Genomic DNA, 105,000 nt, shown 5'->3' on the forward strand with positions numbered 1-105,000 from the left:
GTGTTCAGGCTCATGGTGACAAATCCTGATTCATCTCCAACTGACTTCTTAAAGCTCCTCAATGCTGCAGAACACACTGGTAGGTCTGTTATTACAAATGCACATTGTGCCGTCAAAAACTCAGCAAGAAACATTCAAAATGTAGAGACACCAAATACGTCATCCTGACCGCTGCAGACAATGAGCCCCGTTCAACGTTTTAACATTTATTTTACAACTTTTGTGTAGTTTGTTCATTCAAATGTTCCAAGTGACCAAATGCTAATAACTGTACAAATGAGGTTTGATCATTAGCATAATAAACACGTCTGAATGTCCAAATAAGGAGATCCGTCTCACTCTGTGGACGAATTTCATTCATAAATATGTCACCAAAGAAAAAAATGTACTTTTCTGCAGTAAAAGTACCGAATATAGCAAAGTAAAAGTACTGCAGTATTATGAGTGATGTAGTATGTAGTATTACAGTAAAGTACTGCAGTATTATGAGTGATGTAGTATGCAGTATTACAGTAAAAGTACTGCAGTATTATGAGTGATGTAGTATGCAGTATTACAGTAAAAGTACTGCAGTATTATGAGTGATGTAGTATGCAGTATTACAGTAAAAGTACTGCAGTATTATAGTGATGTAGTATGCAGTATTACAGTAAAAGTACTGCAGTATTATGAGCGATGTAGTATGCAGTATTACAGTAAAAGTACTGCAGTATTATAGTGATGTAGTATGCAGTATTACAGTAAAAGTACTGCAGTATTATGAGTGATGTAGTATGCAGTATTACAGTAAAGTACTGCAGTATTATGAGTGATGTAGTATGCAGTATTACAGTAAAGTACTGCAGTATTATAGTGATGTAGTATGCAGTATTACAGTAAAAGTACTGCAGTATTATAGTGATGTAGTATGCAGTATTACAGTAAAGTACTGCAGTATTATAGTGATGTAGTATGCAGTATTACAGTAAAAGTACTGCAGTATTATGAGTGATGTAGTATGCAGTATTACAGTAAAGTAGTGGTTTGGTCCTCTGACTGATATATTATTATTATGACATCATTAGATTATTAATAGTGAAGCATCAGTGTTAGAGCAGCATGTTACTGTTGTAGCTGCTGGAGGTGGAGCTAGTTTACACTACTTTATATACAGTTAGCTAGTTTAGTCCAGTGGTTCCCAACCTAGGGGTGGGGCCCCTCCAAAGGGTCAGTAGATAAATGTGAGGGGTGGTGAGATGATTAATGGGAAAGAAGAAAAAACTAAGTTCTGATACACAAATGTGTTTTCAGTTTTTGGACTTTTTCTCTAATCTTTGATTTTTGCTGAAATATTGGATCATTTGAACATTTATTGAAATGAAAGCATGTGAGAAGTTTAGAGGGAAGAATCACTATTTGGTGGAGCTGTTAACAACTCATAGACATCTGAAATGTGAGCCGACTACACACTGCTTTCTGTAAGACGTCAAAAGACAAAAAGTACCTCAGAACTGAAACATAAATATAAGACTTGATGTACTTCATTATTATTTTCCACCTCATTAAGCTTCAGGTCCTGCTGTCAGAAAGCAGCAGACAAAAACACAACTAATGTATCAGTGTCAGAAGCAGGAGAGACCGAACCGAAACCAAAAATATTAATAACACAGCTGCCAATAAAGAGTCATGAGAGCAGCGCTGACAGCAGAGAATCCCGGAGGCAGCTGTCAGAGAGCAAGAACAGTTACTGATCTGCCACCTGAAAGCCTAACACTATCATTAGTACTGATTCATCTGTTGATTAGCTGTTTCCAGCCCGTATTGACTCATGATAATAAAGTATTGTTAACTGCAGCACAAAGCAGCATCGTCTTGTGTTTGACGAGCTTTTAAAAAGAAATTCTTCAAAGTCTAACAAAGAATCTGAATCACGACTAGATGCTGATAAAGAGTTCAGTGACCTGTCATTAGAGAACTACTTCTCTACTGTTTCGTGTCGTAACAGTACAAGTTCAGACATGGATATTGAACCTTAACAACAATGTTTTAGGGTTTTGAAGGGACCTGATAAGGAAGCCTCCTGGACGCCCAGCCAGCATTGTCCATGTGGGCCCGTAAAGGTTAAATCTGGGCTGCAAATATGGTTCCCATGTGGGTTTGTCTGCAGTTTCCATGGTAACCCCACCTGTGTTTGTCCATGTCAGTGTCTAAACCATAGACTGTATATAAGAAATGAACGTAACATCCATGACGTCACCCATTGGTTTGTGGACTGCTGCTCGGAGGCCAATAGTATCGGATCTGAGCAGCGCCATCTTGAAAATTTCCGGTGCATGCTGGGAAAAATAAAAACATGGATTCTACTTATATGGGCATCAGGAGGAGCATGAGGCGCCCTCCTGAACCTGTGAACCAATCAACCTGTCAATCACCACGTAGCCACGCCCTAATGCATACCCTGCTTTATCGTCACATATAAAATCAGGGAGGCCAAAATGTCCCAAATGAACATCATACTGCATTGAAGAAGGCTTTAAACTAGCGATTGAGACCATAAACACATTTTGAAAACGTTTACTGAGGTTAGAAATCAAGTGAGAAGTTGGTGAATTCTCCATTGACTTGTATAGAGACGGAAGTCCTTTTGACACCAAAACGGTCGCCCCCTGGTGGCCTTTTGATAGAATGCAGTTTTAAAGTTACTTCCGCGTTGGCATCATTTCAGAGGACCGGAACTCCCCGCCTGATCTAAACCAAGACTTGGTGTGGCCTCGCGATGACCGCAGAGCCTAGTTTGACCCACTAGATGCCAATGATTGACGTAAATGATGCAAAATCCCCAAACAATCCCTTCTTATTGATCATAAAATCAATACTGACTACCCAAGGAGTACCCTAGAAATGACAAGGCATTTACAGAACTAATTATGCTGAAATGATAATCACATATGGACAAAATCAAATGATCTACACACAGTAACATCATTTAGTTACAATGAAATCACACAATCCATAGAGAGAAAATAAGATAAACATACCATGAAAAACATAACATGGGTTCTGACTGGGTTTTAGATGGGGCCCCAACTGGGTTACACATGTGGGGCAGATACAATTTGCCCAGTTTATGCCCATGCCTGCTTAGCCCACTTACATCCCTTATGGGGCTCATACAGCCAGACCATGTTACTGAAATGGACTGTACATACTGTATATAGTGTATTTCTAGTCGTTATGACCACTCAAAGCACTTTTACTCTACATCTCATTCACACACATTCATACACTGATGACAGGAGCTACCACATCAGGAGGAAACTAACCATTCATACACCGTTGGCATAGCAACGGGGGCAATTTGGGGTTAAGTGTCTTGCCCAAGGATACATCGGCACGTGGACTGGAGGAGCCGGGAATCAAACCGCCAATCGTCCAATTGGTGAACGACCGCTCTACCTCCTGATCCACAGCCGCCCCAAACCATGTGGGACCTAAAAAATTTGCCCAGTTCAAGCACACTCAGTACCAACGTAGCCCACATTTAACCCATGTGTGGCCCACATGGACATGCTGTCTGAGGTGGGAGAAGACCCAGAACACGCTGGAGGGATTACATGTCCGTCCTGGCCTGGGAATGCCTCAGGATCCCCCAAGAGGAGCTGGAGGGCGTTTCTGGGGAGAAAGGGGCTTCATAGTTCAGCCTAATGCCACCATGACCCGGGCCTGGATAAGCAGCAGAGAATGGATGGATGGATGGATGGATGGATGGATGGATAGATGGATGGATAGATAGATAGATGGATGATGGATGAATGGATAGGTAGATAGATAGATAGATAGATAGATAGATAGATAGATAGATAGATAGATAGATAGATAGATAGATAGATAGATAGATAGATAGATAGATGGTGGATGGATAGATGATGGATAGATGGATAGATGGATAGATGGATGGATGGATAGATGATGGATAGATGGATGGGAATGTGTGGGTTTCTCTGATTGGACACCAAGTTTTGCTCTGAAATCTCACAACAGTTGATTATTAAAAATCTTTAACATAACACTAAGCTTTGTTTCTGTGCTCTAACACAATAAACTCTCTCTCTCTCTCTCTCTCTCTCTCTCTCTCTCTCTCTCTCTCTCTCTCTCTCTCTCTCTCTCTCTCTCTCTCTCTCTCTCTCTCTCTCTCTCTCTCTCTCTCTCTCTCTCTCTCTCTCTCTCTCTCTCTCTCTCTCTCTCTCTCTCTCTCTCTCTCTCTCTCTCTAATATTTCAGCTGACATCTCAACAACACCTCAACTCTCGTGAGATCTCAGAGTGAGACTTCTCCTCGAGTGAGACTTCATTAGACAACAACAAACAAACAGGATCAGGTGAAAGATAAAGAAAAGTGTTTTATTCCTCTGTGTGATTCTTTCCATCCTCACAATCTAAGCCTGGAAGTGTCAGAACCAGACGTAACATCGATGGGCGCTGCTGCACCGTCACATTACATTACAGCCTGTTTCATGGCTGCCAGCTGGACCAGTTTCAGAACCCGTTGTCCTCATTAATCACTTAGACATGAAATGATGGGAAAATAAGGTCCAGGTTGAGAAGTACCAAAGTTAAAGTTTTTCTTTAATATTTGAGACATTTTCTGGATGCTTCTGTACCCGATGAAGAGCCAACTTGGCCTCAAAATGTTGTAATCTCATTTCAAATAAAAAATATTGTTTAAAAAATAAGTATTTGTAATGTTTTGGGACTCTGGACTGATTGTTTAGACCTTTGAGAACTTTGGTTTCTTTTATTAAATGATCAAATAAAAGTCTTGTAGAATTAACCTTGAGGTTGGAGATTTAAAAGAAAGTACAGACACTGAAACTCAGGTGTTATTTATTTAAAAATAAGACAGAACTGAAGAGCAGAGTCAACATCATTCATTTCACCGCTGCAGCACAGACTGATTGGTGCTGATGTTCATCCAAAAAAAGGAAGTTTAAAAGCTTCTAATTAGACCAGATTTTTTTTTAAAGTGCATCATTAGAACAGAAAGACTTGTTAGCTGGAAAGGAAAACCTGCAACCTGAGGGCAATTTTTGAACCTGCATCTCTTCATTTTTGCGAGCAGACAGGTTGAAACAGTCACTGCAGTCCACACAGACGCCACTTAAACCTGCAACCAGCCCTTTAATTCTTACAGCAGACACAACAAGGCTCCAGAAAACACTCAAAATCTGTCTCCACTATCTCTTCCTGGTCAGAGACCTCCATGTTCCTGCAGGAGATTAAACGAGTGGCATTACTTGACCTCCTATTTAGTTTTTACACTGATTCAAGGCGTTTCGTTTTCCTCCAACCAAACAAAACTTGAATAAGATCATTCAGAGTGTGAAATAAAACAGATGTCTGTTGGTTTATAGTTTTCTATATGATTAAATCTCTTTTTGAGTAGCCTTATAGGATTACTGCTGTCGTGGTTGCCAGATATGGAGCCTCTGACACTCTTAATAAGCCACTCAGACTACCGTGTCCAAACTTCTCTTTTCATGCTTGACAGCTCCGGTTTGGAGCAGCTATGTGACGCCCTGCGCCTCCCAAACGTTTTAATCTGCGATCTCACAGAGCCGCAGAGGAGCACTGAGGCTGATTACCAACAAGACAACACCAGAGGCATCTCAGTCACACGAAACGTGGACTTGATATTCAAATAAATCTATCAAATCTTTGCGTTTTAGACGCGTTTCCTTGAATTCTTCCAAAGACGCGCACCGCGTTACGCACTGCTGGATCAACTCTGGATAGAAAAACGTAACAGAAGATTTCTAATTGTGACAAAAACCAAAATTCTCAGACAGCATTAGCACTTGTGTGTTTTGTCTGGGGCACATTTCCCCTCTCAGCTCACCTGGAGCTGCTGCGCATTCACCTTTAACTTGGAGCAGCAAGTTGAAAAAACACGTTTCCAAAATAAAAGCTGCGCACGTGAAAACATTTGGACGTTTCTGTGTCATGTGAAGACAAAACATGAACCCAGCAGGTCTTACCTTGTTGGCAGATGAGGATGAAGAGTGCAGCCAGTAGCAGCCAGCAGCCAGTAGTCTCCATGTTGGGGGAAATCTCGCGGATGCGTTAAACAAACAAATCAAGTGATTTTTTTAGGAGCAGGTCCCGGTCACAGCTCCATGCTGCCCGCTCAGCTCCTGCCTGGCTGCTCGTGGGTCGGTCGGTTTAGTCTGTTGTTGTCTTTCTGTGTATGTGTGTGTGTGTGTGTGTGTGTGTGTGTGTAGTACAGATCCGGGTCCCGGTGCTGCGCTCCGTCCGCTCTCCTCCACACCGACTGACTGAGTGAAGAGGAGCCGCCCACAACCCGCAGCCACACCGGCCTCACCTCCTCCACACACACACACACACACACACACACACACACACACACACACACACACACACACACACACACACACACACACACACACACACACACACACACACATCAGTTCAGTCATTTAAAGGCAGTGTTAAATGATGTTAATGTAAAGGTGGAAGGAGGAAAGAAACAAAGAAATTAGGGGAATTACGGAAAGAAAAGGGGAATAGAAGGAGGGAAAACATGAAAAATGACATTAAATAAATAAATCTAGGAGAGAAAAATTAAAACATATTAAGAATAACATCATTTTATTATTTTTAAGGTTATTTCAACCTCTATAGCTCTTCCCCTTTTATTAATTCAGAGTGTTAAATGGTGTTCATGTATTGGATTAAAGAAACAAAGAAATGAGAGAATTAGGGGAAAAGAGAAGCAGGGAGGAAGGAAAGAAAAGGGGGGAGAGGGAGAGGGAGAGAGGGAGAGTAAAGAAGTGAAAACGCTCAAGTGAGGGAAGAAAGTTGGACTTTTTCTCTCCTGATACTGTACCGTGTTTCCCTTCCTTTCTTCCTTCCTTCCTTCCTTCCTTCCTTCCTTCCTTCCTTCCTTCCTTCCTTCCTTCCTTCTTCCTTCTTCCCTTCCTTCCTTCCTCCCTCCCTCCCTCCCTCCCTCCCTCCTTCCTTTCCCCCTCCCTCCCTCCCTCCTTCCTTTCCCTTCCTTCTTCTTTCTTTCCTTTCCTTCCTTCCTTCCTTCCTCCCTTCCCTCCTTCCTTCCTCCTTTCCTTCCTCCCTCCCTCCTTCCTTTCCTTCCTTCCTTCTTCTTTCTTTCCATTCATTTCCTTCCTCCCTCCTTCCTTTCCTTCTTTTCTTTCCTTCCTTCTTCCTTCCTTCCTCCCCCTTTCCTTCCTTCTTTCCTTTCCTCCCTTCCTTCCCTCCTTTCATTCCTTCTTCCTTCCTCCCTCCCTTCCTTGACTCGAGGACAACAGTCAGTGTACAGTGTAACGCTGAAACATAAAAGGTGAAGATTTGACTCATTTGGACAAACTTTAACTTCATATTTAGTTAAATTCATCCCCCTCTCACCCCTCGCCCAACCCTTCTCCAGTGACATCACTATGACATCATCAGGGTAACTTTCTCACACACTAGCCGGGATGCAACTAACAATTACCTCAATTATCGATTCGTTTCGCCATTAAAATGATGAAAAATGTTGATCAGTGTTTCCCAAAGTCCAAATGAACTCCTCAAATGTCCAAAACCCAAATATATTCCTTTTACTGTCATAAAGGACTAAAAAGAAACCAGGAAATATTCACATTTAATAAGCTGGAATCAGAGAATTTAGACATTTTTTTTCTCAACGTTCAGGTGTAAAATGGCTATAATCTAGAGCTTGTAAATAATAAAATAGCATTAAAATCAGAGGACAGAGTTTCAGCTCAGCAGCAGTTGGAGCCTCACAGCAGGAAGCCATTAACCACAACCTACAGAGTAATTGGGTGAAATGGCAGAAAAGGAGTGTGGGGTTTTTCTTTTTCTTTTTTTAAGGGTTTTGTTTTCAACCTCGTGACCCCTGAGAGACACTTCCACCTCGCACTGAAATGGAGACCAAAAGATCGGCGGTGACCCAGAAATCACGATTCGCTGTGGGAATGTGAGACAAGTGCGTGTGTGTGTGTGTGTGTGTGTGTGTGTGTGTGTGTGTGTGTGTGTGTGTGTGTGTGTGTGTGTGTGTGTGTGTGTGTGTGTGTGTGCGTGTGTAGGAATGAAGAAATGTTGGTTTGAATCTCAGGAATACCTCTTAATCTGATTAACTTCATCAGAGACAAGCAGTGAACACAACTTTGACATATCATCATCTTATAAGTAGATATATTGACTTATTTCCACATCCAGCAGTTACTGATCAACATTATGATTCATTAGTTCATCGTGTTTCTGTCAACCTGCTGAATGTAAAGTCCAATATTTTACTCTGTTTTTACTCTCTACCAACTCCTGAGGGAAACATCTGGCTCTTTAGCTGCTAAATGCTCCACTGTGTTCAGCAGCTAGTCTACAGCACAGACACTAAACAAAGATAATGTACGTAACCATGGTGACGTCACCCGTTGGTTTGAGGACTCCTATTGTGAAGCCTCGAGTTTGACATTTTGACCGTCGCCATCTTGTATTGTTTTGGAGCCAGAAGTGATGAGAAGTGACCATATTTGGTTGAGAGTGTGGAGCTGAGTCCAACTACAGCTCCTCATACACCACCATGGTAGAGACCTGTCAATCACAAGGTAGCAACACCCTTAATCATACGCTGCTTTATCGTCTATTTTACTTTAAATGGAGCCATAATCTATAAAAAATCATCATCATGCTGTGTTGAAGAAGACTTGAAACTACTGATTGAGACCATAAACTGTTTACCTGAGGTAATAAATGAAGTGAGAAATAGACTCATTTTCTCATAGACTTCTATATGGAGTCAGTAGAGTCGCCCCCTGCTGGCCATTAGAGAGAATGCAGCTTTAAATCACTCACACAGTGTCTTCACTACCTGACTACTACTGTGTCTGTTAAAAATGTTACAATAAAGTTCAGGTCTCTGGCACTTATTCAGACATGAGACCGACATGTTCAATTAACAGCAGATTAATGTAAAAGGGTGCATGTCTGGAGTTTATTTTAGGACATAATCTTCGTGCACATACAGATGCATCCTCACACTAACGTTTGCAGATGCTAAGAGTCCAGAGCTCCTTCAGTGTCCCAGAAGAATCTCAGCTTAAATGGAGCAAACTTTCAAACCTCTCACACCTGCAGAAGTCTGTCAATTTTCTTTGTTTTTAATCTTGTCATCAAATCTCATGTTTTGGATCGAAACCAACAATGAACTGATCTATTAAGTATCATGTGTGTGTGTCAGACTCTGATATATCTTATTCCTCTGTTGTTGTTTAAAAACTATTAAAAACACATCAGTGAGTCTCACATTAGCATTGTTTGCATTTAATTTAATTTAATATAACTATTTTTCTATTTTATTAAGTATGGTATAGTATATCTATCTATCTATCTATCTATCTATCTATCTATCTATCTATCTATCTATCTATCTATCTATCTACCGCTGCATTGGGTCACATGTTCCTTTATTATGAAGACTTTGGTCACGTTACTTTGTTTAGAAACAGAAACAAACACTAATAACAGAAATCATGTTTTCAGTCTTAAGAAAAAAAAGTCAAAAATTCTCTGACTCCAGCTTCTTAAATGTGAATATTTGCTGATTTATTTCATCTTCTGTGATGGTTTTTTATCATTTTCTGACATTTTACAGACCAAACAACGAAGCAATCATTCAGACAGTTTAATCTATAATAAAAAAAATACTCTTTAGTTGCAGCTCTAATATTTAAAAACCTTTTGACGAATCTTAAAGTTTCCTCAAGATCAGGTGACACATTTTCCAAGTATCAGTCTGTTGAAGTCTTAACTTTGAACTAAACCTCTTTGAGAAATTCCCAATGTCTGTCAGAGTCTAATCATGCATGCACGGTTGTTGACATTAAGAACAATATATCAAAAAATCACCAGAATGATCCTTTAACTAAACGACTACATTGACCGCGGTGGATTCTGTCTCTGCAGGTTGATTTTAATCAGTCTGAAAACTGACTGGATGAAATATTCTGCAACCAAACAAATGTTTCTGTTTGTTATTTAAGTTATTTTCTCTCATCAGAGCCTCATTCGTCCTCTCAGTGATTCACACATGATGCAACCCCCCCCCCACCCCCGTGTTGTTTCCTCACAGGCTCACACACACACACACACACACACACACACACACACACACACACACACACACACACACACACACACACACACACAAACCTTTAAGTGAAGTTTCCCTCAGTTCAGTTTCAACCACTGGCTCAGATTTTTTAACCTCACAATAAACTACCACACCGCCCCCTTCCTTTATCAGAGCGAATATATTTGCATAATTTACTCTGGATTATCTTTAATTTATGCAGAAACTTCTTTCCACTTGTTAGGTTGAATGTTTCCAAGGGGGCTAATAAAATTAGTCGTACTCCCACAGAGCGCCCCATTCAAGGATTTTTCTTTTTTTTTTAGGGTGGTGGTGTTGGGGGGAAGAGGGGGGGGGGGGCTTTCGGACAGTTTTCCATGACTTTCCTCCAAACTAAGAGTGATTTTTCCCTCCAAACACGAGACTGTGACCTGAAATGATCTCCAGGCTAAAACCAACAAGCCTGATAGTGAGATCTGTTTCTCTTTCACCTGTTTACTGTGTGTCTCATTCAGTAAAGCTTTTTTCTCATGATGCCCCCCCCCCCCCCCCCCTCCCCCTCACCACCAAACAGCAGGACACAAGCAGACCAAAATTCCAGGACACAAACAAACAAAAACAAGCAGAAAAACGATTAGATAGCTCAGTCTGCTCAGATCATTGATCCTGCAGAGGGAGAGCGGAGCCACACAGCCATCGATCAATCAACCAATTGGCACAGGAAGTGGATGTGATGACGGAGCAGGTTTGAATCCTGCCTGGAGCGATAACACTGAAACACCAACAACAAACTGCTGAGAGACTACATGGCAAACCTCCAGATATGATGCGATTGATTGGTTTATATAATAATTATGATGTCATGTATCAATCGTGGTGCCCCAGATTATTTGGGATTATAAAGGCAGCAGTCGGGGAGAACTTGGTTTTGTTTCCATGTGAACCAAAATGCATCATGACAAGCCAGGTGAGAGTGTTCTGTCATCTCATTGGTTCCCCCCCCCCCCCTCTTCCTGATGAGCCCACTCTGCTCTGATTGGTCGGCTTCAAGAAGCTTCTACATAAACTAACTATAGTAGCAGGATTTCACTTCTTTTTCTTCTTCTTTACTCCAAATGTTCAACTTCTCAAATCACATCCGTACATGTTGGAGCTGAATCACATCTGAGATATGAGAGTGAAAACACCTTAGCAACCGCCTCAGCAACCACCTTAGTAACCACCTTAGCAACTGCCTTAGCTAAGTAACTAAGTAACGAACTAAGTAATCAATTAACTAACTAACTAACAATCTAGGTTACAAGGTAATGAAGTAAGTAAGAGTCTAACAAAGTAAGTCGCAAACTAAGTAACGAACAAAGTATGTAAGTAACGATCTAACTAACAAAGTAAAGATCTAAGTAGATAAGTAACAAACTCTGCTCTGATTGGTCGGCTTCAGGAAGCTTCTACATAAACTAACTATAGCAGCAGGATTTCAGCTGAATCACATCTGAGATATGAGAGTGGAGACACCTTAGCAACCGCCTTAGCAACCAAGGCACAGTTGTTTTTGGGATGTGTGATGAGCTGATGTTGTGGTGGTGTTTTACATTCCTACTCTTCATTATGGCTGCTGTTTGGTTGCAAGGAACATGCAGTGGTCTCATACATATTTACAACATCCCATAATAACCAGGTTGAGGTGACATGACAGCAATGTGTCAGAAGAAGTCCAGATTTGGAGTATGTATCCTCTAAAGAGTCTCGGTTCTGTGTTCAGATTTGCCCAAATGAATCGTCCCAAGTATGAAAACCAACCGGTCCATTTTCATTCAACAGGATTAAACAACCTAAGTAGTAAAACACCAACTGTCCTGTTCTCTTCTCTTCTCTTCAAGGAAGGAAAGAAGGAAGGAAGGAAGGAAGGAAGGAAGGAAGGAAGGAAGGAAGGAAGGAAGGAAGGAAGGAAGGAAGGAAGGAAGGAAGAAATGAAGGATGAAAGCGGGCAAGAAAGGAAGGAAGGAAGGAAGGAATGAAAAGAAGACAGGGAGGAAGGAAGGAAGGAAGGAAGGAAGGAAGGAAAGAAGGAAGGAAGGAAGGAAGGAAGGAAGGAAGGAAGGAAGGAAGGAAGGAAGGAAGGACAGATGACACAAAGGAAGGAAGTAAGGAAGGAAAGAAGGAAGGAAGAAATGAAGGATGAAAGTGGGCAAGAAAGGAAGGAAGGAAGGAATGAAAAGAAGACAGGGAGGAAGGAAGGAAGGAAGGAAGGAAGGAAAGAAGGAAAGAAGGAAGGAAGGAAGGACAGATGACAGGAAGGAAGGAAGGAAAGAAGGAAGGAAGGAAGGAAGGAAGGAAGGAAGGACAGATGACACGAAGGAAGGAAGGAAGGAAGGAAGGAAGGAAGGAAAGAAGGAAGGAAGGAAGGACAGATGACAGGAAGGAAGGAAGGAAAAGAGGAAGGAAGGAACCTGTATCTATAGCAACCATAACACAACCTGATGGTGTGTCTGTGCATTACATACCTCATACAAGTGCTAAAGATTGACCTAAAAGTTAAATGGGTTCAATAGATTTAGTTTTTGACACAAAGGGTTAAGTTGGTGTGTAAAATGTTAATATTCATAGAAACGAGGTCTACAGGATGTTGTGTAGTTCCTCCGTCTCTGTATCAACACTAAAGGGGGAATGATGTTGAGGTGATAATCAGTGTTGTCTCACAGTCACAGAAAAAAGCTGCAGCAAACTTCCTTTTCAGATGGGACAGGTTCCACCCTCGGATGATGTTACGTGAGAAACGACTCGGCCATTGAAACCAACAGACAACAACATTTCCCCCCCAGGGAAGGTTCCCACAGCGTTTCCAGCACATCAAGATAAGCACATCCAGGTTTTTATTGTTTCACTGTTGATGTGGTTTAAGCTCCGCCCTGCTACACCTTCATACAGGTCAACACATTCACACAAGGATCACACTGAGAGTCACACATACACACACAAGTCCTGTGGTAAGTGTGGGTTTTTGGAGGTTGTTGAGTCCTGAAGGTTCAACAGCTTCTGGATCATCTGCTTGATGTTCTTGTGTGTAGTCAGATAAAATATCCAAAAAGGCTCCCAGAACATTTAAGAGCATTTAAAGTGTTTTTCTTTGCATGTAGTTTAATATGTTTTATATAACATTTGTGTTTGTTTTTAGCTAAATACATTTATACATTATATTTGTGATGTGATTATATTATAAGCAACATACTGACGACACACGTCCAAATATCCATAAACAGATATAAAAAAAAGAAAACTGGACAAAAATGATAAAATGGGGGGAAAAAGAAAAGAAGAATAAGAGAAAGAAAGAGAAAAAAAAACTGAAAATAGGACAAAAAAATTGTAGAAAATAGGAAAAAATAATAATAAAGTGAGAACAAAAACAAAAAGGAAGAGCATAAAGAAGAAAAAAGAGAAACATGAAAAGGATCGAAATGAGAAAAAAACCTAGAATAAGAATAAGAATATATAAAACAAAAACAGTTTTAAAAAAAATTTAATAAAAAGCATGAAACATGAAAAAAGGCAAAAGAAACGAGCAAAAAGCAAGAATGTAAAAAAAACTAGTAAAAAATAAATAAAACCGGAATAAACAAGAATAAGTAAAAGAAAAACAAAAAAATTACACCTCTTTATTTCTGCATTTCATGAGGAAAATTACATATAAAATTCACCCTGATGCATTTAAAATGGAGCATCATCACCTTTAACGTATTATTTCACACAGATTACAAATGAACATATTTTCATTCTTCTCTCTGGTGGCATCTGTTCAGACATGAGGTTTTATTTGATATCTGCCTCCAACTCAGTGAAGTTAATGAAATATTACCCTTCACACTGTCCACACATTTAACTGGACGTACTTTCTGCTGCAGAAATATCCACATTTTATGTTATAGTTTGGTTGAACTGCCCCTTTAACAGCAGCACTGTGGTTGAATATGTTGTCAGATTGAGGATAATCTCTCCCTCTATCAATACATGGATTGAGGTAATGAGGTCATGTCACAAAGAACAGACGAGGGTGTCATTAAACACCTCCCTCCCCCCTGCTGCCACACTCACTGTATAACCCCCCCCCCCCTTCCTTTCTCATCCCTGCTACCAGAGGGGTCAGAGGTCAGCAGCTGGTAACAGTCAGCAGGCAGGTTCGGAGCCCTCTGGGGAAACACTCATCCTCTCCTATCAATCCATCGGTCAAGTTCACAACACAGCACGCTCAGAACGATTGATCGAATCTGCTCCTTTTTAATTATTAATATCAGTGTGTTATTGTTCTCATAGTGACACACTCTCCTACTGTCAGCTGGTTCCCATTAACCCTTCGTAGGTCTGCTCAACCGTTTGGTAGAAGTCACGTTGTGTCATGATATCTACTCAAAAACTAAATCTATTGAACCCATTTAACTTTTAGGTCAATCTTTAGCACTTGTATGAGGTATGTAATGCACAGACAGACCATCAGAGTGTTCTATGGTTGCTATAGATACAGGTTGTTCTATGGTTGCTATAGATACAGGTTGTTCTATGCTTGCTATAGATACAGGTTGTGTTATGGTTGCTATAGATACAGGTTGTTCTATGGTTGCTATAGATACAGGTTGTTCTATGGTTGCTATAGATACAGATTGTGTTATGGTTACTATAGATACAGGCTGTCTTATGGTTGCTATAGATACAGGTTGTTCTATGGTTGCTATAGATACAGGTTGTTCTATGGTTGCTATAGATACAGGTTGTGTTATGGTTGCTATAGATACAGGTTGTGTTATGGTTGCTATAGATACAGGTTGTTCTATGGTTGCTATAGATACAGGTTGTTCTATGGTTGCTATAGATACAGGTTGTGTTATGGTTGCTATAGATACAGGTTGTTCTATGGTTGCTATAGATACAGGTTGTGTTATGGTTGCTATAGATACAGGTTGTGTTATGGTTGCTATAGATACAGGTTGTTCTATGGTTGCTATAGATACAGGTTGTTCTATGGTTGCTATAGATACAGGTTGTGTTATGGTTGCTATAGATACAGGTTGTTCTATGGTTGCTATAGATACAGGTTGTGTTATGGTTGCTATAGATACAGGTTGTGTTATGGTTGCTATAGATACAGGTTGTCCTTTATTGTATAAACGAAGAATAACACAAATCATAACATGTTTTTAATAAAAGTTTAGAACCAAGGAGGTGTGAATGAGTCTGTAAAACATCACATTTAGGCTCAATGAGGAAATAAATCCATGTTTTATGTTGTCATGGCCTCAACGAGGAAGGAAAAGCAAATCAATTATTTTTTAAATAGCACTTTCTTGGTATGAACTACAAAGGGTTCAAACCTGAGAAGTTATAGTGACTCAGCTCCCTGATATACTCCTGAACTATTATAAATTAAATCCCATAAGCACCAGTTTGAAAGACTCTAAAAGAGGACTGGTTTAGTGCATCTCCAAGCCTACATGGATTACCTTCAACCACACGAGGATGCTCTTATCACAGCCTAAACCTGACCCTGACCCCTCACACTCCAGGTCCACAAACCACAAGACTCTTTTTCTACAATACTCAAACTTCTTAACCCTCACACACTGTTCAACTTCAGACCATCCACAGTATCCCCGCATAATTAGTCTAACACATTTCTGCACAACAAATCATTCGTAAATACCTCATCATTGGTCAAATATAAACAGCAAGATTCATCCTTAATGAAGCTTTCAGAGAGCTGAGAGAGTTTATTCTTCAGTTTTTACACTTTGTGTTAATGGAGAATTGTATTAAATAAGTAACAGTATATTTTTTAAATTTTGAATAAATATGGGTCCTACTCTACAAAAACTGTGCATTTTTGTCTATTCTGGGTCACATTAGGAGAAGTAATCAAATGTCAGGCTAAAATTAAAAAGGTTTTAAGGTGTTTTTACAGCTCTGAAATGTAAAAATGGGCCAAATTTGACAGTTAAACTCAGTGACAACAACAAATCCATTACAGTAAAAAAGTGCACTTCTTTGCTTTCATTTTCCAAACACTAATTGGCACCATGTACAGCAACCTACCCCCCCCCCACCGACCTCTCCACACCCCATCTCCATATCTCAGTCCTCCCCTCCGTCTACAATGGAGCTGTCCAACTTTCATGGCAGGAAAGAAAAGCTCCACTTGTGTTCTGGTTCTCATCTCATCTAATCTTGTCAAAGTCTACCTACCAGTTATCTCTTCACTCATCACAGAGATCATGAACTCCTCCATTCAACTCTGATTCACCTCTCTGAACGCTAGGACTGGCTGCCGTCACCACTCATCCTCAAAAACAACCCGGACTCAACCCTGATATCACGAGAGCAATTTCCAGCCTGTCTCCAATCTTCTCCCTGCTATCAAAAATTCCCACCTCATCTCCCACAACCTGCTCAAACCATCTCAATCTGGTTTGAAACAGTCACCAAAGACCTCCCCCTCTCCTCAGCCAGGGGTCACCTCAGTATTCTCATCCTCCTCAACCTCACTTCTCACTTTGGACACCATCAGCCACACCTTCTTCTTCTTCTCTACAGCCTCGAATCCTCCCTCAGCATCACCGGTATTGCCCTCTCCTGGCTAAAATCATATCTCACTGTCAAATCCTCCTCTTGTTCAACTTCCAAAGGACACAAGGAACAACTCAAATTTCCAACTCAATCAATCACTTTATTTTTCTTTTGGCTTTGTCAGTTGATTGGTCTGTTCAGTAAATTAGGTTGTAAACCTTTAAAGACAGAAACAAACGTTAACATTTTAATTAAACAACTTTAATGAATTTTAAATGAATTAACCACTAAAGCCTTTTAACTGGAATAAAGAAAATCTAATTTCATGAATTTAACCAAATTTTTAGTAAAGTTTTAAGATTTAACAGAATTTTAACATTTTTAACTCTGCATTATCCTTTTGTATCTTATACTTTTAATTTTTCAAACTCAAAATGAAATATTATTTTAGCACAAACTCATTTAACACAAAATCAATGAAGTCAATGCTGCAATGTGTTCCTTAACCAATCTACACAGCAGTTAAACATAAACTTGAACATATTAAGCAGCATTTCAAACACCATGAAAGTAAATAAAACATTTCACCGACCGTTGGCGTCTTTGGATTGAACCTATGTGTGAACTTGGAGCTTCTTCTCTCTGAAGTTTGTTTGTCTGAATGACTGAGAACCTCCATGTCTTCACAGTTGCTCCAAGTCACTGACAATCACTGATTAGGTGACAAGCAGCCAGTTTGCTGCTGCTGGTGCACTCTGGGAAGTGTAGTTCTTTGAGACCCATTCCTGAGATTCAGCTCAACACTCACAAACAGTTCATCAACATGAACAGCTGCACTTCCTCTGAGCCAAGGTGTCCCTCGGGGATCCGTGCTTCTCCTTTTCATCCTCTACAAGCTCCCCCTCGGTAACATCAACCATCGTCAAGGTCTCTACCTTCGCCGCTACGCTGATGACGCCCAGCTCTACATTTCCACGAACTGCCTCGATGAAGTTAAATCATGGATGCAAGCAGACTTACTCAGACTTAATGGGGGCTGTGGCTCCGAAGGTAGAGCGGGTCGTCCACCAATCACAAGATATTTAACCCAAAATTGCTCCTCATGGCTGCCAGTGGTGAGGTAAGGAAAGGCAAGGCAGCTTTATTTATATAACACATTTCATACACAGGGGCAACTAAATGTGCTTTACATAAAAACAAAATATGATTATCACTGATAATAGAACAATCTAAAAGAAGCCAGTCTGCATTATAAGTACTTTTACTTTTTTATACTTTCACATATTTATTACTACTTTACTCCTATATTTTTGCTTAAGTAACATTTTCTATTTAATATACACTTTGAATACAGGACTTTTACTTGTAATGGAGCATTCTTAGACTACAGTATGTCTTTGTTTACTTTGGATGTGAATACTTCCTCCACCACTGGTTAATGAGATGTTTAATTAGCTTGGTAATGTGTGTTGTGGCAGATTTAGGCAGACTGTAACATCCGCATGAATGTGACTCCTTCTGTTAACGCTGTGTGTTTACTTTCTGCCGAGGCCTTGTTGATTTAGGTGATGAGAACCGGCCGCTCTGCGTTCCCTCCGACTTTGATGTTTCATTGCCATTGTTGGGACGGCTCTGAATCGCAGCCTGCTGGTTGGTTGGATGGTTGGCAGCCATTGAACCTTTGCAAAGATTAACTGTTATTACCGGCGTCTTTGTGCGTCCGGGCAGCTCTCTGCATACCAGTGGCGAAACAAAACGCTCCTCTACAGCCTCTCCAGTGGAGGAGGCTTCAGGGAACAGCAGGTCTGATTCGCTTTTATCTGCACACTGACGAGAGTATAAGAGCACTAAGTGGTCTCTCAACTGACAACAAGTTCCTTTTTAGGAGAGAAGAGGTCCGATATGTTCTGTATTAGCCTTTACTGCCACACACACACATGCACACAATGGAAAAACAGTCTATTTTGGGACCGACGGGGTCACAGATCACCTTAATAAAGAGGCAGGAATGTGTTGAGGCTCTTCTGCGTTCACTCCAACTATACGATCTCTGACTCTCTTTGTACAATCTCCTGCAGCACTAATGAGCTTCGCATTCAGCCGTTCATTCACGTAGTCCTTAAAACACATGGTGTGCTACGCGCTGCCAACACACCTGACCTCTGACCCCTTCGCTGCACTCGCTGCAACACACCGTCATGAATGTTGAGACGGAGTAGAGAAACTGCAGCAGCTTGAAGTCATTCTGTCAGTTTACAGAAAGCATACATCAGAGTTGTCTGACTGTCACCTGAAGTTTACCTGAGAAAAGGTGAAATATTGAGTGATAAAGTAAACGCCTGAAGCTGGATTTGGTTATAAAGATCAACTCCTAATAACACACACTTAATATAAAATAAATACAACTTTAAGGATAATAAATAAATAATAAAAATAACTTTTAGGAGCTGAACTTGAACCACCACACAGTTCCACATCTCACTCTCCCCTCATTTCCTGTCATCTCTCTTCTGCAGCCATCAACAAAAGCTTAAAAAGCAAACATTTATATTAACCATATGGGCCAGAGTATTCCCAAAAACTGTTTGTGGAAAAATACTTTTTGAAGATAGGAAGGACAAAACTAGGAGGAAAAGTTTCCCTGAGCAATTAAGACCATTTTCAAACCAAAAGTTTATTTGTTCTGGTCTGAATCAGTGGATGAGTTGGTGAACTTTGGTTTCTTTTCACACAGAAAAAAATAATCAAAAGGTATCACTAAAACTCAGCTGAGAAGTTCACTCTGCTCATTGGTCAAATATGTATGAGGTGGGAATATAAACACAGGAAGAAGGTCTTTAAGATTGAAATATCTGCACAAATATCAAGAATAAAACATACTTAGTTTATTCATTTGGTGTTTTGATGAATCTTCTTGTTGTTAATGTCGCTAATCGGACTGGTTCCCAAGATTGTTGACTCATAAGTGATGATTGGGAGGAATTATATTTGTATGACTATAAATTGTTATTCTAGGAAAATAATGCTCATTCTGCCTCCAAGTATGTGAATAAAAACATAAATAACCTGAAATTTGTTGCATTTGCAGTTTTGTCTCATGACCAGCAGGGGGCGACACCATGATTCCCGGTTCTTCTGTCCTCGTTGTAAAAGACTCTGTTGTAAACACATGAATTCACCCCCCAAACAGAGTGATTTTTCAAAGCAGTGTTGGCTTTTTCTGAATAAACCTTCCCACTGGTCCTAAAGGAGCTGTTTGCTGGCGACTCGGAGCACAACAGAGCCACCTGACAGAGCTGCCGGCCAGAAAAAAATCCACCTCAATGCCTTCAGAAAGCTGCTTAATGTGTGTTCTGCCTGCTACTGAGGGAGGAAAGAGGAGAAAGGCCTTAAAAGAAAAAAGTGTCTGCAAAGTGCAACTCCGAGCTGTAACTCTGAGTTTCCTAGCAACATGCTCTGCAAGATGAAACCGATTTTTATTCAGCGCTGTTTTTACTGTCTTTTTACTGAAGTAAAGTTGGATTTTTATTAGGTGAATACCAAAGTGTTTTTTCCTTTATTCCACAAGTTCCTGTTAGTGCCTGTAATCCTCCTGAACCTCACATCCAACCACACACACATTTCTCCCTCAATGAATTTCCAATGGCAGCATTTGCAGAACCTTTTGCATCTGTTTTTTTTTCACTGTACTAATCTCTCTCTCTGTTTTAGACCTGTTGAATCTTAAACCTCACAGCTCCCCCTATTCTCCCCCACACAACAAAAAAACCCAAGACAAAAGCATGAATGCATAATTAATATAGTGAAGCTGCATTTTTAATTGTTGTTGGTCTTCAAAGTTGCGCAGCAGCATTGTCTCTCAGTTCGGGCCGGCTGCTTCCGATGGCAGAGCTTCATTCAGGTCTTTTTAGGGCCCGATCGCTGCAGAAGCACCGGCAGACAACGGCTCCAAGCTCGCCTCTTTTCTCAGGGTGTCTGCCCACACAATGGACTTCCTTAGCCTGCACACAAAGGAGGCTGGCGCATGAAAAAACACCCAAATTCAATGGCATTCCTCTCCACAATGCACTTCCAGAATATGTGCTTCTCTCTCTCTCTCTCTCTCTCTCTCTCTCTCTCTCTCTCTCTCTCTCTCTCTCGCTCCTCTTTCAGCAGTGGGAGATGTATGAAGATGATGTGCTTAGATCAGGAAGTGATAAATATTCTTGCGTCAAAATGAAACAAATTGAATAAAAATGAGAATGGAGGCAATTAAAAAGATAAAACAGAAAGCTGACGTGATATTAACGGTTTACTGGTAACATTTGATTTTACAGGTCCTTTAATTTTATACTAATTTCATGGTAATGCTTGGTGTAAAAAGGACTACCGTCTCTATACAAGTCATGGAGAATTTCTCACTTGATTTATATCCTCAGTAAACATTTTCAAAAAGTGTTTATGGTCTCAATCGCTAGTTTAAAGCCTTCTTCAATGCAGTATGATGTTCATTTGGGACATTTTGGCCTCCCTGATTTTATATGTGACGATAAAGCAGGGTATGCATTAGGGCGTGGCTACGTGGTGATTGACAGGTTGATTGGTTCACAGGTTCAGGAGGGCGCCTCATGATCATCCTGATGCCCATATAAGTAGAATCTGTGTTTTTATTTTTCCCAGCATGCACCTGAAATTTTCAAGATGCCGCTGCTCAGATCCAAAACTATTGGCTTCCGAGCAGCAGTCCACAAACCAATGGGTGACGTCACGGATGTTACGTCCATTTCTTATATACAGTCTATGGTTGGGACGTAGACTGTTTATAAGTATAGTTGCAACACACAAACACACAAAAGTATGTTCTGTCAATTAAAGAGTTGTCAAGAATGTTGTTTACTAATAATTTTTGCAAATAATAACACATGAATCCAAAATTATGAGGTGGTATTCAGTAACGTAACACTTTTTTCCCTGAGTTTTCTGATCATTTAACAACCCTGGTCTGATTCCAGTTGGAGTTGGGTACTGTGTTGTCGCATGTTGCAATGTTTGCCTGTTCACTATTCAATAAAGAAGAAAATGCTACAAATCCTCTTACATTAGACTAACTCAGAACCTAGTGTATGGCTGGAGGCCGACCAATGGTGTGTCTTCATCAGTCAGCAAGTCAGGGACATTCGTGTTCATGGGGTTGACCCTGCTGTTGGGGTCAAGCCAAAAAACAGAAAAAAGAAAGAAGGAGGACTGTGGATTTAGTCCTCCATCACTTCCATTGTAAACATGATGAAGGGATCTTCTAATGATCAGTATGAACAGGAGGAATCATTACAGTAAACATTATGAAGGGATCTTCTAATGGTCAGTATGAACAGGAGGAATCATTACAGTAAACATTATGAAGGGATCTTCTAATGGTCAGTATGAACAGGAGGAATCATTACAGAGAGATAAACACACTTAATGTTCATTTGGACTCCTGATTGTTGGTTTAAGACACACTTGACAAATGATAACCCCGTCCTTTAACCACTACTTGTCTCACTTTACTTCAACCTTAAACCTCTTCACCCTAAAATGTATGATTTACATTATGGGCAATTTGTTTTTGTCCATAAAAGGGAGGCGAGTCCCCACATGTGACTGTTTAAACCCACAACACATGTAAGGCCACACACATTTACCTAAGTCACTTTTGAGGTATTTACATAGACTTACATTACTTTCCCTAACCACTGACCCAAAACTCAGCATTTTACCCACTGGGGATATGACCTTTGACCCCAATCACACAATCTGAACCCAACTAACTGGTCTTAAGTCTGGTTTGTGTCCTTGAAAGTGACTTAAGTAGTGTACACACACACACACACAGCCACCCTGAAGCTGTCTGGTCGGATGGGGTGACATTAGCTCCCCTATCACATCCTCTGTGTGTGGAGGAGTTGCGGTGGGTGAGATGTGAGTCGGGGGGGTTGTTGGGGTGTGGTGGGGTTGCTTCACCATTGTCGGGGTGCGTATTGAACCCGGTTGGCACGCCGACCGGCAGCTTACCACCTCAAGGCTGCTGGGAGCCACAAAGGGCCACGACGGAGGGAGAGTGGAGCCGGGTGAACGTCACCAACACCCTAACCCTAATCCTCCTGCCCCATACATCTGCGCCGGGCCGGTTTCAAAAGCTAGACCCCCGTTTTTTACACTGAAATCTCCCCCTTCCCCTCCTCCCCATCATGCACCACCTCCTTTCTTCTCTCTGTGTTATTCTGCAGCAGCAGAAAGGACGGGCTTTTGTCGTGGTCCATAGTGTCACACAGACACAAGACCCGAGACTGCCAGTCATCAAATGGAAGCTCTCTCTGGGCCTTTCACAGCGCTCACTTTGCTCATGTCGACTCAAGGAAAGAGGGGGAAACTCTTATTTTAGCACGTGAAAAGGCTCCAGACGGGGACATGAAGGCCGGCTCTTCACATCGGACACAATTGACTCTGAAAGCCGGCGTTTCTCTCAGAGTAGTAGGGAGTGTTTGCTGGGATGTTGGCATCATGTTTTAATTGAATTTGACTGTCAGCTGGTTTCAAAAGGTTCCCAAACAAGCTGTGATTCACAAGATAAACTTATTATGGAAACGCTCCTCTGGAATCCTGCTGAAGTAAACCAGGGACCATTGTGGGGGAAAAAAAGGTCAAATGGCTTTTACAGTCATTCTGCTTATTGAGACAAAGTTTTAGGCAAATGAGTGTAAATAAACAACTTATTTTAAAACTGTAAGAAGAAAGAAAGTCAGAGCGTCTGTTTAAGGATAAGTTCAAGATTTTCTATCATTTTTTACTGTCAGTAAATCCTACGAAAAGAGCAAAACTATGACTACTCTTAAAGAATCAACAAAATAAACACATAATGATCTAAAATCCACAAAAAAACAGTTAAAAATATGTGTCTCGTCTTTGTTGAAGGCTGTTGATTGTGTTTTCTGCTCACCATCTTTGTCTTAGTTAGAAAATCTAAATTTGGGTAAACTGGTTGGACAAGCAGGTAAAAACCGCTGGCTGAATGTGGGAGGATGAGACGTATTTCAACTGTGAAAACATATCTTCAAACTTCCCCAAATTTCAAGCCTATACATCTCATTAAAATCATAATTGTGTGGCACTCTGTTGTGCTAAAGGTACTGCTGTTTGCATCCAGCTTGTGACTTTGATTGCATGTCATCCCCCAATTCAATCCTCTCTCTACTCCCGAATGAACACATAAACTGCCCAAACAATACTTTAACAAGCAGGATGGCCAACAGATCACAGATTAGAGGAGGTTAGATTACTTCTGGTGATCATGTAATCATGTTGTTTGTTAACACGTTAGCCACAAATAATCATTTCTATCATTATTTATTTTGTATTAGTGAAACAAAGACATAACAGGTGAGACAAGACACACTATGTTTAACACCTGAGGACAAATCTACTTAATATTTAATAGACATCGCTGTCCAGTGGTGGTGAACACTTCTCAGTAATACACCAAACACCTGCAAAATGCACAAGTTTGGGAAAAAAGAGATGCATCAAAAATGGAGGAGGGACTGTTTTAATGTCAAATAATACACAGTGTATAAGGTAATGTAATGTAAAGCTTTGTTTCATTTACTTATATTTGAGCAGGTGATATGAACACTAAACCAGTGTTTGTAGGGAATAAGTGAGAGCTGAGGGCGCCCTCTGGTGTTTATTATAAACTTCAGTCTGAGGCCATAAATAATCCATAAATAACTGTACAAGTAGTCTCATACTGAATCTAATTACATGAATGCAGCATCATTTTAAACTCTATATGTCTAAATAATGCAGGGAAAAAAATAAAATGATTTTTTAAAAAGCTTTTTTGTGTACTGGTGGATTCAAAAAGCTGTTTTAATTTCACTTAAGAGGGTTTTAGAATAAGTATTTTATTACTTTTGAACTCTCAGAATCTAAAAGAAGCATTATGACCCTGTGATAAATGTTATCCATCATAGTTTTTCTTTTTTCCTTTGTAGTGTGGTCAACAGAAACATAAGGGAAATATGACAGCAGAAGAAAGCAAATACAGTGATCTGACCTTTGGAGAGTGGGACTGTAAAAGAAGTGTTATTGTCTCTTGATTAAATATGATGTATGTTCTTTCTTTTTCTTGTTCTGACCTGTTTTGTTTTGTTGTCTATTTGTGCTTATGTGTTCTTTTGGTTTCTGCACACTTCCAATGTAGAAAAAGAAGAAAAAACAAAAAGTAAGAACTCATCTTGTAGCAAAGCTATGTCTTTATTTACAAAGGAGGCAGTAAAACCTCAGACACAAAGTTACACTGAGAGGAGGAGAAAACAAGATGGAAAGGATGTGATTGGAAAGGGCTGGATCACATGATCTCACCTACAAGTTTAAATGATATATTTATTGTTAAAGCCTCCTGATTGGCTGAGCAGTGTTTACTTACAGACTGATGCAAATGATTTGTTAAATATGGTTATGAGATATAAATGATTCATCTTGACATCATCATTATGCAAATAAAAGCTGGATACCTTTAATATTTACACACTGAGACTCTCTGAAATGTAATGTGGAGCCTTTAAAAGTGATCAGTGTTTCAAATCAATGGTAAACACACAGGTAAGCAGTGAAGTGATGATAGAAATGGAGTTAACTCTCAGTGTGATTCTGAGACGCTTGATAAATATGAGCCCAGACTCACAGTCTGACTTATAACACCTGTTTTTATCTTTATCTGCATCAAACTGCTCATGTAAAGTGCTGACTTCAGCTAAATCCAGAGATAACTGTTCAGTTTGTAGTCAGTTAAGAGACTTAAGTGAAGACGATAAAATCCAGATCCAGATTCCAGCTGATCCTCTCTCAACACTCCTGGATGTTCAGTCTCACACTGACAGAGACCCATCATCCTTCCATCTGATGAGAGAAGAAGAAAGAACAGAGGAGATAAATGAGTGTTTAGTGAGACTCACTTCATCAGCTGTCAGTCAGTGATGCAGCACATCCAGTATAAAGAGCAGCAGGGACTTCAGTCCTGTTCAGACCAGAAGTGGAACAGCTTTGCAGCGTAGCTTGCTTCCTTTCAGCTCTCATGTTAAGGTGTTGGAGTGAACACACTGAGCTCCAAGCTCACACACCTGCACACACTTTTACTATCAAGTGTGTTTCCTCTGCAGATTTCACTCAAGTACACAGAGGAAATAAAGTGCTGAGAGTCATGAACACATCATTACAGCAGAAACAGAGACATTCACTCATCAGTTCACTGATGGATTTACTGCTGATACATGTCAACTCTTATCAAAGTTTAAAGCTACAGAGTCTCTGTGGGATTTGAAGATGTTTCCTGCTGTTAGATCATCACATGACAATCAGTCAGAGCTCTCAGATAAACAGCTGCTGTGATTCCTGGACTTCAGCAGAGGTTCTGGTATGTATAAAGACCACATGGTTACTAAACATAATGATGCTTGTGTGAAATCAGAGCCAGTGATTTGCAGGCTGCAGTCAGACTGATCTTAGAGCTCTGACAAAGATGAACTGATCAATAGTTTAGTGTTGAAATGAGAGAACAAACACTTTGAGATCAGATTTGATGGTGTGACAGTTTGATGATGAGGACCACTGTCTCTATACATCTTGTAAGGCTGTCAGATGTAATCCAGCTTTATTTCCTGCAGACATCAACACAACAACAACAGTCGTCTTCACATCAACTCAAACACATGATCACAACAAGCTTCTGGCTCATCTGATTGGCTGACTGTTCTCTCTCTCTCTGTCTTTCTGTCCAATCCTGAAGCCTGTCACCATTCTCCTCTCACAGCTTCACTCAGGAAAGCAGCACTGAGAAGGTTGGAGGTTCACCAGGAAATACTGGATCTTTGCTTTGATACTGACTGTGTTTAATACTAAACTGCTGAAACCGGCACAGACTGACTCCAACTCTCTACTGACCTCAGAGTCTCCAGTCTGCAGTCTGGACTCTGCTGAAGATCAATCAGCTGCTTCAGTCCTGAATCCTCCAGGTTGTTCCATCTCAGATCCAGCTCTCTGAGATGGGAGGAGTTGGACTTCAGAGCTGAGGCCAGAGAAGCACAGCTGATCTCTGACAAACTGCAGTCCCTCAATCTGAATAAAGAATAAAAGATGTGAGTTTAGAAGACAAAGTTCCTGTTTGAAATCATTCAGTGTTTCATAATCTGTTGAGATGTGAAGAAGGTTTAGAAGCTGCTGAACAGCCTTCAGAGGATCTGAGAGGAGCTGAAAATAGAAAGATTTTTAAACATCAACTAAAAACCATCTGTTTAGTCTGGCTTTATGTCCTGTTTTATTAATTTATGCTTTTATTATTTATATTTATTTTATTTATGATCATTATTTTTTCATTCTGTTTTATTTTATCAACATTTTACTGTTAATCATTATTATTTATTTTATTGTATTTGTAATGTATTTTGTGTAGTAGTTCACAGTTTTATTTATTTGTTATTTTTCATTGTTTGTATTATCTTTTATTTATGTTTTATCATCAGTTTTAACTTCTCATTTGTTATTGTGTTGTTCAATTAAAATGTTTTGCTTCTAAACCATCTGTTTAGTCTGGCATTATGTCCTGTTTTATGATTTGATGCTTTTATTATTTATATTCATTTTATTTATTATCATTATTCATTTTAATTCTATTTTATTTAATCATCATTTTGCTGTTTATCATTATCGTTTATTTTATCATAATTTTCCTAGTTTACTAATGTATTTTGTGTCGTAGTTTACAGTTTTATTTGCTATTTTTATTGTTTGTATTATCTTTTATTATTTATATTTTATCATCAGTATTTTAACCTGATTATTTATTTCTGGTTCATTGTTTGTACAGATGACTGTTGTAACAGATGTAGTGTTTGTGGTTTGGGATGGAGGGAGAGCCCTTATGTGTGTGTCCATGGTGACTGTTTTATATTATTGAATTGTTTAAACTTTTATCATTATTATTATTATTATATATTCACTTGTTTATTTATTAATATATTCATTTATTTATTGTTTAAACATTTGGTAACTTTCAGGTTTTGTGCCTGAGGAGCTGCTTGAAAACAAAATGTTTCATCTCTTATCTTCTTATTAATATTTTATATAAAATAATAAAATAATCTTAACTACTCATTTTATAGTTGTATTAACCTTTAGTTTCATATTTCAGTCAGTACAAACATAACATATCATCATAAAGCTATGGAACAAACAAATACTGAATATAGTTTTCATTGTTTAATAAAGTGGAAAACATGAATGTTTTATGTCAGCACACTAAAGCAAATTCCTGTCAACTATGATGAGATGACAATAAAGTTTTGACTCTTCAATCTTGTATTGAAATGAACATAAAGGTTAAATTTGAGATGAAGATCAAATGTTGAAGAAGTTCAGAGTCAATCAGCCAGTGTTGGATTTTGAATGCTTTATTAAATATGTTTTAAATATGAAGCTCAACAAGATGCTCAGTGTGGATCAGCATCAAAAATCTATGTGGTCAAATCCCATCAAAACTGGAAAGATTCAAACTAAGATTTGAATGTTTGAAAGTATGTTTTTAAAGTGTTAACTATGGTTTAAAATGAATATGTGAAAGCAACATGTGAATGTGTAAATGTGAAGGGGATTTGACCTCATAAACATCATCCTTATGTCTGCAGTTTAGTGTCACCACAGCTGTCACATTATATTCAATTTATGTGATTTGACATGGACATCACAATAGCATTGGAACTGTAACATACAATTATGCACAGGCAGCAGATGCACTGGATTTAGTGTTTGTAGCTAAACACTGATTTAAATCACCTGACCACAGGAGGCTTTAAAAAAAGTTAAAAAAAGATAAAAGATAAAAGAAAAGAAAGAAAAAAAAGAAAGGAAAATAAAATGCCAGTGTGTGTGTACAGGGGTTTTAGGTGTGACAGCAGTGTAGTTTCTCTTTTAGCCATGATTTAACTGTGCTGACTCTACTGGAGTGCTTCTGCCTCGTAACTCATTCAGTAAGCAGGGAAGGAGCACCACCATGTACACCTTTAAAAGAAGCTTTAGGCTGGAATAGCTTATCAACATTTCCAAGGTGAACATATTGTGTTTCTTCAAGATGTGACAGTGCTGCCACCTCATTGGTTCTTTGTCCAGGATTTTGATTGGCTGCTTATATAGTGATATGATGGGTTTTATAGTTGATTGTGAGGCTTGTGACCAGGTAGTGATTCAGTATGACAGCTGTGACAATATCATGGCATGTAGATACTTTCTGATGAGTCTGAAGCAGTTGACATTTGATTGAACCTTTTTTTAGGATATTATTCACTTGTTGATCAAATTTTAGATGTGAGTCTAAGATGATTCCCAAGTACTTGACATTGTCAACCTCAATAATCTCAGCACAGAAGTAAGAAATGGTGTCTGACCTCAGAGTCTCCAGTCTACAGTTTGGACTCTCCAGTCCAGCAGACAGATGCTTCACTCCTGAATCCTGCAGCTCATTGTTAGTCAGATCCAGCTCTCTGAGATGGGAGGGGTTGGACTTCAGAGCTGAGGCCAGATAAACACAGCTGATCTCTGACAAACCGCAGAGCTCCAATCTGAATAAAGAATAAAAGATGTGAGATTAGAAGACAAAGTTCCTGTTTGAAATCATTCAGTGTTTCATAATCTGTTGAGATGTGAAGAAGGTTTAGAAGCTGCTGAACAGCCTTCAGAGGATCTGAGAGGAGCTGAAAATAGAAAGATTTTTAAACATCAACTAAAAACCATCTGTTTAGTCTGGCTTTATGTCCTGTTTTATCATTTTATGCTTTTATTATTTATATTTATTTTATTTATTATCATTATTCATTTTATTCTATTTTCTCTCAACATTTTACTGTTGATCATTATCATTTATTTTATTATCATTTTCCTAGTTTACTAATGTATTTTGTGTCGTAGTTTTATTTATTTGTTATTTTTATTGTTTGTGTTATCTTTTATTATTTATATTTATCATCAGTTTTAACTTCTCATTTTTTGTTAATGTCTTGTTTAATTAACATTTTTTGCTTTTTTAGTTGTTTTAATAAAAACTGACACAGCGTAAGAAGGAGAGACTGTTTGCTCACCTGTCTGTGTGATGAGAAACATCTACAATCAACAGAGAGGCAGCCGGTAAGACGGCAAACTTTTAAAGAGAGTCTGCAGAGAATTATTACTGCAGCTGAACTGTCTGTGCTAGATTTTTAACCACGGGGCTGGTTGATGATTTAACTCTTTAAATGCAAACTGATGATTTATATTTTTAATTTTTAATCTGTTGATTGCGAGGTTATTTATTAATGTGATACTTGTTTAATTCATGTGTGGAAGATTGGTTTAAAAACAGTGTGTCATTTAAAAGCTACATCATTTAAAACATTTATCATTTAAATATTAAATTGAATGAATATGACAGTACAATTTCACATATTGTTAAAATGCAGTAAACATTAAAAGGTACTAAAATTAATTCATTACCTGATGTGAAGTAAATAATTATAACAGTGAGTAACTTTATTTGCACTTAATGTTTAATTTAAAGGAAATAGGACACTTTGGGTTAGGGTTAGGGTTAGTGAGTAGAGGGATCTTTCTCTTTCAAGTGGAGAAGCTGCACAGATTCTTAAGAAAGACAAAAGAGGAGGAATAAAAGTAAATAAACAACATGAAATAAGTCAATAAATGGTGAATGGACTGCACTTATATAAAAGCTTTCTAGTCTTCCAACCACTGAAAGCTCTTTTATACTACAAGTCACATTCACACATTGCTGGCACAGACATCAGGAACTATTTGGGTTCAGTATTTAGTCTAAAGACACTTCCACATGTGGGCTGGAGGAGCTGGGAATCGAACCTGCGATCTTCTGACTGCTGGACGACCCGCTCTACCTCCTGAGTCACAGCAGCCCCTAAATAATAGGAGGAGTCCGAGGGACTCCCTGGAAGTTGAACTTTCTCTGTTAAGTTCCAGAGTTTCATGGATTTCTTCTTCTCCATTAATTTCAGTGATAAGAAATAAAGACACAGCTCCTTGTGAAATATGTAGACACTCTGTTGTGTTTTCAGGAATCTATTCTGATGTAAAAACAACAAACAAGAATAATGATGATGTTGATATCTAAGTCATGTGATCCATCTTTTATAATCATACAAAAAAAAAATCACATTTTCTTTTAATTCAGAGAAATTGTGAAATTAAAGAAATAACCAGTAATGCAAATCTTCCCTAAAGACACTAACAACTTTACATTCATTAAATATTGTTTCAATATGTTCATTACACAATGAGCAGTTATGATCTAAATCATCGTCTTTGATCGCACATCTCAGAAGAAGGTTAATGCCTCCTACTTTGATACAAATGTTTCCTCAGATATGAAACCATGAACTGTTTTCATTTTCTTTTAATAGTAATATTAATACACTCAATGTCAAAGGCTTTTAGCCCTCCTTCCTCATACTCTTCATCATCATTCATTTTATAATATAGTGTGATTTTCTTTTCCAAATAGAATAAAAAGTTAACCTGGTTTATAGCTTTTATTGCATTTCGATGAAGTGACATTGAGTAATCTGAGTAAATTCATCTTTAAATACACTCAATGTTTATTAGAAACCTTCAGCCAATAATAGAGAAGTCTGTTTGTGAGCACGAGTTCAGATCAGATTTACATTATTCTACATTATTCCAAATATGGAGATAATCTAGTGAGTTATTATCCTTTGTATTGTGTATGCCGAGGTATTTAATGGTTGATTTAACAGGAATATTATGAACTGTCATCAGATGGAAGTTATTCATTCACATTTTAAAGGTTTCATTTTCATTGAGATGATTTTTGTCATTTAGTTTCTATTTTTCATGAATATCATCAGTCAGCTGACTGATTGGCAGCTGTTTGACTAAAACTGTCCATTTTTAAAAATGTGAATATTTTATAAGAATGGAGATAATTTGTGCTGCTGTGATAAAAAGCAGAGGAGAAACAGGACAACCTTGTTTAATTCCTTTATCAGTATTTAGTATCTTTGTTAAGTAGTTTAACTACATTTATAAAGTTTGTTAAAGGCTTTAAAATTAAAATAAAACCTTCATCTTCAATGAAATGATTGTAATCCAGTGAGTCAAACACAAGTTATATATTGTTATGAATTGATCCTTTTATAAAATCTGACTGTCTTCTTCTTCAGTGATTTTTAGAGGCGGTTTGCATCCTAAATGTTACATTACTGCCTTCTACTGGACTGAAAATCAGACTCAGTTCTCCTATCAAATCTAAATCATTCTATATAAATAGAACTTGCCAGTCTCAGCAGCTCCTGCACTTCCTCTCCAGTCATTTCCACCACATCCAAAAACGTTGTGACTGCATCAACAACTCTCTCTGTTCTCAGCGGCTCAGTTAATCAGCACAGCCACAAATGCTCAGAACTTCATCTCCTCCTTCCAAAAACAATCTTCATCATGCTTCCTACCTGATTTGTTCTCCCTCACTTGTTGAATCTTTTCATTCCTCGCTGCTTCCTCGTGGCTCAGCCTTGTCTTGGTCCTGATCCTCATGACTTCCATCTCTTTCTTTCTCTATGGACAGTCTGCTTGCCTCATGACTCCCCCACACTCATTACACTTGGCTTTGTTTTTCACTCTTTCTGCTGCTGCACGTCTCATCTCCACATTATCCACATATCCCCAAATCATGTGTGCACACCAGCGAACTGTGTGCAAATATCCAGCAGCGTCTGCACTGCCACTCAAGGCTGCTAATATAGCGGCTAGCAGCTAAAAGCTCAGATTTTTGTGCACATCGTAATAAGTCAATGTGCACAAAGTCGACATTTTACACATCATGCTGCTCTAACTGAGTAACCACTGCCCACTCTGTGTGTGTGCTTATGTGTATGTATGTGTGTGTGTGTGTCTGTATGTGTGTGTGTATGTGTGTGTCTGTATGTATATGTGTGTCTTTATGTGTGTATGTGTGTCTGTATGTGTGTATTTGTGTATATGTGTGTTTGTGTATGTGTGCGTGTGTGTATGTGTGTGTGTATGTGAGTGTGTGCGTGTGTGTATGTGTGTGTGTGTTAGTGCGTATGTGTGTTTGTGTTTCTGTGTGTGTGTGTGTGTGTGTGTGTGTGTTTGTTTGTGTGTGTGTTCTGAAGGATCAATATCAATGATCAGACATTATTCATTAAAACCAGACGGGGGGTTCCGGTCCTCTGAAATGAGGCCAACGCGGAAGTAACTTAAAACTGCATTCTATCAAAAGGCCACCAGGGGGCGACCGTTTTGGTGTCAAAAGGACTTCCGTCTCTATACAAGTCAATGGAGAATTCACCAACTTCTCACTTGATTTCTAACCTCAGTAAACGTTTTCAAAATGTGTTTATGGTCTCAATCGCTAGTTTAAAGCCTTCTTCAATGCAGTATGATGTTCATTTGGGACAATTTGGCCTCCCTGATTTTATATGTAACGATAAAGCAGGGTATGCATTAGGGCGTGGCTACGTCGTGATTGACAGGTTGATTGGTTCACAGGTTCCGGAGGGTGCCCATATTAGTAGAATCCGTTTTTTATTTTTCCCAGCATGCACCTGAAATTTTCAAGATGGCGCTGCTCAGATCCTATACTATTGGCCTCCGAGCAGCAGTCCACAAACAAATGGGTGACGTCACGGATGTTACGTCCATTTCTTATATACAGTCTATGATTAAAACACATCAAAGAATATAATAAAGACATATTTCTCCTTCATCAAGTAAACTGGATCAGTTTCAAACAGATATTGGTTGAGAGGATCTTCTGTACACAGATATGACTCTTTACCAACAATTACAAACATTCATTTAACAACTAACAGTGAACATTTTCTACAGTTTCTTTAAGAATCATCTTTTATAACTACACACTAAACTTTGTACAGTAACACAATGAAAATATGGAAATAAAAATATTTTTTTGTACATAAATAAGTTTCAGCTGTTAAACATTAAGATCAACAATAGTAACAGACAGTCAGTGAACTTACATCAGAGTTTCCACTTTACAGTTTGGACTCTCCAGTCCAGCAGACAGACGCTTCACTCCTGAATCATACAGCTTGTTCCTGCTCAGGTCCAGGTCTGTGAGATGGGAGGGGTTGGACTTCAGAGCTGAGGCCACAACTTCACAGTGAGTCTCTGAGAGTCCACAGTTAGCAAGTCTGTGATGACAGATAATATGTAATACACACTTTAATATCAAATATAGATTTTAGGCATTTTGATCACTAAACAAACTGAGATGTGACGACTAGCTCAGTTCTCTCTGTTGGCAGAGCCAGTCGGACATTAATCACAAGGTTGATGGTTTGAAACTTGAGCTTCTGTCCACATGTCCAAGTGTCTTTGAGCAACACACTGAATACTAAACTGTACTTGTACATAAAAAATGTAAGTCACTTTGGACAAAAGCTGCTAAATGAAAGTAATGTAAACGTGTCATGTTGTGATTTCCCCTTCAAATCAAAGCTTACTCTCTCTGCTGCAGTGATTGCTGCTTATTTGTCTTAAATGTCTCCTTGCTTTGCTCAATTGAGTTCGTTCAATTCTTGTGTCTTAGTCCCTCCCTCCTGTGGCGGCGCGCACAGTCGCAGCGGCTCACAGCTCTCCACTCTGGGTGCATTGTTTTGTGTGTGGCTGTGTGTGTTTTTGGCTGTTGGACCGCTTCCATGACATTCCGGAGGACATAGCCAGGTCTCCGGGGTCTACGTGGTTAGTACCTAACGGCGGCAAGCTCAGGAGGAAGCGAAAACAAAGCAAAAGCGAGGCTGCAGGGCCGGCCCGCTAGCGCGGCTAAAAGGACAACCATTTAAGCCACCGCTTCCCAGCATTTTCCTCTGTAATGCCAGGTCCATGAAAAACAAAATCGACAATCTGCAGCTGCAGGTGGCAGCCAACAAGTGCTTCCGTGAGTGTTGCATTTTTGTAATAACAGAGACTTGGCTGCAGCCATCCATACCGGACACAGCTATCAAGTTAGCAGGCCAGACAGTCCATCGTCGACCGCAACGGCAACTCCGGTAAGAAAAGAGGAGAGGGTGTATGCCTATATATCAATGACAGCTGGTGGAAAAATACTAACACTGTTGACAGTCATTGTTCCCCAAACCTGGAATATCTGACTGTGAGATGCAGACCTGTCTACCTACCTCGTGAGTTTAACGTTGTCATGGTAAAGGCTGCATGCATACCACCTGATGCTAATGCTAGCATAGCCATGGGCGAGCTGTAGAAGGCAGTCAACAGAACTCTCATCCTGATGCACTGCACATCATTGCTGGGGACTTTAATCATGCTGACTTAAGAACTGTACTTCCCAGATTTTATCAGCATATTAAATGTGCAACAAGGGGGGGAAACACACTGGACAAAGCCTATTGCAACACCCAAAAACGCTACAGATCAATTCCTCTACCACATCTAGGTCTGTCAGATCACATGTCCATACTGTTAATTCCTGCATATACCCCCATCAGGAAGAGAGTCCCCCCAGCCGTAAAGACTGTGAAAACCGGCAGCTTATAAAACGAAGATTGAGGACCACTTCAGTAACAACACCACGTGGCAGGCATGGCAGGGAGTCCAACATCTCACCAACATCCAACATCTCACCCATTATAAATTTATTATAAATAAATTATAAATCCCTACCACAAAGGCTGAGGGTGACACTAGACTTGCAGAGGAGCTGAACAACTTCTTTGCACGTTTCGAGGTGGAGGGACCCAGAGCAGCTACATCAGACTGCAGCAGCTCTAGCCTCACCGTGCAGGAACAAGAGGTGAGGGGCGCACTGAGGGCCGTGAATCCTAGGAAGGCTGCCGGACCAGATGGAGTAACTGGGTGGGTTCTCAGGGAATGTGCAGACCAGCTGGCTGGTGTCTTCACCAACATCTTTAACGAGTCACTGTCTCAGTGCATTATCCCATCATGCCTGTAGTCGGCCACAATCGTCACGCAGCCCAAAAAGACCATCATTAGCAGCCTCAACTACTACCAGCCATTGGCTCTGACACCAGCCATAATTAAATGTTTTGAGAAACTGGTCCGACGTCGCATCATGTCCTGCCTCCCGGCCACACTTTCACCACCTGCTGCTGGATCAGGGACTTTATATCAGAGCGTGTACAGAGAGTCAGAGTAGGCCCTCATCTTTCCACAGCCCTCAGCCTCAGCACTGGCTCTCCACAGGGCTGTGTGCTAAGCCCTCTTCTGTACACATATGACTGTACCAGCACCCACCGAAGCAACGACGTCGTTAAGTTTGCTGACGACACCACTGTGGTGGGACTCATCTCAGAGGGTGATGAGACGCCATACAGGACTGAAACGCAGAGGTTGGTGGGGTGGTGTACTGAAAACAATTTGGTCCTCAACACATCAAAAACCAAGAACTGATTGTGGATTACAGGAGGAGGAAGCCCGTTCTTCAGTCCATCTACATCAACAGGGAGGTTGTGGAGAGGGTGCCCAGCTATAAATACCTTGGTGTGCATATAGATGCAGACCTCAAATGGAGCACCAACACCTTGGAGGTTGTGAAGAAGGCCCAACAACGCCTCCACTTTCTGAGTATCCTCAGAAGTGTCAACCTAAAGAGTGAGCTGCTGACAGTTTTCTACCGCTGTTCCATTGAGAGTGTGCTCACCTACTGCATTTCTTTGTGGATCGCCAGCTGCACCATAGCACACAAGAAGGCACTTCAAAGGGTCATCAAAACTGTCACAAATCACGCACAAACAGACTGACAGTTTTTTTTAACAGGGCAATAACAATACTAAATGCAAACATCTAACATGACTCATCTCTATTGCACTTTTTTACACTGAACTGTTACTTATTTACTCTTCGCGTCAATCATGATTCCCTTTTATGCACTGCTACTTTTGCATTTATTTTAATTTATATGTGATTGATTGGATTGATTGAACTTGCTTGTTTGCACCGGAGGGAACAGTAGTCCAATTTTGTTGTACTATTGTACTTGGTATGATTGTGCAATGACAATAAAGATTTATCTCTTATCTTCTAAGATACAAGGGAGAGATGCAGGAAAAGATGTGAGAGAAGAAGAATCCAGGAAACATGTTTTTGGACGTCTTTTCCTTTCAGGCATCATCTGAAGTGACGTCAGCTGTCAGTCTGCAGCTGTTAACAGCTCTTTAGTGTCTTTTGATGTGCTGGACTTTAAATGTGATGTAGTGTTAAACATGAATAAGGGTGTACAGTTAGCACTGCCAGCACAGTGATGTAGTGATGTCCTCCAACATGACAAAAGAGAAGGTGAAATATCTCTGCATGTTTCTCTTTAAATAAACTGTTTGACAAACATCTGCAGGTTATATTGGGAACAGATCCATCAGACCAGTTTGTAACTGCTCACACACTGAATGCACATTTCTACTTTTTAAAATCTATTCATTATTTACATCTGCATTCATTGATATTCTGTTTGTAATTCATTATTTAATAATCCATGTTATGATGAGAATGTCTCATAATGTGAAGGAATAATTGAGGCCAGTAGCTTTTATGTTTGAAGGAAAGAGGAAATGTGTAAATCTATCTTCCATCAAATGTGACTTTGTGCTTTGTCACAGTCTGGCTCTATGTATGTTCCTCTCAGCTCTGAGTAAGTCTGGCTCTACTAAGTTCAGCTCTCACTCACCACAACTTTCTTCCTCTCTGCTTTATGTGACTATCTAGTCATGTACAGTGCTTCTTATGGAGCGGCTTGTTTAGTGTTGGCTTAGTTACTCTTCATGTAGAATTCACTCTCTTAGCTTGTATTTATCCTCCATCATTTATGTGTTACACTTGTGTTATCCAGTCCTTTTGCTCATTTTCCTCCTTCAGTGTTTCTGAGCATCTTGTGTCACCACAGTGGTGATGTCTCTATGTTGTTAGTGTTCAACATTAGATGGACATTAAGCAGCTCTGCACTACACCACTCCCATCTGCCCTGCTATCACTGCAATCAGATCATTCCCCTCAGTTGACCTTCCCGCCCATCTACACACAAACTATCAAGAGACACTTTCACCTTCCTGGCTGCTGTTATATAGGAGCATGTGTTTAGTTTAAGGCATTGTTGGAAGGAAAATGTCATCTGAGACACTACTGCATTTTATTTTGTAGGAACATCATCTGTCTCATTGTGTTTTTAGTGTTTTCTGTGTTTCCTTCCTGTGTTCATGTCCTCCTCCCCAGCCTGCTTCTCCCTCATCACTTTCCCTCCACACCTGCCCTGCATCAGCCTCGTTAGCCCCTCCCTGCTCCCTGTGTCTTCCCCAGCTAATCAGCTCCTTTCCTGTTCTCCTGCTCCACCTGCACCTCCTCCCCTCCTCAGGTTACTATGGATTTAAGTCCTGAGAGCTGTTGCACTAAAGCAGAATTAAGGAATCCAGGATAACTGAAAAAGCAAGCCTCAACAAAGTCTCACCAGCTCATCCTGGCTTAATCTATTGCACGTTCGCTAATCCAGGATGAGGATATGCGAATATGTCAAGCGTGTTCACGGCTTTCTTATATAGACGATCAATCACAGATTTACTGATGCAGACATGGAAAAAACGCATGCCGCAAACCTCTTACCAAGTGAGCAACAGCTTCCAAAAAAAAAAAAAAAAAAAAAAAAAAAGGTCACACACTCTAATATTTCGTTGGACTGCCTTTAGCTTTGATTACGGCACACATTCGCTGTGGCACTGTTTCGATAAGCTTCTGCAATGGCACAAGATTTATTTCCGTCCACTGTTGCATTCATTGTTCAACAAGATGTTGTATTGATGATGGGAGAGTCGGACCACTGCGCAAAGCCTTCTCCAGCACATCCCAAAGATTCTCAATGGGGTTAAGGTCTGGACTCTGTGGTGGCCAATCCATGTGTGAAAATGATGTCTCATGCTCCCTGAACCACTTCACAATTTGAGCCCGATGAATCCTGGCATTGTCATCTTGGAATATGCCTGTGCCATCAGGGAAGAAAAAATCTATTGATGGAATAACCTGGTCATTCAGTATATTCAGGTAGTCAGCTTTTTTTGGCCAGGCAGTGCATATTCAAAGATAAATAAGTCAGATGTAATTAAACTGAGAGAAAAAGCCTGATAGACAACAACGGACCGACTGAATGTGTAAGTAGTCCAAATATAAACATTTAATAACCACTAATCTCAACTGATCTTTGTGTCTCCACAAAGTTCAAATGAAATTCTCTTGCTCATAAAACCTGAGCAGCTTCAAACTGACTCACTTTAATTATCACTGTGCACTCACACCAATGAAACGTTATCAGCAGGAAGAGCTTTGCAGACTTTTTATGGGTTTCACCTCTCAGGCTACATACAAGCTGGTAGCTGCAGCACAGATATTACACGTATGTGCCTGTATATAAAAATAAACAGACACATTATAGAAAGGTACAGCAGGCACTGTCCACTGTAAAATACTGTTGTCTGTTGTGATGAAATGATTCAACTCAAACTTGAAAGCTGAAGATCTTTTGCTGGATTTGTAAAGAAGCTCCATCACCCAAAGGAAGAAAACTAGAAGGTGAACAATAAACTTTCAAATCTATCAATCATTACAAATAAATAAAATAACTGTTTACTAATGAGAGCTATAAACAAACCAACAATAAAATGAAGCTTTTCTTGCTCTCATAGCATTTGTAACATGTGAAGAACATTTTGAAGTGAAGCACTATAAGTCAGAGTGTTGGTGTGCACATCCACAAACCCTCAGTGGGACCGGTGCTGGATACTAAATCTATTCAACTGTGATACAAGGAGAACTCACACACTGGAATCACAGCTCCATTTCATTTAACTGGAACATTTCCAGCGACTACAGGTCTTCCTCAGGCAGAAACCCACAGGAGGGAAATGAAGGATATATACTGTATATCTAAATGTCCAGTGACATCATCATCTAATCACATTCATATGTGTCAAGATATCCTCATCACCAGGAAAATAACAACATGAGTGTGAATAGAAATGTGTGTTTGACTTGTGATGAGGATATCTTGACACGTGTGAATGTGTTTGCAGGTTCTCCTTGTAGTCAAACACTACTCATGTATAACTTTGGCAACAAGCAGGTGTAACACATGTTTAAAACTTTTATAGTGTAAATGTGTGAATCTTTACTGTAATACTGATGCTTCAGATGAGAAAGCAGCTTTATAATGTTGATAATCACATCTGGACTTACCGAGCCTTTCTGCAGTTCCTCACAGCTGGGATCAGTCTCCGTCGTCCCACATCTGATGCTTTGTACTTCTTCAGGTCCAACTCATCCAGAACCTCCTCTGACATCTGCAGCATGTAGGCCAGAGCTGAGCAGTGGATCACAGAGAGTTTCTTCTCTGATCTGTTCTTTGACTTCAGGAACTCTTGGATCTCCTGATGTACTGAGCGATCGTTCATCTCCATCAGACAGTGGAAGATGTTGATGCTTCTGTCAGGAGAGATATTATCACTGTTCATCTCCTTCAGGTTGTTGATGACTCTCTGGATGGTTTTTGGACTGTTGTCTGTCTGACCCAGCAGGCCTCCTAAGAGACTCTGGTTGGACTCCAGAGAGAGGCCATGAAGGAAGCGAACAAACAGGTCCAGGTGGCCATTTTTACTCCTGAGAGATTTCTTCATGGCTCTCTTTAGGAAGTCATCCAGAGATGAGGAACCGTTGTAGTCGTCGCGGTCGTGGTCGTCGTCGCCGTGGTCGTCGTCGTCGTCACTCAGAGATGAGTAACTGTTGTATCCTCCCAGGAAGTCCTCCAGTACCTCTGTCTTCCTGCTGGTGTAACAGTGGTAGATGTAGACTGCAGCCAGAAACTCCTGAACGCTCAGATGAACAAAGCTGTAGACTGTTTTCTGGAAGATCACACTCTCTCTTTTGAAGATCTCTGTACAAACTCCTGATAACACCGAGGCCTCTGTGACATCAAGACCACACTGCTCCAGGTCTTCTTGGTAGAACATGATGTTTCCTTTCTCCAGTTGTTCAAAAGCCAGCTTCCCCAGCTTCAGAAGAAGTTTCCTGTCAGCCTCCGTCAGCTCCTGTGGACTCGTCTCATGTTCCTCATCATACTTGTTCTTCCTCCTTTTTGTCTGAACCAGCAGGAAGTGTGAGTACAGGTCAGTCAGGGTCTTGGGCAGCTCTCCTCTCTGGTCTGTAGTCAACATGTGGTCCAGAACTGTAGCAGTGATCCAGCAGAAGACTGGGATGTGACACATGATGAGGAGGCTCCTGGATGTCTTGATGTGTGAGATGATTGTGCTGGACTGCTCTTCATCACTGAATCTCTTCCTGAAGTACTCCTCCTTCTGGGCGTCAGTGAAGCCTCGTACTTCTGTTACCCTGTCCACACATGAAGGAGGGATCTGATTGGCTTCTGCAGGTCGGGAAGTGATCCAGACGAGAGCTGAGGGAAGCAGCTTCCCCTTGATGAGGTTTGTCAACAGCACGCTGACTGATGACTTCTGTGTGACATCAGACACGACCTCACTGTTGTTGAAATCCAGTGAAAGTCTGCTTTCATCCAGGCCGTCAAAGATGAACAAAACTTTACAGACAGCGAGCTTCTCTGCTGTGAGCTTCTGTAATGTTGGATAGAAAACATGGATCAGCATGAGCAGACTGTACTGCTCATCTTTGATCAAGTTCAGCGACCTGAACGAGAACAGAATCAGCAGACTGATATCTTGGTTGTTGGAGCGCTGTGCCCAGTCCAGAGTGAACTTCTGCACTGAGAAGGTTTTTCCAGCGCCAGCGACGCCGTTCATCAGAACCACTCTGATGTGTTTAAAGACTTCACAGATGTCCTGATCCTTGGTTGGAGCGTCATAGAAGGTCTTCATCTTGGAAGCTGTTTCAAGCTGCCTCACCTCATGTTGGGTATTAACCTCTTCAGTTACCTGGTGGTCAGGTAAGACTTTAAAGATGTCCTGACACTTGATTGGAGCATCATGGAGGGTCTTCATCTTGGAAGCCGTTTCAAGCTGCCTCACCTCATGTTGGGTATTAACCTCTTCACTCTGTCCCTCTGTGATGTGGACCTCAGTGAAGATGCTGATTAGGAGGATTTCACTTCCTGCTTCATCAGTTCCTTGAGTCACACATTCACATGTGCTGCTCAGACTGATCTGATGTTCATCTAAAACCTCCTGCAGACCACTTTCTGCTGAAAGAGAGAACAAAGGTAGAATGAAACAGAAATCAGTGTGACTGTTAATGTTCAGTAGGATAGAGGAGGTAGATTCCTGTCCTGTTTTCAGAGATGATGACATCAGCAGACAGATCTTCAGTCTTACTTTGTACACTGCTGGTCTGACTGTCTGCCTGCAGTCCAGGTCTGGTTCTGGATCTTTTTCCACACTGGGGACAGGAGGAGTGTCCTGATGAAGCAGACTGGTCCCAGTATGAGGTGATGCACTGTCTGCAGAACCGGTATCCACAGCTGGTGGAGACTGGATCCTTCAGGACGTCCTGACACAAAGAACAGCAGGACAGCTGCTCCTCAACATAAACATCCCTCTTCTTCCTCCTCCTCCTCCTCCTCCTCTCTCTGTGGACATGAACACATTCTTTATGTCACATGACATTAGTGGAGGCCAACCGACAGCTCGCAAGCTGCATGCAGCTCTTTCCCCACATAAACAGTCCAGACTGTCAGTATTTACACACTCACACAGTTTCTGTTCTTCAGGCTCTGAGATTCAACACATTCAATTTGAAATAAAATAATATAAATTACAATCACAAGAGTTTAAAATTAATTAGAGACAACTGAGTTTTCTGATCCAGAACAGCTGATCAATTTGTTTTACTCTGACTGTCTTCACTCTGACAGAGACAACAATGTGCCAGCAAAGGCAGAGAAGAAGAAGAAGACTGCAAGCTAGTAAACATGGATGTAAACAATGCAGCATTTAAAATAGATGTTTGATGAGGAGGGAAGTGGATTCAACACATTAGTTAGACCTCAAGGAGACACACAATGTGTTTTGGTCTGTTAACAAGAAAACTCCACAGGCTCCTTTAAGCTACTCTGAGACATTAAAAGTCAGGAACAATAAGCAGGAGGAAACTGAGCCAAACAGAAAAGTCCACTAGTGAAAAATAACAGACTGCTGCTCTTTTGTGTTGTGCTGCTGAACAGAGAGCTCTGCTAAATATCTTCATAATGCATCTTTTCATTAGTGTTTCTCTCTCTCTGTTTCTGCTATAGTCTCTCTCCCTCTGTGTGAGTGTGATACAACAGTTTGACACATTTGACTTTTCCCAAACGTTAAATGTCAGACTCAGTTTCCTCTGCTGCAGTGGTCAGTCTGCAGTGATAAATCAGCTGCAGCAGGCTGTTTCTATACATTTACATGACCTCCTCCCATATTTAGTGTCTTTGAACAGGAACACGTTAAGACACAGTCTGTATTACATGAGACCAAACATTGTACCTGCTGCTGCAGTCCTTTAGTAAATAAGGACAGACACAGTTTGACTTGTTAGTAAATCCTTAGTAAATATCACCCTGGGTTACCTGCTGCTACTTTACATTTATTGACTGGAAAATCAAACAGCAATACCAGCCCTGTCTCTGTCTCTGGTTAACATGAACATGAAGATCTGTTGTAGATTACAGCTGAATGGAAGCTACTTCATTATTTCTTTCCACTGTGTTTCCTTCATATCTAAACTACAACCTTCATGAATCATCTCACTGAATCATCTTCAGCTCAGTTTACAGTAGAAACAGTCTCTTACTTTGTGTCTGAGGGTCCAGGTTCATTACTGAAGACTGGAACACGTCCTTTAGACTGGTCACTCTTCATAGACAGACAGCTGGATATTACAGACTCTGCTCTGCCCTCCTCTTCCTCCTCTTCCTCCTCTTTCTTCATCTTCTGGAGTCTGAGAGGTAAACCAGTAACACTGGAGACACACACACATACACAGTATAATAAACTCAGTCCTGCCTCTCAGCTTAGTAGCTTCTTATTAGTTTACATGACTTTAACTACAACCATGTGTGTTTTCTAGTCATCACAAAGAGAAACTTTGACTCTGGTTTAAATCCAACAAACAGACTTCAGATAAACTAGTGTGTGCTTCTTAACTGTGACTTCTCTCTATTTAGAGGCAGCAGTGAGTCACGTTATGAGCTGCTGATTGTTAACTTTCAGTTAGTTTTTAAACATATTATATATAATTGTTAAAAATGTGTATACGTTAAAAAAAAACAATCTAGCTATCAATGTTAAATCTAAATGTTAAATCCACACTTGGCGACCAATTTAACATTTACATTATAGTTACATTTTTTTTTTAAATATACACATTTTTAACCATTATATATAACATGTTATTTTACATGCATTTCTGTCTTAAATGAAAACAATGAGCTAAATATTCAAAATATATCAGCTATAAAACTCTAATCAACATTTAATCAATAATGACAGTAATCATTATTTACAGTCCTGATATTAACACTCACCTGCCTCAGACTTGCTGTTTTCCTCCTTCTGCGTACTGACTTTAAAATGGTGACTGACTGAATACTTTCACTTCCTGTCTGTTTGTTCCTTCTTTAGTGGAAGTCACGTGTGTGTGTGTGTGTGTGTGCGTGCGTGCGTCTGTGTGTGCACGTGTATGTGTGTGTCTGTGTGTGTGTGTGTCTAGATTCACTTTCAGTTTAAAGTGCGAGATGTTAATTTAATTTAAGAGCTTTCTGTAAAGTTCTCTGACTGTTTGTTGGGTGTTACAAACACAGACATGAAGACTTCCTCATTGTAGTAAAAACTGTTATTTTCTGCGGGTTTATTTCAGAAAGCAGGTTAAACAAACTCTGAGTTGAACCCTGAACTCTGAGGGCGCACTCACACTAGGGCCAGTTGTTCCGTACCATGCTGAAGCACGGATGTCCCCCCTCCCCTGTCCCCCGCTGGCCCGCACTCACATTACCTCAAACCCAAGTGTTCTCAAGCACGGTTGCCTCCGACACATAAGTTGTGCAAAAACATAGGCAGACAGTTTCCTCTCATAAAACATGCACAGGTGTGTGTTGGCGTGCTGTGCGCCGGTAAAACACAACACAGTCGATCAGTTAACACAACGCACTATGATTAAAAAGTGTAAGCTTGTTCTTCTGAGTCATGCCTGTGTAGTATGCAGTACTACAAATACTAGTGTAAAAAAGACTAGTAAAAGCAGACGTACTGATTCAACTCTTTACTCCAGTAAAAGTAAGACTTAGTTTAATGACTCAGAAGTCGCCAAATGACTTTAACAAATTTTCATTCGTTTATATAATGCAGATTTGTAAAATATGACTTTTATGAAGGTCACAGTCAGATAATAAACTTAGCATTTCATAATTGTGGTAGCAGCGGTGCAGCAGATGTAATGAAGTCCACGCAGCACGCTGGATGCTAACTAATATTAAGCATATAGCCTTTTCATTATAATGTCAATGGACATAAATTGAGTTCATTTGCCTTAATAATGATAAAATAATACACAAAAAATGGTCGGATTGGGAACCCATACATGCATAATGTGTCCACGTTGCATTTAGTGTTGCACTAAATGAACAGGGCTCAGCTGGTGTTGCCTTTTAAAATCGTCGATTTCCCGGGATTCCCGGGAAAATCGGCTTCTTTTCCAGGGATTTAAAATGTCTTTTTCCGGGTTAAATATGAATCCCTAGCGCGCATGCGTGACCAAGTGTACCGTGCTCAAGCACACCTCTTCCAACCGTACCGTGCCAGGGAAGTGTACCGTACTCAAGCACGGTACACTTCCACTCACACTAGCCAAATAATCCGGACTTTAGGGGGCAAACGTGCTTGGGCCTAGTGTGAGTACGCCTTATGTGAATTTAATTTAAGCTTTCTGTAAAGTTTTCTGATCCAGAACAGCTGATCAGTTTGTTCAATCTACTCTGACTGTCTTCACTCTGACAGACACAACAATGTGCCAGCAAAGACAGAGAAGAAGAAGAAGACTGTAAGCTAGTAAACATGGATGTAAACAATGCAGGATTTAAAATAGATGTTTGATGAGGAGGGAAGTGGATTCAACACATTAGTTAGACCACAAGGAGACACACAATGTGTTTTGGTAAGTAAGTCAATGTGAACATGACTTTAGTCTGTTAACAAGAAAACTCCACAGGCTCCTTTAAGCTACTCTGAGACATTAAAAGTCAGGAACAATAAGCAGGAGGAAACTGAGCCAAACAGAAAAGTCCACTAGTGAAAAATAACAGACTGCTGCTCTTTTGTGTTGTGCTGCTGAACAGAGAGCTCTGCTAAATATCTTCATAATGCATCTTTTCATTAGTGTTTCTCTCTCTCTGTTTCTGCTATAGTCTCTCTCCCTCTGTGTGAGTGTGATACAACAGTTTGACACATTTGACTTTTCCCAAACGTTAAATGTCAGACTCAGTTTCCTCTGCTGCAGTGGTCAGTCTGCAGTGATAAATCAGCTGCAGCAGGCTGTTTCTATACATTTACATGACCTCCTCCCATATTTAGTGTCTTTGAACAGGAACACGTTAAGACACAGTCTGTATTACATGAGACCAAACATTGTACCTGCTGCTGCAGTCCTTTAGTAAATAAGGACAGACACAGTTTGACTTGTTAGTAAATCCTTAGTAAATATCACCCTGGGTTACCTGCTGCTACTTTACATTTATTGACTGGAAAATCAAACAGCAATACCAGCCCTGTCTCTGTCTCTGGTTAACATGAACATGAAGATCTGTTGTAGATTACAGCTGAATGGAAGCTACTTCATTATTTCTTTCCACTGTGTTTCCTTCATATCTAAACTACAACCTTCATGAATCATCTCACTGAATCATCTTCAGCTCAGTTTACAGTAGAAACAGTCTCTTACTTTGTGTCTGAGGGTCCAGGTTCATTACTGAAGGTTGGAACATGACCTTTAGACCAGTCACTCTTCATAGACAGACAGCTGGATATTACAGACTCTGCTCCATCCTCTTCTTCCTCCTCGTCCTTCATCTTCTGGAGTCTGAGAGGTAAACCAGTAACACTGGAGACACACACACATACACAGTATAATAAACTCAGTCCTGCCTCTCAACTTAGTAGCTTCTTATTAGTTTACATGACTTTAACTACAACCATGTGTGTTTTCTAGTCATCACAAAGAGAAACTTTGACTCTGGTTTAAATCCAACAAACAGACTTCAGATAAACATGTGTGTGCTTCTTAACTGTGACTTCTCTCTATTTAGAGGCAGCAGTGAGTCACGTTATGAGCTGCTGATTGTAAACTTTCTGTTAGTTTTTAAACATATTATATATAATTGTTAAAAATGTGTATACGTAAAAAAAAAAAAACAATCTAGCTATCAATGTTAAATCTAAATGTTAAATCCACACTTGGCGACCAATTTAACATTTACATTATAGTTACATTTTTTTTTTAAAATATACACATTTTTAACCATTATATATAACATGTTATTTTACATGCATTTCTGTCTTAAATGAAAACAATGAGCTAAATATGATTAAAGTGAGCTAAATATTCAAAATATATCAGCTATAAAACTCTAATCAACATTTAATCAATAATGACAGTAATCATTATTTACAGTCCTGATATTAACACTCACCTGCCTCAGACTTGCTGTTTTCCTCCTTCTGCGTACTGACTTTAAAATGGTGACTGACTGAATACTTTCACTTCCTGTCTGTTTGTTCCTTCTTTAGTGGAAGTCACATGTGTGTGTGTGTGTGTGTGTGTGTGTGTGTGTGTGTGTGTGTGTGTGTGTGTGTGCGTGCGTCTGTGTGTGTGCACGTGTATGTGTGTGTCTGTGTGTGTGTGTGTCTAGATTCACTTTCAGTTTAAAGTGCGAGATGTGAATTTAATTTAAGAGCTTTCTGTAAAGTTCTCTGACTGTTTGTTGGGTGTTACAAACACAGACATGAAGACTTCCTCATTGTAGTAAAAACTGTTATTTTCTGCGGGTTTATTTCAGAAAGCAGGTTAAACAAACTCTGAGTTGAACCCTGAACTCTGAGGGCGCACTCACACTAGGGCCAGTTGTTCCGTACCATGCTGAAGCACGGATGTCCCCCCTCCCCTGTCCCCCGCTGGCCCGCACTCACATTACCTCAAACCCAAGTGTTCTCAAGCACGGTTGCCTCCGACACATAAGTTGTGCAAAAACATAGGCAGACAGTTTCCTCTCATAAAACATGCACAGGTGTGTGTTGGCGTGCTGTGCGCCGGTAAAACACAACACAGCCGATCAGTTAACACAACGCACTATGATTAAAAAGTGTAAGCTTGTTCTTCTGAGTCATGCCTGTGTAGTATGCAGTACTACAAATACTAGTGTAAAAAAGACTAGTAAAAGCAGACGTACTGATTCAACTCTTTACTCCAGTAAAAGTAAGACTTAGTTTAATGACTTAGAAGTCGCCAAATGACTTTAACAAATTTTCATTCGTTTATATAATGCAGATTTGTAAAATATTACTTTTATGAAGGTCACAGTCACAGATTCATAGACTCATAATTGTGGTAGCAGCGGTGCAGCAGATGTAATGAAGTCCACGCAGCACGCTGGATGCTAACTAATATTAAGCATATAGCCTTTTCATTATAATGTCAATGGACATACATTGAGTTCTTTTGCCTTAATAATGATCCAATAATACACTAAAAATGGTCGGATTGGGAACCCATACATGCATAATGTCTCCACGTTGCATTTAGTGTTGCTTTAATGACCAGAGCTCAGCTAGTGTTGGGATTCCCTGGAAAATTGGCTTCTTTTCCAGGGATTTAAAATGTCTTATTTCCGGGTAAAATATGAATCCCTAGTGCTCATGCGTGACCAAGTGTACCGTGCAGCACACCTCTTCCAACAGTACCGTACCAGGGAAGTGTACCGTACTCAAGCACGGTACACTTCCACTCACACTAGCCAAATAATCCGGACTTTAGGGGGCAAACGTGCTTGGGCCTAGTGTGAGTACGCCTTATGTGAATTTAATTTAAGCTTTCTGTAAAGTTTTCTGATCCAGAACAGCTGATCAGTTTGTTCAATCTACTCTGACTGTCTTCACTCTGACAGACACAACAATGTGCCAGCAAAGACAGAGAAGAAGAAGAAGACTGTAAGCTAGTAAACATGGATGTAAACAATGCAGGATTTAAAATAGATGTTTGATGAGGAGGGAAGTGGATTCAACACATTAGTTAGACCACAAGGAGACACACAATGTGTTTTGGTAAGTAAGTCAATGTGAACATGACTTTAGTCTGTTAACAAGAAAACTCCACAGGCTCCTTTAAGCTACTCTGAGACATTAAAAGTCAGGAACAATAAGCAGGAGGAAACTGAGCCAAACAGAAAAGTCCACTAGTGAAAAATAACAGACTGCTGCTCTTTTGTGTTGTGCTGCTGAACAGAGAGCTCTGCTAAATATCTTCATAATGCATCTTTTCATTAGTGTTTCTCTCTCTCTGTTTCTGCTATAGTCTCTCTCCCTCTGTGTGAGTGTGATACAACAGTTTGACACATTTGACTTTTCCCAAACGTTAAATGTCAGACTCAGTTTCCTCTGCTGCAGTGGTCAGTCTGCAGTGATAAATCAGCTGCAGCAGGCTGTTTCTATACATTTACATGACCTCCTCCCATATTTAGTGTCTTTGAACAGGAACACGTTAAGACACAGTCTGTATTACATGAGACCAAACATTGTACCTGCTGCTGCAGTCCTTTAGTAAATAAGGACAGACACAGTTTGACTTGTTAGTAAATCCTTAGTAAATATCACCCTGGGTTACCTGCTGCTACTTTACATTTATTGACTGGAAAATCAAACAGCAATACCAGCCCTGTCTCTGTCTCTGGTTAACATGAACATGAAGATCTGTTGTAGATTACAGCTGAATGGAAGCTACTTCATTATTTCTTTCCACTGTGTTTCCTTCATATCTAAACTACAACCTTCATGAATCATCTCACTGAATCATCTTCAGCTCAGTTTACAGTAGAAACAGTCTCTTACTTTGTGTCTGAGGGTCCAGGTTCATTACTGAAGGTTGGAACATGACCTTTAGACCAGTCACTCTTCATAGACAGACAGCTGGATATTACAGACTCTGCTCTGCCCTCCTCTTCCTCCTCTTCCTCCTCTTTCTTCATCTTCTGGAGTCTGAGAGGTAAACCAGTAACACTGGAGACACACACACATACACAGTATAATAAACTCAGTCCTGCCTCTCAGCTTAGTAGCTTCTTATTAGTTTACATGACTTTAACTACAACCATGTGTGTTTTCTAGTCATCACAAAGAGAAACTTTGACTCTGGTTTAAATCCAACAAACAGACTTCAGATAAACATGTGTGTGCTTGTTAACTGTGACTTCTCTCTATTTAGAGGCAGCAGTGAGTCACGTTATGAGCTGCTGATTGTTAACTTTCAGTTAGTTTTTAAACATATTATATATAATTTTTAAAAATGTGTATACGTTAAAAAAAAAACAATCTAGCTATCAATGTTAAATCTAAATGTTAAATCCACACTTGGCGACCAATTTAACATTTACATTATAGTTACTTTTTTTTTTTAAATATACACATTTTTAACCATTATATATAACATGTTATTTTACATGCATTTCTGTCTTAAATGAAAACAATGAGCTAAATATTCAAATTATATCAGCTATAAAACTCTAATCAACATTTAATCAATAATGACAGTAATCATTATTTACAGTCCTGATATTAACACTCACCTGCCTCAGACTTGCTGTTTTCCTCCTTCTGCGTACTGACTTTAAAATGGTGACTGACTGAATACTTTCACTTCCTGTCTGTTTGTTCCTTCTTTAGTGGAAGTCACGTGTGTGTGTGTGTGTGTGTGCGTGCGTGCGTCTGTGTGTGCACGTGTATGTGTGTGTCTGTGTGTGTGTGTGTCTAGATTCACTTTCAGTTTAAAGTGCGAGATGTGAATTTAATTTAAGAGCTTTCTGTAAAGTTCTCTGACTGTTTGTTGGGTGTTACAAACACAGACATGAAGACTTCCTCATTGTAGTAAAAACTGTTATTTTCTGCGGGTTTATTTCAGAAAGCAGGTTAAACAAACTCTGAGTTGAACCCTGAACTCTGAGGGCGCACTCACACTAGGGCCAGTTGTTCCGTACCATGCTGAAGCACGGATGTCCCCCCTCCCCTGTCCCCCGCTGGCCCGCACTCACATTACCTCAAACCCAAGTGTTCTCAAGCACGGTTGCCTCCGACACATAAGTTGTGCAAAAAAACATATAGACAGTTTACTGTCATAAAACATGCACAGGTGTGTGTTGGCGTGCTGTGCGCCGGTAAAACACAACACAGTCGATCAGTTAACACAACGCACTATGATTAAAAAGTGTAAGCTTGTTCTTCTGAGTCATGCCTGTGTAGTATGCAGTACTACAAATACTAGTGTAAAAAAGACTAGTAAAAGCAGACGTACTGATTCAACTCTTTACTCCAGTAAAAGTAAGACTTAGTTTAATGACTCAGAAGTCGCCAAATGACTTTAACAAATTTTCATTCGTTTATATAATGCAGATTTGTAAAATATGACTTTTATGAAGGTCACAGTCAGATAATAAACTTAGCATTTCATAATTGTGGTAGCAGCGGTGCAGCAGATGTAATGAAGTCCACGCAGCACGCTGGATGCTAACTAATATTAAGCCTATAGCCTTTTCATTATAATGTCAATGGACATAAATTGAGTTCATTTGCCTTAATAATGATAAAATAATACACAAAAAATGGTCGGATTGGGAACCCATACATGCATAATGTGTCCACGTTGCATTTAGTGTTGCACTAAATGAACAGGGCTCAGCTGGTGTTGCCTTTTAAAATCGTCGATTTCCCGGGATTCCCGGGAAAATCGGCTTCTTTTCCAGGGATTTAAAATGTCTTATTTCCGGGTAAAATATGAATCCCTAGCGCGCATGCGTGACCAAGTGTACCGTGCTCAAGCACACCTCTTCCAACCGTACCGTGCCAGGGAAGTGTACCGTACTCAAGCACGGTACACTTCCACTCACACTAGCCAAATAATCCGGACTTTAGGGGGCAAACGTGCTTGGGCCTAGTGTGAGTACGCCTTATGTGAATTTAATTTAAGCTTTCTGTAAAGTTTTCTGATCCAGAACAGCTGATCAGTTTGTTCAATCTACTCTGACTGTCTTCACTCTGACAGACACAACAATGTGCCAGCAAAGACAGAGAAGAAGAAGAAGACTGTAAGCTAGTAAACATGGATGTAAACAATGCAGGATTTAAAATAGATGTTTGATGAGGAGGGAAGTGGATTCAACACATTAGTTAGACCACAAGGAGACACACAATGTGTTTTGGTAAGTAAGTCAATGTGAACATGACTTTAGTCTGTTAACAAGAAAACTCCACAGGCTCCTTTAAGCTACTCTGAGACATTAAAAGTCAGGAACAATAAGCAGGAGGAAACTGAGCCAAACAGAAAAGTCCACTAGTGAAAAATAACAGACTGCTGCTCTTTTGTGTTGTGCTGCTGAACAGAGAGCTCTGCTAAATATCTTCATAATGCATCTTTTCATTAGTGTTTCTCTCTCTCTGTTTCTGCTATAGTCTCTCTCCCTCTGTGTGAGTGTGATACAACAGTTTGACACATTTGACTTTTCCCAAACGTTAAATGTCAGACTCAGTTTCCTCTGCTGCAGTGGTCAGTCTGCAGTGATAAATCAGCTGCAGCAGGCTGTTTCTATACATTTACATGACCTCCTCCCATATTTAGTGTCTTTGAACAGGAACACGTTAAGACACAGTCTGTATTACATGAGACCAAACATTGTACCTGCTGCTGCAGTCCTTTAGTAAATAAGGACAGACACAGTTTGACTTGTTAGTAAATATCACCCTGGGTTACCTGCTGCTACTTTACATTTATTGACTGGAAAATCAAACAGCAATACCAGCCCTGTCTCTGTCTCTGGTTAACATGAACATGAAGATCTGTTGTAGATTACAGCTGAATGGAAGCTACTTCATCATTTATTTCCACTGTGTTTCCTTCATATCTAAACTACAACCTTAATGAAACGAATCACTGAATCATCTTCAGCTCAGTTTACAGTAGAAACAGTCTCTTACTTTGTGTCTGAGGGTCCAGGTTCATTACTGAAGGTTGGAACACGACCTTTAGACCAGTCACTCGGATAAAATAATATTTTTTTAAATTTCCACCCCTTCATTCAAAAACAAAACATTATTTCAAGTTGACATTGCAAAAAAGTGCTCAAACAACATGTTGCTGCTTGGGCGTCCCTGAGCTGTTAAAGTAATATTAAATTATAAATAATAATTTAAACAAAACAACTAAATGTTAATGTCTGATAGCTTTAACAAAATAACAGACACATGTATGCTACAAAAAGGTATTTTCTGTTGTTCAATGGACCTGAGCTGTTGGAACAATAAATAAAAGATAAATAATAATAATGGTTTATTTTTGTAGTTACCAGTTTTACTTTTACTTTTTAGTCTTCCATACATAGCTACTAGCTGCTGCTCTCCTCATCTCCTGCTGCTGACTGTGAGATCTGAGCAGGTAGAAGCTGATAGTTCACTAACTATAACCAGGGAGCACACTGCAACAAGGTTAATGATCCACACGGTGACAATATATCATTGATATGACGCGCAAAAGCGATAGAAAACCGATCGTTTTTTGTGCTCGTGCACACGTGTGCACAAGGCCGTAGCCAGGATTTTTCAAATACCGAGGTCAAAAAGAAAACTACAAATTATACATAATGTTAAAATAATCCATGATGTATTTAAAACGCTTTTTTGCTGTGCATTTCTCAGTCATGGTCACTCTTGTGTTCCAGTTCTTTCTTATCACTTCCAACTTTGCAAATTAAATCAACTCCTATTTCAGTATTCTACAACTTCCATGGTTGTATATTTAAAAATTGTATGTTATTTTCTTTGTTTGTTCTTAAAATGTGAAATGGAGCACGGCCTGCTGGGAAAGGGAGAAAAGGGCTCATCCAATGAATGAACAGTTTGCAAAATCGGGTCAAGTCCAATTAACAAATGTATAGAACATATTTCTGGCGATTTTCAAGTCGCAGTTCAACATCTACTGCAGCGAATATTTTTTCTGGAAGTGAGCACTATATAACTGCTACTTAAAAATCTCCAGTAATATGTTGTGTATATTTGTGAATTTGTGACGAATCTGCTGACGGAAGCACAACACAGCTGGAGCTGTTCGGTAAGGAAACCAGTTAAATTGGACACCAGTTGGGACACCGGGGCCGGTGAAAAAATTACCGGATTTCAAGGCCTCACTCCACCGCTGGCTATAGCCGACTACTTTCGTTTTGACATGGCAGCGGTATCTGCAAGTACGTGTCACATGACGGTCCGTTGATGCAAGGATAATTGTCTCGTCGGCTATTTTCACTTCACAACAAAACGAAACTTCAAGAAAAAAATACCGAGGACATGACCTCGGTGTCCTCAATGGTAGCTACGGCCATGCGTGTGCACAGATCTATCATGACACTGTGCTATCATCACACGCGATGCATTGATAGTCACGCGCGCGCGCAGTCACTCTCTAGTGCGCACTCTTGCTTGCTCGCTCCATATTGTATGTGTGTGTGTGTGTGTACGTGTACGAGAATAACAGGGAGAAAGAATGCTATGCGGAGATGAATGAACGGAACGATATTTATATTTCAAAATCGTGTTTTACAAAAAAAAAAAAAAAACAGAATCAATTCGTGGCGATCGGTGTTGATTCTGTGGCGCTGCGCCACACATTGGTCTATGTATGGGGAACACTGCACAGTATAATAAACTCAGTCCTGCCTCTCAACTTAGTAGCTTCTTATTAGTTTACATGACTTTAATTACAACCATGTGTGTTTTCTAGTCATCACAAAGAGAAACTTTGACTCTGGTTTAAATCCAACAAACAGACTTCAGATAAACATGTGTGTGCTTCTTAACTGTGACTTCTCTCTATTTAGAGGCAGCAGTGAGTCACGTTATGAGATGATGATTGTAAACTTTCAGTTAGTTTTAAAACAACATGTTATATAGAATTTGGTAAAAATGTGTATACATTTAAAAAAAATCTAGCTATGAATGTTAAATCCACACTTGGCGACCGATTTATCATTTACTTTATAGTTAAATACATTTTTTTTTAAAAATATAAACATTTTTAACCATTATATATAACATGCTATTTTACATGCATTTATGTCTTAAATGAAAGAAAATTAGCTAAATATGAGTAAAATGAGCTAAATAATCAAACTATATCAGCTATAAAACTGTAATCAACATTTTACAATCAGCCTCATAACACGTTACATCGCTGTGACGCAGAAACCAGGAAAAGAACAACAGGAAACTACTTCTGAACATCTCAAACTCTGTGATCTCATATTTTTCTGACACAGTTTAATCAACTAAATGATTCACCTGAAAACTAATCATCAGATTGATCAATAATGACAGTAATCATTATTTACAGTCCTGATATTAACACTCACCTGCCTCAGACTCGCTGTTTTCCTCTTTCTGCTCTACTGACTGTAAAATGGCGTCTGACTGATTTGCACTTCCTGTCTGTTGTTCCTTCTTTAGTGGAAGTCACGTGTGTGTGTGTGTGTGTGTGTGTGTGTGTGTGTGTGTGTGTGTGTGTGTGTGTGTGTGCATGTGTGTGTTTCTAGATGAACTCACAGCTTAAAGTGTGAGATGTGAATTTAATTTAAGAGATTTCTGTAAAGTTTTCTGACTGTTTGTTGACTGTTACAAACACAGACATGTAAACTTCCTCATTGTAGTAAAACAGTTATTTTCTGTGGGTTTATTTCAGAAAGCAGGTTAAACTAAACAAACTCTGAGTTGAACCCTGAGATGAAACTGAGTTTTCTGATCCAGAACAGCTGATCAGTTTGTTTTACTCTGAGTTTCTTCACTCTGAGTTAAACTCGTGATTGGTGAATGAAAAAAAGCCATCATCAATGAGGCTCTGATACTACGGGTCACCATGGCAACAGGTAAATCAAAGGCAGAACCTCCATTTGAATCCAGTGGACGTAGAGATATTAATGCATGTGTATGTGGACGCCGGACATTTATCTTTAAAAAAAGAGGCTGAGTCAGAGCGGGAAAAGTGTCAATAAGTTAACACAGTAATGTTTTATTCAGTGTTGTCCATGAATTCATCATTTAGCAGACTTACATTTTATTAATGATGATAAAGTGGTATCTGACTGTGTATCAGGGTGCAGCTACATTACATTTTATATATACAGACGTGATGGAAATTGTCGTATTTTGGAATTTCCTCCTTAAAAAACACTCAAATTTTCGACTTTGACCCCGCAGTAGATAAGTGTGCTGATGAAGAGATGAAGATGATGAAGAGTGATGGGAACATTTGTGGGATAAAAGCTAAAAGGGAAAAATCCCACTAATGTTAAAGTCCAGCTTGGAAGCTCTCACACAGAAGCAGGAGACAGTTAACGTAAAGCTCACAGTCAGAAACACAGCAAACCTCAGTGTCAGCATTATTTCATCCTAATCAAGGCTTTCCTCCTGACACCTGAAACACTACTTAACCCTAACCCTGATACCTTAAACACTACCTAACCCTAACCCTGACACCTGAAACACTACCTAACCCTAACCCTGATACCTTAAACCCCAACTAACCCTAACCCTGATACCTTAAACCCCAACTAACCCTAACCCTGATACCTGAAACACTACCTAACCCTAACCCTACGCAGCTACTTCATCACTTGTTACACTCACTAAAACTACACTGAAAGAAAACAAACACTGTATTCATTATTATATTTATATGTACATAATAACATATGCACAATGATCACAAAAATGCTTCTCTTTAAAGCTAAAACTTATTAATCAATGAAAAGTTATAAATTGTACTACCACTATGACTAATAGACAAACAACAACAGATGTGTATGACTGTGCACATAAACAGGTGTGTGTGTAGGAGAGAGGAGGATAACGTAGCATTTTGGCCTGTGTATCACTCCAAATCATCTTATTGTGATAGCCAACCTGTGTTTCTAGGTCTTCGTGGCTGTAAACACTTTGAAAGCTGTAAGTCTGTGAGCCTGCAGCATCTGCTCACCTGTAGCTCTCCTGGTTTCAGGCTCATTGAACTGGTTGAACTCTGACCTCTGACCTCTTCCTCCCCCGCCAGGAACAGAGCTGCACCATGATAGTAATGACACATAAATAACATCATATTACCTGTAAACTTGGTATAAATATGTTATTTACTAAAGGAGACATATATCATGTTATTTACCTCTAAATAACTCTCCACTGTGTGACGTCACTCCTCCCGTCTATCTGCTCTTTTCTCTTTTTAACAGGATGAAACTAACTGATATTTATAATATAAATAATGTCAGAGTAGGCTGCTGTATGAAGCTTTCTTCCTAGATCTTTTAATATTCTCGATAAACCGCATCACTAACATGACATGTATCACTAACGGTAGAGTAGAGGTTAGTTTCTGTGAAGCTAGTAACGTTAGCAACGATGCTAACGTCAGTTATACAGAGGCTAAGCTACTCCTCCGCTTTGACTTTGGCTTTAATAAGTATTTGGTCTCAACACTTTGTTAAATACTGCCAGGCTTATTATCACACGTGCTACTACAACACATACCACCTTTACTTTCAGAGCAATAAATGCTGCTTCCCAAACTGAAGCTAACTTACCTTCAGACTCCGACATGTTGCTCAGCCAGCGCAGTTGTTTCTGCCGTTGCCATGACAATGCGCGTCCATGAAGCGCTGACCTTTAAAGAGAAACACCGGCTGGTCGCGGCTTTTCACACGTCCGAAAACGTCGCAGCAGATTTACAAACAGGCGTTTTTTGGATAAACTGAGCGCATGTGGGGAATCTACATGGCTGCTTTCTCGCCTGAAAAAATGTAAAATGTTAATAATGTGACTTATGAATAGTCCCACTGTGGAAACTGCAGCTCCCTGTGACTCTGCTAGTCTCCTCTCTGTTCTCCTACAGCCGTCCCCTCAATGTGTAACAGCCAATCAGAGAGCTTCTTACATCTCCGCTCATGTGTAACATCCAATCAGAGAGCTTCTTACATCTCCGCTCAGAGCTCATTTGCATTGCAGATTCCAAGCGTGGAGAAGCAGCGAGGACTCTGCTTTACCCAAGGACAAGGGAGGATGATTTAGAAAATACATTTAAGAATCGGATTTGGAAAAGTAATTAGGAAATGGAAATGCAAATAGAAATCGGAATTGCACTTTTAAAAGCCTGATTAAAAGTTGTATTTTCTATTTCAGTTTGCAAATGTATTTATTTATTTCTGTATATTATTATTATATTTCTGTATTAAACTGCATTTTGAAATTCGGTTATTAATTTGGGAATTCAATAGTATATTTTCTAAATGGTGTTTTAAATTACTGTTTTAAAGTTGCTTTTTGAAATCCCTTTTCATAATTCCTCTTTTTCATTGACGTGTCCCCTGTGGTCCTTCATAACGCTCTGCTTCAATATCACACACGTCACATTTAAGGCCCGACCGATACTGGATTTTAGGGGCCGATGCTGATAGTAGGGAGAAAAAAAAATACTGATATAACTATATATTGGCCGATAATGTTACATGGACACAAAATACAAGCTGCATAAACATATCTTTTCTGTCAAATGTGGTTGTCAAAGACAGAAAAAACATACATATATTGAACCTGAATTAAGAAAAAGGATCCAATAGACATCAAATCCACAGTGATCATGATGTCATTTAACTATATTTTAACATTGAATGCAGGATTTCAGTGAACTTGAATAATTATCATAATAATTTGAGTTTATTGTGATATTTTTACCGACGATAATCATAGTGTGAAAACTTGATACCGTCACATCCCCGTTCCTCATGAGGTGAGTTTTACACCATGTGGAGAAAGTTTCAGGTAGTTTTATGAATATTTAACAAACTGAAGGGACAGTTGTGTAAATATTAAAGTGTAAATGTTTTCAGAGAGCGAGGACATCTCGGACAGGGACACTTCTGGTTATCATGAAGACTAATATTCAAATATTGTCACTTTAAATAAAGTAACAGAAATAATTATGGCTGTGACTTTCTTCTTTTAGATAACATAATAAAGTGTGATTGTTAATGTATCTTCACTATAATAATAATAATAATAATAATGTCAAATCTAAAGAAAACATGAACATAAAATACATTTGTGGTTCAACATTTGGTATAGACACTAATTATAAAGGAATAGTTAAGCCAGGTCAGAATATGAACAGTATGTAAGTGTTAATGATGATAAAGTGCAGCTACATTACATCTGAAATATATTAGTTCAGCTTTAATCTGACGGGGGACAAAACACAGGAGGCAGCTGAAGATGAAAAATAGAGTTAAAGATTTCAAAGTATACAGATGAAAGACACAGAGACATGACTGTAAGCTCTCAGTGGGAAGGAAGGAAAAAGAAGGAAGGAAGGAAAAGAAGGAAGGAAAGTATACAGATGACAGACACAGAGACATGACTGTAAACTCTGTGTGATCCAGTAATCATGTGTTTTGCTGATCTGAACTTGAAAAGGTTCAGAAACGTTTAGCTGCCAAAAACACAAACAAGCATCAGTATCACATTATAACGTCAAACTCTTTTGGTAAATAACCTTCATTGAATAAAACATGTTCTGTGTCTGTTTCATGACGTCTTGCTGAATCCTGACATATAAAAGCAATGTCAAAGTTGTCCAGCAGATGGCGCCATTTCCACTGAATCACATGCTTTGAAACAGTGAAGCATTTTCAACAACACAGCTGCTTTATATTGATGGAGAGCCTCAGAAAGCTTGGTTTGTCCATCACTACAGTAAATATGATCAGCTGTTGTCACTAGTGTTTAACAGAGACTCTGCTGTGCGACACAAAGTCCTGATGCTGAAACACAGTCCTAAATGGCGACAGCGCTACCACGGCTCCCTCTAGCGGCGGTTGTCAAAACAGCAGCAGAGTTTGGTCTCTTGTGCTTCTCTGCTCTTTGGTGGCTGTTGGACTGGTGGGAGCAGGCAGTGTTTGACTTTATTCATTTCTTATATTTATGTATTCACTTCAGTGGCGTTTATAGGATCAGAACTTTAGGGGGGCTCAGCTCCTAATGAGAACTTGACATCCAACAACCTGCAAGTGTTAAAAAACATTTTCAAATTCAGTGTTTCCCAAAGAAGTTTGAGAGACTATGGCAAAATTAAGAGGTTATATCTATACATAAAATGTATCCATTAAGCACTTATTGGACTATTCAAACCAAACATATCTTTTTTCTACATTGTTTTTCTTCAAATTACTAAACTGTCTTTGCTGAGAAAAGACTGGACTTCCAGATGTCTTAGCAGTAGATCAGGATCATAGTTGATTTATTGGTGGTGAACACTTCTCAGTTATAAACCAAACACCTGCAAAATGCACAAGTTTGTGGGAAAAAAGAGATGCATCAAAAATGGAGGACGGACTGTTTTAATGTCAAATAATACAGTGTATAAGGTGACATAATGTAATGTAAAGCTTTGTTTGATTTACTTATATTACTTTTGAAACCTCAGAATCAAAAAGAAGCATGTTTATGACCCTGTGATAAAAGTTATCCATCATAGTTTTTCTTTTTACCTTTGTAGTTTGGTCAACAGAAACATAAGGGAAATATGACAGCAGAAGAAAGCAAATACAGTGATCTGACCTTTGGACAGTGGGACTGTAAAGGAAGTGTTGTTGTCTCTTGATTAAATATGATGTATGTTCTTTCTTCTTCTTGCTCTGACCTGTTTTGTTTTGTTGTCTATTTGTGCTTATGTGTTCTTTCGGTTTCTGCACATTTCCAATGTAGAAAAAGAAGAATATACAAAAAGTAAAAACTCATCTTGTAGAAAATCTATGTCACTTTATTTACAAAGGAGGAGATAAAACCTCAGACACAGAGTTACACTGAGAGGAGGAGAAAACAAGATGGAAAGGATGTGATTGGAAAGGGCTGGATCACATGATCTCACCTACAAGTTTAAATGATATAGTTATTGTTAAAGCCTCCTGATTGGCTGAGCAGTGTTTACTTACAGACTGATGCAAATTATTTGTTAAATATGGTTATGAGATATAAATGATTCATCTTGACATCATCATTTTGCAAATAAAAACTGGATACCTTTAATATTTACACACTGAGACTCTCTGAAATGTAATGTGGAGCCTTTAAAAGTCAACAATCAAATGTTTCAAATCAATGGTAAACAAACAGGTAAGCAGTGAAGTGATGATAGAAATGGAGTTAACTCTAAGTGTGATTCTGAGACGCTTGATAAATATGAGCCCAGGCTCACAGTCTGACTTATAACCATAGACTGTATATAAAATGGACGTAACATCTGTGACGTCACCCATTGGTTTGTGGACTGCTGCTTGGAAGCGAAAAGTTTCGGATCTGGACAGCGCCATCTTGAAAATTTCAGGTGCATGCCGGGTAAAAAAAAGAAAAAAAGGATTCTACTTATATGGGCATCAGGAGGAGCAAGAGGCGCCCTCCTGAACCTGTGAACCAATCAACCTGTCAATCACGACGTAGCCACGCCCTGATGCATACCCTGCTTTATCGTCAAATATAAAATCAGGGAGGCCAAAATTTCCCAAATGAACATCATACTGCATTGAAGAAGGCTTTAAACTAGCGATTGAGACCATAAACACATTTTGAAAACGTACTGAGGTCAGAAATCAAGTGTGAAGTTAGTGAATTCTCCATTGACTTGTATAGAGACAGAAGTCCTTTTGACACCAAAACGGTCGCCCCCTGGTGGCCTTTTGATAGAATGCAGTTTTAAGTTACTTCCGCGTCGGCATCATTTCAGAGGACTGGAACTCCCCGCCTGCTTATAACACCTGTTTTTATCTTTATCTGCATCAAACAGCTCATGTAGAACAAATCTGTAAAGTGCTGACTTCAGCTAAATCCAGAGATAACTGTTCAGTTTGTAGTCAGTTAAGAGACTTCAGTGAAGACGACAAAATCCAGATCCAGACTCCAGATGGATCATCAGGATCGAACTGATCCTCTCTCAACACTCCTGGATGTTCACTCTCACTCTGACAGAGATCAATCCCATCTGATGAGAGAAGAAGAAAGAACAAAGGAGATAAATGAGCGTTTAGTGAGACTCACTTCCTCAGGTGTCAGTCAGTGATGCAGCACATCCAGTATAAAGAGCAGCAGGGACTTCAGTCCTGTTCAGCCCAGAAGTGGAACAGCTGTGCAGCGTAGCTTGCTTCCTTTCAGCTCTCATGTTAACGTGTTGGAGTGAACACACTGAGCTCCAAGCTCACACATCTGCACACACTTTTACTATCAAGTGTGTTTCCTCTGCAGATTTCACTCAAGTACACAGAGGAAATAAAGTGCTGAGAGTCATGAACACATCATTACTGCAGAAACAGAGACATTCACTCATCAGTTCACTGATGGATTTACTGCTGATACATGTCAACTCTTATCAAAGTTTAAAGCTACAGAGTCTCTGTGGGATTTGAAGATGTTTCCTGCTGTTAAATCATCACATGACAATCAGTCAGAGCTCTCAGCTAAACAGCTGCTGTGATTCCTGGACTTCAGCAGAGGTTCTGGTCTGTATAAAGACCACATGGTTACTAAATGTAATGATGCTTGTGTGAAATCAGAGCCAGTGATTTGCAGGCTGCAGTCAGACTGATCTTAGAGCTCTGACAAAGATGAACTGATCAATAGTTTAGTGTTGAAATGAGAGAACAAACACTTTGAGATCAGATTTGATGGTGCGACAGTTTGATGATGAAGATCACTGTCTCTATACATCTTGTAAGGCTGTCAGCTGTAATCCAGCTTTATTTCCTGCAGACATCAACACAACAACAACAGTCGTCTTCACATCAACTCAAACACATGATCGCAACAAGCTTCTGGCTCATCTGATTGGCTGACTGTTCTCTCTCTCTCTCTCTCTGTCTTTCTGTCCAATCCTGAAGCCTGTCACCATTCTCCTCTCACAGCTTCACAGAGGAAAGCAGCACTGAGAAGATTGGAGCTTCACCAGGAAATACTGGATCTTTGCTTTGATACTGACTGTGTTTAATACTAAACTGCTGAAACCAGCACAGACTGACTCCAACTCTCTACTGACCCCAGAGTCTCCAGTCTGCAGTCTGGACTCTGCTGAAGATCAATCAGCTGCTCCATGTCTGAATCCTGCAGGTTGTTGTAGCTCAGATCCAGCTCTCTGAGATGGGAGGGGTTGAACTTCAGAGCTGAGGCCAGATAATCACAGCTGATCTCTGACAAACTGCAGTGCCACAATCTGAATAAAGAATACAAGATTTAAGTTTAGAAGACAAAGTTCCTGTTTGAAATCATTCAGTGTTTCATAATCTGTTCAGATGTGAAGAAGGTTTAGAAGCTGCTGCACCACCTTCAGAGGATCTGAGAGGAGCTGAAAATAGAAAGACTTTTAAACATCAACTAAAAAACCATCTGTTCAGTCTGGCTTTGTGTCCTGTTTTATTATTTTATGGTTTTATTCATATTTATTTTATTTCATCAAGATTTTACTGTTGATCATTATCATTTAAAAAAAAAATCATTTTCCTAGTTCACTAATGTCTAACACTGCACTAATTTGTGTAGTAGTTCACAGTTTTATATGTTATTTTATTGTTTGTATTATCTTTTTATTATTTTTTAATTATCATCAGCATTAACTACTAATTCTTTTAAATGTTCTTGTTCAATTAACATTTTTCCTTTTTAATTGTTTTGGTGTTCATTAGTTTCTAAATCAAATCCATTCAAACTAAGATTTGAATGTTTGAAAGTATGTTTTTAAAGTGTTAACTATGGTTTAAAATGAATATGTGAAAACATGTGAATGTGTAAATGTGAAGGGGATTTGACCTCATAAACATCATCCTTATGTCTGCAGTTTAGTGTCACCACAGCTGTCACATTATATTCACTTTATGTGATTTGACATGGACATCACAATAGCATTGGAACTGTAACATACAATTATGCACAGGCAGCAGATGCACTGGATTTAGTGTTTGTAGCTAAACACTGATTTACATCACCTGACCACAGGAGACTTTAAAAAAAGTTCAAATAGAGAAAAGAAAAGAAAGAAAGATAAGAAAGGAAAATAAAATAAAAATACAGCTACAAAAATGCCAGTGTGTGTGTACAGGGGTTTTAGGTGTGACAGCAGTGTTGTTTCTCTTTTAGCCATGATTTAACACCTCTGTTGAAAACATGAACATTGTGCTGCATTTTCAGCTCATTTGGCTCAGACACTTCCAGAATTTTGCTCCTTTAACAGTAAAGACTGATTGTCTAAATGAGGGTTTGTACGTTGTAATGTGACAGTTCCAGTTTGTTGAGGCTGTGCTGACTCTACTGGAGTGATGCTGCCTCGTAACTCATTCAGTAAGCAGGGAAGGAGCACCACCATGTACACATTTAAAAGAAGCTTTAGGCTGGAATAGCTTATCAACATTTCCAAGGTGAACATATTGTGTTTCTTCAAGATGTGACAATGCTGCCACCTCATTGGTTTTTTGTCCAGGATTTTGATTGGCTGCTTATATAGTGATATGATGGGTTTTATAGTTAATTGTGAGGCTTGTGACCAGGTAATGATCCAGTATGACAGCTGTGACAATATCATGGCATGTAGATACTTTCTGATGAGTCTGAAGCAGTTGACATTTGATTGAACCTTTTTTTAGGATATTATTCACTTGTTGATCAAATTTTAGATGTGAGTCTAAGATGATTCTCAAGTACTTGACATGTTCAACCTCACTAATCTCAGCACAGAAGTAAGAAATGGTGTCTGACCTCAGAGTCTCCAGTCTCCAGTTTGGACTCTCCAGTCCAGCAGACAGATGCTTCACTCCTGAATCCTGCAGCTTGTTGTGACTCACATTCAGCTCTCTGAGATGGGAGGAGTTGTACTTCAGAGCTGAGACCAGAGAAGCACAGCTGATCTCTGACAAACTGCAGCTCCACAATCTGAATAAAGAATAAAATATATGAGTTTAGAAGACAAAGTTCCTGTTTGAAATCATTCAGTGTTTCATAATCTGTTGAGATGTGAAGATGCTGAACAGCCTTCAGTGGATCTGAGAGGAGCTGAAAATATAAAGATATTTAAACATCAACTAAAAACCATCTGTTTAGTCTGGCTTTATGTCCTTTTTTGATCATTTTATTTATTATCATTATTCATTTTATTCTATTATATTTTATCAACATTTTACTGTTGATCATTATCATTTATTTTTATTATCATTTTCCTAGTCCTACTTATTTATTTTGTGTAGTAGTTCAGTTTTATTTATGTGTTATTTTTAGTGTGTATTATCTTTTATGATTTATATTTATCATCAATATTAACTACTAATTTTTTAGAATTGTCTTGTTCAATTAACATTTTTTGCTTTTTTAATTGTTTTGGTGTTCATTAGTCTCAATCCATTTCAACATCCTACATTTGTCAGTCACTTGTAAAACCCTTTGGATTGTATTTTTCATTTGTTTGAAATGTGCTTCAAGTTTGATCGATTAATTGATTGATTGATTGACAGCAGTGTTATTTCTCTTTTTTTATTCATGATTTTAACACCTCCGTTGACATCCTGAACATTGTGCTAATTTTCAGCTGAGTGGGCTCAGACACTTTGCTCCTTTAACAGTAAAGACTGCAAGAACAGTTCAACCTACCCAGTACCTGCAATTTTCAATACATCCAGCTTAAATCAGCTCTAAAAAGCCATATCAAACATTACAGATCCAACTTTCACCAAACTTCATTGCTTGCAAAACTCCAGTCTTTCAGCAATAAGAAGCTACTTTCCCATATCTATAAGACTCTGTGTAACACAAATAAACAAATGACCCACTAACAAATGGACAACTGACCTGAATCTTAATCTCAATTATCCATCATGGCAAAAAATAAGTTTAAATGCCTTCAACATGTCTGACAATACGAAAATCCAACAAATTCAATATAAGATCCTTCATAGAACACACATCACCAAACATAAACTACACATCATGGGATTCTGTGATTCAAATCATTGTTCAACCTGTAACCAAATAGACAATTACATTCATGCATTCTGGCTCTGTACACACATCCAGCCATTTTGGTCGGAGGTCGCCAAGAGGCTCTCCAGAATCCTTGACCTCAGCATTCCAATGAAACCATCTCTATGCCTGTTGGGTGACGTGTCGGACATCACTGTCAAAACCTCAAAAGAAATTTATACTAATATACCTTACAATAGCAAAGAAAATAATACTACTACACTGGAAAAACAGAACAAAAATCTCAATCATACAATGGCTCGAATCACTAACAAACCATTCAAATATGGAACAACTGACCTTCACAATAAAAGACAAAATTGAACAGTATAATGAAATCTGGCTTCCATTTAGCAATTTCATAAAGGAGAGATGAATGCTCCTCTCCCACAACTAATACTACAGAAAGGACACACAATTGACATACTGACTGAAGGACAGACAAACCCCTTTTTTTTTCCTTTTCCCCCTCTCTTCTTTGTTTTTTTTGTTCACTGTTTTGTATATTGTGTCTCATTTGATTGTTTGTTTGTATGTTTTTCCTGATCCACACTCTCTTCTCACGCTGTGTATAGCTTGTTTTTTTCTGCACAATAACAAAAAACAAAAACAAATGTGTCAATGCTGCCACCTCATTGGTTCTTTGTCCAGGATTTTGATTGGCTGCTTATATAGTGATGTGATGGGTTTTTATAGTTGATTGTGAGGCTTGTGTAGCGGACGCAGCATCAGTACGGCTCAGAACATCATCTGGTCAGAGTCACCTTTGACCCTGAGATGAGTAAATTGGACCAGGTTTGATATAGAGACTGACATGGTCTCTCTCTTGGACAAACAAAGATCCATTAACATTCCATGGAGCAACCCAAAGTGACAAGAACTACATAAAAGTAACGAAAGACAGATTTTGGTGTCTCCTTCGGACGTCATAACTTATCAGAGAGACTTCACTAACCCTTTCTACCATAAGATTGACCGTCATAAATTAAAAGACACTGCACATTCCTGACTTCCCCCTCTGTTTCTTCTGAAACCACACAGAGCATGAAAGTGAGAAAACTAGTGTTAAAAACTTAAACAAGAACGTCTTAGTAAATATTATGGTTTAAACTATACCAATTACTTATATCAGTATCAACTACCTAAAGAAACCTCCACTGTTACAGCTATTACAGCGATCATAGATAACTGGGTATCTCCTTTCTCCTTTCATAAAAAACAAATGTTGGTATGAGAATGTTTACTTATTGTGAGAAAGTGTTACATTGATGTTATGTTTACATTATGGTGATAATCAATTATCTATCATGGAATAAGTAGAATAACAATGTGTTATGCTTGATCATATTAATCCTTTTCAGGTTCTAATGAATGGCAGCTTGATGAATCAAGCTGATGTCATATCAATGCCAGAATGATACATCCAGTGTTCTGTGTTACTATGTTATAGTATGCATTTTATAATCAGGATTAAATACTGAATGAATGATAATGATGATGAAAAGTTTCACGGTAAAAAGCTGGAAATTAAATCCTCAAAGTAGCTGTGATGAATCTGATTGGCTGACACACAAGCCCTCCCCAGGGACAAAAACCAGATGCACCCCTCCAAAACTGGCTTTGCTCGACTTGACTTGGCTTTGCGTTGTTTCAGGTTTTGCTTTGTCCATCTTTTATTTTCTTCACCTCACACATTCTTACCCTGGTCACCTTATCTTATTCTTTTAATCTTTAGTTATTCTTTATCTGAGTTTTCTTAAGTTTTTGCAATCTTGTAATTTTTGTCAGCAAACGTACAGAGAAAAGGCCCTTTAAGTAAACACGTCATTAAGCCTGTTTTTGAAATTTTTGAGGATTTTGACGTGTGGCCAGCGATGAGATCTCTCCAGAAAGTTATTAAACAGTGAACTAGTTAAATTGGACTTTTTCCTCCGTTTCATCAACCTGCGAGAGCTTTTGGGCAGATAAACGTCTGTCAACCCTACGACTCATTATAATCGAGAGGAACAAAGTCTGCAAGCAGTCTGTGAAAAGGCCAGCCAACCCGGATCATCCTCACAGCACCGGACCTGCAACGCTCTCTGAGATCTTCCACTTGGTGTGCGTACGCGTGGTTCTGAAGGGCGGACAGCTGAGGCCCTCCATGGATGAAAGTAGAATCCAAATATTGCTTTAATCAAGGGTTGATGTCAGATCGGGTAATTCAAATTTTCTTTAAAGGTAAAACTCAGTAAAACTTACAAGTTTTCTTAGTTTCCACATAATTACATATCCTTCATTTTAAATTCATCCTTCACCATCATCTTTCATTCATGTCGCTATATCGAGTAACAATCTGTTGAATTCATATTGTATTGCAAACTCATCACTACGTTTATTTATACATCATTTATTAGTGGTGTGTAGTTAATAAAATCCATAAAACTCAATCAATGGTGTATGTCTATTCTTTGAAGTGATACAGGGGATCTATTGAACCGTAGAGCCATGAACTTTAGATATTTGACTGATTTAGAAATGTATTGATTTATTAATTGTTTAATCAAACCAATTAAATATTTCCTTCTTCAGAAGGTGGTGCCCCTGATTATGAGAGCTAAGTTTAATATATTTTAATTAGGGCCGGGACTTTAACGCGTTAATTAAGATTAATTAATTACACAATAATTACCGCGTTAAAAAAATGGACGCATTTTAATCACACTTATTTTTGCACCGCGGAACGTTTCTCACTGGATGAGTTTCAGGCGGACCGATTATACTTGAGCACCAACTAGCGTTAAAAAGGAGATAGTGGGGTCTCCAGGAAGTTAACTGGTTTAGAGTGGCAAGGTATGGTGAGTGTGTCCCGATTAAAGAACACGGATACAGATGTACGGAGTTATCTGCTTTATTACAGCTGTGGTCCTTATACATTCACACACAGCAGGAAATCAGGGCAATAAGGATGCAAGATGCAAAAAGGCAAGGGAAAAAACGTCAGCTCTCTAGCGCATGGAGAAGGAGAATTGCACAGGTGTGGTGCGTTCAAGAACGTCGGTAAAACTCAGCTCCAATCAATAACGTAGGACAAATGAAACCTATAATGCAAACAGACTATAAACAGGTAAATATCACTCAAAACAATGTGGGCTTTCTAACAAGCGTAGTTCAGACAACAACAAACCACAGTGAACATGAAAGTAGCTGATGAGACCGCTTTGGTTGGTCCCGTGGATGGGAGTGTGGATAAGAGCATGGTTGTGTGCAAGCTATGCAACAAGGAATTCGCATATCACCGCAGCACATCGAGCCTCAAGTATCACCTCAATGCAAAACATATAGCAGCTAGCATGGACGCTAGTGTGGTAGCTAGCTCATTTCTGAAATGTACTATATTTCTAAATATGCTATTGCTACACTTAATGGCAAAAATTGCACTGGTCTGTTGGACTTGAACAAAAATAAACAATAATTGTGTCGCTTAAGCTTATGTATTCAGTCATTATTCAATGGTATACTAAAAATCCATGTGAAAAAAATTACTTCTCACTGTTCTCAGGTCAAATATTTATATGCGGTTAAAATACGATTAATTTCGATTAATTAATTATAAAGCCTCTAATTAATTAGATTAATTTTTTTAATCGAGTCCCGGCCCTAATTTTAATATCTTATAATATTCATAATTTGCTACACTTGTGACCAGGTGATGCAGTATGATAGCTGGCATGCATGTAGATTCTTTCTGATGAGTCTGAAGCAGTTGACATTTGATTGAACCCTTGTTTAAGGATATTATTCACTTGTTGATCACATTTTAGATGTGAGTCTAAGATGATTCCCAAGTACTTGACATTGTCAACCTCAATAATCTCAGCACAGAAGTAAGAAATGGTGTCTGACCCCAGAGTCTCCAGTCTACAGTTTGGACTCTGCAGTCCAGCAGACAGATGCTTCACTCCTGAATCCTGCAGCTTGTTTTTACTCAGATCCAGATCTCTGAGATGGGAGGGGTTGGACTTCAGAGCTGAGGCCAGAGACGCACAGCTGATCTTTGACACACTGCAGAACCTCAATCTGAATAAAGAATAAAATATATGAGTTTAGAAGACAAAGTTCCTGTTTGAAATCATTCAGTGTTTCATAATCTGTTGAGATGTGAGGAAGGTTTAGAAGCTGCTGAACAGCCTTCAGAGGATCTGAGAGGAGCTGAAAATAGAAAGACTTTTAAACATCAACTCTATAAATGACATTCATTCTAATACACTTAATCAAATAGATGTCCTGTTTTATCATTTTATGGTTTTATCATTTATATTTATTTTATCATTATTCAGTTTATTCTATTTTATTTCATCAACATTTTACTGTTGATCATTATCATTTATTTTATTATCATTTTCCTAGTTTACTAATGTATCTTCTGTAGTAGTTGACAGGTTTATTTTTGTTATTTTTATTGTTTGTACGATCTTTTATTATTTATATTTTATCATCAGTATTAACTATTCATTTTTATTATTGGCTTGTTCTTGCAAATGAGACGTAATCTCCCGGAATCTGGAGTAAACGAGCAAGAGCGCACGTGTGTGTGTGTTTGTGTGTGTGCCTATAAATGCAGCGTGTGTGAGAGCAAAGCGTCCTTTTAGCCCCCCCCCCCCCCCCCCCCCCCCCCCCCGACCAACACCTAGTGTAACCCTCCCCCGCCGAAATGACATTCTGCAGGTTGGGATGTCTGCGGAGGGGAAGGAATGAATATGACAGTAAAATGTTACATTAATGTTAAAATGCAGTAAACATTAAAAGGTACTAAAATGCATTCATTACCTAATGTGAAGCTTAACAATTACAACAGTGAGTAACTTTATTTACACTTAATGTTTAATTTAAAAGTGACTCAAACACAACTCATAGGAATTAATCGTCCTTTTATAAAAATTTGATTTCTGGTTCAAAATGCAACATAGCAGCTAAGACCATATAGCAGCCAGTAGCGAATAAAGCAGCTAGCAGCTAATATAAGTGTGGGGGCCAAATTATATATTAATTCATATTATTATATAATATTATATTTAATATAATATTTATTGTTACCAATTATTATATAAAAACCCTTTGTTTCTTGTTTCGATTGATTTCGGGAATTATTTCTTTTGTGCTTTGCCGGTCCCACTGAGGGTCGGAGCAGAGGTAATTTAAGAAGTGATAATATCATCTGGCAGCTGACATGGGTGAGAGTGCTGGAAGCGACACAGTTTTTTGACTGCAAAGGGCAGATCACCTATTCTTTTGTTTTGTAATCATATTAATAAACAGTTGAAGTGACTTTTCGTTTCGCGGCTGTCTTTTGTTTTGGATCTCAGTCGCAAGTTCACCCACTCAGGAGCGGAAGATTTTAAGTTTGATGCCGCAATAATAGGAGCTAGCAGCTAATATAGTAGCCAGCAGCTAATATAGCAGTTAACAGCTAATATAGCAGCTAGCATCTAATAAAGCAGTTAGCATCTACATCATTATTAAACTTAAAATCTGATTTTTGTGCACATCATAATAACACGATTTCCACACATCATGCTGCTCTAACTGATCAATTTACAACAAGTAACAACTGCATACACACAGCACAGTGCACATGTTCACATGTTCACTGAGCAAAGGTACAAATACAAAGATTGATCTCTGGATTTCAAAAATTGATTATTGACCATTAAAATAAGAATTAGACTTTCCGATTATGATACTCAGTGTGGATCAGCATAATATCAACTTTATGTCTGCAGTTTAGTGTCACCACAACTGTCACATCATATTAATCTCAGCACAGAAGTAAAACATGTGTCTGACCTCAGAGTCTTCAGTCTACAGTCTGGACTCTCCAGAAGATCACTCAGTAGCTTCACTCCTGAATCCTGCAGCTTGTTCCATCCCAGATCCAGCTCTCTAAGATGGGAGGGGTTGGACTTCAGAGCTGAGACCAGAGAAGCACAGCTGATCTCTGACAAACTGCAGTAATACAATCTGAATAAAGAATAAAAGATGTAGATTAAAATCCATTTATAATCCAATCAGATGTGTTCAGGTTTTAAATGTGTAATTCAACAGTATTTTGTCCTAATCATTGAAGTTTTACCTAAAATGAGCAGAGTGACTTTGTCTCTGTGTTATTGTGGATTATCATCATGTCAGCCTTCTACAGACATCATCCAAATGTCACCACAACATTCAGACACATATACATGTCAACACAGAGTCATGAAAATACTTTAAACACCTGCATTGATCTGTCTGTCTGTCTGTCTGTCTGTCTGTCTGTCTGTCTGTGTGTGTGTGTGTGTGTGTGTGTGTGTGTGTGTGTGTGTGTGTGTGTGTGTGTGTGTGTGTGTGTGTCTTTTAGAACTACACACTAAACTTTGTACAGTAACACAATGAAAATATGGAAATAAAACGTCATGGATGTAAGTTATGTATGTACATAAATTAGTTTCAGTGAACTGACCTCAGAGTCTCCAGTCTACAGTTTGGACTCTCCAGTCCAGCAGACAGACGCTTCACTCCTGAATCCTGCAGCTTGTTGTAACTCAGATCCAGGTCTGTGAGATGGGAGGGGTTGGACTTCAGAGCTGAGGCCACAACTTCACAGTGAGTCTCTGAGAGTCCACAGTTAACAAGTCTGTGATGAAAGATAATATATAATACACACTTTAATATTAAATATAGATTTTAGGGATTTTGATCACTGAACAAACTGAGATGTGACAACTAGCTCAGTTCTCTCTGTTGGCAGAGCTGTTCGGACATTAATCACAAGGTTGATGGTTTGAAACTTGAGCTCCTTCTGTCCACATGTCCAAGTGTCTTTGAGCAACACACTGAACACTAAACTGTACGTGTATGTAAAAAAATGTAAGTCACTTTGGACAAAAGCTGCTAAATGAAAGTAATGTAAATGTGTCATGTTGTGATTTCCCCTTCAAATCAAAGCTGAGTTATTCAGTAACTCTCCTCACTCTCTCTGCTGCTGTACTGCACACTTTTTAATGGGACTCTCTGTTTTGGTTTCATCTTGCAGACAAAGGGAAAGAAAATGAAGTTGTATTAAGCTTCAATAATGTGAACATTGACAGACAGTTTGGACCAGTGTCTCAGAAGACTAAATTAGCTCTAGAGAAATGGGCATCGAGCAGCAAACTGGACACAAAACACAAGACTTAACTGTTATGATTGAAAAAGGTAAGTTACAAAATGTATTTCTTTCATTAATCTGTTCTTTTTTGTTTCTTACTCTTTCTTATATTTTCTCAAAACAACAAAAAACAATAACACTACCACATGTATAAAATAAAAAAATAAAAAAATACAAAAATAAATGAACTCTTCCCTCTTTTTTTTTTTTTAGATTTAACCAGGAATTCACCTGTCAGGTAAGTCTCTAGTTATTGTCAATTACTAAATTAGGTTTAATTTAGTTTTAATATTAAGTGCTACATTAATTTGTTTTATTAAAATGTTTTTGTTTAGTTTTTTACTAATCATTAATTTGTTTTATTAAAATGTTTTTGTTTAGTTTTTTACTAATCAGAATATAATTAAACAATTTATAAATCCTATTTTTGTTGTCTCTGACGCTAATCCTTCCTTTTCTAAACCCCCCCCCCCTCAAAAAAAGCTAACAAAATAATGATATAATAACAACAATATCATAATATTCAATTCTCAATAAAAGAAAGAAAACAAGACCTCAAATACATTTTTTCCACTTCAGTCCCAACTGTAGTGTTTGCTACAGGAACCAGCCGGACTGAAGAACGAAGATCTCAGCTGGTGACCATGCAAATGATGAAAAAGGAAATGATGAAGACGATGAAGAGGACAAAAAGGATGGAGGGGAGGACGAGGATCCCATGGATGAAGACGAAGATGAGGAGGAGGAAGAGGATGAATAAGACATTTTCTTTGGCACAGAGCAGCAGGATTGTGACTGCTTCAGGTTATATTTATTTTACTTCTGTTTGATGACTCTGGGCTCGGCTCAGTTGGATCAGGTGCTGCTCTGATAGAGAGCGTGGTTTAACTGTTATTATGTTAATACAGTTTAAAATGAATTGTTTATTTTTTTAATTAATTAATATTATTATTAATATAATATCCACATAAATTCACCTTTCTCTTATCAATTTTCTGATTGATCTTATTTCAGTGTTTTGGTAACCGGGGGTTACACTTTGCTCACTTGAGTCGTATCCTTGTGTCTTAGTCCCTCCCTGCTAAGATACAAGGGAGAGATGCAGGAAAAGATGTGAGAGAGGAAGAATCCAGGAAACATGTTTTTGGATGTCTTTTCCTTTCAGGCGTCATCTGAAGTGACGTCAGCTGTCAGTCTGCAGCTGTTAACAGCTCTTTAGTGTCTTTTGATGTGCTGGACTTTAAATGTGATGTACTGTTAAAAATGAATAAGGGTGTACAGTTAGCACTGCCAGCACAGTGATGTAGTGATGTCCTCCAACATGACAAAAGAGAAAGTGAAATATCTCTGCATGTTTCTCCTGAAATAAACTGTTTGACAAACATCTGCAGGTTATATTGGGAACAGATCCATCAGACCAGTTTGTAACTGCTCACACACTGAATGCACATTTCTACTTTTTAAAATCTATTCATTATTTACATCTGCATTCATTGATATTGTGTTTGTAATTCATTATTTAATAATCCGTGTTATGATGAGAATGTCTCATAATGTGAAGGAATAATTGAGGCCAGTAGCTTCTATGTTTGAAGGAAAGAGGAAATGTGTAAATCTATCTTCCATCAAATGTGACTTTGTGCCTTGTCACAGTCTTGCTCTATGTATGTTCCTCTCAGCTCTGAGTGAGTCTGGCTCTACTAAGTTCAGCTCTCACTCACCACAACTTTCTTCCTCTGTGCTTTATGTGACTATCTAGTCATGTACAGTGCTGCTTATGGAGCGGCTTGTTTAGTGTTGGCTTAGTTACTCTTCATGTAGAATTCACTCTCTTACCTTGTATTTATCCTCCATCATTTATGTGTTACACTAGTGTTATCCAGTCCATTTGCTCATTTTCCTCCTTCAGTGTTTCTGAGCATCTTGTGTCACCACAGTAGTGATGTCTGTATGTTGTTAGTGTTCAATTGAGTGGCAAGATGGCGCCAGTGTCTGAGGCAGACTGTCAGCTGCTCCGACTGCTGTGTGTGTTTCTGCTGCTTGTAACACTTGTTGCACATACCGTCAACACTCTGCTGGTGTTTAATCGCCAATTGCTGCTAGATCTGAGAATGTCCGCCAAAAATCTTGTCAATTTTGATTATTATGGACAAAAAACTCTGCCTTCTTTCCTATCGGACATCCCTACATATCTGTGCCGCACTCCAGCGCCACCCCCACGGCGAAAACGGCACAGCCGCCGGGGTAAGCGTAGTGGCTGTCTGGTGAGGCTGAGGGCCGGGCTAGTACGTCCAGATTGAGGTGGATATGGAGCGGGGCCTCGCCTTTGTATCTCTCGACGTTCGCTTGGCCTTGTCGCTGCCTGGTTGGTACCGGTGGCGGGCTCGGATGTGATGTTCCAGCCCTGCGGACCCTGCTCTCCTTGTTTCCACTGGCGCGGAGTGAATCTGGGGAACCTGCGGCCTCTGTGTCAGGCCTCCCTGGCAGCTGTTAGCCCTGACCCGCCAGCTTTTGCCAGGTTTGGCATGGTAAACGCAAGATCGCTTGCGAATAAATCATTTATCCTTAAGGATTTATTCATATCACGGGAACTGGATTTCCTCTTTATCTCCGAGACCTGGCTGAGTGTTGGTGAGTCTAGTGTCTTCACAGAACTTTTACCTGATGAGTGCTGCTATTTTAACTCTCCTCGGACGTCTGCTGTCACACAGTTAAACCTCACGCTGCTGTTCGCAGATGTCGAGTTATTAACCCTTCCACTGCTGCTCACTTCTCCGCAGTTTTCAGTCAGAACTGCGTTATTCCTGAGTCTGTGTGTGAGGATACAGAGGCTCTTAACTGATGGTTTCTTGACACCTGTCAAACTGCCATAGACATTGCGGCTCCATTCAAGACCAGGCAGCAGAAAGCTAAATCAGAGCCTTGGCTCAATCAAACAACCCGCACTGCCAGATAGGATTGTCGATGAGCTGAGCGAAAGTGGAAAAAGGACAAATTGCAAGTGTCTTTTCAAATACTGAGGGATTGCTGGCGACTAGGGGTGTGACCAGATCTCGTACCACAAGACGAAACGCAACGATATTTCTTGTTGATATATAATTGAGGGGCGCACCAAAAAAAAAGAAAAAAAGATGATCGATTTTTCTATCCCTCATTCGCACGTCATGTCTTCTTTTTATAATGTCACGTGTGGATCATTAACCTTGTTGCAGCTTCTACCTGCTGAGAAGATTTCACAGAAGTAGGAGAAGAGGAGAGGAGCCGTGGTAAATTGACCTCAGGTCTCTACACTGAAAGCCTGAAGTAGGAGGAGCAGGGAATCTAGCGCAACTATGGAAGCCTAATGATGCAAAAAGTCACACTACCCAATTATAACACAATTTATATGTTGTTCTTCTTGTGTATTTATGTGATACAGGATTTGTGCAATTTACTTTTATTTCTGTTTTTTTATTAGCAATATGTTATAATTTGTGATAATTGGATACTTAATTTAATTAATATTTATATATTAGAATTGTTTCTACTCTTTACAATTTACTTTTTAGTATTTGTGTTTATATTTAACTTTTGTATTTATGGTTGTTATTTCCATAAATACCAAAATTATCTATCTATAAAATATCTATATGGGGAAACCTTTTACAGTGCTGCATACTGCATATGATCATTATATATTTAGAAAGTAGAAAAAAGTGTTTCATTACAAGCTGGTTAGTTCAAACATTTCAATTAAATTTCCATTTTGTGAATTTTAATATATTTCATATATTTCCTCATTGAAGTTTTCTTAAAAATATAGTTAAAATCTCGACTCATCTCGATCTCGTGAACCCAATATCTGGTCTCGTCTCGTCTCAAGTGTATCGTCACACCCCTACTGGTGACTACAGGTCTTCCTCAGGCAGATACCCACAGGAGGGAAATGAAGGATATATACTGTATAGTGACATCATCATCTAATCACATTCATATGTGTCAAGATATCCTCATCACCAGGAAAATAACAACATGCATGTGAATAGAAATGTGTGTTTGACTTGTGATGAGGATATCTTGACACGTGTGAATGTGCTTGCAGGTTCTCCTTGTAGTGAAACACTACTCATGTATAACTTTGGCAACAAGCAGGTGTAACACATGTTTAACACTTTTATAGTGTGCATGTGTGAATCTTTACTGTAATACTGATGCTTCAGATGAGAAAGCAGCTTTATAATGTTGATTATCACATCTGGACTTACCGAGCCTTTCTGCAGTTCCTCACAGCTGGGATCAGTCTCCGTTTTCCCTCCTCTGATGTGTTGTACTTCGTCAGGTCCAACTCATCCAGAACCTCCTCTGACATCTGCAGCATGTAGGCCAGAGCTGAGCACTGGATATCAGAGAGTTGGTTCTCTGATCTGTTCTCTGACTTCAGGAACTCTTGAATCTCCTGATGTATTGAGCGGTCGTTCATCTCCATCAGACAGTGGAAGATGTTGATGCTTCTGTCAGGAGAGATATCACCACTGTTCATCTCCTTCAGGTTGTTGATGACTCTCTGGATGGTTTCTGGACTGTTGTCTGTCTGACCCAGCAGGCCTCCTAAGAGACTCTGGTTGGACTCCAGAGAGAGGCCATGAAGGAAACGCACAAACAGGTCCAGGTGGCCATTTTTACTGAAGAGAGATTTCTGCATGGCTCCCTTCAGGAAGTGATCCAGAGATGAGTAATTGCTGTTTTCTCCCAGGAAATCCTTCAGTACCTCTGTCTTCCTGCTTGTGTAACAGTGGTACATGTAGACTGCAGCCAGAAACTCCTGAACGCTCAGATGAACAAAGCTGTAGACTGTTTTCTGGAAGATCACACTCTCTCTTTTGAAGATCTCTGTACAAAATCCTGATAAAACTGCAGCCTCTGTGACATCAAGACCACACTGCTCCAGGTCTTCTTGGTAGAACATGATGTTTCCTTTCTCCAGTTGTTCAAACGCCAGCCTCCCCAGCTTCAGAAGAAGTTTCCTGTCAGCCTCCGTCAGCTCCTGTGGACTTGTCTCTTGTCCCTCATCATTCTTGTTCTTCTTCCTCATTTTAAAAATCAGCAGGAAGTGTGAGTACATGTCAGTCAGGGTCTTGGCCAGCCTCCCCAGCTTCAAAAGAGGTTTCCTGTCAGCATCATCATACTTGTTCTTCTTCCTCTTTGTCTGAACCAGCAGGAAGCGTGAGTACATGTCAGTCAGGGTCTTGGGCAGCTCTCCTCTCTGGTCTGTAGTCAACATGTGGTCCAGAACTGTAGCCGTGATCCAGCAGAAGACTGGGATGTGACACATGATGTGGAGGCTCCTGGATGTCTTGATGTGTGAGATGATTGTGCTGGACTGCTCTTCATCACTGAATCTCCTCCTGAAGTACTCCTCCTTCTGGTCGTCAGTGAAGCCTCGTACTTCTGTTACCCTGCCCACACATGAAGGAGGGATCTGATTGGCTGCTGCAGGTCGGGAGGTTATCCACACGAGAGCCGAGGGAAGCAGCTTCCCCTTGATGAGGTTTGTCAACAGCATGCTGACTGATGACTTCTGTGTGACATCAGACACGACCTCACTGTTGTTGAAATCCAGTGAAAGTCTGCTTTCATCCAGGCCGTCAAAGATGAACAAAACTTTACAGACAGCGAGCTTCTCTGCTGTGAGCTTCTGTAATATTGGATAGAAAACATGGATCAGCATGAGCAGACTGTACTGCTCATCTTTGATCAAGTTCAGCGCCTTGAATGAAAGCAGAATCAGCAGACTGATATCTTGGTTGTTGGAGCGCTGTGCCCAGTCCAGAGTGAACTTCAGCACTGAGAAGGTTTTTCCAACGCCTGCGACGCCGTTCATCAGAACCACTCTGACTCTGTGTAAGACTTCACAGATGTCCTGATCCTCGGTTGGAGTGTCATGAAGGGTCTTCATCTTGGAAGCTGTTTCAAGGTGCCTCACCTCATGTTGGTTATTAACCTCTTCAGTTACCTGTTGGTCAGGTAAGACTTTAAAGATGTTGTGACACTTGATTGGAGTGTCATGGAGGGTCTTCATCTTGGAAGCTCTTTCAAGCTGCCTCACCTCATGTTGGGTATTAACCTCTTCACTCTGTCCCTCTGTGATGTAGACCTCAGTGTAAATGCTGTTGAGGAGGATTTCACTTCCTGCTTCATCAGTTCCTTGAGTCACACATTCACATGTGATGCTCAGACTGATGTGATGTTCATCTAAAACCTCCTGCAGACCACTTTCTGCTGAAAGAGAAGAAAAAAGGTAGAATGTAACAGAAATCAGTGTGACTGTTAATGTTCAGTAGGATAGAGGAGGTAGATTCCTGTCCTGTTTTCAGAGATGATGACATCAGCAGACAGATCTTCAGTCTTACTTTGTACAGTGCTGGTCTGACTGTCTGTCTGCAGTCCAGGTCTGGTTCTGGATCTTTTTCCACACTTGGGACAGAAGGAGTCTCCTGATGAAGCAGACTGGTCCCAGTATGAGGTGATGCACTGTCTGCAGAACCAGTATCCACAGCTGGTAGAGACTGGATCCTTCAGGCCATCCTGACACAAAGAACAGCAGGACATCTGCTCCTCCACAGAAACAGCCCTCCTCTTCCTCTTCCTCTTCCTCTCTCTGTGGACATAAATACATTGTTTCTGGCACATGACATTTGTGGAGGCCAACCAAAATAAAATAATAAATACTACAATCACAAGAGTTAAACATTAATAAGACAGACTCAACAATGTGCCAGCAAAGACAGAGAAGAAGAAGAAGACTGCAAGCTAATAAACATGGATGTAAACAATGCAGGATTTAAAATAGATGTTTGATGAGGAGGGAAGTGGATTCAACACATTAGTTAGACCACAAGGAGACACATAGGGACCCATTTTAATTATCTATAGCACATGGCATGAAGTGGGTGGCGCAAGTGACTTTTGGGCGTATCCAAATCCACTTTTGCTATTTTAACGGTGGAAAAATGGTCACTGCGCCAGGTGCATGGTCTGAAAGGGTCGGACTTAAATCCCCTCATTAATGATAGGTGTGTTTTGAGCGTAACACGCGATAAACCAATCAGTGTCATCTCTCGTTCCCTTTAATATCCAGGCGTGCTGTCACCTTGGCGGATTGTAAATTTGATGGTCAGTAGCGCAATTGATTTCCTCTGCCTCAAAATAGCAACACGCTACCAATGCGCCTTTACCACACCTCATTTAAAGACCAACATGCCCATAGGCGCACAGACTGGTGCGAGTGCATTTGCTATTTAGACAACATGGACGCAGGGCGAGAAAATGACAACTGCGCCGGGGGAAACGCTCATCCGCTGTGCGTCAACCGCAAGATGCGGCCCATAATGTGTTTTGGTAAGTAAGTCAATGTGAACATGACTTTAGTCTGTTAACAAGAAAACTCCACAGGCTCCTTTAAGCTACTCTGAGCCATTAAAAGTCAGGAAAAATAAGCAGGAGGAAACTGAGCCAAACAGAAAAGTCCACTAGTGAAAAATAACAGACTGCTGCTCTTTTGTGTTGTGCTGCTGAACAGAGAGCTCTGCTAAATATCTTCATAATGCATCTTTAAATTCGTTTTTCTGCAGTCCTTTAGTAAATAAGGACAGACACAGTTTGACTTGTTAGTAAATCCTTAGTAAATATCACCCTGGGTTACCTGCTGCTACTTTACATTGATTGACTGGAAAATCAAACAGCAATACCAGCCCTGTCTCTGTCTCTGGTTAACATGAACATGAAGATCTGTTGTAGATTACAGCTGAATGGAAGCTACTTCATTATTTCTTTCCTTCATATCTACACTACAACCTTAATGAAAGCGTCTCACTGAGTCATCTTCAGGTCAGGACCACCCTAACCACCCTGCACGACATCTACCACACACACTGCAGAAATGAAGCTAAATAAATAGAGAAGGAGTCCACACACCCCCAGAACCATAAGTTCAGGCTGCTGAGGTCAGGAGGAAACCTCTGCAGCCTAAAGACAAGAACAGAGAGACTGAGGAGAAGCTTTCTTACCCATGCAGTCACAATAAAGCAATACATGAGTCACTCACTGCACCTTCAACTCTAAACATTCATGTTGTTGATCCCTGAACTGTGTCACTATCTTTATTAACATTTTTATATTTTCATTCATTGATCTTTAATCAGCTATAAACTGATCTATGAGGGTAAAAGTGTACACATTGTATTGTACGCTTTGTGTACGTGACCAATAAAGAACTTGAACTCTTATTAGTACTATTCATCATAATGAATGCAGTCAATGCTCAAACAACAAAAACATCACAGAATTATATAAAATAGTGTTAATAATGCAGATTATAAAATGATATTAAACTGAATCATCTTCAGGTCAGTTTACAGTAGAAACAGTCTCTTACTTTGTGTCTGAGGGTCCAGGTTCATTACTGAAGTTTGGAACACGTCCTTTAGACCGGTCACTCTTCATAGACAGACAGCTGGATATTACAGACTCTGCTCTCTGTCTGTAGAAACAACAAATGTTTGACAAACATCAGTAGTTGTTTTAAAGAGCAGATTTAATATAAAACACATCACACAGTCATGATGTTATAATGAAAGCAGTTATGTTCATATCTGTCCTCTGCTACTTAACCTGTATTAAATATTGGTTCAAACAACTAATAAATATTTCAGAACAACAATCAAACACTCTTTCTACTAAATGGAAGAAATAATGCAGTCAATGCTCAAATAACAGAAAAATCAATGAATGAATAAAATAAACCACACCAAATTATATAAGAATCATTTTCTAATGCAGATTATCAAATGATATTAAACTGAATCATTTTCAGCTCAGTTTACAGTAGAAACAGTCTCTTACTTTGTGTCTGAGGGTCCAGGTTCATTACTGAAGGTTGGAGGAGGATCTTTAGACCAGTCACTCTTCATAGACTCTGCTCCGTCCTCCTCTTCCTCCTCTTCCTCCTCTTTCTTCATCTTCTGGAGTCTGAGAGGTAAACCAGTAACACTGGAGACACACACACATACACAGTATAATAAACCCAGTCCTGCCTCTCAACTTAGTAGCTTCTTATTAGTTTACATGACTTTAACTACAACCATGTGTGTTTTCTAGTCATCACAAAGAGAAACTTTTACTCTGGTTTAAATCTTACGGAAGCGCATTGCATTCACTGGATAAAAAAAAAACCACCGTCCATATCTCATAATTACGATCCTTCTGGGAAATACTGATGTTTCATAAAAATGAGGATGGTATTAATATAAGTATGTCAACACTGCACATGCTAGCTTAACAACAATAACAACAACTCAGTCATGCATGTCAGCCATGTCAGCTTTTCTGTTGCCACGGTAACGACGTCACATGGCAAAACGTAACAAAGCCACAGTCGTCTTCGTGGCACAGCATTACATCCACAGATATATATGAGAGGTTTTTCAAAGAGGAATAATTTAATTTATGTTTATTCTTTTTCCTTTTTTTCTGATCCATGTGTCATTTTATTTATTTTTATTTATTTACCCCCCCACTTTTTTTTCTATTATTATTATTATAGTGTTAATCATATCCCTATGAATAGTCAAATGTGGGTTTTTTCTTTTTCTGATACATGTATATTGGAGCACCTGTCTGCTGTTCTATGTGAAGATGTTTGTTTGTACAACCATTCTCAATAAAGTAAAAAAACAAACAAACAAAAAAAAACAGTTGTCTTCGTGGATGTGCAGTGTGTGAGTGAAGCAGTGGCCAATGTGGCACCTTTCCTCATCTCATAATTACGATACGCTTTCGTAAAATCCAACAAACAGACTTCAGATAAACATGTGTGTGCTTCTTAACTGTGACTTCTCTCTATTTAGAGGCAGCAGTGAGTCACGTTATGAGCTGCTGATTGTTAACTTTCAGTTAGTTTTAAAACATGCTATATAATATTGTTAAAAATGTGTATACGTAAAAAAATATATATATGTTAATCAACACTTTCTTTTGTATTCAATAGTATTCAAATTTTTAACAGCTATATATAACATGTTATTTTAGATTAATTTGTGTCTCAAATGAAAGAAATATGAGATAAATATGAGTAAAGTGAGCTAAATATTCAAAATATATCAACCAGACCTCTCAAGTCTCACGCAATGACCGTGAGACACACGCATTTCAAGCAGTTCACACGCCACACCTATCGTTTCTCACGCTGAGAAGTGATAGATCCCACCGCACAGAAATGAATATATTGTATAAAGAATGTAATCCATACATCCCAACTCTCCTGCATATTGATAGCGGCTCCCTGACGCCCGCACATGAGATCCAATCTCCCGGAATCTGGAGCAAACGAGCAAGAGCGCGCTCTAGATAGTGACTGCGCGCGTGTGTGTTTGTGTGACTAACAATGCAGCGCGTGCGAGAGCGCAGCGTCGTTATAGCTCTGTGTTGCTGCTTATTAGACAGCCCCCCCCCCCCACAATCAGCTCCATAACACGTTACATCGCTGTGACGCAGAAACCAGGAAAAGAACAACAGGAAACTACTTCTGAACACCTCAAACTCTGATTTCATATTTTTCTGACACACTTTAATCAACTAAATGATTCACCTGAAAACTAATCATCAGATTGATCGATAATGACAGTAATCATTATTTACAGTCCTGATATTAACACTCACCTGCCTCAGACTGGCTGTTTTCCTCCTTCTGCTCTGATGACTGTAAAATGTTGTCTGACTGAATACTTTCACTTTTACTGCCTGTTGCTACCTGTCTGCTCCTCCCTTCCTTACTGGAAGTCACGTGTGTGTGTGTGTGTGTGTGTGTGTGTGTGTGTGTGTGTGTGTGTGTGTGTGTGTGTGTGTGTGTGTGTGTGTGTGTGTGTGTGTGTGTGTGTGTGTGTGTGTGTGTGTGTATGTAGGCTGTTCTTATCATACGAATAGAGGATGAGAATATGTTGAATTCACAATCAATGACGTGCGGTCAGGGTAGGCAGTGACAAAAATACAAAAAAACCTGACATTTAATTTAAATTGTTTACAGACTCAATCTTGTCACAATTTGTATTTTATTCGCATACTTTAATGAAAAGTTTGTCCCAAATGTCCTTGAGTCTATGATCGAACAGCCGCGCATGTTGTGTAGGTTTGCCTATATCGAAATGAATGGTGAAAGCTCTGCTTTTCGTATTCATTGCTTTCAACAGTGGGAATCTCCGAGGTTGCACATGCGTATTGTGTGGTTTAATCAAACGTCTATAGCGCGGCGGAGTCTTTATTGTGCAGTATTGCCCCCTCAATGTGTGCACTTTTACAATGATGTAGCTTAACTTAAGTGTTTTAGCTGCAATGAAGGTTTGCATTCATGTTTGTTTAGTTTTTCTGAGTCACTTTGGCTGAATGTTGATTTCTGAAATAGGCCTGTTGTTCTTGTTTTTTCTGTTATGCCAGTTTTGCACTTATATTTATTTCTATGCACATCATACAAATCTTTGTGCAGGTGTTGGCCCTCAACTTATGTAGGTCTACTTTATTTGTTGATAGTTATTATTGATTGTTTTGCACTTTATAAATGATGCAGCTAAAGCCACTTGCAATGAGACTAGTGTTGTTATTGTAGTTATTATTTGCAAATTAATAATTATTTGATATATATTTCACATTCAGTTTCTCATATTTCAACAAATGCCACTGTGTTGTTCATTTTTACATTGTAATTAAACCAAGATTTTTATTGTATTATAATTGTATTCTCAGCTTTTGTGACTTTCACAATGGTAAAAGCTTTAATAACTAAACCAGAAAAACAAGCCCTTACATGTGTAATTTACCCTGTATTTATGGCCCTGTATTTCAGATATTTAAAGCACCTGATTGAGCTTACTGACATGATATTGGGTACAACGTTTTATGTGTATATTTGGATGGGGTTTAGATTTTTTTAATGCCCACTGCCTACCCAGCCACTGACCTCACTGCACGTCACTGGTTACAATACTTAGGTGGTAATGTTAATTAAGTTGGAGAAGGTGTGATTCACACACAAAATGAACATCCTGGGTTCCTGCAGGTATTTCACCGAGATAGAGGAGCAGATTTTGGCAACAAAACCCCGGGAAATCCTAAAATCTTAGCTCTGGCATTTAATCATGTTTTGCAATTGTATATAAAACAAGTATTTAATAACCACATAGTCTTTGCTCCAAATTATATTTACTTTGTCACAAACATTTCTAAACCTGAGGGAGGGAAAAAACCCTCACTGACAGAGCTGCATGAAGAGGTGGAGCGACACTGTAAAAGGACAAATGGTTTGATGTCACCAGTAGAGCAACAGCTGAGCTCCAGTTGAGACAGCTGTCTTTGTCAGTCATCGTGCGTGTCAACATCACAGCAGAGTCTCTGTCAAACACTGGTGAGTACAGCTGATCATATTTACTGTGTTTTAAAGACAACCTTCAGCTCTGCTCAGAGAAGAAGTTTCACTCTATTGATATCATACTGTAACTGGTTAAACGGACCTATCAGATTCAAAATATAAACTAATTATCAACAATACTGTAACAGTAGTTTAGCTTTTTCCCAGTTTTTCAGACTTTTGACTTTTGTCCTCAGTCTGTAGATATGTCTACTGCCAGCTGTCTGCTGACTGAAGATCAGTTCCTGTGCTCCATCTGTCTGGATGTGTTCACTGATCCAGTCACTACACCATGTGGACACAACTTCTGTAAAAACTGCATCACTGAATACTGGAATATCAATGTCCAGTGTCGGTGTCCGAACTGTAAAAAGGTGTTCTACACAAAACCTGAGCTGCAGGTCAACACTTTCATCTCTGAGATGGCTGCTCAGTTCAGACAGTCAGCTCAACAGAAAGCCAGCAGCAGCAGCTCAGAGCAACAAGCTGCCAAACCAGGAGAAGTTCCCTGTGATTTCTGCATTGGAACCAGACTGAAGGCCCTGAAGTCCTGCCTGGTGTGTCTGGCCTCCTACTGTGAGACTCACCTGGAGCCTCATCTGAAAGTTTCAGGCCTGGAGAGACATCAGCTGATCGACCCTGTGGAGAACCTGGAAGGCAGGATGTGTATGAATCACAATCAAATCCAGCAACTGTTCTGCAAAACCGATCAGATGTATGTCTGCACCCTTTGCGCCATTTTCGACCACAAGACACATGATGTTGTTCCTCTGAAAGAAGAATATGAAGGAAAGAAGGCAGAGCTGGGGAAGACAGAGGCTGAAGTTCATCAGATGATCCAGATGAGACAACTAATGATTCGGGAGATCAAACACTCAGTTGACCTCAGTAAAGAAGATGCAGACAGAGAGATAGCAGAAGGTGTTCAGGTCTTCACTGCTCTGAAGGAGTCTATTGAGAGAAGCCTGACTAAACTCCTTGAGACAATCAAAGAGAAGCAGATAACTAAAGAGAAGCAGGCTGAAGACTTCATCAAAGTGCTGGAAGAAGAAATATTTGAGCTGACGAAGAGAAGCTCTGAACTGGAGCAGCTCTCACGCTCCGAGGACCACCTCCACCTCCTTCAAAGGTTCCCATACCTCAAAGCTGTCCCACCCACCACTAATTGGACAGACATAAGCATCCACCCAACATCATATGAAGGATCTCTGGTGAGAGCTGTGGCTCAGCTGGAGGAGACGATCACTAAACAGATGAAGAAGCTGTTTGAGGCTGAGCTGAAGAGGGTCAAGCGATACGAAGTGCAGGTGACACTTAATCCTGACATTATACATCCCAAACCTGCTCAGTCTAATTTTAGACAACAGGTAAAGCAAGGTAATGACTGTAAATGTGTCTTATCAAATCGAGGTATCTCTTCAGGGAGGTTTTACTTCCAGGTTCAGGTTATCAGGTGGTCCACATGGACGTTAGGAGTGGCCAGGAAGTTGAGCAACATGAACAGAGAAACCGCTCTGAGCCCCAGAAATGGCTACTGGACTATATGTTCGATTTCATCCAATGAGTACTTTGCTGCTGCTGACCCTTCAGTCCTTCTCTCTCTGAAGCAGAAGCCTCACTGGGTGGGGGTGTTTGTAGATTTTGATGAGGGTCTGGTCTCCTTTTATGACGTTGATATTGCAGCTCTCATCTACTCCTTTAATGGCTGCTCCTTCACTGAGGAAATGTATCCATTCCTCAGTACCTGTTCGAATGATGGAGTTACGATCCACCTCCCTGAAAGCATGTGTGTAGTACAGTGAGTAGAAACACTTTACAAAGGGTGTCATATGCTTTCTGTTTGTTGGTACCACAAAGTTGCTCGATATCCTCCTGATCACATTCTTCTTATAGATGTATTTATAATATTTGTGACTTTTTTCCCATTCTGTAATTTTGCAATCTGTTGCATGTCTGTCCATCCAAGGAGAGAGATCCCTATACTTTCCTGCACTTCTTCCCGTTAAAAGTGTTGGAGAGTCCTTCCTTTCTGTAAAACCTTCATGGTTGTTGTGATTTGTATTGAGCTGTATTAACCCTCCTGTTGTCCTCAAGTCAAGGAAGGAAGGGAGGAAGAAGGAAGGAAAGGAGGGAAGAAGTGAGGAAGGAAGAGAGGAAGAAGGAAGGAAGGAAGGAAGAGAGGAAGAAGGATGGAAAGGAGGAAGGAAGAGAGGAAGAAGGAAGGAAAGGAGGGAGGGATGGAGGAAGGAAGGGAGGAAGGGAGAGAGGGAGGAAGGAAGGAAGGAAGAGAGGAAGAAGGAGGGAAAGGAGGAAGGAAGGGAGGATGAAGGAAGGAAAGGAGGGAGGGAAGAAGGATGGAAAGGAGGGAAGAAGGAAGGAAAGGAGGGAGGGAGGGAGGAAGGGAGGGAGGAAGGAAGGAAGGAAGGAAGGAAGGAAGGAAGGAAGGAAGGAAGAAGGAAGGACGGAGGAAGGAAGGAAGGAGGGAGGGAGGGAGGGAAAAGGAGGGAAGGAGGGGAGGGAGAAAGGAAAAGAGGAAGGGAGGAAGGAAGGACAGAGGGAAGAAGGAAGGGAGGAAGGTAGTGGGGAGGAAAAAAAGAGAGAAGGAGGGAAATCATCTCTGATAACTGATCCTACCTACCTACAGTATCTACCACTGTATTTAAAACTCTCAAAACATTACTGAAAATATAGTAAAGAATGAGAAGGTTCTGCATTGGTCAGTACAGATCGCGATTGTTGTTTATATTAAACATTTTTTTGGATTCAGGACACAAATTACTGAATATCATTTTCAGAATCTGACAGAATTTTGTGATGTGCTTTTTCTCATATTGTTGTAAAGTTTTTGAAATAAAAGCAAAAATTTAAATCTGGACTGTAGGTCTGATGATTTGCTGATTTCAGATGTTCCATAAACCAAAGTCCTAAAATTGCTAATCTACTGTCAGTATACTGTAAGGTAATATGATACAATATAAAGTTTGAACTGTGTTTGAGTAGATGAGGCCGTTATATAACAATACATTTAGTATTCCCAGACTTTCAATAACAACAGATTCAGTAATTATTGATTTATTATATTGTTTTAATTGTGTTTTTTTTTTTTAATGAATATATCCTGTCACTGTTTAGTTCTACAGTTAGTCAGCTGTGTTTTCCTTTACTCTTACAGTTGCTTATCTGGTGTTATTTTATCTCACTGCTGATGCAGTTTTTTTTCTTTTTCTCTGCCCTTCTTTCCTTCCTTCCTCCCTTCCTCTTTTCCTTTCTCCCTCTCTCCTTCCTTCTTTCCTCCATCCTTCATTCCTTCTTTTCCTTCCTCCCTCCTTTCCTTCTTTCCTCCATCCTTTATTCCTTCCTTTCCTTCCTTCCTCCTTTCCTTCCTTCTTCCCTCCTCCTTTCCTTCCTTCCTTCCTTCCTTCCTCCCTCCTTTCCTTCCTTCTTCCTCCCTTCCTTCCTTCCTCCCTTCCTTCCTTCCTTCCTTCCTTCCTTCCTTCCTTCCTTCCTTCCTTCACTCGAGGACAACAGGAGGGTTAAATTGAATTATTATTAAGATGCATTTTATTGAAAACTGTTCCAAATATTCTGATATTGATATTTCTATATTGTTTGGATTGTGTTTTGTTTTTTGTTTTTTTTAAATGAATATATCCTGTCACTGTTTGGTTCTACAGTTAGTCAGCTGTGTTTTCCTTTAATCTTACAGTTGCTTATCTGGTGTTATTTTATCTCACTGTAATGCAGTTTATCTTGCTCATATTTCCTTCTTCAGAGAAAGCGCTCTTATTTATGCAACTTCCATGTTCGTCCACTAGGTGTCACTGTCAGGCTTTCCAACACTCAGCAAGTACTATTAGGGATTAGGAACACCTGTAAATCTGATGCAATCCAATCCAATAAATTGTACTTTTAGAAGATGATACATTTTCAGTTTGTGTGTGTTGTTTCACTTAATGTTTATTTAATTACTTGCATTACGTATGAATGTCTTATTGTGTAGATGCTCGTCATTTTATTTTATGATCACTGGAAACACATGGCTTGAATGACAATAAACAGCCATATATTAACCTTTGTGTCGTCCTCCTTCTCTCTTTCTTTCCTTCCTCTCTCTTTCCTTCCTTCCTTCCTTCCTTTCCTTCCTCCCTTCCTTCTTTCCTCCCTCCCTCCTTCTCTCTTTCTTTCCTCCCCCTACCTTCCTCCCTTTGTCCCTTCCTTCTTTTTCTCTGCCCTTCTTTTCTTCCTTCCTCCCTCCCTCCTTCCTTCTTTCCTCCATCCTTCATTCCTTCCTTTTCTTCCTCCCTCCCTTCCTTCTTTCTTCCTTCCTCCTTTCCTCCCTTCCTTCCTTCCCTCCTTCCTTCCTCTCTCCTTTACTTCCTTCTTCCTTCCTCCCTTTTCCCTTCCTTCCTCCCTTCTTCCTCCCTTCCTCCCTCCTTTCCTTCCTTCTTCCTCCCTCCCTTCCTACCTTCCTTCCTTCCTTCACTCAAGGACAACAGGAGGGTTAAATTGAATTATTATTAAAATGCATTTTATTGAAAAATCCTCCAAATATTCTTTAATCCCTAACATATATAAATGAGGGTGGACATTGTTTTAAAAGGGTAATGTTGGTTATGTGTAGCTTAAAGAGGAAAGCACTCATTAAACACTTTTTTTAAAGGAAAGTAAGAAGGTTTATTGTAGGGTGGTCAGCAGGAAATCTGCAGATAAAGAAAAGATTGCAGCAAAAAAGTGCAACTACAGGAAAAACAGTGACCTGAACTATGGACGGTGGGACTGTAAAGGAACTATAAAATGAGTGTTATCTGTTGGTTAAATATAATGTATGTTCTTTCTTCTACTTGCATTGACCTCTTTGTTTTTTTTTTGTCTATTTGTGCTTATATGTTCTTTTCGCCTTTGTACATTTCCATTGTAGAAAAAGAAGAATATATAAAGAGTAAAAGCTAATCGTGCACCAAAGCTATGTCAAGGTATTTACCAAGACGTGCAATAAGACCTCAGGCAGGAGAGGAGGAGCAACACCGAGAGATAAAGGTTTCAGCATCATGTTCCTTTAAATGCGAACAGGATTCAGTTCTTCTGTAAAGAACTAAAACAAGTTCATCAGGTTTCTCTCGATAACACAGAAGACTCTCTGGCGAACACTGGTGAGTACAGCGGATAGACGACAGCTGATTTTTACAGTGTTTCAATGTGTTAGTATTGAGTTTGTAATAATATGATATAACAAAAGTTGTGTGTGTGACTATTTAAAATGTGTTAATATGCCATATGTCTTCATTTAAACCACAGAGAGCACAGTGTAAAGCATTAAGGTAGTACTATAATCCAGTTCTTTGTTACCATGGGCTTTTTATTATGTAACAAGCTAATCATTTTAACTAATGTTATCAGTTAAATATATTTTAAACTACATAGTTGGGTGAAAAGATCAGACTGATGAGACAAAGTGAGAAAAAAAAACATCTGGTTTGGTGGTTGTTGGTAAAGAGAATTAAAAAAAAGTTTTAAACTAATAATAATAATTATGCATTTTATTTAAAAGGCGCCTTTCGAAGCACTCAAGGAATCCTTACAAGGCTCATAAAACACAACAACAGTTCATCAAACAATATAAATCAGGTAACATTTAGTGCAAAGATAAAGAATAAATATGAATGTGACTATAAAGTGCATCAGTACAATAAATAAACAAGAACATGATGCATAGTCAGCCTGTCTAAAGGCCTCTGGCAGGCTGTTGCAGATATACAATAACCTTTTTTTTTTCTATGAACGAGGCCTCGCCAGCATGCTAAGATGGGAAATGTTTACTAAACAGCAGCAGGCCCAGTGAGCTGTGGCTGAGGAGCAACTGGTTATGAAATGTTTGCTTATTGCCACCATTGAACTACCAACAGGAAAAAGAAAAAGGGGGTAAACTTATGTTCTGCTTTTGCTCTGCAGCTTGTTCTCTGCTGGGTTTGTTTTTTGAGGAAATGATGTTTTAGCTGTTTGTGCTCAGGAGTGTCTGACTGGTCACTGCGGTCGTGTTCGGTTGTGAGATGTGGTTAATGGCGGGTCAATGTATTCAAGCTTGTGGGCAACTTAATGACAAACGCCTGTTTTAATGGTGTTCTGTATCATAGGAATACAATGACCTGGTACTTTGTGATAACTATGACTAAATTAAATCTGTTATCTCCAATATTATTTAATTATTTTACATAGAAATTGAACTGCTGTATAAATGACAGACCTTCCCACCTCAACTCATTAACATCTCAGTAAAATAATCCAAACTGTCAATCAAAAGTCAATATATACTGAGAGAAGAAATGCATAGACATACAAGACAAAATAAATATCTGTCTATCTGTCTATATCTTTTTTTAAACTTTTATTTCTATTTTACTTTAGAAATACTGTTATGTCCATTTTTAATTTCCCCCTAGGGCAGGAGGGTCAAACTCATTTTCATTCAAGGGCCACATACAGCCCAATTTGATCTCATGTGGGCCGGATCATTAAAAAAAAAGGAAGGAAGGAAGGAAGGAAGGAAGGAAGGAAGGAAGGAAGGAAGGAAGGAAAGAAGGAAGGAAGGAAGGAAGGAAAGAACGAGGGACAAAAGGAAGGAAGGAAGGAAGGAAGGAAGGAAGGAAGGAAGGAAGGAAGGAAGGAAGGAAGGAAGGAAAGAAAGAGGGACAAAAGGAAGGAAGGAAGGAAGGAAGGAAGGAAGGAGGGACAAATGGAAGGAATGAATTAAAGAAGTAGGGACAGACAAATCAAAGGAAGGAAGGATGAAAGGGAGGAAGGAAGGAAGGAAAGATGGAAATGGAAGGAAAAAAGGGAGCAAGGACAGATGGAAGGAAGGAAGAGTAGACAAGATGGAAGGAAGGAAAAGAAGACAGGAAGAAAAGTGGCCCGGACTAGACTCCTCGCCAGTTCTGGCCCACGGGCCGCATGTTTGACACCCTTGCCCTAGGGGGATCAATAAAGTTACCCTTAACCCTATACCTATACACTATACTAATATTTGTCAGGTATTTAGACTGCCAGCACTCCACATTTTAGGCTACATATATTTATTTAAGAATTATCTTACAGTATGGGCGTCTATAACTAACTCCACCTGTGTCTATTGATTGTGTAATTGCCAGTACACACGCTTAAGAAAGGCATCTTCTGTGTGGTAATTTAAAAAAAGTTAATTTGGGGTGTTGTGTTAGCCAGAAAGAGAAGAATTAAAGGTGCAGTCTGTAGAATTGGAGTGGCACTTTGTTGAAATGGAATATAATATTCATAAGTTGTTTTATAAGTGTATAATCACCTAAAAATAAGAATCATTCTGTTTTTGTTACCTTAGAATTGGGTCCTTTATATCTACATAGGGACCAGGTCAACTTCCACAGAGTCCCCCATATTGTACCACCATGTTTCTATAGTAACCAGGAAGCGTTATTGTGGATCCTAATGGTTTTCTTGGCAAGACACTGCACTTGTCCTACACTGCCTCTCATTGGCTAATACCTGTTGCCTTCCTTGCTTGGGTTGATTAGGTTTTGGGTAAGAATATCAGGATAGTCAGACTCTGTCATTGGTGCTTTGGTGTTCAGTTTTTAATGTATTTGGAGTTTAGTGTGTGAGTCATTGACAACTGTGCAAACTAGCTTTGAATGGGAACATTGTGGAGTAAAACATAGAGGGTTACATAATATTTTGATACTGTAATGCAAACAAATAGCAGATGGGGAATTTTGGTTTGTTTTCATCAAACTTTAATTGGAACTTGACCACCTCTGAACTGTGAAGTGAATTTCTTTCTTGTTGTCAGCTGTGTTAAACATGAATTACACTGCTGCCTCACACTTTGACTTTTGTTCTCAGTCTGTAGATATGGCTGCTGCCAGCTGTCTCCTGACTGAAGATCAGTTCCTGTGCTCCATCTGTCTGGATGTGTTCACTGATCCAGTCACTACACCATGTGGACACAACTTCTGTAAAAACTGCATCACTGAACACTGGAGCAGTACTGTCCAGTGTCGGTGTCCCATTTGTAAACGGCTTTACAAGACAAAACCTGAGCTGCAGGTCAACACTTTCATCTCTGAGATGGCTGCTCAGTTCAGACAGTCAGCTCAACAGAAAGCCAGCAGCAGCAGCTCAGAGCAACAAGCTGCCAAACCAGGAGAAGTTCCCTGTGATTTCTGCATTGGAACCAGACTGAAGGCCCTGAAGTCCTGCCTGGTGTGTCTGGCCTCCTACTGTGAGACTCACCTGGAGCCTCATTTGACAATATCAGGCCTGAAGAGACATCAGCTGATCGACCCTGTGGAGAACCTGGAAGGCAGGATGTGTATGAATCACAATCAACTCCTGCAACTGTTCTGCAAGACCGATCAGATGTATGTCTGCACCCTTTGCACCATTTTCGACCACAAGACACATGATGTTGTTCCTCTGAAAGAAGAATATGAAGGAAAGAAGGCAGAGCTGGGGAAGACAGGGGCTGAAGTTCAGCAGATGATCCAGAAGAGACAACTAAAGATTCAGGAGATCAAACGCTCAGTGAGGCTCAGTAAGGAAGATGCAGTCAGAGAGATAGCAGAAGGTCTTCAGGTCTTTACTGAATTAAAGGCGTCTATTGAGAGAAGCCAGGCTGAACTCGTCAAGACCATCAAAGAGAAGCAACGAAAGACAGAAAGACAGGCTGAAGACTTCATGAAAGAGCTAGAAGAAGAAATCTTTCAGCTGAAAAAGGCTAGATCTGAGGTTGAGCAGCTCTTACACTCCGAAGACCACCTTCACCTTCATCAAAGATTGTCATTCCTGAAAGCTGAGTCCGCCAAAAACTGGGCAGAGGTCAGGGTCCAACCAACGTCATATGAGGGGTCTGTGGCGAGAGCTGTGGCTCACCTGGAGGAGATGATCACTCAACCAATGAAGAAGCTGTTTGAGGCTGAGCTGAAGAGGGTCAAGCGATATGAAGTGCAGGTGACACTTGATCCTGATATTGTACATCCCAAACCTGCTCAGTCTAATGATAAACAACAGGTAAAGCAGGGTAATGAATGCAGATGTGTCTTATCAAAGCAGGGTTTCTCTTCAGGGAGGTTTTACTTCCAGGTTCAGGTTAACAGGTGGTCCTCTTGGACTTTAGGAGTGGTCAGAAATTCAGCCAACATGAACAGAGAAACCACTCTGAGCCCCAGAAATGGCTACTGGACCGTATGTTTCAAGTGGAGTAAGGGGTATTTTGCAGATGGTGCCCCTTCTGGTCTCAATCTGAAGAAAAAGCCTGCAAAGATGGGGGTGTTTGTGGATTACGAGCAGGGTGTGGTCTCCTTTTATGATGTCGATGCTGCAGGTCTTATCTACTCCTTTACTGGCTGCTCCTTCACTGACAAACTTCATCCATTCTACAGTCCCTGTTCGAATGATGGTGTTAAAATCCACATCACTGAAAAGGATTGTGTGTTACTGTAACCGGGGGGGGGGGGGGGGGGGGGGGGGGGTTCTGTGATGTGACACCAGGATCTCTGTTCATTCTGACATTAAACAAAGCAGAATGTCGAAATTGATGTACTGGCTTGTAAAGGTGGATAGACAGATATCACATTGTAAGAAGCTTGTGACAACCGGTGTAATACTGGGGTTGGTAGTCCCTGTGTTATTTTAACCTTCCTGTCGTCCTCCCGGGTCAAATTGACCCCGTCTGTTTTGACTGTTCCTTCTTTCCTCCCTTCCTTCCTTTCCTTCCGTCTGTCCTTCCTCCCTCCCGCCTTCTCTCTTTTCTCCATCCCCCTTTCTTCCTTCCTTCTTTCCTTTCCTTCCTCCCTTACTTCTTTCCTCTGTTAGCCTTTCCTTCCTTCCTTCCTCCCTTCCTCTTTTCCTTTCTCCCTCCCTCCCTACTTCCTTCCTTTCCTTTCCTCCCTTCCTTCCTCCCTCCTGTCCTTCCTTCCTTCCTTCCTTCTTTCCTTCCTTCTTCCTGCCTTCCTCCCTTCCTCCCTCCTTTCCTTCCTTTCCTTCCTTCCTCCCTTCTTCTTTTCCTTTCTCCCTCCCTCCCTCTTTCCTTCCTTTCCTTTCCTCCCTTCCTTCCTCCCTCCTGTCCTTCCTTCCTTCCTCCTTTCCTTCCTTCTTCCTCCCTTCCTCCCTTCCTCCCTTCCTCCCTCCTTTCCTTCCTTTCCTTCCTCCCTCCCTTCCTCCCTCCCTCCCTCCTTTCCTTCCTTCTTCCTCCCTTCCATCCTTCCTTCCTCTCTTCTTTCCTCCCTCCTGTCCTTCCTTCCTTCCTCCCTTCTTCCTCCCTTCGTTCCTCCTTTCCTTCCTCCTTTCCTTCCTTCTCCCTCCCTTCCTTCCTTGACTCGAGGACAACACAAGGGTTAATGGGGAAGAATAAAAAATATAGAAAATCTTAGAAATGAATTTAATTCAGAACTAAAGTCCACAAATAGCATCTTCTCAGGTGTTTGGTATCTCCAGGTGTTAGTCCTGTAGGCAAAGGAGGAGTCTGACTTCTGTTTCTCTTCCTGACAAATATCCTGGTCATTTAAAAAGAAAGAAAAGACTCGATATATATCAAATCGTATATGTATATACCAACATGTGACAAACATCCCCAACTGGAAGCTAACAACCACATGCTGTAGTTAAACTATCGCTCTCTCTCTTCATGATTGTGTTATTATACTCATTGTGTAAAAGAAGAGAAACACTAAAGATAAAAACACTAAAAGTAATCTCAATGTCTGAAGTAACATCTCACCCAAATTCTGAATATTTTAGTACCAATACCTTTTAACAGCGCCCTCTAGAGGCCGATATTTAATGGATGTGACAACCAACCCTGTTCTCCCCTAATTTATAATAGAGACCACAGAATAAGAAATGAAAGAGGGGCTCCGAACTTCTGCACAGTTGGAGTTCTTCCCAGATAAAAATAAACTGTAACAAGATAGATTTTATATTATTATCATAACAACAAGAAAAACAGGAACATACGACCCTGAAGAAACATTTGATTTATATGAAATAACCAGGAGTTAAATGTCATGTGATGTGTTATTATGCATACACACTGTACATTAAGATACTGTATATCTTTTTTTCTTGTAATATTTTCCATTTCTTCTTAGTGTTGCAAATAATGTTAGATAACCGATCCTTTATAACGTTGTTTATTCATTTCTATAAAGTGCAATCACCGTCTTCAAAACTGTGAAAATATTACAAAACTGTTCAAAAATAGAGCATTTTCAAAGCTTATTACATGTCTGGGTGATAAATTCAAAACTGTGATTTTTGTGTGTGTAAAAATTGTTGGTTTCAGGACACAAATGACTTGATTTTTATGAATTTGACAGAATTATGTGATAATGAGGATCTTAATAAAACTAAACTAAACTAAATGTGATGTGCGTTCCTTTATATCATGATTCATTTTAATGATTTATTGATTTAGGATTGTTATATGCCTGTTAATTTTTATGTATGTGGAAAATACCGGTGCATCAGACAAAGGAGGAATAAATACATTAAAATGAAAATAAATAACATATAAATTAAAAAGGGCAACTTATAGAGGAAGGAGACAAAGCTCAGGGGTAATATAGTGGTAATATAAAACTCAATTACATTCATATGTACTATTATATTTACACAATGTGCATATAAACTGGGTATATATTACAAATACAAACAAAAGTAAATATATATGTAAAAGAAAACAACTAGAAATTAATGCTATAGGGGGTTTATATAAAGTTTTAACATAGCACAATGTGTTATACTATTAATTGCTTTTGGTTTTAAGGAGTATTATTGTTTGGTCTCATTGCTAAATGTGATAAAGCAGCATGGTTTCTTACCTGTAAAGTCACATTTAAGGATATGGAATTTGGCCATAACAATAATAATAATAATAATAATACTAATAATTAAATTAAAAAAATTAAAATTAAAAATTAAAAATTAAAAATTAAAAATTAAAAATTAAAAATTAAAAATTAAAAATTAAAAATTAAAATAAAGATTAAAAAATAAAAAATTTAAAATAAAAAAAATAACATAAAAATAAAAAAAATAACATAAAAATAAAAAAATAACATAAAAATAATGATGGACAGAATATACAATATAATAAACAAAGAATATTCATTCAATATTTCATTCTCTATCTCTGAGATGAAATGTCTTATTGGTTTATCTCATTATAACATTTTGTACATCAGTGTAAAAAAAAATAAAAAGTGGGAATCATATATAAAGTGCATTGAAAACATATATATTGACAGTTTTGGTACTTTTTTTGTATTAATAAAATCAAGCATTTTAATATATTCAACACATTCCAATGAATATCTGATGAATTTAGGGGTTACTTTCACTGATCTACATTTTTGATAATACTTTTAGTTTTCCACAGTACATTTGAGACCAGAAGTTAAGTGAGTATGAACATTGATAGAATAAATGGGATATGGATTCAACCTCATTATAACAGAAGGTAATAATACAGTTATTACAGTATTTTAAATGTCTAAACATTTGGATAGGTAAGAGTTAATTACATATTGTGTAAAACTTTTGATAATATGCACTTATTTAACAAAAAGAACTCTCACATCATCATTTCACAACCAGTGACGTCATTCGGAGCCGACGTACTGGCGTGTTGTTCCTGTGTGTGTTAGTGCGCCTGCGCAGTAAGAGGAGTCCTTGGCTGGTAGGTTACTGCTGAGAGGAGACATCATGCAGAGCTGGACGCAGTTATATCGCTCTCTGGCCACGGTAAGCCTTTTATACCACACACTGACCGGCAGCAGCGGTGTGGACTAGCTTTAGGAGAGATCTGCTTCTCTGTCGATCTTTATAAATCTGTATAAATCTGTTTTTAATCAGAGCTGCAGGCCGGGCCTTGTTAGCGGCTAACAGCTAAGCTAGCATCAGACTCCCTTCAGAAAACATGCTTTTTAGATTTAATGTTGTTATAGCAGAAAAAATAAATAGCTTATCATGGATTTAATGTATTATCTCACTGTATAACATCACTTTTGTTAATTCGGCGTGAATAAAATTTTAAAAAATGATTAATTTTAATATAAAAACACGACTTGTGCAGTTGTCTTGTAGTGTTTCCCAGAGTTAGTCTCTGCTGTTAAATATTATAAAACATGACATTTGTGTAATAAGGTTAAAAGCTATAACCTGAAAAAGTATTAATTTATTGAGCAATAAATTAATAAACATGAAGGCAACTCAACCTTGGTGTTAAACAGCTGATCAGCAGCTGAGATAGCACCAGACTCCCATCAGAAAACATGCATTTTAGATTTAATGTTATTATAGAATAAGAAATACATAGCTTAATATAGATTTAATATGTTATAACATTATATGAGTTGACTCTTGTTAATTCGGCATTAATAACATTTTTTTCCTCTTATTTTTATTGAGTTTTTAGTACAATTCACATTAAATAACAAATAAGTGAACTTGTAAGTTATAAGATAAGATATATGATATTCCTTTATTGGTCTAACAATGGGGAAATCTGCATTATTACAGCAGCAAAATATGATATAATAGCAGCAATAAGAAAGAATAAAGAATAATAAATAAGAACAATAATAGTACAAATATGTAATAAAAATGATCGTGACATTATTTACAAGAGTAATATTGGTAATGAGTGGTTATATACCAGAGGTGATATTCTTATTGCACAGATTAAAGTGGAATAAATATATATGTATATTATATGAATATTGCACACAATTGAAATGATGAGTATTATTATTATTATATGATTATTATTATACAGCAGGTGCATGATGTTACATGAAGAACAATAAATACAACAAAGTATAAACCAGATAAACAACACAGCAAAAAAAAGAGAAGAAGAAGAAAGCAAGTGGAAAGATAAGATCTACAAGAACAACAATGAATAAATAAAATGAAGACAATAAAAACAAAACAAAGTGAAAAATGTACAAAGTTATTCAGACTTTACACTGCCAGAATAGAGAAGTAGTAGAGGAGTAGAGAAATTAAATACATAAATAAATAGATAACTTGGAATTGCAGGAAATTAATAATATAAATAATGATTAAAAAAAATAATAATAATAAAAATTAATAACATTTTTTTTTAAAGGGGATTTATTTTAATACTTGTCTAGTTGAATGTCCTGTAAAGAGTTAACCTCTGCTGTGAAATAAATTATAATTGTATAATAAAAAATTAAAGCTACAATTTAAAATGAATGCCTTTAATGAGCAATAATACATTTACACACAACAAAACAACTTAACCTTTGGTATTAAAAACGTGCTCATGTGCTTCAGTAAGAGGAAATAAACTAAAAAAAACAACAATGCTGATTTAAGATTAGATCAGATTTAACTTTATTAATCCAACAACGGGGAAAATTCCCTTGTAACAGCAGCAAGACGACGATGCTTAATATACACTACAGACAAGAAAATGTGCTTCCACAACAAACATAAACCCTTAAACATAAACTATAAATAAACAAATGAGTACTAACAGAGCTAAAACAAGTATTTAAAGTAAAATGACCAGAATATAAATAATAATAAAGTTGTTTTTAATGTCTGACCCTTTAATATAATAACAATAAAGCTTCTAAACTACTAAACTAAATCAAAATAAATGAAAACATATTAATTGTGAATAATACAATAAGATAAAAAACAGTAAATATAAATCGGACTTCAGATTAAATGAAAGTTTATTATCTTCAGGTTCAGTCTGAGATTAACAACAGAGTCAGAACTCATTATTAATTAAGGAGTAAAACAAATATAATATCAATATATCAGCAGATAATTTAATATATACAGAATATCCTGATAAAGATTTATAATGAAGATATTTTACTATTTGACAATAAACTTTAATGTTGTTAAATTACATCAGTGCAGTTAATTTAATAATTATAAATAACTTAACTAACAAAAGTGCATTTATAGGTCAGTGATAATAAGTGTTGGTAAGATGATGAATTAATAAATCAGTTAAACTAGATTTAAAAGCAGCATCATGTTTGTTAAAATGTACATTTAGTATTTTTGTTGGTTTTATATCATTTGAAATGACATTTGCACCATTTTTTACCAAAAGTAAGACTGAATGCTCCTGAAAATGTCAAATGGTGTAACCACAAAAGAATGATACATATTACATATGTTATCACCTAGAGAGAAAGAAAGAAAGAAAGAAAGAAAGATAAAGGAGAAAGAAAAATAAAGGAGAAAGAAAGAAAGATAAAGGAGAAAGAAAGAAAGATAAAGGAGAAAGAAAGAAAGATAAAGGAGAGAAAGAAAGAAAGATAAAGGAGAAAGAAAGAACACGAAGTAGAAGGAAGAGAGAAAGAAAGAAAGAAAGAAAGAAAGAAAGAAAGATAAAGGAGAAAGAAAGAAAGAAAGAAAGATAAAGGAGAAAGAAAGAAAGATAAAGGAGAGAAAGAAAGAAAGATAAAGGAGAAAGAAAGAATGAAAGAGGAGGAGAAAGAAAGAACACGAAGTAGAAGGAAGAGAGAAAGAAAGAAAGAAAGATAAAGGAGAAAGAAAGAAAGAAAGGAGAAAGAAAGAAAGAAAGATAAAGGAGAAAGAAAGAAAGATGAAGGAGAAAGAAAGGAGAAAGAAAGAAAGATGAAGGAGAAAGAAAGAAAGATAAAGGAGAAAGAAAGAAAGAAAGATAAAGGAGAAAGAAAGAAAGATAAAGGAGAAAGAAAGAAAGAAAAAGAAAGATAAATAAGGAAGAAGATGAATAAAAAGTAAGGAAGAAAGAAAGAGAGGTAACCACAGTAGAATGATAAATATTACATATTTTATCACCTACAGTGTATTTAAGTGGACTTATACTAATAATGACTTCATTTAAAAACATCAAATGAAAATAAAAACATTTTTGGAGTATTTCTACATTTAGATATTATAATATTTTGTCAATATTGAGCAAAATTATCCTAAAAAAAACATTTTTTTATCTAAATAAGTTCGTTAAATGTGTTAAAAACATAGTGTTGTGTTAAAAAAAGTAGATTATATTTAATCCACATTTTAGTTCACATATATTTTCCTTTTATTTAATCAGATTATTATGAATAAAGATGCTGGTTACACCAATGGACGCTGGGTTACATCCTGTCATTGACCCATAACAACCTGGATTAATGAGCAAATATACATAAAATACAGTTTATATAACTTTTTAAATAAATACCAGCAGATATTGGACATAAACGCTGATACTGAATATTGCCTCGTCATAATGAACTGGTTATTAGAGGTTATCTGAGTTCATGTTGTGATGTCAGAGGTTATCTGAGTTCATGTTGTGATGTCAGAGGTTATCTGAGTTCATGTTGGTGATGTCAGAGGTTTAGCAGCTCCAGGTTTAACGAGCTTAACGAGCATCTCATTTTAATTATTCGTCTCTCTCTGTGAAAGCAGCCGATCACATGACTCATTTCTGCTTCATTCATTCATATTTTACTCAAACTTTATCTGGACAGGTTTTACCCAAAGTTTTGCCTCCACAGAGATTAACTTATTATAAAGTAGATCTGAAGCTAATATGAAGCTTCAGTCGTCTGAATGAGTCAAATCTTCATCTTCTATGTTTCAGCGTTACAGTGTTTTTAGTACCAAAGTCTTTGTGTTACTATGGTTACACCACAGCTCAACAGGGAAACACTAAGAGGGAATCTGATGCTAAAAAGACTGTAAATGTGTCAGATATCACTTGATATGACTAACTCACACTGATGAAGCTCAATAGAAGCTGATCATCTACTTTATAATGATTTAGTCCTCCATCACTTTACACTGAAAGCTCATTAGAAGGTTTTAATAGTCAGTATGAACAGGAGGAATCATTACAGAGAGGAAAACATCTTTTACTGCTCATATATATAGAAACATGACTGCTGCTTGAACACTGAGATATTATAACTGTTTATTTTAAGCTTTTTTTCTCGTACTGTGTTTTTTCTTCACTTCACAGCGGAGCCACCAGCTGCCCTGCAAACTGCACGGAGCTACAGCCGTGTCTGTCAGGACCTACGCTGACAAAGCAGCCAGTAAGATACCTGACCGCCCCCCCCCCCCCCCCCTTACTGTACAGAGCTTATCACCTGTCTGTATTAATGTTCTCTGCTCTCTGATGAACTTTAGTCAGATGGTGATTTATGAACATTTATTACCTTCATCAGTCTTCTCTTGTGTTTGAACTACAGCTGCAACAATTAGTCAGTTAATAGATGATTTGCCAGATGTTAGTTAATTAGTTGACAGCTGATTTTGAAGTGTCACTAAGAGCATTTTTCACGTCTTATCTCTGAGCTCTGAGCTGTTGTTATAATCCATAGACTGGGTATAAAATGGACGTAACATCCGTGATGTCACCCATTGGTTTGTGGACTGCTGCTTGGAGGCCAATAGTATCGGATCTGAGCAGACGCCATCTTGAAAATTTCCGGTGCATGCTGGGAAAAATAAAAACATGGATTCTACTTATAATGGGCATCAGGAGGAGCATGAGGCGCCCCTCCTGAACCTGTGAACCAATCAACATGTCAATCACCACGTAGCCACGCCCTAATGCATACCCTGCTTTATCGTCACATATAAAATCAGGGAGGCCAAAATGTCCCAAATGAACATCATACTGCATTGAAGAAGGCTTTAAACTAGCGATTGAGACCATAAACACATTTTGAAAACGTTTACTGAGGTTAGAAATCAAGTGAGAAGTTGGTGAATTCTCCATTGACTTGTATAGAGACGGAAGTCCTTTTGACACCAAAACGGTCGCCCCCTGGTGGCCTTTTGATAGAATGCAGTTTTAAATTACTTCCTGGTTGACATCATTTCAGAGGACCGGAGCTCCCCGCCTGTTATAAACTGCTGATGAAAGTCTCTGTTTCCTCTCTGCAGTCGATGCAGACGTCACCGTGGTGTGGTTCGGGTCCAGGCGGCTACGTCGCTGCCATCAAATCCTCACAGCTCGGCTTCAAGGTAAGCTGACTGTTCATCTGCTCTATAATCTATTATAAATCAGGGAAGTTTGCTTAACTGTTGCTTAATATATTTGGATGGAAACACATCTACTGTCCCAGTTCACAGCAGAGTTTTCTATTATAGGAGGAGAAACATTTAAAGTAGGTCAGTGAGGAATAAGGGTTGGCAAGATGAGTATTTCAAAAATATCTTTAAAACTAGTTTTCTAAAAGCAGCATCAGGTTTGTTAAAATGTACATTTAGTATTTTTGTTGGTTTTATATCATTTGAAATGACATTTGCACCATTTTTTACCAAAAGTAAGACTGAATGCTCCTGAAAATGTCAAATGGTGTAACCACAAAAGAATGATACATATGACATATTTTATCACCTACAGTGTATTTAAGTGGACTTTTACTAATAATGAATTTATTTGGCTCCATAAATACAGACGTCTCCAGGGCTCATTATCGATGAATCTGTTGTATTATTTCTATAAAATGTGATGTTATTTATTCTTATTTACAGACAGTTTGTGTTGAGAAGAACATCACGCTGGGTGGAACATGTCTAAATGTCGGCTGCATCCCCTCAAAGGTAATAAACTACTTTTCTAAAGTGATGAAAGATCTATTTAATGCTGTAGATCATTTAAAGTATGTTAAAGTAGTAAAGATCTGCAGTTCATATTGATGCAGAAAGGCCTGAAAAAAGAAGATTAGTCTAATATTTGTGCTGCATATTGAGAGATTATTTGGAAGTATCCAGTCCCAAAACATGAAATATATAATATGTATGTGTCTTAAAATGATGTTTTGTGTCTGCAGGCTCTGCTGAATAACTCCTACCTGTACCACATGGCTCATGGCAAAGACTTTGAAAGCAGAGGCATTGAAAGTAAGACGCCGCTCATGAATGTCTGAACTAATCATCTTTGTGTCTGTGGCTGCAGAGAAAAAAATCAATCAATCTTTATTTTTATAGCATCAAATCACAACAGAAGTCATCTCAGGGGCGTTTTACATGTAAAGCAGGTTGAGCAGGTCTTTAATTTAATTTAAAGAGATCCACATGGACACAACAACATTCCCACGATGAGCAGCAGTAAGGACAAACTCAACTGTAACAGGAAGAAACCTCAGAAAGGACTGAGCTGTAGTTAGGAGAAGGAGGAGAGAGATGAGAGAGAGAGAGAGAGAGAGAGAGAGAGAGAGGAGTGAGGGAGAGAGAGAGAGAGAGAGAGAGAAGAGAGAAGAGAGAGAGGAGAGAGAGAGAGAGAGAGAGAGAGAGAGAGAGAGAGGAGAG

At 39.1% G+C, this 105,000-nt stretch overlaps 3 protein-coding genes and 2 pseudogenes across 3 annotated transcripts in view; 3 read left to right on the top strand and 2 right to left on the bottom strand.

Annotated features, from left to right (window-relative positions):
* Positions 1–25,482: 25,482 nt before the first annotated feature.
* LOC133981647 (NACHT, LRR and PYD domains-containing protein 12-like) lies at positions 25,483–82,241 on the bottom strand (annotated as a pseudogene).
* On the bottom strand, positions 26,424–50,615 carry LOC133981643 (NLR family CARD domain-containing protein 3-like; annotated as a pseudogene).
* Positions 82,242–85,889: 3,648 nt separating the features above from the next.
* LOC133982543 (nuclear factor 7, ovary-like) lies at positions 85,890–87,494 on the top strand. The gene is made up of 2 exons (XM_062421600.1): positions 85,890–86,137; positions 86,414–87,494. The coding sequence occupies exons 1-2, from the start codon at positions 85,890–85,892 to the stop codon at positions 87,483–87,485; spliced, it is 1,320 nt and encodes a 439-aa protein (XP_062277584.1). The 3' UTR covers positions 87,486–87,494.
* Positions 87,495–93,561: 6,067 nt separating this feature from the next.
* Positions 93,562–95,151, top strand: LOC133981839 (E3 ubiquitin-protein ligase TRIM21-like). The gene is made up of 3 exons (XM_062420696.1): positions 93,562–93,814; positions 94,091–94,437; positions 94,507–95,151. The coding sequence occupies exons 1-3, from the start codon at positions 93,562–93,564 to the stop codon at positions 95,149–95,151; spliced, it is 1,245 nt and encodes a 414-aa protein (XP_062276680.1).
* A 3,192-nt stretch (positions 95,152–98,343) lies between these two features.
* Positions 98,344–105,000, top strand: part of dldh (dihydrolipoamide dehydrogenase) — a 13,650-nt gene continuing 6,993 nt past the window's right edge. Inside the window, 6 exon segments of the mRNA XM_062421283.1 lie at positions 98,344–98,451; positions 102,698–102,773; positions 103,630–103,652; positions 103,654–103,710; positions 104,224–104,292; positions 104,523–104,592. Coding sequence (XP_062277267.1) covers positions 98,413–98,451; positions 102,698–102,773; positions 103,630–103,652; positions 103,654–103,710; positions 104,224–104,292; positions 104,523–104,592 — 334 coding nt within the window. The 5' untranslated portion in view covers positions 98,344–98,412.

This window comes from Scomber scombrus, chromosome 6, assembly GCF_963691925.1.
Source record: "Scomber scombrus chromosome 6, fScoSco1.1, whole genome shotgun sequence".
Lineage (NCBI taxonomy): Eukaryota > Metazoa > Chordata > Actinopteri > Scombriformes > Scombridae > Scomber > Scomber scombrus.

What these genes read in the sequence shown, in the direction of transcription:
- LOC133981839 (XM_062420696.1), top strand. Translation starts at nt 93,562, where the DNA reads ATGGCTGCTGCCAGCTGTCTCCTGACTGAAGATCAGTTCCTGTGCTCC. An exon ending in ACAGTCAGCTCAACAGAAAG is followed by an intron (nt 93,815 to 94,090) that starts CCAGCAGCAGCA and finishes GCACCCTTTGCA; the next exon opens with CCATTTTCGACCACAAGACA. An exon ending in TGAAAAAGGCTAGATCTGAG is followed by an intron (nt 94,438 to 94,506) that starts GTTGAGCAGCTC and finishes CTGAAAGCTGAG; the next exon opens with TCCGCCAAAAACTGGGCAGA.
- LOC133982543 (XM_062421600.1), top strand. Translation starts at nt 85,890, where the DNA reads ATGTCTACTGCCAGCTGTCTGCTGACTGAAGATCAGTTCCTGTGCTCC. An exon ending in TTCAGACAGTCAGCTCAACA is followed by an intron (nt 86,138 to 86,413) that starts GAAAGCCAGCAG and finishes TGTCTGCACCCT; the next exon opens with TTGCGCCATTTTCGACCACA.